At 64.7% G+C, this 124988-nt stretch overlaps 12 protein-coding genes across 27 annotated transcripts; 3 read left to right on the top strand and 9 right to left on the bottom strand.

Moving 5' to 3' along the window:
* The first annotated feature begins 2573 nt into the window (after positions 1-2573).
* Positions 2574-6971, top strand: NDUFAF3 (NADH:ubiquinone oxidoreductase complex assembly factor 3). The gene is made up of 5 exons (XM_059716116.1): positions 2574-2680; positions 2756-2948; positions 3031-3097; positions 6477-6577; positions 6787-6971. Exons 1-5 carry the CDS (start codon positions 2610-2612, stop codon positions 6952-6954), a joined length of 600 nt encoding a protein of 199 aa, XP_059572099.1. The 5' UTR covers positions 2574-2609; the 3' UTR covers positions 6955-6971.
* Positions 6972-8621: 1650 nt separating this feature from the next.
* Positions 8622-19167, bottom strand: IMPDH2 (inosine monophosphate dehydrogenase 2). 3 transcript variants are annotated; one of them, XM_019490273.2, is made up of 15 exons: positions 19038-19167; positions 18909-18957; positions 18731-18832; positions 18574-18648; positions 18272-18478; positions 17058-17145; positions 16311-16510; positions 15920-16010; positions 15368-15463; positions 14180-14251; positions 12227-12370; positions 11620-11764; positions 11389-11532; positions 8901-8984; positions 8622-8824 (listed from the first exon to the last, which is right to left on the bottom strand). In XM_019490273.2, exons 1-15 carry the CDS (start codon positions 19133-19135, stop codon positions 8803-8805), a joined length of 1617 nt encoding a protein of 538 aa, XP_019345818.1. In that variant the 5' UTR covers positions 19136-19167; the 3' UTR covers positions 8622-8802. The 3 variants fall into 3 exon arrangements, with proteins under 3 accessions (XP_019345818.1, XP_019345819.1, XP_019345820.1); XM_019490274.2 differs by lacking the exon at positions 14180-14251 and having other exon boundaries at positions 15341-15463; XM_019490275.2 differs by lacking the exon at positions 14180-14251 and having other exon boundaries at positions 19038-19166.
* A 2958-nt stretch (positions 19168-22125) lies between these two features.
* Positions 22126-46429, bottom strand: QRICH1 (glutamine rich 1). Of its 2 annotated transcripts, none has more exons than XM_059716106.1 (10): positions 46406-46429; positions 44039-44368; positions 32647-33666; positions 27764-27941; positions 26842-26996; positions 25819-25933; positions 24642-24750; positions 24300-24451; positions 23802-23892; positions 22126-23026 (listed from the first exon to the last, which is right to left on the bottom strand). In XM_059716106.1, exons 2-10 carry the CDS (start codon positions 44345-44347, stop codon positions 22834-22836), a joined length of 2322 nt encoding a protein of 773 aa, XP_059572089.1. In that variant the 5' UTR covers positions 44348-44368; positions 46406-46429; the 3' UTR covers positions 22126-22833. The 2 variants fall into 2 exon arrangements, with proteins under 2 accessions (XP_059572089.1, XP_014452661.1); XM_014597175.3 differs by having other exon boundaries at positions 46323-46412.
* A 623-nt stretch (positions 46430-47052) lies between these two features.
* Positions 47053-55276, bottom strand: QARS1 (glutaminyl-tRNA synthetase 1). The gene is made up of 24 exons (XM_006260300.4): positions 55115-55276; positions 54392-54539; positions 53913-54022; positions 53640-53715; positions 52987-53051; positions 52791-52844; positions 52320-52380; positions 52006-52077; positions 51823-51908; positions 50901-50987; positions 50661-50760; positions 50259-50337; positions 49940-50048; positions 49649-49779; positions 49263-49355; positions 48960-49097; positions 48785-48872; positions 48567-48710; positions 48368-48472; positions 48148-48240; positions 47916-48043; positions 47684-47750; positions 47389-47514; positions 47053-47300 (listed from the first exon to the last, which is right to left on the bottom strand). The coding sequence occupies exons 1-24, from the start codon at positions 55250-55252 to the stop codon at positions 47250-47252; spliced, it is 2349 nt and encodes a 782-aa protein (XP_006260362.2). The 5' UTR covers positions 55253-55276; the 3' UTR covers positions 47053-47249.
* Positions 55277-55609: 333 nt separating this feature from the next.
* Positions 55610-57414, bottom strand: LOC102565421 (epidermal differentiation-specific protein). The gene is made up of 3 exons (XM_059715994.1): positions 57352-57414; positions 55719-56829; positions 55610-55621 (listed from the first exon to the last, which is right to left on the bottom strand). The coding sequence occupies exons 2-3, from the start codon at positions 56799-56801 to the stop codon at positions 55610-55612; spliced, it is 1095 nt and encodes a 364-aa protein (XP_059571977.1). The 5' UTR covers positions 56802-56829; positions 57352-57414.
* A 2985-nt stretch (positions 57415-60399) lies between these two features.
* On the bottom strand, positions 60400-65873 carry LOC102560675 (sodium- and chloride-dependent creatine transporter 1). The gene is made up of 14 exons (XM_059716107.1): positions 65615-65873; positions 64681-64926; positions 64126-64257; positions 63758-64022; positions 63534-63666; positions 62841-62975; positions 62646-62749; positions 62441-62565; positions 62230-62342; positions 61997-62134; positions 61815-61917; positions 61622-61722; positions 61257-61427; positions 60400-61140 (listed from the first exon to the last, which is right to left on the bottom strand). Exons 1-14 carry the CDS (start codon positions 65655-65657, stop codon positions 61009-61011), a joined length of 1941 nt encoding a protein of 646 aa, XP_059572090.1. The 5' UTR covers positions 65658-65873; the 3' UTR covers positions 60400-61008.
* Positions 65874-66055: 182 nt separating this feature from the next.
* On the bottom strand, positions 66056-79526 carry USP19 (ubiquitin specific peptidase 19). 7 transcript variants are annotated; one of them, XM_059716104.1, is made up of 25 exons: positions 79198-79524; positions 78640-78768; positions 78292-78425; positions 77609-78019; positions 77116-77380; positions 76709-76865; positions 76530-76601; positions 75964-76079; positions 75399-75607; positions 75044-75242; positions 74814-74947; positions 74468-74626; positions 74278-74388; positions 73902-74012; positions 73627-73728; positions 73165-73305; positions 72740-72858; positions 71829-71966; positions 71318-71685; positions 70891-71001; positions 70224-70440; positions 69963-70115; positions 69650-69813; positions 69373-69551; positions 66056-66351 (listed from the first exon to the last, which is right to left on the bottom strand). In XM_059716104.1, the coding sequence occupies exons 1-25, from the start codon at positions 79289-79291 to the stop codon at positions 66223-66225; spliced, it is 4122 nt and encodes a 1373-aa protein (XP_059572087.1). In that variant the 5' UTR covers positions 79292-79524; the 3' UTR covers positions 66056-66222. The 7 variants fall into 7 exon arrangements, with proteins under 7 accessions (XP_059572087.1, XP_059572083.1, XP_059572082.1 ...); XM_059716100.1 differs by having other exon boundaries at positions 75399-75613; positions 79198-79523; XM_059716099.1 differs by lacking the exon at positions 66056-66351 and adding an exon at positions 66665-67696 and having other exon boundaries at positions 79198-79526.
* A 342-nt stretch (positions 79527-79868) lies between these two features.
* Positions 79869-92087, bottom strand: LOC102567932 (laminin subunit beta-2). The gene is made up of 33 exons (XM_059716097.1): positions 91942-92087; positions 91089-91258; positions 90810-90945; positions 90268-90341; positions 89610-89798; positions 89444-89507; positions 88715-88914; positions 88350-88470; positions 88030-88218; positions 87768-87947; positions 87377-87489; positions 87225-87304; positions 87006-87141; positions 86747-86902; positions 86475-86602; positions 86189-86309; positions 85791-85983; positions 85574-85717; positions 84331-84562; positions 83976-84139; positions 83645-83869; positions 83338-83555; positions 82997-83093; positions 82554-82926; positions 82185-82369; positions 81850-82091; positions 81557-81760; positions 81344-81488; positions 81007-81214; positions 80779-80920; positions 80453-80629; positions 80146-80305; positions 79869-80068 (listed from the first exon to the last, which is right to left on the bottom strand). The coding sequence occupies exons 1-33, from the start codon at positions 91982-91984 to the stop codon at positions 79932-79934; spliced, it is 5346 nt and encodes a 1781-aa protein (XP_059572080.1). The 5' UTR covers positions 91985-92087; the 3' UTR covers positions 79869-79931.
* A 68-nt stretch (positions 92088-92155) lies between these two features.
* Positions 92156-106024, bottom strand: LOC102565881 (laminin subunit beta-2). Of its 3 annotated transcripts, none has more exons than XM_059716094.1 (35): positions 105761-106024; positions 103841-103890; positions 103059-103243; positions 102625-102748; positions 102276-102349; positions 101955-102143; positions 101812-101875; positions 101480-101682; positions 101274-101394; positions 100883-101071; positions 100438-100617; positions 99918-100030; positions 99770-99849; positions 99492-99648; positions 98497-98649; positions 98255-98416; positions 97990-98111; positions 97778-97898; positions 97235-97427; positions 96952-97095; positions 96647-96878; positions 96310-96473; positions 95999-96223; positions 95617-95831; positions 95433-95529; positions 94981-95359; positions 94457-94641; positions 94100-94341; positions 93817-94020; positions 93593-93737; positions 93301-93508; positions 93062-93203; positions 92704-92880; positions 92462-92618; positions 92156-92364 (listed from the first exon to the last, which is right to left on the bottom strand). In XM_059716094.1, exons 1-35 carry the CDS (start codon positions 105997-105999, stop codon positions 92231-92233), a joined length of 5769 nt encoding a protein of 1922 aa, XP_059572077.1. In that variant the 5' UTR covers positions 106000-106024; the 3' UTR covers positions 92156-92230. The 3 variants fall into 3 exon arrangements, with proteins under 3 accessions (XP_059572077.1, XP_059572078.1, XP_059572079.1); XM_059716095.1 differs by having other exon boundaries at positions 98255-98413; XM_059716096.1 differs by lacking the exon at positions 105761-106024 and adding an exon at positions 104332-104731.
* A 632-nt stretch (positions 106025-106656) lies between these two features.
* Positions 106657-113515, bottom strand: CCDC71 (coiled-coil domain containing 71). Of its 3 annotated transcripts, none has more exons than XM_059716112.1 (2): positions 113397-113515; positions 106657-111551 (listed from the first exon to the last, which is right to left on the bottom strand). In XM_059716112.1, exon 2 carries the CDS (start codon positions 111496-111498, stop codon positions 110302-110304), a length of 1197 nt encoding a protein of 398 aa, XP_059572095.1. In that variant the 5' UTR covers positions 111499-111551; positions 113397-113515; the 3' UTR covers positions 106657-110301. The 3 variants fall into 3 exon arrangements, with proteins under 3 accessions (XP_059572095.1, XP_059572094.1, XP_006260364.1); XM_059716111.1 differs by having other exon boundaries at positions 106657-111559; positions 113397-113514; XM_006260302.4 differs by lacking the exon at positions 113397-113515 and adding an exon at positions 112004-112102 and having other exon boundaries at positions 106657-111559.
* Positions 113516-113595: 80 nt separating this feature from the next.
* On the top strand, positions 113596-117090 carry LOC132244556 (uncharacterized). Of its 3 annotated transcripts, none has more exons than XM_059716114.1 (5): positions 113605-113915; positions 114132-114517; positions 114625-114785; positions 115189-115293; positions 116385-117090. In XM_059716114.1, exons 1-5 carry the CDS (start codon positions 113726-113728, stop codon positions 116509-116511), a joined length of 969 nt encoding a protein of 322 aa, XP_059572097.1. In that variant the 5' UTR covers positions 113605-113725; the 3' UTR covers positions 116512-117090. The 3 variants fall into 3 exon arrangements, with proteins under 3 accessions (XP_059572098.1, XP_059572097.1, XP_059572096.1); XM_059716113.1 differs by having other exon boundaries at positions 113606-113915; positions 115161-115293; XM_059716115.1 differs by lacking the exon at positions 115189-115293 and having other exon boundaries at positions 113596-113915.
* Positions 117091-117926: 836 nt separating this feature from the next.
* On the top strand, positions 117927-123415 carry KLHDC8B (kelch domain containing 8B). Its single transcript, XM_006260323.3, has 5 exons — positions 117927-118888; positions 119907-120071; positions 120260-120484; positions 120684-120785; positions 122711-123415. The coding sequence occupies exons 1-5, from the start codon at positions 118519-118521 to the stop codon at positions 122905-122907; spliced, it is 1059 nt and encodes a 352-aa protein (XP_006260385.1). The 5' UTR covers positions 117927-118518; the 3' UTR covers positions 122908-123415.
* Positions 123416-124988: the final 1573 nt, after the last annotated feature.

Here is a 124988-nt window from a genome sequence, read left to right as displayed (position 1 = left end):
GTGCGTCTGCAAACGGGAACCTGCTGGGGCAAGCACCCCCCACACCCGCGCGTGCATGCACACCCGCACCCACAGCTGCCCCTTGCCCTGAGTTCAAGGTGGCTGCCAAGGCCTCCAGGCCCCCTTCCCTGCTGGAGCCTGTGGCAAAGGTGCGGCGCTCTCTGCACCACCCACAGCCAAGAGGTGATCTGAGAATGCTGCTCACGCCAGACCAACTGCTGACTGTCTGCAGTGGCAGGAAGAGGCCCGGGCACCCCGGCTGCCAGCCGCAGCCTCGCCGACTGGATGGCCGGTGGCTGCAGCAGACCCGTGTCCACACATCCCCCACTGCCGCAGCATGGTGGCGGGCAGCGATGCGTGGGGCTGTAGTGTAGGGCAGGCGCCGGCGTCGTTACACCAGGCGGGGGGGCAGCAGCACGTCCCAGCAGCCAGGCGGGCGCATCCTGGGGCCATCTCCGTCCGCGGCAGGGGCTGTTGCAGGCCGGGCCAGGCCACCCGTGGGCGCGCTCTGCTCCGGGTGGCGCCGAAAGAGCTTTGGACCGACACGATATTCCCGATGGCTGTCGGGCGTCTCGCTCAGCGGGAGTGATCGTGTCATTCCAAAGCAATCTCTCTCCAGAGGGCTGTCCCTCACCGGCTCCAGGGTCCGTCCCGGGCAGCCAGGGCCCTTCCCAGGCAGGCAGCCAGCCCAGTGTCTGTCCCCCACCCCGCGCCGCGCTTGGAGCTGCAGGAAGCACGAGTGCATCGCGTGATCCCGCCACCCGCTCCGGCCTGCTGCAGGTGGCCACATCCACATTGTGGCCGGCAGCTTGCGGCAGCTGTTGCTGCTGTGGTGGTTTCTCCTCAGGAAGCCAGGGTCTATCTTTAGCTTGCAGGAGCACGAGACTGGTGAAGAGCCTGGGCTCAGCGGGCCCCCCTCTCCTCCTGGGGGCTCCTGTGGGGTGGGGGCTGGCCGGCATCTGGGCCCCGGCGAGGTGGCCCTGGGCGGGGGAGCACGGGCGGGAGAGCAGGGAACGAAATCCAAGCGCAGCTGAGGTGCCGAGCGGAAGACAGCTGCTTTTGGGATTCCGTTGCCCGCTGTCGCGCGTCGGGGCGCCCAGACGCCGGGGTGGAGCGGGCGAGTCCGTTCTCAGCGTGCGCGGGGCGGGCAGACAGGCAGAGCGAGGACACGGGGACGAGGACGATGACTTGCCAGAGCTGTCCCCACGGCACCCCGGGTAGGGGGGAGCTGGGGTCAGGGCTGCTCGGCCCCTGCAGCCGGGCTCCAGTCCTGTCCCGCGGGGCAGAGGGACGGGCCCGTGCGGAGCTGGTGCCAGGGGCACTGCCCTGCAACAAAGCCTGGCGCGGAGCCGGCCCGGGAGCAGCGCACCTGGTGCTGGGGCTGTGCCAGAAACCTGAGACCCAGCCCCACCCCTGGACTCCGCCGCTCTGCACCCCCGGGCGCGGGCTGCCCTCCCCCGCGCCAGGCTGGCCAGCCCCGCGCCCGGCCCCCCCTGCGAGGCCAGGCCAGGCCAGGCCAGGCAGGGAGGAAGCGCACTGGCTTGCCAGGGGATTTCCATGCCGGGCCTGTAGTCAGTGCCCGGGGGCTCCGTTGCCGGCAAGGCTGGAACTAGGCGCGTGCCCCGTCCCAGCCCCCGCCCAGCCCAGAGAAGGACCCCCGGGGCCTGCCCCCCGCGGCGGCGAGGCCCAGGGCAGCTCACCCGGGGGCGCCAGCACATGTGAGGACCTGGCCCGTGTCCACTGGGTGCTGGAGCCGGGGACCCCCCCCGCGTGCAGCTGCCCCCATCCCTGGCCAAGGGTGTCCTAGGGCCGCCTGCCCCTCCCTGCCCCCTGCACGGGGGCCCTGCGGGGCTGTGCGGTGCGCCGGGTGGGGGGGAGCGCGGGAAATGGGTGTCGGCGTCAGCGCAGGGCCCGGGCCGCTCGCCAACGCCCCGCTCCGCTGCTCCCGCCCCGCGGGCGTCGAGGGCTGGGCGAGGCCCTGGCACGGCTGGGCCCGGCGGGTGCTGCCCGGTGCTGGGACGGGGAGCCGGAGCGTCGAGGTCTGCCTGCGGGACCCTGGCCTCCTGCCAGCCCGCGGGCCCCCACCCTGCCCCCGGCCCCGGCCCCGGCCCCGGCCCCGGCCCCGGCCCCGGCCCCGGCCCCGGCCCCTCACCTGTGGGCAGCAGGTGCCGCGTGTGCCGGCCCAGCCCGGCCCGGCCCGGCCCGGCCGCCTTTGCCCGCTGCTTTATGCGGGAGGGCGCAGCTCCCGCCGCCCGCGGCCAATCGCGCCCCGCCGCCGCCGCCGCCGCACTTTCACTTTTGCTCTCGCGGCGACGAGCCCCGCCCCGGGCTCCTCGGCTCCCTGCGGGCGGGGCGGGGCGGGGCGGGGCGGGGGTCGGGACCGGGCCTGGTGGCCCCGGGGCGGGGCAGGGCGGGCGGGGCCCCGGGGCGGAGCCGCTCGGGCCAGGCCGGACCCGGGGGCGGGGCGGGGCGTGGCGGGCGGCAGGTGCGTGGGGGGCGTGGCGGGTGTCGGGGCCAGGTGCGCGGGCGGGGCCGGGGGCGGGGCTGCTAGGGGACGCGGTCAGTTCCTCCCCGCCGCGCTGCTGTCATCACGGCGCTGTCGTCATCACATGGCGACCGCGATGGCGCTGCGCGCGCACGGGCTGTGGGGGCGGCTGTCGCCGCGCGTCGTGCTGGGCCGGTGGGTGCGGGGGTGCCGCGGGGGGGGGAGCGGGGTGCCCCCCCCGGCGCCCGCCGTGACCGCCTGTCCCCCTAGGGCGCCCTGCCGCGCGCACGGGCTGATCCAGACGGACGACGAGCGCCTGTCCCGCACCTTCGTGTCGATGCTGCAGCGCGAGGCGGGCGGGCGGCCGCTGCTCGAGGGCTGCTCGGCGCACGGCTTCACAATGGCCGGGGCGCGCCTGGTCGGGCCCTGCATGCTGCTGCCCGCCACGCTGCTCACCTGGAACGTGAGTGGGGCGGGGCGGGGCTGCGGGAGGGGGCGGGGTCAGTGGGGGTGCTCGGGCGCGGTCCCTCACTGCCGTCTCGCAGGTGGGGTCGCACCGGGACATCACGTCCGAGAGCCTCCTGCTCTTCCGCCTGCTGATGCCGCGCATCCGTGAGTGCCCTGGCGCGGCGCGCGCGGCCCCCCGGGCTCCCCTCTGCCCCTTGCTGCTTCAGGCACAGGTCGGCCTGGAGCGACGGCCCCTCCCGGCCCCGGGCGAGCTGCCGCAGCTGGCAGCCCCGGTGAGCGAGCAGTGCTGCCGCAGGGAGGGGGGCAGGGCCGGCTGCAGGCCGCACTCCCTCGCTCGCTCGCTGTGGCCCCCCAGCACCCACCATCGGTGCCCTGGGGCAGGGGTGTTGCACACGCTGCCCGCGTGCTGGATCTGGCCCAGAACCTCTGTCCGGCCTCCTGGGCGCAGCCTGCTGCGGAGCGCGGCCCCACTGGCCACGGACCATCGCTGCGTTGCCAGAGCCCTCGCTGCTGCGCTGGCCGGGCTGGCACCCCGTGCCCTGGGCTGCATCCTGCCCGTGAGCGCCCCGCAGCCTGGGTCTGAGCTGAGGCCCCGGGTGAGGGCGACACCCTCGGCTGGGAGACGCCCGCAGGGACAGCCCGGCCGTTCTGTCTCGGAGCTCCTCGTGCAGCCATCGGTCACCGCTGGTCTGGTCCCTCGTTGACCCTGCCTGTGCTGCCTGCCTTCACGCCTCCCACGGGCTGGACTTCATAGGATCCGAGAGAGCCGGGGTGGAAGGGACCGTGGGATCACGTCTAGTCCAGCCCCTGCTCCAAGCAGGACCAGCCCCAACTACATCATCCCAGCCGAGGCTTGGTCTGCCTGTGTCTTAAAGACCTCCGAGGATGGAGACTGCACCACCGCTCTGGGGAGCCTGGTCCAGTGCCATACTACGCTCCTCATGAGAGAGTTTTTCCTCACATCCAACCTCAACCTCCCTTGCTGCAGCCGGAGCCCGTTGCTCCTTGTCCTGTCATCTGCCCCCACTGAGACCAGCCCAGCACCATCCTCTTTGCAGCCCCCTGCAGGGAGGTGACAGCTGCTATTCAATCCCTCTCAGGCTCCTCTTGTGCAGACCAAATCAGCCGAGTTCCCTCGGCCTCTCCTTGCCAGTCCTGTCCCCGAGCTCCCTAACCATCTTCGCTCCCCTCCGCTGGACTCTCTCCAATGTGTCCACGTCCGTTCTGCGGTGGGGGGCCCGCAGCTGGACACAGGGCTCCAGACGTGGCCTCGCCAGTGCCAAACAGAGGGGAAGAATCACTTCTCTCGATGTGTTAGCAGCGCTCCTCGCAGTGCAGCCCAGGATGTCGCTAACCATCTTGCCCCGGGGGCGCGGGGCTGGACTCGGTGATCTTCAGAGGTCCCTTCCAGCCCTAACGTCTATGAAGCTTTCTTGGCTTTTCTGCAGAGCTGCTGCCTCGCCTGTCAGCCCCCAGCCTGCACCGGTGCGTGGCATTGTTCTGTCCTGAGTGCAGGACTTTACACTTGTCCTTGCTGAGTGCCAGGAGATCTCTTTTGGCCCGCTCCTCCCAATTTGTCCAGCTCTGAATCCTAGCCCTGCCTTCCAGCATATCTACTACACCCCCAGCTTAGTGTCATCTGCAAACTTCCTAAGGGTTCACTCTGTTATCTTCTAGGTCATTAATGAAGATATTAAGTAAAACCCGCCCCAGGACCAACCCCTGCAGCACTCCACTTGATACTGGCTGCCAACTAGACATTAGACCATTGATTACTCCCCATTGAGCTCAACACTGCGGTCAGCTTCCTGTCCGCCATAGTCGTCATCCAGCTTGTACTTCCTCAGCTTGCTTGCGAAAATGCTGTGGGAGACCATATCAAGAGCCTTGCTAAAATCAAGGTACCCCCCCCATCCACCAGTCTCCCCGCATCCACAGAGCCAGTCACCTCATCATAGAAGGCAATCAGGTGGGTCAGGCATGACTTGCTCTTGGTGTAATTCCCTGGATCCTCTTTCTTTCATAAAAATGGGCACTATGTTTGTCCTCTTCCTTTCAACTGGGACCTCCCCCAAATGCCAGGAGTCTTCACAGTTGATGGCCAGTGGCTGTGCAAGTACATCAGCCCGCTCTCTCAGCACTCGGGTGCATCCCATCCAGCCCCATGGACACGTCCAGCTTTTCTAGGTAGTCCCTAACCTGATCTTTCAGCACTGAGGGCTGCTCACCTCCTCCCCGGACTGCTGCCCAGTGCAGTATAGGGCCTGACCTTCCCAGTGAAGACGGGCAAAAAGGCATTGAGCACGTCAGCCTTTTCTGCATCCCATCACCAGGCTGCCTCCCCCATTCAGGAAGGGACCTGCACTTTTCCTGATCCTCCTCTTGCTACCGACATACTTGTAGAAACCCTTCTTTTACCCTTCACGTCCCTTGCTAGCTGCAGCTCCAGTTGCACCTTGGCCTTCCTGGCTTCATCTCTGCATGCCCGAGCAACGCTCTTATCCTCCTCCCTAGTTGTTTGTCCAAGTTTCCACTTCTTATAAGCTTCCTTTTTGAGATTTAGTTTACTGAAGTTTCCTGCTAAGCCGAGCTGAATTCTGCTTTTCTGCAGTCCAGGGACCTTACTCTGCTGCTCTCCGTCCTTCCTTTCCTCAGGATCCTGCACTCAGTCATCTGGGGGTCGCTGCTGCCCAAGTTCCTATCCACTACTACGTCCCCCACCACGTTGTCTCTGTTTGTGAGCAGCAGGTCAAGGAGAGCAGGGCCCCTACTTGGCTTCTTCAGCACTTGCACCAGGACGTTTTCTCCAGCACCCCAGACAGTTTGTGGATTGCCTGCGCACTGCCATGTTGCCCTCCCACAAGTCCTTCCCCTCATTAAGGCTAAAGCTGTCCCCTGCCCATGGCAGCAGGTGCCCCTAGTTCCAGTCTTCTGGGATGTGGCGAACAGCAGCTCCCTGTTCACTTGGTCCACACCCTGTATGGTTTATAGGCCTCCATCAAGACTCTACCACCTTTTCTGGAGAGGCAGAGACCAGATGTGCGCACAGGTGTCGAGACGTGGGCGCCCCAGGCTCTGCACAGCAGCACGATTTGGCCTCCCTTTTGTTTTCGGTTCCCTTCCCAACGGCGCAGGGCGCATTAGTGGCTTTTTTGGCAGCTGCTGCATGTGGAGCCGCCGTTCTCAGAGCTCTGCACTGAGGTCAGTGACCAAGTCATAAGAGTGGGTTCGGCGCTCGGCACTGCCTCCGTGCCCGAGTTGTTTCTCCTGCGCGGCACCTTGAGCTGGCCAGCACTGAGGTTCCTCTGCTGTTTTGTTTTGCCCAGTTGCTGGCCTTGATGCTTTCTGCAGCTCCTCTCCCTTGGCCTCAACCTCAGCCCTTGGTAATGCGGGCGGGCCCAGCACAGAGCCCTGCAGGACCCCACTGCTGACCTCTCTCTCCTGAGAGGAGATGTGTTAAGCCAACCCCACCCCACCCTGCCTCCCGGCCTGTCGCCGGCGCTAACTGGCTTCTTTCATGCAGAAATCCTGGTGCTGGGCACAGGTGACCGGATGGAGCTGGTGGACCCTGCCGTCCTGAGGGAGATGCGGCAGCAGGGCATTGCGGTGGAGGTGCAGGACACGGTACGGGGGTACAGGAGCGCTGCGCAGCCCTGGCTGGTGGGGCGCGCACCCACCCCTGTGCAGGCAGCTGCGTCCCCTCAGGGCTGAGGTGGCCACTGCACTGCGGCAGCGGGAAGGCCTGATGCTCCCTGCCGGGGGAGGCCTCGCAAGCCAGGGAGCTGCAAGCTGGGAGCAGGGCACCCCCCTGACCCCTCTCTCCCCTCTCATAGCTCAACGCCTGCGCCACCTTCAACTTCCTGGTGAGTGAGAATCGACTTGTGGCCGCCGGCCTCATCCCTCCGCCCTCGGTCGGCAGGACCCTCCCCTTCACCCTGCCCAGCCCTGCCAGACTGCCAGACAGAGCTGCTGCTGGAGCAGGGGAGGGCGCCCCACAATAAAGTGCGTGCCACAGGCAGCTGGGTGCAGCTTCTTTTGGGCAGGGAGCGGGGCCCGGGCAGGGCTGCTGGCGCTTGGCTGCCTGGTGGGAGCCCCCCCGTGCTGTCAGCAGCCCAGAGGAAGCAGGGGCTGGAGCAGGAGCCCGTGACAGAGGCTGCAGCCTCGCACAGCCCCTGCCTGCTCCCGCTGCCGGCCTGGGCACTGGGCTCCCCTCCCTGCACTTCTGCTTTGCCCTACCCTGCCCTGGACACTCAGGGTGTGGAGCCCCACGCATGGAGAGCCCTGCCAGGGCTGGGGGCTAGCTCACCCGTGTCCCTTCCCCCCTGCAGCAGGCAGCAAGGGATCTGTGGTGCCGGTCCCGGCTCAGGCCTAAGCTCCGAGTGCGTGTTGGGGGCAGGAAGAGGGGCCTGGGCGCAGCGGTGCCAAGGGCATAGAGCCGTAGCAGCCCCTGTGGAGCGTGACTGCCCCAGATGCGATGCTGGCGCACGCACACGGGTTCTCATGCACAAGCACAAGATGTAGCAGTGCACACGTAATGCCAGTGGTGGGAGCAGGGCCAGAGGAGAGGCAGGAACAGCCATGCCAGGCTGGGGCTTGGAGCAGAGGGCGTGAGCCAAGCCCCTGTGTGGATGTGGCAGGGCAGGTACAGGTGTGGGTGCACACACACGCACGCAGCCTTTTGGTGGGAGCCACGGCGGGGAGAGAGAGCCTTGCTCACCCTCAGCCCTGGCTGCGCAGGCACACGGGCAGGCCCGGCCCCTGGGACTGCTCCAGGGCAGGGGCTGGGGGCGGCGGAGGGGGCAGCTGCCTCACGTGTCTAGATCTGCACGTACGTTTGCCCCCACCGTCACCTGACGGGAAGGAGACGGGGCTGAGCACGTGACTGCCGTCGCTGCTGGGAGGGGCAGCGCTCACATGCGCGTGTGGGGCGCAGGCGCACACCGCCTGGGCCCAAAAGGCACTGGACCAGGCGCCCTAGTGCGTGTCACGTGCGGGGGCATGCGGCTCCCCCCCCATGTGACGTGTGGGATGGGGGCGGGCCGGAGGAGGCGCTGCTTATCGCACGTGCGGACACGCGTGCCCATTTGCGAGTGCAGCAGCTCGGCGCCGGTTGGGGGGGGGGGGGAGAGCGCTCGAACACGTGTCCGCGGGGAGGTGCGCGTGCTCGTGGCGCGCTCCAGCTCGTGACCGCGGGCTGGTGAAGGGAGCAGCGCTGCCTCTCATGCACGTGTGCACATGAGCGCGCACTTTTAGCCCCCCCCCCCCTCCCCCCGGCAGTTGAGCTGAATGGGGGGGGAGGGGGAAAGGGATAACCGAGCACGTAACCACGCCGTGCTGGGGTGTAGTGGTCTCCCCTACGTGGAAATGCACGTGTCCCGTGCCTCTTACGCGCCTCCCCGGGGGCGGAGAGCAGCGGGTTTCAATTCCCTTGTCACGGGCAGCACGAGAGGAACGGGCAAAATGGCGTCTGCCCGCCTCCCTCCGCCACTGATTGGCCAAGAGGACTGCTGTGTGCCGTCCCACCAATCAGGGATGGGGAGCGGGCCGCCAGGGTCCATCGGCCAATCAGGCAGGGCTGTTGTGAACCCGTGTGGACGCACGCATTTGCCCGGAATCCCCAACCCCACCCCGCAGGCCCCGCCCCCCCAGAAGCGCGCGAGGAGCCGGGTCACGTGCTGGGGGGCCGCGCCCTCCCCCGTTTATTGCGCGGCGCCGCACGTGCGCGTGTCCCCCCTTCCCCCCCTGGGTCGGTCCGGTCCAGTCCAGGCGTCACGGACAAGGGCACTTCGGCGGGCGGACGGCAGGGCAGGGCGGGGCAGGGCGGGGCAAGGCAGGGCGGCGGGCCGGGCTCAGAACAGCCGCTTCTCGTACCTGCGGGACAGGACGGTTATCGCGGGCATTCCCCCAACCCCCCCCGCCCCGCGCGCCCCCCCCCCCCGGCACTCACGAGTGCAGGCCGTGCACCCCGCCTTCCACCTGCGCCGACGCCGTCCTGCGCTCGAACTTCAGCTCCCCCGAGTACATCATGGCCCTGCGGGAGAGGCAGCGCGTGAGGCGGGGCCGGGCCGGGCCGAGCCCGCTGCCGTGGGCCGGTGCCGGGGGGAGGCTGCTGTCGCCCAGCAGCGCCCCACACCTGCGCCACCCCACGCGGGAGGCCGAGCTGGGGCCCAGCTCGTGCGAGAAGACAGGGCACAACTGGGGCCTGCTCCCGCTCGCATCCCTCCTGAGCCCAGGGAGGAGCCGGTTCAGGGCAAGAAGGTGACCGCGCTACGGTCACAGGTCCGGAGACAGGGAAGGCCCAAGGTCGTTTCATCTGCCTCCAGGCACCGATAGGGCAGGGCAGGCTGAAGGAGAGCGCACCCAGGGGCTGTGGGCTCCTCCAGGGCACGGTGCTGCACATCCAGCACGCACCTGTCCTGGGAGGATGGAAGCACAAGGAAGGCAAGAGCCCAGCAAGGCTGCAGGAGGCTGTGAAAACCGCTCCGGTGCAAGAGGAAAGCGTGTGGCAATGGAAGGACGCGCAGATCACCCAGGACGCAGGCAGGAACTGGCCAGACCCGGAAGGCCAAGATGGGGGCTGAGCTGCACCTGGCAGGGGGGTCACGGACAAGGTGTTGGCAAGAAAAGGACTCGGGGAGCTGTTAAGGAGCCAGGGAACTCGGAACCGAAGAGGCGAGGAAGGTGGAGCTGCTCCACACCTACGTTGCCTCAGCGTTCACAGAAAAACGACGCTGTAGCCAGACACCCGGTGGGGATGATCCGGGTACAGAAGGAAAAAGCTGAGGGAGGAGATAAGAGACGGGCCGAGAGCTTTGGATAAGTCAGAGTGAGTTCAGGCAGCATGGCCGGAGGAGCCTCAGCGCAGGGTCCTGAAGGAAGGGGCAGAGACACCAGAGCCCTCGGCAGTGATCTTCACCAGCTGTGGGAGATGGGCCGGGCACCAGGCAGCTGGAGAAGGGCCAGCGTGGCACCCCTCTTTCAAAGAGGCAAGGAGGGGGATGCGGGGAACTGCAGAGCGGTTTGTCTCACTGCAGTAGCTGGGAAGTGACTGGAGTTTCCTGAGGAAGGCCAATGCAAGCATCTGGGGGAGGAAAGGCTGATCCCAAGAAGCCAGCATCCATTTATGGAAAGCAAATCGTGCCAAATGAACCTGGTTCCCTCCTTTGACGAAGTAACTGCTTGGGTGGATGAAGGGAACGCTGGGTATTGTGTGTCTGGACTTCAGCCAGGCTTTTGCCCTGGGCCCATACGACCATCTCAGAAACGGAGAAAGGTGGCTGCTTAAAACTACTACCAGCAATTATTAATGGGTCCATACCAGAATGGCAGGAGGTTTCAAGTGGAGTCCCCCCACGCGATTCTACATGTTTAATAATGATTTAGATGCTGGCATAGAACATTTCTTGAGCATGTCTGTGGATGACAAGAAACTGCGGAGGACTGGGATGCGAGTGCAATTCAGAAGGAATTGGGCTAGAGCAACAGGATGCAGCCCAGTGCAGACATGCAAGGTGGTGCACCTCACGAGGGATAATTCCCCACACAATTACCAAGTGGGGGACACCCGGCTGGACAGCACCTCTGTGGAAAAGGACTTGGGAGTCTTGGCAGAGCACAGACTCAATGCAAGTCTGCAGTGCAGTGCAGTGCAGCTACACAAAAGGCAAACGCAGTTTCAGGGTGCATCAATAGGAGCATTAGGGGCCAGACCTGGGAGGTGAGGGTACCTCTAGATGAGGCCTGAACAGGGTCGAGTAGAGAACTGTGCGCTGTTCTGGGCTCCATGTTTTAAGATGACGTGGAGAAGTTGAAGGTCCAGAGGCGGGTGACAAAGATGATGATGGGCTTAGAAAGCAAGTCCTACAAGAAAAGGCTGAAGGAGCTGGACATGTTCAGCTTATGGAAAAGGTGCTAAGGAGGGGGGAATGGGAGCAGTCTGCAAATACCGGCAGGGCTGCCGTGAAGAGGGAAAGCACCTCTTCTCTCTTGCTGCAGAGAGGTGGACACAGACCAATAACTTGAAGTTGCAGCAAAGACAGTTTAGATTGGATCTCGGGAAACACTTCTTCACCATGAGAGCAGGGAGGCAGCAGAACAGATGCCAGGGAAGGGGTGGACTCTCCATCACTGGAGGTGTCCATGAACAGGTTGGACAGGCACTGGGCCAGGGTGCCCTTAAGCCTCCCTCAGAGGCACTGGGTGTTGGCTGCGGACTGGGCGGTGCCAATGCTCAGGAGATGATGGTTTGGACAGGGCTGACTGCCTCAGGCAGGGGCTGGAGTAGCTGTGACCCCTGGAGCTCCCTCCCAGCCCCACTTCTCTAGGATTCTATGATCCCCTGGCAGCAATGGAGCAGGGCGGCAGGCAGGCCCAGCGATGCCTGTTTCGGGATGGGAAGGGCAGCAGCGCGAGGCTGAATGGTGCACAGCACCTACCTGACTTGGGTGAGGCTCTTGGCACCGATGTCCTGGCAGGAGTGCTGGATACCAGCAATCAGGTACGGAATGAACTTGTGGATGGAGCCCTTGTCCTGCACTGCGCCCGAGACCCCCTGTGCCACTTTGATCTTGTCTGCCTCGCTGCAGCGGGAGGAAACAAGGAGGCTGTCATAGCCTGGCCCAGGGCTGCCCGAGTCCCAGGGTCCTGCGCCAGGCGAGCGCTCCTACCTGAAGTACCGGTTCTGGCTGCCTAGGTTCTTGTCCATGGCATCCAGCGACCCCATCCCTCGGTATTTCTTTAGCCGGATCCCATCCGAGAAGAAGTACTCGCCAGGGGCCTCCGTGGTGGCAGCCAGGAGGGAGCCCATCATCACTGCAGCCAGAAAGAGCAGCAGGTCAGCAGAAGTACGGGCAGCACAGTAGCCCAAGGTGGCACTTAGCGACCTGGAGCAGGCTGAGGGGCTCCTGTGTGCCACTGCATCCCAGTGGGGCTGCAGGATGTAAGGGGGCCAGACATGCAGCAGGTGCTGGGAGAGGGCTGCATAGTCCTGCAGAGGCACCAGGGAAGGACTGCTCCCCACCCATGGGGGAAAGGAGGTGGGGGCCTCTGGAGCAGGGTTCTGGCTCTGATGGGGCAGGAGCTCAGCTCCATGAGCGGATCAGTCTCCAGGCATCTGACTGAGCTGACCCCTGGGTAGGGCAGAGTCTTAGGGGAGCCCCAGAGCTGGGTCTATAGGATCTGCTCACAGGCCCGGGGCTCTAGGAAGGCTGCAGGGGCTGCCAGATATGGGCTGATGCCCAGAAATCCAACATCAGGGCCAAGCTCCCCGCTCACCTGTGGAGGCACCAAGTGCAAGGGCCTTGGCGATGTGGCCCACTGTCTGGATCCCTCCATCTGCGATCACGGGCACCCCAAACCGTCGTGCATACTCGGACACCTTGTACACAGCTGTGGCCTGGGGCCTGCCACATGCCAGCACTAGACCCAGGGAGAGAGGGGTGGGAGCTGTCAGCCCAACTCCGCCACGGCTCCCTCCCCATAAGGCGCACAACCTTCTCACATGCGCACTCACACGGACAGGGTCCTGCCTGGGGAGACCCCCAGGCTGCTGCTCCCAGGACGAGCAGCAGACGACTGCGGAGAAGCTGCATGGGCCCCTCCACCCCTGAGGGCTTCTGGGGGGATGTGGGGCTGTGCCAGCAGCCTGGGCACGGCAGGGGGCATAGCCGCAGGTCAGTCAGGGGTCCCAATTCAGCGTCTGGTCAGGCCCAGAGGGGTGGGGATGGAGAGGGTGGAAGGGCCAGACCAAGAACTCCGCGAGTCCCCAGCATGTCTACAGCCCACCGCCCGCCCCAGCCAGCAGCCTCCCGACGCTCACAGGGGTAGAGGGAGGGGAGCCCTGCCACCTCTAAAGGCAGGAGAAGAGACAGAGGCAGGACGCGGCGAGGGCATGTGGGGACTGGAGCTCCCCTCCCCCTCCCTCCGTGCAGCCACAGCTCTCACGTGCAGCCACCAGCACGTGCCAGGAGTCATCAGGCTCAGATTTACCGGCACTCTCCCCGGATTAGCAGTCACGGGCCCTTGAGGACAGAGGCACATTTGATGGGGCCCCCATTCCCCAGAGGCTGCTTCCCCATGGCAGTTAGTGCAACAGAGCAGAGATCACGAGCATGCATGATTAGTGATCCAGTGCAAGTCTCAGGGCTGGTGCAGGGTCCCGGCTGCCCCAGGGGCCGGCCAGCTCCTGGGCACTGGGCCCTGCTGCACAGCTCCTCATGTCAAGCACTGGCAGCCCAGACTAGGAGCCTGACTACAGGCAGGAGCTTTGGCAGAGGGTGTTCCGAGCCGCACCCTGGCCAGCCATGGAGAAGCACCTGGCAGCAGCAGTGAGGCTGTTAGTACTGAAGGGGTGGTCTATGCTGGTGCTGGGCTGAACCCCAGCCTGCGTGGGCAACAGCCCCCGATGGAACCAGAGCCCCCCCCAGCAATGCGGCAGGTCTGTGGCTGCAACATGACAGCGATGGCAGAGGCCAGCCCTTTGTGACTGAGCTTCTGGCACTGGGGGTGGGAGCACCCAGCACCAAGGCTCAGTGGGGCAGGTATAGGCTTCCAAAGCAGGGTTCAAGATGTGCGCGCGTGCTAGCCTGGGCTTGCAGGAGAGCCGGCTCCTCCCAGACTGCGCTGAAGGGGCGCCATGTGGGGACCTGACCCCAAGCCTCTCCCTGTCGTGGTGCATCAGTGAGCAGGAAGGGGAAAGGCCCCTCAGCCCCTCCTTGCTCTTGTCACGGCAGGAGCCCAGGGGAGGGGGCAGCACCCCTTCTACATTCCTGGCCCCAGCATCCCTGGGAAAGGACCTGGAGCTTCCCTACGGTGGTGAAAGCCCCCCTTCTCTTCTTGGTGCAGGCTAGCTCAGCACAGCTTAGCTGCTGCTGCTCCAGTCCTCCTGCCAGTGATGCCAGGGGAAGGGGCTCTGCCAAGACATTGCTCCATCCCCACATTCGAACCCCTGCTGCAGCATCAGAAGCGCTAGAAGAGAGCTCAGCTGAGCTGACCTGGGGTCTGGAGCTGCAGCTCGGCATCCTGCTCTGGACCACCAGAACCCTGCTTTAGAGACTTGGGAAGGCTCCTTGGCTTCTGCTGGGGGCGACACCAGTATCCAAAGCCACAAAACCCCAAGTGCGTCTACCACTAAATTATTCTCAAACAAGCAGAAGGGCCAAGTGCAGCCAAATCAGAGTCTTGCTTCTAGACACAGAATTGGGGTTGGGAACAGGGCAGGTGACTTACTATAGGTGCCCGTGACAGTAGAAGGGCATTTGGGGCTGTGGGACTTTAGGTCTGGAGGGATCTTTGGAGCAGCTAAACAGAAACAAACACACAGAGTTTAGAAACAGCAGCAGCAGCAGCAGGAGGGCCCCGGTGGGGGCAGGGAACTGGGTGGAGCTGCGGCCTCGGGGACAGCAGGCTTCGGGGCAGGAGCTGCTGGGCTGGGGGCAAGATGTGCCTTGCAGCACCGGCCCCGCAAGCACCTGGCGCTGCTCTGCCCCGCCCCGAGGGTGCCGCTTTGGGGGCTCCCTGCTCACACAGTGGTTCTGCACCCATGTCCGCTGGGGACTTCAACTGCTCTGCCCCCACCCTGCCCTGACATTGCTAGCTTCAATCAATGGGAGCCGGTGGAAGGAAGCTCAGAGCTGCTGGTCCTGAAAGGGCCAAGCTGAGGCCCCTGCCAGCTGCGGCAGGCTACTCTGCTCAGACAGCTACAGTGAACGTGGTAGCCTGCACACAGCCTAGGGCTGCTTCCCTGGACACCAGCCTCAGCCTGACACTCAGCCTGTCCCTGGCAGCCTGCAGCGCAGCCAAGAGAACCGCCGGTGCCTGGCCTTGCCTGCCATGACACTCAAGCCTCCCCTGGCCTGGCAGGGGCCTAGCAGCTCCCTCTGCTCCTGTACATGGTCTTCCAGGGCACGAGGCTCTTGCTGGCTGCTGTGGACACCACAGGTAGGCACTTGGGGATGACACCCTCCTTGCTGCTGCCTCCTCGCCCACATTGGGCCCCTCATGACCACTGCCCATGTTCCCTACGGTGGTGCCACCCCCTGCACCCCTGCTGTCTCTGGTCTGCAGCCGTGCCCGCTCTGCTGAGCTCTTGGCCAGCACCGGGAAAGGCCCTTTCTGCTGCTACAAGCCCAAAGGTTTGATCCCAACAACCACAACCAAGCAAGAGCTGCTGGAAAGAGAGAGAGAGAGAAAGGAGAGCACAAAAGAGGGAGGGAGGGAGGGAGCGGAGAGCAGACGCGTGCCCTGGGAGGAGGGTCACAGCTGTCACCAGGGGCCGGCTGGCCCTGCAGCACAGCCTCCACTCGCCCACGAGCGCCAGGGGCTGCCAGCTTCACCAGGTCCCCAGAGGGGTGCCCCACATTCAGCTACTGTCTCTGCTCCTCTACTCACGCGGGAGACATGCAACGGCTTCGGTACCTTCCTGTGTGATGCAGATGGAGCCGCTGCCCATCCCAACCCTCAGCGCATCCACCCCAGCGTCGATCAGGTTCTTTGCCTGGGCCGCCGTCACCACTGGGGAACAGAGCACTGTCACATGGCTTTCTCCACTGCCTGTGGCTGTCACCTGCCACACGCCTCAGGCTGGAGAGCCAGACCTGCCTTTGCTGTTCCTGAGCTCACTGCCAGTGCGACAGGCTGTGGAGGGGAGGGGGAAGGAGGCCCACAGCAGGCAGCAGTCTAGGATTGGGACAACTGGAACCCCAGCATGGTTTAAACCCACGCAACTGAGCTGCGTGAAAGGGCCACAGCTGGGGACTGCCCCTCTACCTCGCTGGGTCCTAGTAGCTCTGTGAATGGCTTGCTCTAAAACCGCTCCTGGCATTTGCAGGGTGGCTTCACCACTACACCAGCATGAGGGAACTCAGCAGGCACACCTCCGCCTGCCCCGCCGAGTCCCACTGCTACAAACTCCCTTGCACCTGAAAGCAGCTAGGCCTAGAAGCCAGGCCAGTGCAGGGAGGTCCTTACCGTTGCCACCAATGACCTGCAGGCTGGGGTACTTTTCCTTGATGTACTTGATCATGTTGATTTGGAAGATGGAGTTCCCCTGAGAGGAATCCTGGCAGAGAGAGCACAGAGCAGGCTGACCAATGAGCCCTGCAAAGCCCCACCAAGCCGGGTGTGATGGACACACACCATGTGTGGTGGCACAGGGCTCAGCAGAGATGGCAGCTCTGGAACAGAGAGCCCGAGGCTGCTTTGATCGAGGTAATTAAACGACACATCATGACCACTGCTATTTAGCAGTCTGTGGAAGAGTGCAAGGAAAGCAAGCACATGACTTTTTTGCAAGTCTGGTCAAGCCAGAGGAGGAGCCAAAGGTGCCATCTCAAGGCTCGCAGCCCACCCAGGTGCTCACCAGCACGACGACGTCCACGCCGGACTGCACCAGGAGGTCAAGGCGGTATTTGTCGTCCTCGTGGGTGCCGATGGCTGCCCCACACAGCAGCTGCTTCTTGGCATCCTTTGAGGCCAGCGGATAGTCACGGTTCTTCTTCAGGTCTGTGCGGGCAATGATGGCTACCAGCTCGTCATCCTCGTTAACGATGGGCAGCTTGCCTGGAAACAAGCACAGACATGCCACTGCCACTGGGCTTCCCAAGAGACAAACATCTGCACATCGGCTCTACGAAGCAGAGGTCCCCCTTGCAGGAGCCCAGCTCTGGGCCAAGGGCCCCAGCTTTAAGTGAGGCTGCAGCCTGAGCAGGCCCTACAGCATTTTTGCACAGATGAGGGTATAGCGAACAGGGTATAGTGTCAGAGACCTGCCATCAGGGCACCCTCAGTGTTTGCACTTCGTGGCCTGGAGCTGGCAACAACCCCTTGGGTTCAGGACAGATGCGAGGGGGGCAAGTACAGCTCCCTGGCGCAAGCTCAGGGGTGCCCCATGCACTTGCCCGTGTCCACCCTACCACCAAAGTTAGGCAGCCACATGCCTGGAAGGCCCTGCATGGCCCTTGACTCTGGGCAGACTTTCCTGTCCTGTCCTTGTGCACAACCCAGGCCAGAGAAGCAGGAAAGCATTTCCACACACGTGCAGGAGCATGTGCTCCCACATGCTATGCCATGCATGGCTTCCCCATGCCACACAGATGGCCCTAGGTACCTTTTTTACTCCTCTGTAGAATTTCGTTTGCTTCTTTCAACGTGACCCCTGCAGGGGCCACGACGAGATCCTCCCGTTTTGTCATGATCTGAGAAAGAAAGGGAGGGAGCAGGCGTGAAAACCCTGCCCTGCCCGACCAGAGACGGAGCCAGCCTGTCTCATGGAGGTGCCCCAGCAGACTGCAAGAAGCTGTGGGCCCCTGGTTGTCCCCCATGCGATGGTACGGGAAGGAAGCCTACAGCACGCAGGGAATGTACGGCTTAGCCTCCTGCCCCCACCCTGCCACAAGCCGGGTGGGCTCAGACCCAGGGGAGCAGCAGGGCACAACCTCCACGAGCGCGTTGCTTGAAGCAGATGGAAGGGCCCAGGCTACGGCCAGCTCAGCAAGATGGCCCAGAACAGGGAAGGGCCTTGCTCGCTCCTCGGGATTTCAGCAGCACAGGCTGCAGACTCAAGCACCCTGAACAGACTGTAACAGGCAAATGCGGGACAGGGCCCCAGCTCTTCCTGTCACGTGTCCCCACAGCTGGGCAGGCGGGCTGGCAGACAGCGCTAGGGGCAGGCTGGCCTTTGCTGGACTCTGCCTGGAAGCGCTCTGTACTTCTGGGAAGGCCGGGGGCGAGGGACGGGCACGACACGCTCTAAAACAAACACACCTGCCCATGCACGTGCCGACAGCCAGGCCCAACACGCACTCGTACACTGGCCTAACACGCAGCTTGGGGGCACGGGGGAAGGCAAGCTGTCCGACCCGAAGCCAAGGCAGGGATGAGCTCGTTTAGCCTCAGGCGGCAAGAACAGGGGTGCCAGAGGAAGGGGCCGCGAGCACAACAGCCGGCTGGCCGGCAAGGACGGGCGCAGTTGGGCCTGGAGAGGCCCCGCAGGCTTCCCCGCGGCCTGTCCGCTGCATCGCAGGCTGCAGTCCGGGGCTCCCGGATGGCCGCGCAGAGCCCGTGCGCAGCCCTGCCCGAGAGCTGCGTGTCCCCGCAGGGACGCGGGCCTGGTGTGCGGCCCAGGCAGGCAGCAGGCCTGCCAGCTCCTCCGTGGCTCCCGACAGGAGAGCAAGCAGCGCCAGCTGGAGCTAAATATAGCCCCGAGTCAGCAGGCAGCTCTGAGGAGCGCGGCACGCTGCGCCCCGACAGCCCCGCGGCTCCGGTTACAGCCCGCGACCGAGATGTCGCCCGCCCGCCCCCCGGCACCGCTCCGCGGCTGACCTCGCTGAGGGGCAGGTCGTGCTCCAGCTCCTTCAGGAAGTCGATGTCCCGCGAGGAGATGATGCCCACCAGCTTGCTGCCCATCTTCCCGTTGTCCGTGATGGGGATGCCGCAGAACCCGTGCCGCGCCTTGGCTTCGAACACGTCGCGCACCCGGTCCCTGGGGCTCAGCACCACGGGGTCGGTGATGAAGCCCTGCTCGTATTTCTGGGAGGGGCGAGGGGGGAGGTGAGCGCCGCGCAGGCCCCAGTCCCAGTCCCGGTCCCGCCGCGGGGGCCCCTGGCCCCGGCCCGGCCGCTCACCTTGACTTTGCGCACTTCGTTGGCCTGGAACTCGGGGGTGCAGTTGTGGTGGATGAAGCCGATGCCGCCGGTGAGCTGCGGGAGAGGCGGCGGTGAGCGGGGGAGGGGGAGGGGGGGGGTGGGGGAGGGGGCGGGGCCCGCACGTGGCCGCGCTCACCGCCATGGCGATGGCCATGCTCGCCTCCGTCACCGTGTCCATGGGCGACGACACCAGCGGCGTCTTCAGCGTGATCTGCTTGGTCAGCGCCGAGGTCAGGTCCTGGGGGGAGGGCGCACGGTCACGGGGGGGTCGGGTCGCCGCCGCCCCCCCCGCCCCGCGCCGCCCCCGCACTCACCACCTGCTCGGCCGTGAAGTCGATGTAGCCGGGCAGGATGAGGAAGTCGCTGCGGGGGGAAAGGCGGTGAGAGCCGGCCCCGGGCCCCCCACAGCCCCCGCCCGCCCGCCCAGCCCGGCCCCCGCTGACTTGTAGGTGAGGCCGTCGCCGGCGCCGAAGAGCTGCGCGGCCGCCAGCCCGTCGTCGGGCACGTAGCCGGTGCCGCCGCTGATGAGGTAGTCCGCCATGGCCGCCCGCCCGCCGCGCCGAGACCTCGCGCCGCCCCTCCCCCCCGCCCCCCACGGCGGCCGGGAAGGGCCGGGCGCCCCTCACGAGCGGGCGGAGCAGCGCCCCCGGCGGCGGGAGGCCGCGCGGCAGCCGCGCCACGTGGGGGCTCCGGCGCTTGCAGGTGCCGGGCAAACAGAGTCGGACAAAGGCTGCGGGGAAACAATTGTTTTATTTCCAAGCCGATTACAAAGAGCAGAGATCAAAGGAACGTAAAAAATAGTCAAGTGCATCTTGCAAACCACCTGCGGGGCGGGAGCAGTAAGGCGGGCCAAGCCGCCGCAGCGCTGAAGGGCACTTGGCAGGAGCCGAGGGCAGGGGCTGCGGGCTGCATGCTCGCTGCGAGGCGGCCCCAGCACCAGGCCTGTCCTGCCCTCGCCGTCCCGAGTGCCAGGCAGCTTCCTGCACCAGCCCCTCCACGGGTACAGGGACATGGCCCCTCTACGGGCTTCCTCGCGCCGCGGCCTGGCCCACTGCAGCCTTAGGGAAGCAACCCCGCGTCCTCAGAAAGGAAGGAAGGGTCTAAGGGCACAGCAGGCCCCAGGGCGGTTAGAGGGGCAGGAGCGGTAGCAGGGGACAGGGCCGTATGCAGGTCAGACACGAGACGGCAAGGAACGCGCACGGGTCAGTCACGCTTGCTATGGTTTCTCCTGGTCCAAACGCAAGAGGGACGCGACGCAAAGGCAGCCTCGCCTCAGCTTAGCCAGCCAGCCAGGCAGGGACAGAAAGCTGAAACAGCCCCTGTGCAAGCCAAAGCAGGGGCGCGACACTGGGAGCAGACACCTCCGCAACAGCCACGTGACTGGCACCCAGTGCCCTCACGCTGCAGCTCTTACAGGAGGAAGCGGCAGGCTACTTTGCACCGTGTAACTAGGAACAGCCTTCCCACAACCAGGCTCACAACTCCAGGCCACAGCACTCCGCCATGCTCGCTTAGGAGCCCTTCTGGGAGACATGATCTCAAGAAATAAGGTAGATCTCAAACCGGATCCACAGCCACCGGCTAGAGACAAGTTCCAGACAACCCACCCGTAGATCACAGCATATCGGTAGTCTCTAAAACAAGGAATGAAAGGGGCATGGCTGCCCTCCACACAAAGGTCAGAAAGACAAAGACGAGCGATGGAAAATCTGCAGGTCAGGAGGGCAAAACCCAGTGAGGTGTCTGCACAACCCCCTGTGCCTGCCAGCACCCCAGGCTAGAGAACTGGCTCAAGACAGATGGGAACCCTACTCGGGGTCTCCCCTCTTGCACCCGCACCGGGCCAGAGCAGTGGCTCTGTGCAGCGGGGTGTACAGTTTCAGCACAGTGCTGCTGGCAGGTCCCTGCTCCCTCGGACCCTGCACCTGCCCTCACTGCTCTATTTCTAGCCTCTCATGCTTGGCAAGTGGTTTCAGGCTCTTGCAACGTTGCATTATCTATGTGGTTTTCCAAACCAGATATGGGACCATCCCATCTGTTCAGCAGCTCGCAGGGAACAGAAATGCCCCCCTGCACTCCTGGCTTTTATCTTCGCGCTGCTCTCAGACTGATCGCCCTGGGCCTGTGTGCTCTGAAAGCCAGGCAAGCTGCAGCTGCATTCTTGCACAGCCTCCTGGGCATGCCACCCCCTCAGCGTCACTGGGCTTCTGGGCAGGAGGCAGGATAACTCCCTGTCAAATCTAGCCAGCGTGAGGAACAGAGCAGTGGGGCCTGCAAAGAGGCCCGCTCTGATCACCAAAACACAGGGAGGGAATAGAAGCATCTTGCAACCAACTGCAGCGCATCACTCACACCGAAAGCCCCCAGCCAAAGGGACCACCCTGCTTGGGAGCGTGCTGGTCTCTCCTTCCCAGCACTAGCTCAGCCAGACACAGCCTATCCCTACTATTAGGTGGGACGAGCTGTACTTGGGGAGGGAAGAGGGCGCTACTTACACCACCATTCTGCTGCTTGCTTTGGTCACTAACCAAGGGATCAAGTCCACTTCAGCGCATGGCCTGACTTCCCATCCCGACCACAGCCCTCAGGTTCTATGGCAGCAGATTCCTCACTCACATCCTCACTATCTTGTTCCTGGGCACATCTGATAGCACCCCAAACTCTTCCATGCTGTACACCTTTTCTAACACAGACAGCACGCGAGGGCCACTCCTAGCTGAGGGCTGACATCTGCCCCGGCACGAGTGACCTCCAGACACTGAACAGGAGCGCACGCTCCCCTTGCTAATTGGGAACAGGGTGGTGACCAGTGGGAGCCTCCAAACCCGCCCCTGTCTGAACCCCAAGGGAGAAGCTTCTGCCGATTCCAGCACATCTTCTCAGAAATGAGACAGGGAAAAGAGGCAGAAGAGAAGACATTCAAGAAGCTAGAGCTGTCTCCATGTCCCAGCAGCTGGAAGCGCAGTTCCCTCACACCTCGCTATGAGCACAGCTGTCTACCTGCCTGCAGCAAAAAAGCAGACTTCTGGTGACCGACACGAACAGCAGCAAGGCAGGGGCTGTGGGCTCAGTTTAAATGGACCACTGCTTACGTTCCAACCTCCAGGGCTGTCACCTGGGGCAAGCCAGTGACATACAGTTTGTGCAGTGCTCGTCTCCCTACCCCATCAGCCATCACATAGCTGATCTAGGTAGAAGAGCAGTCACCTCGGACTCTCAAGCTGAAGGCACTAGCTGCCCCCAGGGGCAGGACACTAGACACGCCAGTAATCTTATCTGGGAGGATGAACCCTGTGCTCGCAGCCCGACGCTGGGGTCCGATCAGCAAACCGGGACTTCCGAACAGCTGATTTACCGCATCAAAGAGTAAAACCGACCCGAGACACAAAACAGAGGAGGACATGGCATCCCCACAGGAGGGGTGGAGGGAGAAGAGAGGCCCAGAACAACCCGGTGACACTAACCTTTTGCAAGCCCCCCTCTCGTGGCTCTCACTCTCTTCCCCAAATAAAGACACGTTGTTCACCGGCATGTTGAAAAGACGTGCTCGTCATTCTTAATAAACAACTAGAGTAAGAATACATAAGAGAAACAGCGTGGTATCTTTATATGATACACAAGTGTATGTTACAAGAATTCCATCAGGCATGGGAGCCTCAAGGTTTAAGGCCTCAAGCTGGGCCAAAAAAAAAAAAAAAAAAAAAAAAGAAATGCGTGGTAAAGTTTTTACTTTTAACATCTAAAAATGTCACTTAAAGGTTTGGATAGAAATTGTATTTTTAATAAATCATAATCGCAGTTCACTCTCCTCCTCGTCCTCCAGGGCAATGGCGACGCACCGTCCAAATGCGAGGTCAGAAGAGACACCTGCCTCTTCCCACAGCGGGGCAGGTCCAGCCCTCATTCACTCTGCTCGTGATCCGAGGAGACACTGAGCCCCGGCCGTCCTGGCCAAACCTATGGTTCACGTCCGTTTTCCACATCATAGAAAAGCCAGTTGGCCGGCAGCTTTCCGCAGCTCCCTGCGCACAGGATTGGCCTCCACTGGTGCCACAGTTCAGCGTGTTCGGTAGGAGACACAAAGGGTAGGTTTTCCTTTTAGATTCTTTTAAAGAGAAGAAGCCTAAAAGGGCTTCATAACTACACCAATAAAAAACAAAATGTAGGCATCTCCTTTAGTGTGAAAGTCTGTACAATCCATCCTCGCCCCCCCCACCCCCGTCCAGCCGAGACGGATGCCTAGTGCATGGTGCTGGCGTTAGCCACCGCGATCGCTTCCTGAATCTCTCGTATCACCAGGATCCGGGTGAGCATCTGTTCCATCTGCTCCCTGCTGATGGGCTGGATGGAATACCAGATAGGGCTGTTGGGGGCTACCACCGGCTCCGGAGTCAGGTAGAACGTGTCATTCCGGCCTTTCACGCTCTGAGGGCTGTACAGGGAAAAGCAGAAACAGCCAGGCTAGCAGGGAACACTCGGGAAGCACCGCCCTGCTTGCCTGGGCCTCTCAGGACCCGGAGCACAGACGGCAGCTGAAGAAAGGCTAGACTGGGCAGCCACAGAGCCTCACCCATGTTACCCAACTACTTCCCCATGTTGCTTGCGGCAGGCGGGGAGTTCCATCTGGATAGCTCAGCTCAGCCTTTCAGGTGGGCCAAGACTAACATGCGAGGGCCCCCTGACGTGGGAACGTGTTTGCTAGCACACGGCCAGGAGGGAAGTGGCAGGCCATAAGGGCCTGTTTTCCTTTGCAAGGTAGTCGTGCACAGACTGCTCTGCTTGCACTGCGGCAATGAGGAGCATGCACAAACCCAGCCACCAAGGGCACGGGAATTTAGTTCTCCTGATTTCGAAAGCCAACTCCTGTCTGAATTAGGAATTGCACCGAGGCAGACAGCTCAGCAGAAGTAGAGGGTGCTTCCGGCAGGGCATCTGCGCTGTGCCAGCACTGTAAAACCCTCCAAGCCAGTGCACACATCAGGACTGAGCCCCTCTAAGAGCTGAGCAAAACCAGCAATTGTGATGAACGCAGGGTCAGAGGCACGTGCATCCCTTCATGCAACATAGCCATGTAGGTGACCTTGGTATGTCAGCAGAGGCCAGGCCAGGGGGAGACATCCTGCCCTGAAACAGCTTAAGGTGTAGCTTATATCTGCATTTGCACACAGTGGGCCAGCCCATGCACAGCACAGCCCAAAAGCGCTCACCATTTGAAGAGGTAGAAGTCATAGAGCTTTATCGGACACCTCAGAGGGTTCTCGGGATTCTCCGTCTGCTCTGCATACATGTCATCTGTAACTGCAACCCCCATGCAGGCAGTAAGACCCAGTGCAGGGCCTGGCAGGGCCCCGGTTTTGCCACCGGATGTTTGCTACCCTTCCCCTGACAGGCAGGGCCACAAGGTACCGCTATCAGAAGGCCAAAAGAGCCAGGTGGCTGCCCCGTCCCACAGCATCGCAGGCTTGCGAGCTGTGTGAGACCCCGCTTCATGCCCGAGGCCACTGGCTTTAGCTCTACAGCCCACTCATCACTGTCCCCACCCAGCTGCAGCCCGAAAGGCAAGAGGCCTCGATGCCAATCCAGTGACTTTGTGAGGACAAGAGGCTGTATTCCCTCATCACCTCTGCATCTCTATTGGACTACTCCAAATAGGAGCTCAGACATTCCCAAACCACATCCGCCTCTCCCCTCCACACACACGCTACCTTTCTGGCCTGTCTGGTGTATCCCAAGTGCCTTCAGATACCGGATACTTGTGCTCTTATCCTTGGGGTTGGAAGGATTCTTCTTGGTCTGCCTTAAGACCTTGGAGAAGGCCAACTTCATATGTTGGTCTACGGTTTTCAAGAGGAAGTACCTGTGCAGCAGCGGGGGACACAGAACAGTGCACTGTGAGAGAAGGCAGGCACACTACTTTCCTGGGTAAGAGGTTGGCTTTGGGGTCCCCCATCCAACCCACCCTCATCCGGATTCCTCACCGCCTCCCAGCAGTCCTGGAAAAGATGCTGAAGGCTCCGCCTCGCAAACCAGCAGTCCCAAATACTTACTTGGTGTTGAAAAACATCAGCGTAGTGAGCAAAGTGGAAGGGGAATGGGCTCCCAGCTGCTTGCACTCCCACAGCATCTCCTCGGTCACGTGACTGGGGAGGACGTAACCTGCAGCAGTCAGAAGTCAGGATCAGCCCTGTGTAGTTACAGCAGGAACAAGAGAGGCGCTCCCAGGGAGGGGACCGCCCCTGAGGGGTGTGGGGGCTGCTCAATGCCCCCGTTCCACCACCAGGACTGTGAGGAACCTTTAGGACTACACGAGGAGCAGACACAAGGAGGAAGGACTCCACCTGTGTACCACAGCCTCTGGTGCTGCAGTTTCCCACACCACCACCCAGAAACAGCAGGAACATGCACCTGAGCAACTTCGCAATTTATGTCCAAGTCCAGTGCAGATCCTCCCAATCCAACAGCACACAACAGCCTACAAGCCGGCACAGTAGATTCAGCTCCTGCCCCCTGTGCAGCATAGCCAGTGCCTGGAGCTGAATGCATTGCTTGGACACCCGAGCAAGCCTTTGATTCCTCAGGCCTTTCCCTGCTCAGCTGTTCGGAAAGGAGGAGCAGCAGCATGGACGGCAGTGCGTACTGCGCAGCCATGGACTGGCCCAAAGAACAGAGCACGCAGGTCAGAGGCAGATGACAGACAAAAGGGGCCTGGAAACTGCCTCACCAAGCAAAACAAGTCAGAGAGCAGGCAGCCTCAAACACCTCTGCTTAGGCCAAAGCAGAACCGCAAGGGTGTGGGGATGGCCTAGTCTCTAGTGCAGCACTAGCAAAGCTAGTTCATGCATAACTTGCTCCTTTAGCTGTTGCCCAACCACTCTACTGTGAACGAAGAGTTTAGCGGCCACAGCCTGCCGGCTGGACACTTCCAAGGCTCTGCCTCGCGCTCAGGAAGGCTGCAAAACCCACTGCACTTCAAAACCAAGAGAAGCTTCCAAGCATAATTCTGTTGTCACTCCTGGATGCTAGCTCCAGTCTCCCAGTAGAGGTGCCAAAGCAATACGCCACTGTAACTCAATGTCAGGGAGCTGAGCTTGGAAACAGCCGGTGTCAGCCTGTTTCTGGTGGGTAAGACGCTAGCCACTGAGGCAGCAAGAGTCCCTCTCCGATTCATAGGCCACCATATCTCAAGAGGCTCTTCCTAAAACAGGGCAACCTAAGTGCTCTTACCCAGAGGAGTGACCCGGGGCTGCACATCCTTGAGAACTTCATGTAACCACTCGGTGAACCGTATGTAATAGAGATCTGAGAAGATGTCGTCCACTCGGCCATTTTCAAAGAGATACTGCAAGAGACATTCACAAATGGTCCCAGGGAGTGGTGCTGAGCATGCCCCTCAGAGGACCTTACTGCAGGATGGCATAGGCTCCTGGCAGCCCCAAGCCTCAGGTGCCAGGCAGATAGACATACGGCCTGCTATAGACCTACCCTGCTGGAGAGGGATCCCCAGGCTCCTCCTGGAATGTATAGAGATCCCTGTAGCAAGGTCAGCATGCCAGAAATCATCCCAATTACTGTTGTGTGAGTGGGTGTCACAAGGAAGACTTGCAAGCAAAGCATATGGCTTTCTACTAGGCCGCATTTATCTGGAATTTTACACTGAAATAACCTCTTTAAGGTAGGAAGATGCTTTTGCTTTATGAAGGTCCTTGTGTAGCATGCTTGGCCCAGCCAGTTGCAGGAAGCACCTCATAGGCGTTGTGCCTCACTGCTCCTGTAGCTCTGTCAGAAAACATACTACTGCTGCAAACTGTCACTGCTCCCTGCACCAATAGCGGCAGGCTTGTTTTTAAGGTCCAGTTAGGCCACATGTGAACCAGTGACTTAAGCAAGTCCAAAGCTAAACCCCGAGCTTTAGATTTTGTTTGAAAAACTTGACATGTAATTTTCACCACATTATTCATTTACAATTATTACTATTCCCCCCAACCCCCTCACTAGGATTTAAAAAGGACACTAGTTATGGAAGCCTTCGATCATAAAAAGAACTTAAATAGCAGGTGTGGAAAACCACCCAGAAGCATCTGCCCGAGTTTTCTGAGACATTTCAGTCTATGACATCTAAACCCGGGGAGTGTGATATTCAAGGCAGCGGCCCATTTCCTTGGTCTGACGCAGAGCTGCCTGCGCACAAGCACTGACCAGTGCACACGGTTCCGCTGTGCACAGGATGTGCAGTGAGACACCCCCTACCTTCTGAATGCACAGGAAGATGTAGTAAAGCACGTCTGGGTCGTAGGGCTCGCCATCTCCGTTGCGAGCCTCTCGTGTCATTAAGCAGAGCCCGTAATTTAGCTCAGCCACGGCCGAGGAGATCAGATCTTCCTGGAATCTCAGCAGCTGGCGCCCTGCAGGCAAAGCACAGCAATGACAGCGTCAAAGATACCCCACAGCACGATCTGCCATCCTCCCAGCTGGCCCATCTCCCCTTCCTGGCACAGCCCCAGCATCACAGGCTCTCCAGCACATGCAGCAGTTGAGGCGATGGATGCTTTAAGCACTTGTACATCTGCTCAGAGGGAAACGGGGGACGGAGGAAACTGACATCAGCTCCTGCTCCAGGATCTGCAGTGAGGCCTTGGGCAGCAGTGAGAGCAACTCCAGAACAGCACTTGCTAACTCTTTAGCACTCAATCAGAACATGAGGCTATTGTGTTCCAGTAACTGGCACCCATCTACCACAGCCCTACACAGCCTCTTTGGGCTCACTGAGCTAGCTCAGGCTAGCTGGCTCAGGCTGGAATTCAGATAATCCTTGGAATGTTCCAGGATGCAACTGCCAAAGAATATAAATCATTATTAACAAGTGTAGCTTGAGATCTCAAACTGCCTTCACCTTCAAGGAGGCAAGGAGGGAATTTTTCAAACAGGAGGAGGGAACACTGTGGGTGGTTACACTGAACTAGAAAACAGCCCTTAACCCCCCCCCAAAAAACAAAAAAAAAAAACAAAATCTCAGGGGAGCTGAAAAGACTAAGGCAAGATCAGGAGAGTCAGAGAGCTACAAGGGTTTCAACCCCATTAGCTCTTTTCACCTGCTACAAATCTCCCCATAGATAATGCTCTAGTGGTGAAAGAAAGATGAGACTGATGTGTGTGAGGCCATGACACTTACTGCCGATGGGAGCTAGCCTGTTCTGGGCCTCCTTCTCCAGCTCTGCATTCTTGGTTTGTGCCCAGTTCTTCCACACTTCCAGCCCTTCTTCTGGTTTCAGAGAGTTTGGAAGCAGGAGTTCAGGTGAAGGCTGAGGCTGTGGCTGTGGCTCCACTTCTGCTACCTGAACAGTTTGAGCCTGTGAAAGACAGTCACTACAGTCACATTTCCTCCAAGACACTTACTACCAAGCCAGAAAAAAAACGTACGGCTGTTCTATTTGCTTGCTTGTTGGTGCTGAACACTGGAGCAAAGACATTTTTTGTCTTTGCAAGTCACGTAGGACCACGCCCTCTCCCGCTGCTGCGGCCACCATACACGCGAGCCTGCACAGAGCACAACACCGCTGTCACATCTGTTCTGGTGTCGTGATCATGCAAGCTCACTCCCCTGGCCCCAAGAACACCTGCACTGCCACTCCAAGCAGGGGCTCTAGAAACTGGTTGGTCCATCTGCGCAACCTGACATTCTAGGCATGTGTTTTAAGCCAGTCTTATAAACTTGCAGCCCAGGTTTGCAATTCATCTGTACAGCCATTCCTAAAGGAAAAACAAGCTAGCCAATGCAAATGTGAAGAGGTGAACATTTGGGTGCGCTGGTGCTCCAGCTGGGACTCAAACCCAGAGGATCTTGCCTCTCCACTCAGGGTCAGACCGATTGCTGTATTTGAGGTCAGGAAGGAATTCTCCCCTGTGGGCAGACTAATATGGACTGGAGTGGGGGGGCCTTGCCTTCCTCCGTAGTGGGATCTCTCACATATATTTTAACCACCTTAAAACACTGGGTGCCGTTGTTCCCTGCTTTACTGGTGGCAGGACCGGGTGCGCTTGGTGTCTTTGTGGCCGTGTGACAGGGTTGACTGTGTAGCTTTAGCAATAGGTTAGACAAGGGTTTACAAGAGCTGGTTTGGACAGGGATGATCCTGCCTCAGGCAGGGAACTGGCCTACAGAGATCTCCTATGGCCCTACTCCCCCATGGTTCTGTTGTCTTTGTCAGGGTAAAGCCCTCCAACCCTTCCCCCTGCTGGCTTTGGTGACTGATGGGACATGGAAATGATTCGTTTCTGGGCTTGGGTCCCATGGCTCGCAGGACAGTGGGACTACAACCGCCTTGGCCAGGCATCAGGCACACAGAGAGGAAGGTGCCCTCTGCTGGGCGAGAGTGGCAGAGCAGAGACAGCTCTGGAGAGACGCCTGGGAGCACGCCCCAGTCCCGTCATCCACTTCAACTGTGCTCCATCCAGGGTGTGGCATTTATGCCAACACATGCAGTGTGAAAGGGCCAGGTGCCTGCGGCAGCAGAGCAGCCTCAAGACACGCCACCAAGGCCGACCCTCTCCTAGGGAGCACTGCTCACACTGGACCCCTGAAGGACTGAATCCATCACAACCACCCCAGGTCTATCACCTCACGTGAGCAGCACAAATAGTACCCAGCACCTGGGCTCAGCTCAGAGATGACCTGAGCAGGGTGTGGAGCCTGGGGCAAATCATCGGGGCCCACCCCTGGATGTGAGGAAGCCAGCAGCAGATTCGGCAGTGGGGATGGGGGTGCTGAGTGGCCGGATGCGAAGCTGGCTGCGGCAGCATGGAGTCACCATGGCCGCTCCGCTCAGCTCTGCGGGGCCCCCAAAGTGCTGGGCCTGGGGCAGATGCCCTGATCCACACCCCCACCTGGACGGCCTGGTGGGTACTACTATCCTGTTGACAGCCTTCTCCCTTGTCAGGCAAGGGCAGGATGCCCAAATTGTCCAGCATCACAGCTGTATAGGAAAAGGGACAGGAGGAACAGTGACACCCTTCAACCCTTATCCAAGCCTTTATGAAGGTCCCTTCCTAAAGGGAGGGAGAACCTGACAGTGTCCACCACTAGAAGCCATCAGCTGCTGAGCACCAGGCTCAGAGCAGCATGCCACCAATGAGCCACTTCTTCCGTGCAATGGCAGCTGCCTTCGTGACACTGACAGAGGGCAGGTCAGTCTCGCTCACACAGGTCGGCTCACTGCACTGCTCCCCTTGACCTATTCAGGGACTCGCTGCCATGTTCTGGGTGCAGCCTCTGACAGGCCACAGCACCTTCCTCTTCCCACTGGACCTCTGAGCCCCACAGCTTGGTCACCTCAAGGTGCAGCCACTCTTTCCAAGTGTGGTGACCTCTCTGCAGCAGCCTCTGCCCAGGGGGACTTGAGCTACACAGAAAGAGAGGTACTTCCCTGCCCTCCTCTTCCTCCTGTGCAAAACTGAAGGCTACAAAATTAAACACAAACTAGATGCTGAGGCGATGAAGGACTGTAACTCATCTCACTTTTCCTGATAGGTACTGAGAACAGGAGCCCTAGCCATCGCAAGGCCCTCCTGTACTTGCAGTCCTGCTGAGGAAGAGACAAGGGGACCGACCTGTGCACAGAACGTGCAAGCCTGGAGGGGAGTTTGTGCTACAAGCATTTTACAACTTGCTCAGTAAAGTGCGTGTCCTTGCTGGTGTTACACCCGCAGCCTTTCAGGATACTGGTGCTGAACACTGGAGCGGCCCACAGCGCTCCCACGCAGTAAGAAAGCCAAAGTGCCGAAGCCCTGCTATAATCGTGCGCAAGCTCAGACAGACCGACTATGCCACGGCCAGCTCTCCTGCAGCAGCTGCCAGGAGCTGTCTGCACAGCGGCACCTGCAGGGCTCCATAGCAAGGTGCTCCCTTCACTGACAGTACTCCGTTGTTATCCTCAGGGCACTGGGACAAACCTAAGTCACTGCACAGCTGCTGTCTCAAGAAAGACACGACCTAAGGGTGAGGCAACGCCAGAATTGTGCAGGCTAAACCTGCTCCTTTAGCCTGTCCAATGCTGTGTCTGTGCTCCCCATGGAAAGAAAAAACATCCACTGCCACTCAGCTTGGCAGGAGACTGCTGGCTTGCTTCCCACGATTACCTCACAGCCGCTCTCTGCTAGGCCTAGGGCAGACAAACAGGCTGGAGTCAATGCAGCAAATGATTTCCTTGCTAGGATTCCACCCTCCTGGCACACAATGCACCTTGCCTAGGCGGCAGTGGCAAGGGGAACGCTGAGGCCAGGCACCAGGGCAGAACGACACAGCCACTGTGGGGAGCAAAGCAGGTCGCTGGAAGGCACAAAGCAGGTTTCTGGAAGACCCAAGGAGCTCACTCCACACCACAGCAAGCCCCTCAGCACTCCCACAGCAGCACACTGCCTGAGGGAGGCTGGCAAGGCAGGACTTGTGCCCTTCCTCAGGAAGGACCCTACAGGACAAGGCTGTCCAAACAACATCGCAGGTCACACGCAGCCTGCAAGAGGTTAATCTGCAGACCATGGGCTCCCACCCACTCCAGCAGGTTCTCCTGGCTCCCTCTTCCTCCTCCAGCTTCTATTTTCTGCCCCCCGTTCTAGTGGGTGGTGAGGCGTTGCACAGCCTGCAGCCAGGGAGCTAAGGGGGAGGGGATGTGGCTCACTAGTGCAGCCCCCACTGGTGCAGCCTACAGGGTTTGCAGACTCTGAAGCTGGACAGCCCTGCTACACGATAGCTACAGTGGATCCAGGGACAATCCAACAAGGCCAGGGCTTAGGCAGAGCAGTCTCATCCCTCTGCCCGAAACTAATGGGCTGCCCTCCAGCCCCAAGGATTACACTGGGCCCTTCTAGTCTAAACATGGCTGATGAACCACTGGGCAGAGGCAGCAACCACACTCCCATGAAGCCCAGTGGGGCCAGCATCATCTTAGGAAGCTGGCAGGCTGCCCAGCTGATGCCTTGGCCCTGTACAAAAGGAAGCTGCACCTGCCATCCCTTGGCCCTGTGGGGCCAGGAGTGACCCTCTGCTTTTCTAATTACCCTCCTCTGTTATAGAGTACCCCCCTGTTTGATCTAACATTTATGTTGCTTGGCTAGGGCCATTTTCACATAATAGTTGGGTAAGGCTATGACAAGAGCAATTACTTTTCATCGTCTCATCTCAGTACCAAGACAGTAATGCACACATGGACAAGTGAAGGGGACACCGGGAGGGTGGAATCCTAGCAAGGCAGTCATTTGCTGCATTCCACAGGATTTGAGGGGGTTTTCTTGGTTTTCTTGGGTCTTGATTCGGCCCCCCCCCCCCCCCTCCAAAGAAAGGTCACATTTAGACATGTAAAGGGTTTTGGCCACCAACTCCAACTGTGGCCTTTAATACAGCAGTGCATTTGGCCATGATATACACCACACTGCTAAAAAGATGCTGTTCAGTTTCCAGGGTTCATTTCTGTGACATCTCGTCTTTCCCAGCCCACATTTACTGGAAATGGGGCCTACTGTACATAGCAGTGAGGCTTGTTCCAGTCAATCAGCTGTCAAACCCTCAGCTCTGAAGCACTTTTAACCTGCCAAGCATCTAGCAGTGCTCCCAGAGCCAAGTGATTCACAGTGACTTGCAAGGCAGCTAATGTCTGCTGCATTTCAGGACTTCCCTGCTGGAGGGCTGTAGCCTGCCAGTGCAGTCCTTACAACCATCCAGTGCACTAACTAAGGACAGAAGTGGTCTCAGGACTCAGAGCTCCTGCTATTTAACACAGCAGCTCTGAGCTGGCGCCTCATGCCACTACAAAGGCGAGCCCAACAGATCCACCCCCATCACTTGGGACCTGGTCCAAACTGACAGGTACGTGATGTACATGGAAGACCCAATGCAGGCTGCCATGCCCAGATTATTGGGCTGCAAAATCATGGGTATCCTGTGCTGCCAAGGATGCCTTTTGACAGATGGCACTGCCCCCTCCCCACCACATCCATGTCCTTAAATCATAGGATCACAGAATCATAAGTCAAGGGCAGACAAGCAGAGGCGGTCACACTTACCGAACAAGTTACTTGCAACTGCTGCTGCTGCTGCCCCTGCTCCTGGGGTGTGGGTTGCTGCTGCTGCTGCTGTGGGTCCCATATGTGCACTGTCTGCGCCGTGTTCTGGTATGTCCCTGCCACAGCCTGCACGGCCACGGGAATGTGGATGTTGCCATTCATGAACTGTGCTGGGAAGAGCGAATTGGCAAGTGTCTGCACCACTTCCTCGTGCGAGTTCTTCACAACAGACGTGCTCCCCACCATCTTCTCTTTGTCGTCCTCCAGCTTCACAGCAGCCAGCGTTGTTGGCGAGCCACTGACATGGACGGCGTTGTAGGCCTCCTGGGGGATGGCAATGTGGGTTATGTTTTGCTGCTGGAGGTCTCCGCGTGGCTGAGCAGAATAAACAGGGATGGTCCAAGTCTCTCCAGTGGGGCTAGTAATGGTCCCAGTGGCACTGTAGAGGTGGGCACTGTCCACTGTTAACAAATCTGGCCTCAAAGACACGTAGCTCTGCTGCTGGCCCTGGGGAATGGCCAGCACTGTGGCAACAGGCTGCCCCGAAATTGCATATGATACCGTAATCGGCATATCCACTTTGCGCTTCTTCACGGGCTGCAAGACGCTGGCTGTGCTGATGCGGCGCTCTCCCTCCCGTGGGGAGCCCTGCTGGGAGGGTGGAGGTGACAGCGCCCCCACAGTCTGGATCTGGATCTGTTGGCCTCCTGCAATAGCTTGTCCTGCCACCAGCTGGGCCTGGATCTGCTGGTGCTGTATGTGCTCCTCCTGGATCTCAGCAGCCTGGATCTGCTGGGCTGTCTGCACATGCTGCACCTGGATTTGAGCCGCCTGCAGCTGCGAGGGGCTTGGGCTCTGTAGAGCCTGACTCTGGATGGTCTGTGATGCCTGCTGCTGAGCCTGGCCCTGGATCTGCACCTGCACCTGGATTGGCTGCTCAGAGGCCTGGTGAACAGTGAGCTGGGGTGAGAGCTGCTGGGCGGAGACCTGCTGTGGCGACTGCTGGACCTGGACTTGAACCTGTAACAGCAAAGCAGCAGTCAGTGCAAACCAGAACCCCCGCACCAGGAACTTGCTGTGGCTGCCGTGCTGTTCCAGACTGCGGGGGGGGCTCTTTCACACACAAATGCCAGACCACATGCATCTGAGACCCCAGCCTGGCTGGCAGAAGGAAGCACCTACTCAGCATTACAGAGCAGTGTCCATCCCCCCCGTCGGTGCAGAGGCACAGGCTGCACACAAGCTGCATCACTTCCCCAATAAGTGCAGCCTTTAAAAAGAGACTGCAGAAGAACATCCTGCAAAACAATTCACACTGATAGGATACGCAGCACTGGAGGGCCAGCCCCTCTCATCACAAATTAAAGGGCATCTCTGGTATAACTTTATGAATCGTAATTTTGCTGTTAAAATTTTAATACCTGCCTTACTGTCAAAGCCCCAAGCTGCCATGCTTTTCCATTCATAGGGCACTGCAAGAACAAGGAAACAGGCTCCTTTCTCCAAGGGCCTGAGCCCCAGAAGTGACTGTAAGGTCCCTTGACATATGGTGTGCACTAGGAACACAGGGTAAATCTCCTGGAGAGGAACAAAGCGTTAGGCTACAGACCTGAGGGCTCCTTACCCAGCCTTGGAACTAACAGCAGCACTAAGTGGGTGGGTGGGTGTCATGCATGTGCTGCAGGTTAAGGAGGCACCATTATGTCAAAGGTTTCTTTAAACTTTTAAGTTACCATCACAACAGGCCATCAGAAGTGGAGGCATCCCCGAGTCTGGTCAGCTTTGTACTGTCTGGACAATAGACAGCTCTTCCAAGTCCCGTATGCTTACCCAACAACAGAGAGCATAGATTCAAAACACCACAACGAAGATCTACACCCAACAGGCAGCCCAGTCTCTTTCTCCCAAGGTTAGGATGCCACTCAAAGATACATCTCTGCATTAAGATACCTACTCCTTATTGAGAACAGCTTCTCACAGATGCTGACAAGCTGCCAGGAATCAGAAGAGCCCAGAGGTCAGGGACTGGAGAAAGCAAACTCCTCTTCTGCTTGTTTCAGCAGGAAACTCGAGTTCCTGGGACCAACAGTAATTTACAGTCCCCCAACTGATTTTAAACAGCTAACCAAGCTCTTCCTGCTCTGCCCTGCCCCCATGTTCTCCATATTTCTGGATTCGTCCCATCTTCCCAAATAGAGGAGCAGCCACTATTGACAGTAACCACTATCAAATCGGAGCTTCGCTTCACCTACAAGATTCTTCACAACTTCACCCCGTCCTACAGACCTGCTGCTTTTATGTTGCTCCTCCCCTGTGCTCCAACAGCAATCCCCAGCATTGAGCATACAACTGTCTTCCTCTCCAACAAACTACCTCCATGCTGCCTCTAATGCAGGCACGATTCTGTTGAGGAATTAATCTTCATGGTCACCTCCCTTCCTACCACAATGCATACAAGATGCCAAGAACCCCAGTGATGGCCCACTGGGCAGGGACAGCAGAGTTAAGACCATTTGCTGTTTGGAAGCGGTAGTTCATTTATGCAGCTGCCCAAGCGTGTTCTCCTCACTCTTGCCCTCCCCTCCTCTCCCCACATTTACTCCAGGCAAATTCTAACATTAGCTATGTGAGGCAGGTGCCTGGCCCCGCCTCATGCATGAGGCCAGCACTGCCCAGGCGTGGGAAGCCACTGCAGCACAGTCTGTCAGGAAGGCCTGCTTCCCTGGCTCAGAGTTCCAGGAGTCTTAAACAAAATCCCAAGGATTACTTTGCATCCAGTTGCCATGGAGAAGTGGGCTTGGCAAGGATGCATTGGTCACAGCTGATCTACAAGTGCTGCTGTGCTAAATCTCTTCCCAGGAAGTGCAGTGAACTGTGTGTATCCCTAGCATGGGATAGGAGCTGCATGCAGTGCCCTGCAGCCCAGGGCATTTGATCCACTTCCTGCAAAATCACAAGTAGCATTCCGCCTCCAGCGGACAAGAGCCCACAGCTGCATCAGTGACAATGCTATCAGGCAGTTTACTGAACAGAAGGAATCACATCCACAGCTAACATTTCATGGTCTGCCACTTTTTACTCACCAGCATCTCTCATCTACAGTTTCTTGCCTTCTACACAAAATGGGAAAAGTCTGGGTCTATTGGCCTCTTTAGGGCTCTTCTGAAAGATCAAACTAAGTCCACTGAAAGTGCCTTCCAACTGTACACCACAGCCACTCCCAAGCTCTTGGAAGACCCACCCTAGACAAGTGCAGACTAAATACCACCTATTTGTGCATAACCTCTTAATATACAAAAGGTGGCCAAGTTCTGACCTTAGGGCAAGCTGGAGACCAGCAATACAAAGGCACAAGCAAAGGAGTATCCAAAAACCCAGGTCTCCTATGCTTCATATTATGCAAGAGCAGGAATCCTCTGCTTGCATTCTGCCATGTACCCCCTCCAATTTCTCAGGTGCCATGTAATGAAGGGGGCAGAGGCCAGCAGTGAAAAGAAAGGCCAGTAGACTCTGCAGGATATGAGGCAGACAGAAGTACAGTCAGGGACCGAGAGCGTCACGAGTTGAAAATCTAGTTCTTTTTGTGCTTCCCTTGCACAGGGGATCCAAGCCTTCGGTATACTTAGGTTTCCTGTGCCTCTCTTGGTTCCCAGACTTCTGTACCTCTATTAGTCCCTAGAGCAATGATTCTCAACCACAGTGCCACCAGAACCTTTGAAGGGTGCCTCCAAAGGTGAGCAAGGGTCTCTGGGTAGATGTGATATCTTTTTAGACCAAATAAATAGTCGGAAAAAAGTTCTTTGCAAGCAGAGAGGTGCGAGGATATAAGCAGATAAGGGCAGGCAGAGGCTCTCCCTGCCTGGGCAACCCCTTGCCCCCACAGCCGGGACCCCTCTGCAAGGAGATAAGCACAGCTATATATACTTTTTTTTTTTTTTTTTGGGTGCCACTCAATTTGCAAAGTTATAGAAGAGGCCTCGAGTCCAAAGAGGTTAAGAACCAGTGCCCCAGAGCTAGGCTTTGTTCAGTTCAGTGGAGGGAACAGGCTTCCTCTTCCTGCAGGTGGTGCTAGTCTGGTCAGTACTACAGTGCAGACCCGCAGGTGGTAAAACTACTGCTTTTAAAACAAAAGCAGTCTCCAATCCCAGGAGCAGGAAACAGCACAGTCAGCATTCCCCCACTGCAGCTTCCACGTGTTAGAGCCTGATGCCAAATGCAACAAAAGCAACAGGGAGCTTCCCTTAGCTTCAACAGGTGCAAGAGCAAGCCCCATGCTGCACATCAATTCCCCCCACCTCAGCCCAGGCAAGTCCCAACCACTGACTACACCCGTACATTTGAGGACAGTTTACACAGCGTCCTGAATAGCCAGAGGCAGAGAGCCCACGCAGAAGGGAAAATGACAAAGAATCACGCTTAAGGAGTTACCAAGGTGCTGTTACAACTTCTTTGCAGTCAAAGGAAACTCTTAGCCCACTGCTAGCTGTCACCACCTTGATGCAGTCTTTCACTTGACACCATTGAAAAGCTGTAAAAGCTTTTCAAAGCTAAATTCAGTGAAGGAAGAGCCTAGTCTTCAGATGCCTGGCATGGGACTCAATGGACTGGGAGTCTGGAAACAGCTGTTTCCATCAGGCTACCAAGCCCACTTGCACTGAGGGCCAAGCTGAAATGAATCTCCTCAGCGTAGACAAACGCAGGGTGCTGCACCTTGGGAGAAGGAGTCCACAGCACGCATACAGGCTGGGGAGTTCCATTCTTGAAAGCACAGAGGCGGAAAGGGATCTCGGAGTCATTATTGACTCCAAGATGAACATGAGCCGCCAATGCCAGACTGCAGCAGCAAGGCCAGCCATACCTTGTCATGCGTCCAAAGGTGCATCTCAAGCCGGTCCAGAGAGGTGATCCTCCCCCTCTATGTGACTTTGGTCAGGCCACAGTTGGAGTACTGCATCCAGTACTGGGCACCGCACTTCAAAAGGGATGTGGCCAGCCTGGAGAGGGTTCCGAGGAGGGCCACCTGCTTGGTGAGAGGGCAGCAGGACAGGCCCTACGAGGAGAGACTGAAGGACCTGAACCTGTTCAGCCTCAGCAAGAGGCGGCTGAGGGGGGAACTGGTGGCTGCCTACGAACTCATCGGGGGAGGATCAACAGCAAATTGGCAGAGTTCTTTTCTCTCCAGCACCACCTGGGGTGACGAGGAACAATGGTCATAAGCTGATGGAGAATAGGTTTAGGTTGGAGATCAGAAGGCAATATTTTACAGTTAAGGTGGTCAAAATTTGGAACCAACCTCCCAGGGAAGTGGTCCTTGCCCCTACCTTGGGCAAATTCAAGAGGAGGTTGGACGATCACCTGTCCGGGGTCTTGTGAACCCAGCATTCATTTCTGCCTGTGGCAGGGGGTCAGGCTAGATGATCTGTTCAGGTCCCTCCTGACCCTAGCTACATGAAACTATGAAATAAGCTGGCAAGTTGTAGCAAGTACCAGCTGGTACTGGGAACTCTTCAGGTACTGAAACTCAGCCTTTTCCCAGGACAGAGCAAGACAAGTGCTGTAGTAAATAGAAGTGATGCTTTCTGCAGGCTTCAAAAAACCTTCACTGTCAACGTTCTTTCATATTAAGCTCACCCATACATTCTGCAAAGGCTGCTTTCATCCCTCCAGACCATAAACACAGACACAGTATAAGACAGGCCTCCTCAAGAAGTCTTAAGTCAATGTGAGCGACTTGGCTATTATAATTAATATTTATTAGGGGACTATTTTTGTTGTAATTTTAAATTATGTCAAGGGCACCTAGAACATGTAGATATGGTGCTTTTTATTTTAGATTTTTCTATGCATTGAAGATATCTTTGAAAAGGAGATAAAAACACTTAGTTTGGAGTTTCACTGAAGTGGCAGGAACCACACTGAAGATGCTATAGCTGCTTTACTGGAAGTGCTTTACCATCTACCAGAGTGAACAAGACCTGAGGGAAGTGCAAGTCTCAGAGGCTGACCCACTGTCACCTTGGGTTCTGAAAAGGGGGGTTCTTCTCTGCCCAGTTTCAGAAGACTGCAGCCCAAGTTGTGCTCACAACTGCAATCTCTCAAGCCCACTGCCTTGAAAATCAGGCTTCAAGCTATACCCAAGGGCAACTTGATCCTCTATGTAGGCCTTCATGACTGTTTCTGATGTGCAAACCAGACAAAATTCCAGCTCCCTCTCAAAGCTTGTGGTTATTTTTTTTCCACTGAAATTTGATCCAATTCAGAATCTATGCAGGGAACATCTCCCAAGTAAGAACATGACTTCTTTCTCTCCTTCCTTCTAAAAACAGAAGTACTCTTGGCTGTAATGATACGAATGGTTTTGGAAAAGCTATGAAACGTAATAGGAAGTGCATCTCCTATGAAGAGACCAGATTTAGATATTTTGAAATTATTTAGGTGGATAAAGGTATCATCAACAGAACTAAATCATGAAGGGAACATATATGCCTTCATATTTCTTAGTGACATCATTCCCTTCTATGGAGATGAAGGGGTCTAGGTCTTTTTTGACTTCTCAGATGACTCCTTCTCTATCCTCCATTTCCAGATTACTTCCTGTTCTCCTGAAGTGGGTTTGAAATCAGGGAACAAATCTTATTCTCCTTGGGTGAGGGCTGAAATAATGAGCAATGGCACTAACAACTTACCAGCAAATCTGTTAGGGAGAAGATGAGCAGGCGTGTCTGAGCCTGCTCAGGTGGTGGACATCTCACCTTTCCCTATCCAGTTATACACAAACAGGAATAAACTGAACAAAATGACCCCTGTGCACCACTTCAGACTTCCCTGAATGCATCAAGAGGCAAAACTGCGTTAGTGACTAGCATAGAGATGACAATTTCTGCAGCCACAGAGATGAAAACCAAAGTCAAGACCCTTGACAGTTTCATGCTGACAACCTGCTACTAGTGACAGGTATCCTAGACTAGGAAGGAAAACCATCTTTCTGCTGTTGCTGTGTGTGTGAACAGTAAGAGTGTGACTAAGTGTTACATCCAGAGCACCCCCACAAAGAGGAGCTAAAGGATGCCCAGCCATAAGATTGAGAGCCTCTATGAGTCGGAGCTGCCACTTCCCTGAGGCTCTTCAAGTTTGCTACTCCAAGCTGAGGATGTGAACAACCCACCCGCTGCAAACAGGTTTTTATGTCTATCCCTACCTCCAAAAGGCTTATTTAGAACTGATCTTGAGAGCAGAGTGGAGGTTAAGAGGGTTCTGTGTGCACAACACATTCAGTAAACAACCCACTGTTACTGTTCTCAACTCTCCATCAGGGCATCAGCTGGATGGATGCTCAGTCAGAAGCCATCTCCCTGAAGAGGTGGACTAAGGATCCCTGCCAGTCCAATGGGACTGAAGTGCTGTCCTGCCAGAACCAGCTCTTGGTGCAGGGTTCCAAGGACAGTGATTTGCAGAGGTGCGAATTCAGCTTCGTAACTAAAGCCCTGAACCCTAGCGGTAGTGCAGGTAAGGGTGCACTGTGGACCCCTAGCTGAAGGAGCTCCAAAACACTCTGGCACAGGTGTGACTAGTGCAGAACATGACTAGGCACTTTTACCCACGTAGACAGCCGCAGAGATAAGACGGGCTGACCTTTAAGGTTTTCTCCAGTGGTCACAGCGTACTGAGCCTTTTAAGAGTCAGAATTCCAAGTAGAGTAGCTGCTCCCTCTACAATGAAATGTGCCTTCCCCAAGACAAGTGTGGAACTTTGGAGCAGGTAGTAAAAGGCAGAGACAGACTACAATCCATCACACAGAGGGTGAAGCCCAAGTATCACTTGTCTGCCCTATATACTAAGTGGGTTGCTCAGCAGCACTTGCAGGACTTTCTTTCCTGCCTGACACTGAAGACAAAACCTTCAGAACAGAGAGGTCAAGCAGTGGGGCAGAAGAGAGCGGGTTATTCAAATGGCCCTTCTACAAGGCTAGTAACAAATTCAAGCAGTAGGAAATGTTAAGCTCTTGGATGGGACAGTACAAATTCAACAGGATCCTTTAAGAACACATAGCAGCAGGTGGACAAGTCATTGGAAATTTTCCTAGGAATATGGCTATGCAAAGCTCATTGTTGAAGCAGTCCCAATTGCAGCCAGGAATGCCTGGACAGGAAAAAGAAAAGCAAAGTAACTGCAAAACAATCAAGGCTTCTCCTTTAAGCACGTCTTTTAACTCTGCTTGGGTTAGCGGAGTAACACTGCCAACTCACACTTGTAATAAAATCCACACGTTAGAGCAAAGCCCAAAGAGTCCAGGTGTAGCCAAGGTTTGGTTTGATCTAGTATCTGTAGGTACACTCTCAGGTGGCAGGGTTGTCACTCTGCTGCACTCCCAAAGAGGGATCACCTCCTCACACAAGGGCTGTTCAGGTCGCACACTAACCAGGGCTGAGATCATACACAGGCTGCCATCAGAAACAGGACAGGAAGGGGTGGAGGAATTAGTTTTAGGAGATCCCAGATGTGCTCCTCACAGCAGATTGAGGATTCTGGCTATCATTATCCAGACAGCAGCTGAGAGCAGTACCCTTCAAGGCCTGGAAACACTACCATACCCAAAGTGTCAAAAGCTTGGTCATACATTCCACCTAGACACCACTCTGAGCACTACCTCAACAGCTCTGAAAAGGGGATGCAGAGGGCCAGAGGCTGTCAGGTCTAATACACAAAGAAAGAAATCCCACTGGGCTGGGAGAACCTGAAACCTGTCCTGAAGTAGGAATGCTAATGTTCAGGGTTTCTACAAAGTACCTTAGAACCCCAGAATGGACAACAATGAATGATTCTCTGCGCGCATGATAAATCCAAGACGTTTGGAGAAAGGGCACTTGTCTCCCACAAGGCAGAAACTATTCCTGCTTTAAAGCTGAACTCTTTAAGAGCCAGCTGTCCAAACACAGGCAGCCCTGCAGGTCCTGACACAGTGTCCAAGCTACAGCCACTGTCAAGCACTAGGTGCATGCTCAGGAAGTTGACATGAGCCCACAGTGACAAAGAGGTGGAAGCAGGCATTTTAAACAGCAGGCCTCAGACCAAAGCAAAAGAGCTGAGTGCAGGAGCTAAAGAAAATCACACACAATGCCATTTGCTCACACTTGCTGGGGTCCCACCCAAGGCACATGTCCTCATTTTGGGGGGGGGGGGGGGGTGGAAGTCAGCCTCTGGCATCTATTGCAAAGCTGTTATTTTCAAGGGAGTCAAGAGCTCCTCTCCTGGAAGGACAGGGGTTATCCCCAGTGAAGAATTTCCAAGGTCCCACCGGAAGGCTTTGGTGCACACCATTCTCAAGGGAAGTGGCAGAAGATGGAGGATGAGGAACTATCTTCCTGCTTGTTTGGGATCTCCCAGCCCACTCAAACCAGCTCTTTGGACATAGCCCACCTCCTCTTGCTAAGGTAGGTAAGCATGAAGATAAAGCAGATCCCTGCACTACATCTTTGCTAGCAGGCGGACCCAGAGGCAGCATAAAAATGACTGTATGGAGATACTGGATTCAAACCAAGCCATCTGTCTGTGAATTCTGCGGCTTTGAAGAAACAAGAGCCTCATTTGTTGTAGAAAGGTAAAACCTATTATTTTAGGTTCAGTCTATGGAGAGACCTGAAATCTGCAGCCAAGCGTCTATGAAAATTACAGCTGTCAGACACTTCGCAGCTACACTGGAGTACATTACAAGAGGTCCTCAACAAATACCTAGCTATCACTAGGCCTTCCTTGGACACTCAACTGGATTTTGTCTTTTGGAATTAACTGGGCCATGCAGTTTTGTCAGACTGTGACAAAGCACTGGAGTGTTCTGCTCCTCAAGTGCTTCTGCTGGGGCTGCTTTGTCAAAGCTCTATTCTTGTAACAGCTGTTACAACAACTGGAGATTTGGCACCCCTGCACAGAGGTATAAGCAGGTTCACTCCCCACACAGATAGCTATCACTTTCTCCTGGGGTATGAGGCTGGAAAAAGAAGTTTAATCTTTTCTTTTGGACCAGACAGAAAGAAAGAAGTTTTCCAGAAATTAAGGCAGCAGAAGATGGTTCCTTTTACAGCTATTACTACTTTTCTCTTGATTCTCCAAAATGTGCAGCAATCATGTACACCTACAAGGCTGGCACTGGAATCCCTAATACTAGAGCTGTGAGACTTGTGTTCCAGAAGGTCCTGGTGTCACTCAGGAAGTAGTTAAGATATCAGGAGGGGATACAAAGAAGCCAAAGAGTTTGACTCAACACAGTCTCTGGACTCGGGGCTGATAATGGCATCAAGTGCAGACTCTGATCTAGGGAATGTCAGAAAACACTGATGACTCTTGGTTCTCTTGCCAGCTGGGTCTAGCAAGAACAGATGATTGATTAAACACAGGTACAACCTCACACTCACTAGAATAAATAATATCTTGGGAAGCCACTGGCTTCATGTCCACTTGGATCAAAGTACAGAATTCTTGCTGGAGAAACCTCTTCCCTCCCTACTTTCAGTGGCTCTAAGGGACCACTGAATTGTTCTCCTTGGTTTCATCTTTAGACCCTGGAAAGAGCTTCAAGGGTTCTTATAAGGCCCCTTTGGAGAGGATCCTCTCTAGCCTGGGAAGCTGCACTACAGGAGGCTCAGAGGCTACACTATTTGTACTTGGGAGTTCTCCTTCCAAAAAGGTCTCCTGAACTCATGTGCTATGCTATCAAGAATGAAGTCCTTGGCCTTTTTTGATAGCATCTTGCAGGCATCACAGCCATGGGCTCAACATTCATCCTTAAGGGGTAAGCAGTACTACCTGGGCCCAATAAGAAGCAGGGGAAAAAAACGAGGGGAAAAAAAACAGAGCAAGGAGAATGACCAAGGACATTTTCTTAGACTGATCTTACCACCTTGGGCCCAAAGGGAGCCCAAAACCAGAAAGATTTCAAACCAAACCAAGGAGCTACAAAGCAAAGACGTCTCATGTGAATCCTCTGCCTCTAGGAATGATTTCTTGACAATTATCAATGGGGAGAAAGACACACACTTGGTTCTGTGACTACTACAATGAACACACACAGAAGTGAGCAGGGAGTGGAGGGACCCGGGGTATTTATAGCCGCTTCCTGTGGAATGCACATGCCAAAACCACTACTGTTTCTCCAAAGGGTTATACCACTACATCCACAGCTTCTCCTGGAACAGGGCCCCAGGGGGAAACTTCATGAAGACACAAACAAGCTTCTTACAGGAAAGAAAAATAAGACCGGCACACACAACACTTAGCATCCGAATAGCAGGGGTTTAAAAGACTGGACCGGTTTAAGCTGTGGCTCTAGATGCACAGGCTCCTGCAACACCAGCCTCTGCCAGATGCATACATTGAAAGGGATGACTGAGACACTTACCTGGACCTGCTGTGGCTGCTGAACCTGTATCTGCTGCTCTTGCTGGGTTTGCTGCTGGACACTGGTTGTAACAGGACAAGCAAGTTCAAGCAAAGACCCAGCTACTTCTGTGCTGTCCGTGTAAATGCAGTTGCCACCCTGCTGATATACCATCGTGGTAGTAGCCGTCTGCTGGAACTCCTGTAGAGCTTCAGGCCCCTTGGAAGCAAGGGAGTCCAGGAACTCCTTCATCCTGTGCTGAGGGATTGTTCGCGCCTTCACACGGATGTATTCTTCAAAGGAAATGGTGTTCTCCAGGGAATTATTCATATTGCAAGGTCCTCAGGATTCCTTAGCAAAGAGAAATTTGAATACTTTAATACTTATACTGTACAAGAACATGAGCATAGTCAGTGGCAAACCACACACGGAGTGGAGCCCTGCCTGGTAAGCGCGCATACTGGGAAGCCTTGCGAGGCAGGAGCTGTAGTGTTAAGGTACCATATTTCTTTAGATAGTAGTCAGCTCCTTGTTAACTGTGATAAGTCTGAACAGAGTTTTCAGACCACCAACAGGAGAGGGGAGAGAAAACAGCAGCAAGAAGATTCCAGGAGACAGGGAAAGGAGGTCTGGAAACAAGGGGACAGCAGCAGCAGCAGCCTGTGCGAGGAGGACATGCACGTGAGGTGAAGAGAGAAAAAGAAACCTGGAGAACAGGAAGAGAGTGAGGGCAAGGAGAAAAACAGAGCAAAAAATCCACTTGAGAGCTCAAGGGTAGTGAGATCAAGGGTATGCTTCCAGGCACGCAGCATCTGAACTGCAGACTAATCCTGCCTTACTACGAGAACTATTTCTCTGATGAGTTTATTCCTGTTTCTAATTAGCCTGGCAAATGATAAACACATTTAGACATTAAACCTCCAACCACTAACGCAGTCATGAGGTCCAGCATAGCGACAGAGTCCAAACCACAGTGGCCAGAGCACTGAACTTTGGGAACCTTGGGCTAGTGACGTACGAAGAGGAGGAAAGGGGGATACAGACAGCGCCTCGTGTGAGCTATAGCAACAGGTGCCGAGCACAAAACAGACGCGGGAAAAGGAAGCGATCCCATAGCTTCAACCCTGAATGGCTGCAAGAGACTTGCTACAGCCAGGCAGTGCCCCACTTAATCGAGCGCCACCGCAGATGGAACTCAGGGGCAGAGAGGTGCAGCAGCAGCAGCCTGTCAGCAGCGCTACGTGCGATTTAAACAGGACTCCAGCTGCAGCCCTCGCTGAAGTCCAGGAGCACAGGGCCAGGCCGGACTCGCTCTTCCCCGTTGAGGGACAGGGTCCGAACACGGCTGTGATCACTGATGCACGAGGGGTCGTGGCTGCGAGGCACGAGGCAGCCAGCGTGCGGATCCCCACGGCGGGGCAACCCAAGCAGGGCAACACGTTCAAGCTTCAGAAACTTCTGCTGCTAAATCCACGCGCGACCTCTTAAGCGACCCTGAGCGTTTACAGCACAGGCATCCCTGGAATCGTGCTCACGCCCAGCGCGCTGCCGAGCCGAGCCGAGCCGAGCCCCCCGGTGCCTTCGCCGGCCCCAGGCAGAGGCTGCCGTGCAGCCGCAGACACCGGAAAAGGGAAGCGTTTGCTACAGTGTCACTGGCGTTTCCTGGCGACAGCAGCTTTCTAAGCAGCCCCGTGTGCGCGGGACAGAAAGACGGGACCGGCGCCGGGCGCAGGGATGCTGCTCGGCCTGCCCTGCCCAAGTCTCCAGGGACCGTGGAGAAAGACACGGGGGTTCCTGCAAGCGCCCGCAATCTACCCACGGGAAACGCCATACGAGGGGCGCGATGAGCACCATCCCCCGGGAGCGGCGCGGGGAGTCGTCCCTGCGGGGAGCCCCGTCCCGGCCGCGCTGGGGGCGGCGGGGCCCGCACCGGAACAAAGGCCGGGCCGAGGCCGGGAGCCCCGCGGGGGAGGGGGTTAATTAAAACAATTAGCGTCGCGCGCGCGCCCGGCCGGGGGGGGGGGCGGGGTTGGGGAGGGGCGGGCAGCCGAGGCGGCGGCGGCGGCAGGGGCAGGCCCAGCGCGGGCACGGGCGCGTGCACGAGCCGGCGGCGGGGCCCTTCCCGCGCGCGCCCCACCCCGCCCCGGGCGCAACGGGCGGGAGCGCGCGCGCGCCGCGGGGCCGCGCCTCCTCCCCCCCACCCGGGCCCGCGCCTGCGCTCCCGCGCGTCGCCGCCTCCGTCAGGCCCAGCCCCGCCGCCCCGCGCCCACCCGAACGCGGCCCCACCGCTGCTGCCGCCCCTCACCCCGGCGCCGCCGCCTCCCTCCGCCGCGCCGCCGCCGCCCGGGCCCGAGCCGTCCCCTCACAGCTCCCCGGGCGCCATCTTACATTCAACCCCCCGCAGCCAATCCGCGCGCCGCGCAGCTCTCGCGAGGCCGCCGCCGCCAAGGCTCGCGAGAACCCCGGCCCCGCCCGCCCGCTGTCTTAAAGGGGCCACGCCCGGGGCGGGGCCCACGAGGGGGGGCGGCGCGCGGAGCCCGGAGTGGGTTGCTGCACCCCGGGTGGGCCCCGCGTCCTGCTCTGCTCCACGCGGGACCGGCTGGGGGAGGGCCGTCCGCTGGCGTTCCGTCTCCTTCGCACCGGGCCCCCGCGGGCTGCAGGCCTGCACACGCACACACGTGCCCGCCCACACACACACGTGCACGTGCCAGGGCCCACGCAGATACAGGCGTGTACCAGGCAAGTACACACATACATGCCTGAGTGTGCCCTGCTATATCAGGCAGGTGCACGCACGCACACGAGCACAAACACGTCCATCAGGACACACGTAGGCACGTACCATGCACACACACACCAGGGCAAACGTGATACGTACTAGGCAGAGGTACACGCGCCTACATGTGTTGGAGCACATGCAGTCACAGACGTGGAACGTCCAGGCGCGCATGCATGCACACGTGTGGTAGGGCACTGGTGCCCAGCTGCGCCCCCCCCCGCCCCGCCCCGCTCCGCAGTGAGGAGGAGGCAGTAGCTGCAGTGCTCAGGTTTATTGAGGGAGGTGGTGGAGCGGGCGAGCGGCCCCGCATTAAGGCAGCTGTGGCTCTTGCGCTTGTGCAGGGCCTGGGTCTGGCCGAGCGCCTGCCCCTGCCCGTGCCCGTGCCCAGGCCAGTGGAAGGGGCCGCTCCTGTGCAGACGCCGGCACCAGGGCAGCAGCGGTGGGTTCGGCCACTCAGGCCTTGCCCGGGTCCTCCTTGAGGGTCACGGTGCGGTTGAATACCACCTGGGGAGGGGGAGAGACACTGAGCACGGCCTGGACCCCGTGGCAGGCAGTGCCCAGCAGTGCTGGCGGGGGCGAGAGGCACACGGACCTTCTCCTCCGTGCTGTCGGGATCCACCGAGAAGTAGCCCAGGCGCTCAAACTGGAACCTGTCGAAGGGCCGCGCCACCCGCACAGAGCGGTCCACCAGGGCATCCTCCACCACCTGCAGCGAGTCCTGGGGGAAGCAGCACACAGCGGTTGGAGCCCGGGCTCTGCTCCCTGCCTCCGCCACAGATGCCAAGCACAGGGGGACGGCTTTGGCTCCTGCAGCCCAGGGCTCCCCTGCCCCAGCAGCCACCCTCCCAGGGCCCCCACCAGCTGCCGCACCCTCCCTGCTCACTCACGGGGTTGAGGTCACTTAGGAATCCGCCCGGCACCTCCGCAGGGTCCTCTGGGTTCTTGTGCAGGAAGCTGCAATCAGACAGGGCTGTGTCAGCCCCGCTCGCCACTGCTCCTGGCACCCGCTCGGTGCAGCTCCCTCCCGTGGCAGGGGGAAGCGTGGACCCTAGGGTGCTCTGTCCCAGCACTGCCACGTGTACACTTGTGTGAAGACGGCGTGGCGCAGGTGGTACTCACAGGCGCTCGTAGAGCCGAACCTCACAGACCAGCGGCTCTGACACCCAGTGGATAAAGGCCTTGGGCTTCTCCGCGGCGTCCGACCGTGTGCAGGTCACCTCCAGTTCAGTCACATGCCCGCTGGCATCCTGGGGAGGAGGGGAGCCATCAGGAGTGAGCCCCTCTCCCAGGGTGGGTGCCAGCTACACCCCCCGCGTCTGGTGCTGAGCCAGACCAGGCCGTCCAGACTCACCTTGATGATGTTCTGGACGGCGATGATGTAGCCCGTGTGTCTCAGCCCCACCGGCTGCCCAGGAGTCAGGCGCTTGTAGCCCTTCTCCAACACCTGCCGGGAAACCTGCTGCATCAGGGCTGGGCATCGCAGTCAGGCCGTGGCTGTCCTGGCCTACTGGCACAGCTGCTCAGCCCCTGGGCAGCACTGGCTCCCAGCAGCCCCCAGCCACCTGGCTCACCTCCCGGAAGTCACTCTGCTCGATGTAGAGGGTGGGCAGGAAGGGCACATGGTGGAAACCCTTGGTCTCATCAGCTGGGAAATTGGGCACTGGGACCTCCAAAGCCTATGGAGGAGAGCGGGGGTCAGGTGGGGTGGGCAGCGCTGGCATGGCGGCTTGGTCCGTGCGCAGCCCCCTACCCCATCCCCAGCAGCCTCACCTTTGCAGCTGGGAAGTTGGTAATGGTGACTCTGAGTGGGTCCAGCACAGCCATGGCACGAGGCGCCTGCTCGTTCAGCACATCCCGCACACAGGCCTCCAGCAGGTGTGGCTCCATTGTTGCTTGGGCCACCGTCACCCCCACCTGCAGGGACACTGCATCATTACCTGCCTGCCCAGGAGGGTGGCATGGTCCTGTCCACCCCTCACAGCACCTACCCGGGCACAGAAGTTGTTGATGGCCTCGGAAGGGAAGCCTCGGCGCCGCAGCGCTGTCAGTGTGAAGAGCCGTGGGTCGTCCCAGTCCCTACAATGGCAGCATGTGCAGTCAGTGGCAGGGCACGGCCAGTCCCAGCCCCGAGTGCTTGGCCCCAGGCCCGGGCCTGGCCCTCACCTGACAGCACCCGTCTCCACCAGCCTGATGATCTTGCGCTTGGAGACAACGGTGTAGAGGAGGTTCAGACGCCCATACTCCCACTGCACGGGGCAGTACACGTCCAGGGCGTTGCACAACCAGAAGTAGGACGAGCGCCTGCCGGGGAACCCCATCACTGCCTGCAGCTGGCACAGCCCCTGTGCCCTCTAACCTGTGCCCTGCAGACCCCACGCAGCCAGTCTGGAGCAGCATCCCCCTGCCCCCTGGCAATGCCCGGCCTGGCCCTATAGTACCCCCGGAGCCTCCCCAGTGCCGCCCCACCTGGCCTGGAACTCCTTGGTGCAGAGCGAGTGGGTGATGTGTTCGATGGAGTCGCACAGACAGTGAGTGTAGTCATATGTGGGGTAGATGCACCTGGAAGGCAACAGGGAATGAGCGCCTGGGACCAGCGCCATGACCCCCCCGCCTACCCATGCAACGTGCCACGCTTTGCACCACCTAGCTCCTCCCTGCCAGCCCCGTAGCCCAGGCTATGTGCCCATCCCAGCCCACCCTTGGGGAGCAGACTCTGCTCCACCTGCCAGTGCCACCCCCCGGGCCCTAGCAGGTACCAGAATGCCCCAGTCAGCCCAGGCTGATCCCAAGCCCCAACGCGTGGGACAGCCCCCGTGCCCTGATGCCAAGCCAGAAGGCGGCAGACAGCATACCAGGCATCCCCGCTGCGGTGGTGCGGTGTGTACTTGATCCGGTAGGCAACGGGGTCCATCTTCCCGTCCTCCATCACCAGCTTCATGCGAAGTGTGGCTTCGCCCTCCTCAAACTTCCCCTTGCGCATACCCTGCCAAGACAGGGGACCTCAACCACTGCCTCACCCATGGAGAGGTGTCATGGGGCAGGAGCTGGCAGTGGGGCTGCTGGCTACTGCCCCCAACATCTAGAGCAGGGGGACTGGTGCAGGTGAGGAAGGTGCTCCCAGATGCCCCAGCACAGCGCAGTACCTCGAAGAGCAGGAGTGACTCCTCCGCCGGCCGGTCCCGCCACGGCGAGGGTGGCGGGTTGTGGCCCTTGATCTCCTCCACCTTCTGATGGCAGACGTAGGCATGGCCCCTGTGGGGGGGCAGGGAGGGAGTAAGAGCCAGCTCCAGCACCCCCGCCTAGCCCACCACTGGGGTAGCTGGACAACCAGAGCCCACTGCTCCGCCTTAGATGCAGCACATCCCACCTGCCCTGCTTGGGCCTGACCCCCACCTGCCTGCCTCCAGCTGGTGCAGCCCACCCCAGCCCCCTCCACCCAGCTCTGCCTGGGCCCAGGGTCACCTCTGGATGAGCTCCACGGCCCAGGCATAGAGCTGGTCAAAGTAGTCAGACGCATGCGTCACCGCATATGGCTCGTAGCCTGCAGGGAGCAGAGAGCCTGTAAGCCAGTGCCCCTGCAGCACCAGGGCCCTCGCTTCCAAGTGCCAGGCTCAGCACCAGGCCTGGGGCACAGGTGGCTCTTGCCTCAGTGCTGAGCCCCACACAGCAACAGAGGAGCGGGCTGGACCGGGCCAGGTCAGCAGCACCTTCCCCAACCACCCACCCCGGATCTGCAGGGCCTGGCTCACAGCTCAGAGCCCTGCTCCTGCCCTCCAGCCCTGCCAGGCACACCCCTGCAGCAGCTCCTGCGCCCCAGTGCTGCCCCTCCCTCCCTGTGGTGCTCCACAGCCCCGTGCCCTGTACCCAGCCACTCGACCATCTCCCGGATGGCCGTGAAGTACTTCTCCTCCTCCTTCTCGGGGTTGGTGTCATCATAGCGCAGGAAGCAGATGCCGTCGTTGGCCTGGGGAGGGGTACGGCCTGGTCAACCCTGCATAGCCCCCTGTGCCAGTGCCCTGCCCCCAGCCGCTTCCCGGAGCCACTCAGCACAGGGGGCAGGACCCAGATGGCACGTGCAACAGGTGCCAGGCCAGAGGGCCTCACCTTGGCATAGCCGAAGTTGAAGTTGATGGCCTTGGCGTGGCCGATGTGCAGGATGCCATTGGGCTCTGGTGGGAACCGCGTCCGCACCTGTGGGAGACCCAGCTATCAGTGCCCTCCACCTGAGAGCAGCCCCCAAACTCCCAAGCTCTTACCCGGGCTGGCTATATCCCCAAGCTCAGCACCACCACCAGAGTCCTCCCTGGCGAGCCAGAGGGTGCTTGGTCCTCAGGGAGGTAAGGAACAGCATTCAGGGGCCAGCTGCCAGGGCAGGGAGCATGGGACCAGGTCCCTCTGCAGGTTCAGGCCAGCAGCCCAGTGAGAGGAGGCATCTCGGAGCCTGGGAGAAGAAGGGGGAAATCTCCCTGCCTGGCATGACCCTAGTGCTGCCCCGCCTTGCCGTAGGGAGTGGAGGCGTCCGAGAGGCTGGACAGGTGTTGCTCTGGGATGATCTAGGTGCACTGGTGCCGGTGGCTCTATTGTGCAAACTCCCAGGCTTCTGGGCTGTGCTGGCTGTCCCCCCACCTGCTTTCTGCTCCATGTGTCAGGGGGGTTTCTAAGCCTCCCCCAGAGGCACTGGTGCTGCTGTAGCCCAGGCTGGGGCTGGGCTGTGCCAATGCTCCTGCTGGCACCAACCGCGCAGGGTCCTGCTCCTACGCTCAGGCTCAGCCCCGCAATGCAGTGGGGCAGGAAGGGATTTTCCCCCTGCTCAAACTGGTATGTACTGGGGGATTTTGCCTTCCTCTGCAGCAGGGGCACGGCCTCAGTCTGGGCTGTATACTGACAACCTTGTACAGGAACAGGATGTTGGCGGCTGTGGCCCGTTTTCCGGTGGCAAGGGTGGAGGCGATGCCTGGGGCTGTCAGGGCAACTGTGTCGCCCCACTGCTCTGTGAATCTATGATTTGGTGGCGGGGCCGACCCACCTGCCCGCCGGTGATCTCTAGGTGCTGCTTCAGCAGGGCCATGGTGTGAGGCGTGGTCACGTAGCCGTCTGCCTTGTAGTTCTCGCCTAGGGAAGCAGGAGGCTGTGAGTAGGCAGGGCAGGACCCCAATGCCCCAGGAGCTGCCCAGCCACCCCGATGATGTAACCCCAGCCCTGCACTCACCCGGCTTGTGAAACTTGAGAGCCTCGCCACGTAGCTGCTCCATGAGCGACCGCTCCTCCAGGCTCTCAGCCCCTGCAGGGGGGAAACGAGGCTCCTTAGGGTGGGGGGAGCTGGACTGAGCCCCTACCCCCACCCAGGACGAGTGGCATCCCGGCTGATGGGGCAGACAGGCCACAGTCTCTGGGATGCGCAGACCCCCACAGGGAGGAGAGCAGCAAGCCCTGACCTGCCAGTGCTGCCCCCCCCCCAACCTAAGGCACAGCCAGGCCCACTGAGGCTGCCTCACCGCCAGCCCCGGGGCAGAGGCCACTCACCGTTCACCGCTACGGCTGCCTTACGCCTCTTCTCCACCTCGGCTGGCTTGGCCTTGGCAGCCTGCGGGGACAGGGAGCAGCATCAGCGCTGTGGGGCTTCCCAGCGCTACCCACCGCAAAGCTGCCCCCGCCAGCTGCCCGCAGCATAGGCTGGCTAGCTCCCACGGCCACAGGAGCCCCTTTCTGGGCAGGGCTGCCCAGCATGGAGCTGGGAGTTCCTGCCCCACCGGAGCACCAGAACTCCCTGCCGGCCACGGCACGGTCTGCGGGGGCTGTGACACCCAAGGGCAGCTGGGGGAAGGGGCCGCAGAAGCACAGCCAGTCACATGAGGAGCTTGTTGGGAGGCACACAGGAAATGTCAACCGCTGCCAGCCCCCCCCAGCCCCACGATGTCATGCACAGCCACAGAAAAGCAGCAGCTCTGTCACTGCATGGCACAAAGCCTGAGCCCACCCACCATCCCCCACTACCTTTGGCTTCTTCTCCAGGTCGGCCTCCGTCTTTGGGCCCAGCAAGTGCAGCACCTGCCAGGGAAGGGGGCTGAGTGTGGAGGGATGGGCAGGGTGGCAGGGCACCCACCCCAGTGCCCCTGGGTCCTGCCCTCTGGACATGGCATCTGGGCCCTCCCAGGCAGCACTGTCCACCCCAGCCCTAACACCAGCCCACCTGCAAGTCCACCTCGTTCTTGATGATCTTCCCGTCCGCCCACTTCAGCCTGCTGCGCGCCTCCCCTGTGAGCAACAGAAGGCAACTGTGTTGGGCACTCACTTGGGGGCTCCCCGCCAACAGGCCCCGGGACACATGCCAGCCCCTTTAGACAAGGGTCATGGCCTGTCTGGCACAGCCCAGGAGCATGGACACGAACATGGGCACAGCCACCCACAAGCACTGGCCCTGCCCACCCGAGGATGGTGTGCAGAAACTCTGGGGGGGCACAGCCAGGTCCCTCTGCCACAGCCCACTGTCTGCACCAGGGCCCCGTGGCACTCCCTGGGGCAGCAACAGCATCTCCAGCAGGGCACAGCTTGGCCATGGGACAGGCGGGCTGCATGGGCCCAGCTAAGGCCCCAGGGCCAAGGAGCTGATCGGACGGGCCGGGCGAACCCCCAGGGCAGGGGCAGCCCGGTGCCACGGCACTGTATCGCAGCGACCAGGAGAACAGGTCAGGGCAGGGGCACACGAGGGTGGCTGGGGACACGGGCCGGGGACGCAGACCGAGGGGCACAGTGTGCAGGGCACTGGTGAACAGCCGCGGCCGGGAGGGGACACAGCATGGAGGTGCAGGCCCCACTACCGGCTCTGCCTGCCCTCGCACTCACCCATCAGCAGCCCCATGTTGAAGCGATAGCGCTCAGCCAGCAGCTCCGCACGGTGCTTGCTGATGGCAGCCTCCACCTAGAGACGGGCAGGGTCTGTCAGGGCCGGGCTGCGAGCTGCTCCCTGGCACCCGCGGGTGCCCACCGTCATCTGCCACAAGGCGCTCCAGCTCCCCAGGGCCGGGCAGAGCAGCCCGACAGCAGAAACGGCCCTGGCAGCTTGGACAGGGCTGCGCCCCCCGACACTGGCGCTGCCCGCCCTGCGCCCGTGCTCACCGCCTCCTCTATCTGCTCGGGGGTCACAGCCACGCCCACGCCGCAGGTGTGCTCGAAGTCGGCCACGTCGATGGGGTCGAGCGGGTGGCTCTTCACATAGTCCAGCGCGGCTGGGGGGAGCAGGGCCAGGCCAGGTCAGGGGGTGGCAGGCAGCTGCCCCAGGGGCAGGAAACCCCTGGCACCTGTGCTCCCTCCGGAGCCCGGCCCTGCCCAGCAGCACTCAACCACGGAGCTGCTGCCTGCAGCCTCCAGCCCCTTCCCCTGCCCTGGGCTCCTCCGCACGAGCGCGGCGCCAGCCAAGACCCGGAGCCGCGGCTCGCGAGGTCGGCCCCTGCGCCCGCCCCTCGACCCACGGACCCGCGAGTGCCTGCACCGACCGGAGCAGGGCCGGGGCGAGCGCCGGGGACCGGCCGCAGCCCCAGTGCAGCTGAGCAAAGGGGGAACGGGGCAGGGGAGGGTGGAGGCGGGCGGGGGCGCACCGCTGAGCTGCAGGTCCGTGACGATCTTCTTGCTGGTGACGCAGCCCACGAGGAAGCCAAGGCGCTTGGGGTCCTTGAGGCGCGACGCCACGTTGTACAGCAGCGTCCCGGTCGCCCGGTCGATGGCGGGGCCCAGCGCGCCCTGAGCCTGCGGCAGACACGGCGAAGGCACGTTGCAGCGGGCAGGGGCGGGGGGCTGGGGCCGGGCTCGCTGCGGGGCAGGAGGCAGGGGCCGTCGGGGCACAGGGCAGGGGCAGGAAGAGGGGTCAGAGCACACGGGGGACGGGGGTGGCAGGGGCCAGGTCAGGGGTCAGAGTTCATGGAGGGGGCGGGGCCAGGTCACGGGTCACAGGTGAGGGGCCGGGGGGGGGCAGACCTCACGGGGGGGGGGGCAGGGGCCAGGTCAGGGGTCAGAGTTCATGGAGGGGGCGGGGCCAGGTCACGGGTCACAGGTGAGGGGCCGGGGGGGGCAGACCTCACGGGGGGGGCAGGGGCCAGGTCAGGGGTCAGAGTTCATGGAGGGGGCGGGGCCAGGTGACGGGTCACAGGTGAGGGGCCGGGGGGGGTTAGAGCTCACGGGGGGGGCGGGGGCCAGAGTTCATGGAGGGGGAGGGGGAGGGGCCAGGTGACGGGTCACAGGTGAGGGGCCGGGGGGGGTCAGAGCTCACGGGGGGGGGCGGGGACCAGGCCAGGGAGCGGCGGTCAGGGGCCGGGGGCGCGCACCTGGGCGGCGGCCTGGCGCAGCAACGCGCTCAGCGCCTCGTTCTTCAGGGTCTCGCGCGCCTTGTCCGCGCTGAGCCCGAGCGCGGTGAAGACCCGCAGCGCCTCCGCCTCCGCCTCGCCCGGCCCCGCCGCCGCCATGCCGCCACTTCCAGCACCCGGCTGGGGTGTGGCCGCGGCCGCCCAATCAGCGCGCGGGAGGAGGGCGCAGGGGGGGGCGACGCCAATCGGAGCCCTCGACGGCGCGCTGACCAATGGTGGGCCGCGGGCCGCGCAACCAATGGGGAACGGAGAGGCCCGCGAGGGCGGGGCCAGAGCGGTTGACGATTGCGTCATTTAAAGGGCCAGAAGCCAGGGACACCCACGTGGCGGTCGCGGAGCCCCCCCCCCCCCCCGCACTACCCCCACTCGGACTCGGACACGGACACGGACACTGGCACTGGCACGCGGCTGCAGCGGGTTTATTGACGCCCGGCGCGGGCTCAGCGCAGCCCGCGCTCACGGCACCCGCTGCGGTGCGGGGGGTGGAGGGTCCGCCCACGACCCTTCCCCGCGGGGCTCAGGGCTGGGCCGGGGCCGGGGCCGGGGCCGGGGCATCATCCGGGGCCGGGGCCGGGGCCGGGGCCGCGGGACCACGCCGGTCCGGGGCGGGGTCGGCGATGGGGGTCATGGTGTAGCGGGCGCAGAGGCTGGCGGCGGAGCGGCAGCGGTACTCGCCGCGCTCGGTGCGGACGCGCTCGTTCTGCAGCAGCGTGAGCTCCACGGGCACGACCACGGCCGCCTCGCGCCGCACCACCTGCACGGCCAGGCGGGTGCGCGGCGGCACCTTGGCGGGCAGCAGCACCTCGGCCCGCTCGCGCAGAGTGCGGCTCTCGCTGCGGCCCTTCTCCACGCGGAACTCGGCGGCCGCCTCCAGGGCCAGCGTGAAGGCCAGGCCGGCGCGCAGGCGGGTGGCGGCGCTGAAGTGGAAGCTCTGCGCCGTGACCGTGCTGTACTCCCGGCTGCTGCCGCTGCTCAGCGCCTGCTCCGTCTCCGTCTCGTTCACCGCCACCATCTCGTCCAGCAGCACCTCGCGCTCCTCCTCCACGCGCTTCTGGTCCCAGAGCAGGCGGGCCGTGATGCGGGGCCGCCCGGGCCGCAGCGGCCGCAGGTGCGAGAGGCGGTCTTGCAAGCGCAGGCCGGGCCGGTAGTCGGCCAGGCGCTCGCCGGGCCAGGCGATGTACCGCTGGCCGCCGCGGCCTGGGTCCTGGTAGAGCAGCCACACGCCGCGCTGCACCTCATGCGAGGACACGCGGTCGTCAAAGTAGCCGTAGGCCAGGTTGGTCTCCTCCGTCACCACCTTGCTGCGGCCCGCGAAGCCGGCGTCCTCGTACAGCGTGATCTGCGGCTCGTCCAGGTCGTGGTGCACGAGGCGCAGCGAGGAGAAGCTGCCGCGCGGCTCCACCTCCGCGTACTCGCCCTCCTCAAAGGGGAAGGCGTCGCCCTCGTACTTGGGGCCCGTGTAGGCCACCCAGGGCTGCCCCACCACGCGCAGGGAGCTGATGCAGTCCCCGAAGTCCAGCTCGTGCAGGTCGGGCACGTCGCACGTGAACTCCCGCTGCAGCCCCTCGAAGCCGGGGCGCTCGTACACCACGATCCGGTTGGCGCTGGGCTCTGCCGGGGCCACCTCCATCTCGGCGCCTGGCAGCATGTCTGTGCTGGGGCAGCAGGAACCAGCTCTGCAGGGGTGGGAGGCGAGACGTGGGTGCCTGGGCTTGGAGCGGCCTGAAACCTGGCCCTGCCCCTTGGCCCGGGGATGAGCTCCCATCCTCGGGCCGCTCCCCAGGGCAATGCTGCTGTCCACAGCCTTGGGGCTGCTCCCGCCCGAGGGCCCGACACGTCCACCCGTGGAGGTGTCAGTCGTTCCCCCTTCTCCGCCCCCAGTGAGATCCCAGTTCCCCTCCACGGGTCCCTGCCCAGGCCTCCCCGCCAGCCCTGCTGGCACCACCCTGCTTCCGGAGCGCGGGGGACCCAGTCCAGCTCTGCCACCTCCCGCAGCTGCTCCTTCCAGCCCCGGCAGCTGCTGCGCTTGCCAGCCCAGCTGTGCCCATGGGCCTGGGCAGGGGCTGCCCACCCTTGCCAGACACCTTGGGGTCCCGTGGGAAATCCAGGCCTGGTGCCAGGGCTGGAGGACACAGGGCACTGGGGGTGGAGGCCCCTGGAGCTCCTGGCTCCCAGCTCAGCGCCGTGCAGTGCCTCACCTGGACGGGGTCGCGCCTCACCCGTGTGGCCCAGCTGCAGCGAACTTCCCAGGTGCCGGCAGCCCTGTGCTGTGGCTGCTTTAATAGGTGCAGGGACGGCTCCAGGCACGTCGAGGCCTGCACCCAGGGCTGCAGGTCCTGCAGCATCCTGCGATGACAACGCTGCACCCACACAGCAGACCCCACCCACCACGCCCTGCGCCTGGGTGCTGCACAGGATCACACAGCACAGGGCCTCGCCCCACTGGCATGGCCAGTCTGGCCCAGTCCATCCTGCCTCTGAGCCAGTGCGTCGGGACAGTCTGGTCAGGCGACCTGGCCCTGCCCCGGTGACAGGCACTTAGCCACGTGAGCGATGCCGGGCTTTGCTCTGCACCCTTCCTAGTGGGCAGCAGCACCCCAAGGCCCCGATGCGCTGCCCTGATGCTGAGGCCACAGCCCTGCCTGGCACAGGTACCCCGTGCCCCTGCTCTCAGGGGGGCCTGAATGAGCTCCACGGCCGTGTCCTGCTCCCTGTGGAGCCCGACGCCCCGTCCTGCCTGTGGGCCCTGTGAGGGTGCTGCTGTGGGCAGGAGGCTCAGGCCCTGGTGACTTTTCTCTGTGGTTTATGTGCAGAGCTGCTCCATCCCAGAGCCCAGGCAGGTGGGCAGAGGCCAGACTCGTGCCCGGTTACTGAGGTAAGAAGCCCTTCCCGTCCTTGGCCAGAGAGGCCTTGCCCAGCTGGCAGTGCACAGGGCAGGTGCCTGCAGCTCAGGGCAGCTCCTGCCCTGCTTCCACTCCGTCTGCTCCCAGCCCTGCGCAGGATGGGCCGTCCCACCTCCGCCCTGCCCTGGCTGGGCACTCCCAGCTCAGCGTGGCCCTCTGACCCCCGCTCCCAGGGCTCTGGCAGCCCCTTCCCCGCAGGCAGCACAGCCCCCTTTCAGGCCGACCCGCCATAAGCACTGTCTGTGCCACACTCGGCCGCGGGGGGGGTGCCAGCCTGGGACAGGCCCAGCCCTCTGTGTGTGTACCCCTGGCCCACCCCCAGACACGCCTGGAGGGAGCTGAGTACCCGCAGCCCCCACGCCAGGCCTGCCAGCCAGGCCCCAGCAGGGCCAGGAGTGGGGCTGCTTGGCCTGGGCAGTTCTTGGCCGAGGCCCCCTGGGCACTGCCCAGGAGTTGTAAAAGAGCTGGCCAAGGAGCCGCGTCTTGAGCCTAGGGCTGCTGCCACGGTGCTCTGCCGGGCTCCCCGTGGGCTGCTCAGGCCCCAGGACCCGCTCACCCCAACCCTCCCCAGATTGGTCATGGTCCAACCCACCCCCCAGCTCTGCCACCCCAAACCATGGGGCCCCAGGACACGGTCTCACTGCTGCTGGTGCCGTGTCTCCGTGGCACTCAGCAGGCCACAAGGTGGCAGCACCATCCCGCGTGGGCCCCGCCTGCTCGCCCCCACCCGCCGTGTGTGTGTGTGTGTGTGTGTGTGTGTGTGTGTGTGTGTGTGTGTGTGTGTGTGTGTGTGGTGGGGGCAGGAACGTGGCGGGCCAGGGTGGGGGGTCACAGCCAGGCGGCTCGGTGCAGGCCAGGCTGGAGGCAGCACGGAGCCAAGCTGCGAGGGCGGTGCAAGGTCAGGCCACGCACCACCGCCGGCCCCAGCTCCAGCAAAACCTGCTCGCTTGGGTGCAGCCCCCAGCCAAGACCCAGGCAACGTAGAGGTGATGCAGGTGCCCTGCAGGGGAGGGGTGGGGGGCTCCGTGGCCCTGGCCATTAGTGGCCCCCGCTTTCCAGATCACCGTGGCTGTGCTGCTGCAGCCGGGTGGATGGCGGGGGCATGGGGCACAGCCCCTGCTCGGGGCACAGCATTGCCCCGGCCCAGCCCTGCCAGGCCCCAGCCCCCCTGGCAGGCACTGGCTAAGAGGACATGGAGCCCCCGGGCGCAAGGTGATCCCGCTCCCTGCCTGCTTGGCAGCTCGGCTTGGCGGGCGGCCAGGCCTGTGGCACCGCAGCGCCCGGGCGGGCGGGAGCAGCATTCCAAGGAGAGCGGGAGCGGGAGACGCAGCCCGACTGCGCAGGCACTGCCTGGCCCAGGAGCCGCCCCAGCATGGCGCCGAGCCCCAGGCCTGCCAGGAATGAGTGCGAGGCCCCGGCCAGGCTGCAGCCCCTGGCGCATGGGGAGGCTGCCATGGGGGGAGCTGGGCAGGCGCTTTGCTTTCAAGCCCTAGTCCTAGCCCCAGCCGACCTGGGGCACCATGACCCCGGCTGGGCAAGCCAAGGCCAGGTGGTGAGAGCCACCCACGTCCTTCCTCCAGGCCCTGCCCAGCCACGGCTGTGGGTAGCACGCTAGGGATCCTGTGGCTGGGCCTGGGGGTGGCCCCGCACCACGACCACACCAGGGCCTCAGGCCTTTCCCACTGGTGCTGCAACCCACAATGCCCCTACCACCGGCCTGTGGGGATTGGGAGCCATTGATCGCTCAGGCCATAGCTTCCCACCTTGGTGAGCAGCCATCATAGACCACGCGGCTGTGAGCCCAAAGCAACCCTCATCCTGGGCAAGGCTGGGCCCTGAGGGCCGGGACAGGCACCCACTGATGCCTGCCCTGACCTGGCCATGGCCACAACCCTGGGGAAGAGGCCAGTGGACCACCCGTTGCAGCTGGGCAGCATGGCAGGCACAGCGAGGGTGGGGGTCAGCATGGAGGGGCACCAGCCTGGCGGGGGCTGCGCAGCAGGAGCAAGGGGCCAGGGAGCAGACGTATGACACAGGGCCCGTGAGCTGCTGGACCCTGGCATTGCCCCGTGGCTGAGCGATGCGCTATTGAGGGATGTGGCCAGAGCCCAGGGGGATGGCGGCACCAGCTGGGGTGGGGTGAGACAGCTCCCAGGCCCTGCCCCATTGAGCACGCAGCGCCAGGCAGGGGGAACCCAGGCATCTGCGCCAAGGTCATGGAGGGCCCTGGAGCTCCTGCCCACCCTGAAGCTCCCAGCAGCCTGGGAGACAGCAGTGGCCTGGCCCTACTCCCACACCGCACCCCCCTGCAGCCCCCGCGCAGCTCAGAACTGGGGCCAGGCCTAGGGTGTCCCACATTTATTGCCAGATGTTGGATGGGTCCGTACAGAGCGACACCGAGGGCAAAGCCAGGGGCGGTGCGGCGCACACACACACGGCACGGCACGACACGGGGCAGCTCGGCCGGGACTGGGGCGAGGGCGCGGGGGCCGAGGCGGGACTGGATGCCAGGGGCTGGTGCAAAGGGGGCAGGACGCAGCCCCTGCCCAGGCGATGCAAGGGCCAGGGTAGCACAAGGGCAGCGAGTCACCGCCGGGGCCAGAGCGGGGGCCATGGGGCAGCCGGGGCCTGGAAGAGCAGAGGGGCCGAGCATGGGCCCTATCTCCCCCACCCTGCAGCCAGATGGAAGGAAGACCTGCCTGTGTGGGAACCGGGGAACCCCCGTGCCCCCTCTGGGCTGTGTCTGCCCCAGCTGCAGGTGCCCTGCTGCCCCCAGGCAGGCCAGGCCAGAGGGGTCACGTGGGCTGACTGTGCACCGAGGCAGCCTCAGGTCTGGAAGGGCCCCAGTGCCCAGCCAGGCCTCGGGCAAGTGCAGAGCGGGTGCCGGGGAGGTGCCGGCGGCGTGTGGCGTTATTGCTATGAGTGGGGCGGCAGGACCGCCCCGGCGGGCGCTCAGATCACAGTCTCAAAGAGCGTTGCCTTCTCCTTGGGGGCTTCAGGTGCCAGCAGCTTGGCCTCGGCCTCAGGCGTCAAGTACTCGAGGTGGTGGTGCCCCCAGATCGGCGTTGTCAGGAGCTGCCAGCGCTGCGAGCGAAGCCGCCGGTCACCAGCCTGGTCTTGGGGGGCCCAACCCCTCCCGCCCCCACCCCATCCCTGTCAGGCTGCACCATGCAGCCGGTGCCAGGGCCCCGGGTGCTCACCTCTCGCAGGGAGCCCTTGCAGCGCAGCAGTTTGTAGAGAACGGTGCATGGGATGCAGAGCATGGAAGAGAGGGCCATGGCCCAGCCGATGGCGTCACCCCACCAGGGGTACACGTAGGTCTGGTTGTACGTCAGCTGCTGGTAGTTCACCACATGGAAGAGGAAGATGCCCTGGGGTGCAGGAGACAGCCATGAGACCCAGGGAAGTCTCTTCCTCCCCAGGGCCTGGGCAGCCCAAGGACCGTGGCAGGGTGGGCGCGAGGGCTGGGACTCCTGCCTGCGCCACGAGGTGGGTGCAGGACAGAGCTGCCTCCCTGCAGCCACGGGCCACACCGGCACATGTGCCCCCGCGGGGGTGCACTCACCACGCAGACCAGGGGAGTGATGACGGCCCAGCACCACTTCATGAAGGGCAGGGGCCGGTAGCCGATCATGCGGGCCACGTCATCCATGAAGCGGTCGGCTCCTGTGGGACGAGCACAGCGGGTTTGCTGGGGACCTGGTGCCCTGCCCCAGACACTCTGTCCCACCCCTGGCACTCGGTCCCCTGGCCCTCACCATAGACCCAGGCGATGACGACACACTCCCAGAAGGCCTGCCACAGCAGCGTGATGCCGCTGGCCGAGTAGTAGTCGAAGAGCTGAAAGACGTACATGCCGCCCTGGGGCAGCACAGCCATCACCGCCAGCCCCCCCCGGCCCTGCACAGCACCCACCCCTGCACCCAGCCCGCACCCCTACCTCGGTCACCATGGAGAGGTCGATGAGGCAGCAGAGCAGGCAGCACAGCGCGGCTGTGAACTCCCGGCGCAGCGAGCCAGCGCCCGGCTGCGGGAACAGGTCCAGGATGCCCGTGATGAAGCCCTCGACGCCCACGAACTGCACAGGGCAGAAGGGTCAGCATAGCACCGAGCCCCCACGTTCCCCCCCGCTCCTGCTCACTCTGGCCCACAGCCCCTCTTTCCCGGCCGCACCTGGCTGTCGAGTCCCAGCACAAGCAGCATGAAGAAGAAGAGGGTGGCCCAGAGCGGTGACAGGGGCATCAGGGTCACAGCCTTGGGGTAGGCAATGAAGGCCAGTCCGGGGCCTGCGGGAAACGGCTGGGTCAGGGGGTGGCAGGGGCAGGCCTGGCATAGCCTCCAGTGCTGGGAGCTGCCCCAGCACCAGGCTGGAGTCAGCACTCACCTGACTCGGCCACTTTGGAGATGTCGACGCCCTGCTCGGACGCCATGAAGCCCAGCACTGAGAAGACCACGAAGCCGGCAAAGAAGCTGGTGGAGCTGTTGATCACGGCCAGGACGTAGGCGTCCCTGCAGGAGGCAGGGGGAAGGTCAGTGCCATGTGGGGAACGCGCTGCGTGTGGCCTGGCCCCCCCAGTGCCGGACCTCACCGGTAGCAGTTGTTGTGGAACCGGTTGTAGCTGCCCAGTGCGGTCAGGGCACCCAGCCCGATGGCATAGGAGAAGAAGATCTGCGTGCCCGCGTCGATCCACACCTGGGCGCACAGGAGGGTCACAGCCCAGGGGTGCCCCCAGCTCTGCCCCGCCCCACCCCACCCCGCTCCAGCCCTTTCAGCCACCCCTCACCTGGGCTTCAGCCAGCTTGGACCAGTCGGGCTTCAGGTAGTAGACGATGCCCCCCAGCGCCCCAGGCAGTGTGACACCGTGCACCAGCAGCAGAATCAGGACCACGTAGGGGAACAGTGCTGTGAAGTACACGACCTGCCGGAGCAGGCGCGGGTCAGGCCGGCTGCACTCGGCGCTGGGCAGGGGCCCTTCCCAGGGCAGGCTGCAGCTGTCTGGCCTGGGGGCGCAACAGCCCCAGCCACATCCCCAGGGCTCAGCCCACGCTGCTGTCTTCACTCGGGGAGTCCATGCCTCAGCCTTGTGGGGCTGCTGGGTCCCTTGGGCAGCAGAGCGGGGGCCAGGACAAGCGGGCACTGGCAAGGCGCTGGGAGCTCTGCGGTGCCAGCCGCGACTGTCCCAGGGTTACCTCCGAGCCAGGCGCAATGCTGACCCAGGAGCTAGGACTCTGGTCCCCGCCAGTGGCTCCTCCCTGCCATCTGCCCGCGTCGGGGTGCGGGAGACCGAGGGCACGGCAGCGCTCGGGAGCAGAGCCAAGCCCTGCAGAGCCCCACCTCCAGCAGGAGCCCAGGGGATGCTGCAGCTCAACTGGCTGGCACCCGGCACTGACAGCCCCTTGGGGCGGGGTGTGCGCAGCACGGACCTCACGCCGGATCTCGTGGCCGCGTCCCTGCCGCCTGCCCGGGCGGCCGTTACCTTCCCGGTGGACTTGACGCCCTTCCAGATGCAGAAGTAGACGATGAGCCACGTGGCCAGCAGGCACAGCACCATCTGCCAGTGCAGCTCCCCTGGCTCGCCCAGGCCCCCTGAGAGCCGCAGCACCTTGTTCCTGCAGCGGGCACAGCGCGGCACGGCCAGCTCAGCAGGCGGCTCCCACCGGAGCTCCCTGGCCCCCGCCCACCCCCGGCCTGGGCACTCACTCCCAGAACTCGATGACGGGCGAGCGCTTGCCGGCCAGCTCGGCGCAGCTGAAGTTGCCAGGGCCGGCACTGCTGTTGGTGCCGTTGGGGCACAGGCCCAGGGCGAAGAGCTCAGTGCAGCGCTCCGTGTTCCAGGCGTGGCCGCAGGTGGCCCAGGGCAGCGTGTCCGTGAGCGAGTGGGCCAGGTAGAAGAGCCCCCAGACCAGGATCATGATGTAGTAGGAGTTGCAGAAGAACACGATGACCATGGAGGCCAGGCCCAGACCTGGAGGTGCGGGGGGCACATCAGAGCCGGCAGGGCTCAGCGCCGGAGCCAGAGCTGGCTCTGACGGGCTGGGCGGGGCTGGGCGCGTGGCCCCCGCACGCACCTTTGAAGAGGGGGGCGATGTTCCAGGCGGCGATCCCGCCCTGCTTCATGAACTGGCCCAGCGCCACCTCCAGGAAGAAGACGGGGATGCCCCCCACAAAGACGATCAGGAGGTAGGGGATCAGAAAGACGCCTGTGGGGACACCTGCGCCGTTGGGACAGGCAGGGGGCCGGGGCCAGGCCCAGCGGCTTCCAGCTCTGAAATGTGGGCAGGCAGCCGCGCCCCTCCCCCCGCTGCAGCCCCCCTGCTCCAGCACGCTGCGCCCGCCGCCTGCTCGCGGATCTAGGTCAGAGCTGGCAGGGGCGCGGGAGCGGGCGCGTGCCCAGGGGTCTGGCCCCGGCCAGCCAGCTGCCTGCGGGTGTGCGGGATTCTCCCACAATGCACCAGGGCAGAGCCGGGGCTGTGCGTGCCGCGTTGGGGTGGGGGGGGGAGGGCAGGGAGGCAAAACAGAGCTCCACGGCAGCGCGGAGACGGTTGCCGTGGAAACGGGGAGAGCAGGCAGGGCCGGGGCGGTGCGGTGCGGTGCGGGGAGTGCGGCCCGCGGCCGGCCCTCACCTCCGCCGTTCTTGTAGCAGAGGTAGGGGAAGCGCCAGACGTTGCCCAGCCCCACGGCGAAGCCCACGCACGACATGATGAAGTCCATCTGCCGCGTCCAGGTCTCGCGCTCAGGCACGGGGATCTTCACGGGCGCTGCGGGCACCACCAGCGGCGCGGTGACGGCCCGCTCCTCGGGGCCCGGCTCGCCCGGCCCCGCCGGCTCCGCGCCCTCCACCTCGGCTGCCTCCGAGCACCTGCTGCCCTCTGCGGAGACAAGGCCGGGCCGGGGGGGTGGCTGTGGGGACTGGGACCCCCACGGGCCTGGGCGCCATCGCTGCCCTGGTCACAGGAGCCCTGCCCCATGGGCCGCCAGGCTGGACTGGGGGCACCGGGAACCTCTCCACCAGGCTGGGACGGGGGGCACTGGGAACCTGCCACCAGGCTGGACTGGGGGCACCGGGAACCCCCCTGCCAGGCTGGACTGGGGACACTGGGAAGCCCCCCCGCCAGGCTGGACTGGGGACACTGGGAAGCCCCCCCGCCAGGCTGGACTGGGGACACTGGGAAGCCCCCCCCACCAGGCTGGACTGGGGACACTGGGAACCTGCCACCAGGCTGGACTAGGGTCACTGGGAACTCCTCCAGCAGGCTGGACTGGGGACGCTGGGAACTCCTCCAGCAGGCTGGACTGGGGGCACTGGGAACCCCCCGCACCAGGCTGGACTGGGGGTGCGGGCCGCCGACCGCGAGTGACGCCGCAGGTGCGGGCTGCGGCGTGACGTCAGGCTGCAGAGCGGTGACTCAGGCGCCGCACGTGCGGTGCGGGCCGGGCCGGGCCGGGCCGGGCCGGGCCGGGGGCGGCGCGGGGCACAAAGCGGGAGGCGTCTCCATATAAGGGCGGCCGAGCGGCGCGGAGCGGGTCGGTGGCGCAGGCGGGCCGGCGGGGCCTTACCTGGGCCGGTCCCGGCGGGCGCAGGGGCCGGGGCCGGGGCCATGGCGGCGCGGGCGCGGGCGCGGGGCGGCGGCGGCGGGCGGGCGGGCGCGGGGGCGGCCCGGCTCAGAAGCAGTCCACGAAGCACTTGAAGGTGAGCCGGAAGAACCTCATGGATGGCGCTGGGCACCGGGGGCGGCCGGGCCGGGCGGCGGGGGCGGCGGGCTCAGCGCCGGGCGGCGGCGGGGCCAGCTCCGGGCGGCCGCTCCATCGCTCTGCGCCGCCGGCAGCGACGGCAGCCGCCACCGCGCCGCGGCCGGGCCGCCCCCCGCGCCCATTGGCTCCCGCTGCCTGCCGGGACATGCAGTCCGCCGCCGCCGCCGCCGCCGCGGGCTGGGGCTGGGGCTGGGGCCGGGCGGGGCGCGGCGCGGCGCGGCGCGGCGCACGGAGCAGGCGGACAGGCGCGGTTGTACAGTTTAATGCGGGCACCGGAGACAAACACCAACTTTGTACAGAAGGGGCGAGCCCCGCCGCCCGCCCGCGGCCGTGACACGCGGGGCCGGGGCCGGGGCCGGGGAGGGGGCAAAAGTGCTCGAGAAAGGGACGCGGCTGCGGGCGGCGGCCCCGCCTCAGTCGACCTCCTCCATGTTGCTGTAGGACGGGGCAGGGCGCTCGGCCGCGCCGGCGAAGTGGTCGGGGACCGCGTCCGGGGCCACCTCGGGGGCCGCGCCCGGTGCGAAGGGCCCCGCCGTCACCCCCTGCAACCAGAACACAACACAGGTTAGAGGGGCGCCAGGCCGGCTCCAGCCCCGGGCTGCCACCGGTCCTGCCCCTGCCAGCCCGCGAGGAGACAGGACGGGCATCGATTCAGCAGCACGGGGCCAGGACAGCGGCAGGCTTGTTCCTGGGTGGGCGCCTGCAGCACCACGCACCGCTGCAGCCCCCCGCGCTGGGGCTCCATACCTGCCCAGCAGCGCAGCAGAGCCCGCCAGGCAGCCCCAGCCCCAGCCCCGCTCCACCGCACAGCCCTCAGGAGAGCCAGGGAGGCACAGAGCAGACCAACACCGTGGATCGTAGAACAGCCGGGCTTTATTAGTGCATTCAGACGCAAGGGAGGGAGCAGCTTTCTTCCTCCTGGGCACCCTCCCTGCACCGGGGGCCAGCAGCTGCTGCCCACAACAGCGGGGCAGCACTGGGAGCAGGCTGGGTCCTTGGCGCGGGGCCCAGATTCAGAGTGCTTCCCTAAGATCCACCCCACTTGGTCTGGCCACCAGGGCCCTGCACCGTGGGCATCTGTCGGGTTGTAGGGTCCATGGGCTGGCACACCATGTCCAAACAGCTGCACAGGCTCCCGAGCCTGCTCATGCCACAAGGCAGCATCTATGTGCCAGTGTGAGCACTAGGTGACGTGGTCCCAGGAAGGGCCTGGTGCCAGCCCCAGCCTTGCAGCAGGTCAGAGTCCAGCCAGGTGCGAGCAGCAGCCATGGGCATTGGCGCGCAGAAGGGAGCAGGTGTTGTACAGAGCTAGGGAAGCCTCCTCAGCCCCTGCCTGTCCTACCCCCCTGGCCTCCAGACCAACCCCATTCCAGTTGGGGCCGCAGCGAGCAAGTGGGCGCTGAGCAGCTCATGGCCACATGGGGCCTTTGCTGGATCCTGGCTGAGTCCATCCCTGTGGCGGGGCACTGATGTGAAGGTTGGCGAGCTGGGAGCCTGGTGGCCTCTCCCCAGGGGAGCAGGGCTCTTGGTTCTGGCGGGAGGTGAAGTCTGTCCTGGAGGCTCCAGTCCTGTGCCCTGGCCAGCACCTACCTGGTGAGGTGAGTCCTTGTCCAGGTGCAGAGCAGCCCTCACCAGGGGCAGACTTGTGCAGGGCAGGCCCGGTGCCTACCTCCAGCGTGGCTGGTAGAGGAGCGGGTAGAAGATGTTCAAGAAGAAGGCCACGATGGCAGCCATAGTGCCCAGGACAAAGTACCGCACGCAGCCCTCGTCGGCGTGCTCCGGGAGGGTGGCCACCTGTGCCCTGACCCGTGGGTCACGGGCCTGCCAGGGCGCCGCAGGCAGCTCCTCTTGCTCTTCAGCCTCCAGTTCCTGCCAGATCAGAGAAGCCTGCGATGTGGAAACCTGCGTCAGCGCTTGGAGAGTAAACGGGCAGGACCCCTTGCCATCCCCGACCCGCGCCCGCCGGCCCCGGCGCCCCACAGCCGTGCCCGCCCCACGGCTCCTGGCAGCCTGTGGTCCGTGCGGCGACCCCGTGGCAGGCAGGAGATGGGCGGGTGGCACAGGGAGCTCCCGGGCACCAGGCAGGGTCCGTGCGGGTGGTGGAGGAGGGTGCCTGGCAGGCGGGGTCCTGGTCCAGCAGTGCAGCTTCACCCAGCCCTCGAGGCTTGGCTCCCAGAGGATTACATGGCACAGGCACCAGCCAATCACAGCCCAGCTGCTCCATATGCAGGACCTTCCAGACAGCAGCCAATCGCAGCCCAGGCTTTGCAGGCGGGAACACGAAGCTCACTCATAGGACAGCCAGTCACAGCTCAGCTTCTGCAGGTTGGGGGGGACGTGGACGACAGCCAATCACAGCCCAGGCTTTGCAAGTGCACAGGAGGATTATTCAGTGCGGCCAATCGCAGCTCAGCTTTCCAAACGCAGGCAGATCAGCGAAAGAACAGCCAATCAGAGCAGTGCACGCCCAGGGGCACACGTGACCCTGGGCGCAGCAGGGAGCCTGAGGGCCTGGCAGCCAGAGCCACGCAGCACCCCAATGACGGCCCGTGCTGGCCTGGCATGCCACTCTCCTGGGCCGGGGGCACCAGCTGGCCCTCGGCTCTGTGCTGACCTGACCAGGGGGAGGCAGGGGCATTGCTCCTCAGACTGCAGAGGACTCTTCCAGGAGCCCCAGGTGGGGCCTGGCTCAGGGGCAGGGTGGCTGGCGGTGCCCCAGACCCCTGCATGCTCCCTCCATGCCTGCCGCTCTGCTCCAGCTGCCTCCAGCTGGGAGCGCCAGTCCCGGGCAGGCATGCAGGGCACTGGGCAAGAGCAGCTAAGACAGATGGACAGAGGAGATCAGCGAGTACTGAGAACGGGACCTGCAGCCTGGTGGGCAGGGGCCGTGCTCCCAAAGGTCACAGCTCAACTGAGCACTGCGGGGGTGGGAGTAGCGGCTCAGGCATGCCAGGATGGCAGGAGGCGGCGGGTCCCTCACCCCCAGGTTTTGGCACGGCGCTAACCCCATGGCAAGGCCTGCTGGCAGCCCGCCGCAGGCTGCCTCAGCACAGCTGGAGACAAGACTTACTCTGCCACCCAGCTGGCCATGGAGCCCCACGCCAAGCTCCCCTGAACACAGGCCCTGCTCCAGTACAAAGACCCCAGATCCTGCCTGAGGGGATCTGGGGATCCCCAGCAGCACTTTCAGAGCAGCACAGCCACCAAACCCAGGGCCTGGCCTCCCCCAGGGTTCTGGGTCCTTGACACCAGGCTTCTCTGTGCTGCTCCCACGTTGAGGTGGTGGGGGTCCTACTGGGATGCCCACCTGTGCAGCTGGCAGTCACCTTGGCTACCACAATGGGTCTATGCCCACAGCTGGTCCCCACACCACACGCTAGCTACAATGCAGCCTGCCCCAGCGGCTCTCTCTGTGGGCAGCAGGCCTAGTGCATCCTCCTGTGAACAACGCCCATGCAGGGCGAGCAGGGTGCCAGTTGCCCCTCCCAGCAGGTGGGCACATGTCAAGTGCCAGTGCAGGCTGCTCCCGCCCCCTTCCAGGCCCAGCTCCCCGCAACTCTCACCTGGCTGGCAGCTGCCTCGGCAGAGCTGGCCCGCTCAGCGCGGCGCTCCGGGGCCCGGCCCTGCAGGGGTCTCTCCACAGGAGAGTTCCGCCGGCGGTAGAAGAGGACGTAGGCATAGCGCGTCACCACCTGGCTCTCATCCACCATGGTGACCGTGCTGTCGTCAAAGAGCCGCCAGCCTGTGGGGAGGAGAGAAGAATCAGTCACTGCCCATGGCAAAGCCAGCCAGCTGGGAGGGGAAGGGAAGGCCGTGGGCCGGCCAGGCTGGGGACCTCACCCATGTCGCTGCGCTGGCTGTTCTTGTCGCTAGGCAGGCGGGCATAGGCAGTGTAGTGCCCGCCAATCATGCCCCCATAGTGGTTGATCACCGCATATAGGTCATACATGGGCAGCTGCTGCTCCTCTTTCTGCCCGATGCAGAACTTGCTCAGGTCCAGGCTCCTGGGGACGTGCAGGTTTGTCAGTGCAGCTGCTACTCCTCCCTCCCCGCCATCCCAAGGCCATGCCCAAAGAGCTGCAGGCTGGCAGCAGGCTCTGGGAGAGCCCTGGCACCCCAGGAAGGCCCGTCTCCAGCCCCTGGGGCTGCTCACCGGACTGGGAAGTCGACCATGTCATTGATCTTGTCCCGCCAGATAAAGCTGCGGAAGGAGAAGCGCTTGAGCTGGATGATGAGAACGTTGGGCAGGCGCCATAGCATCAGCTGCTTGGAGGCTTCGCGGTGCTGCTTGCACTTGGGGCAGTACCTGGGGAGATGGAGGAGGTGCTGGTCATGGGGCAGGCTGGGGCCTAGACTGGTGGGGGGGCTTTGCCCACCCCCAGTATCAGCACTCTAGGCCCTGCCCACTGCTCACCATGCCTCCTCGGGGGCCAGCACTTCAGGCTTGGTGAAGAGGTTGAGGCACTGCTCCAGGGTGAAGTGCCCGGTGCGGGCCGCCTCGCTGGCTGAGCCCGGGTCCTCCACACACTCCAGCTCCTTGGACTGCACCAGCACAAACTCCTTGAGCCGCTCATTATTCTTCCACACCAAGGCCAGGGAGCAGTCATCAGCCAGCTCCAGCGGGCAGTCACCTGTGGGGTGGGGGAGTTTAGCACACTGCCTGCCCCACCCCTCTGTCTCCACCACTCCAGGGCCCACAGGATCGTCATGGCCAGCCAGGTCTGTAGGCTCCAGCTCTGCTGCCTGTGAAGCACTTCCCCACTGGCCGGCAGGTCAACAGGGCCCTGGGCACACCGGCTCCTCCTGGCAGGGTCTGCCAGTCAGGGCACTGGCTGCCCTCCCAAGTGGTGCAGGACCTCCTGCTTGGACAGCCTGGTCATGACTGGGTCAATGTCTCCCTGCAGCTCCACCCAGGGCACAGCAGAGCCAGAAGAACCCAGGAATCCAGGCTGCTGGCTGGGCACTTTCCCTACCTGCTGCACAGCCAGCAGAGCTCCAGGCCAGCCTGCCCCCCCACCCCTAGAAGCCCCCACAGTGCACCGTGCTCAGCTGCACCACCCCATGGTGCCGGCTGGGCTCACCTTTGTCCTCCAGCTTGTGCTCCTTGTTGGCTGCGTCGATCTTGTTGATGTAGAACTGTGTGGCGTGGGCACTCAGTACCTCAGGTGGCTGCTGGTACCCAGGGATGGCAGCTGGAGGTGGCAAGGGCAGCATGTTAGCAACGCTGCCAGCCAGCTCTGTGCCATGTTCCAATGCACAAAAACCTTGCAAGCCAACAGGGGCTTCAGCCCTGACCTGCCATGTCACCTCCCTGCCCCATGCTGGGCTGGGTCTGATCTGTCAAGCCAAAGGCACCCGCCCCAGCAGGGAGTGGGACAGGCAGGCTGCCCAGCTCAGCCCTGCACTGGGGCCAGGCACCCTGGCAAAGGGCAGGGGTGGGCCCCCACAGGCTCTGCCCAGGGGATTCACAGCTGGGGCAGGAGCAGCAGCCAGAGGCTGGGTGCTCACCTTCGGGCTTGAGGGCTCTCTCGTAGGAAGGCTCCTTCTCCCCATGGCCCTCGCCTAGCGCCTCCAGAGGGTGCTCAGAGAAGTCAGAGTCCAAGCTGAGGAAGGAGCTCCGGGCTGCAAGGACCTTGCTCCGAACGGTGCTGGTGTCCCCCAGCTCAGGGTGTAGCTCTGGTGCAGGGGGTGAGGGCTGGGGCTCTGGCAGCAGGTGGGAGACCCGATCCCCATCTCCTGACTCAGAGGCTGGGGCAGCCGCTGTGCAGCTGCTCTTGGCTGGGGGCTCCGGCTTCTCGGGGAGCAGAGGCTGTAGGCCCTGCTCTGGTGAAATCCTGCCCAGCTGGAAGGGCGGCTGGAACACACTGACTGAGTACCTGAGGGACAGAGAGGCATCAGGGCAAGCTGGGCCAGGGCTGTGGCTGTGCTGCCTCTGCCCAGCGCCAGGCCTGGAGCCTTCGGCTGGCTGGGGAGGGCACCCCTAACGGGCCCAGAGGCTTGTGCTTGCCAGAGCCCATACCTGGCATAGCCCTCCAGGAGCTGGGCCAGCCGGGCATAGGTGAGGCGTGACTCCGGCACACTGACGAGGAAGGGGAAGCCGATGTTCTCAGGACGACACAAGGTCTTGTGGTCCGGCCAGTGCGTCTTCTGACAGAGTCTGCAACACATGGCCACTGAGTCCCATGTGGGCCTGCAGCCCCCACGCTGCCCACAGCCCCTGCCCTGCCCAGCCCTAAGAGAGGCTGAGTCTGCCTCTGGTTTGAGCAGCTCTACCCATGGTAGGCTGGGCCCTGCTCCAATGTGGGAGCTCCTATCCCATGCCCTTAGGCCAATGTGGGCAGCACTGCACCCCTAGGGCCCAGGCCCCCCTGCCCCAACTCCAACCAGGCATATAAATATCCTTTAAGAAATACAATTGGTCTCCTCGAATTACATCAGTTAAATGATTAACCCATAACACAGCAGCTTCCACACAGCTGCTGCTGGGAGCTGCTCCTGGCGCACCTGTGAACCACCAGCTAATTCAAGGCGGGCAATTATTTTGGGCAGAGGGACGCTTACTGAGTTTTGGCAAGCCATCGAGGGCCACATGACAGGCAGCCCAGGGCAGATAAATATTTATTTTCTAAATTTTTTAGGGGCCCTGTGAGCCAGATAGAATGGCTGCATTTTGCCCACCCCTGAGCCAATTGCTTAACTGATGAGTCAATAGGCTTCTTGCTACTTTCCTCTTAGTCTAGGAGTACTATCCCCCCTCTTCCTGCTGGGGCACCCTGGGGCTTTCTTTTGCCCTTTTCCTGCTAGACCGGGCCTGCCCCAGCTAAAGGATAACTGTAAGCTACCCAGTTATGACTGCACTTATTGGTTAAGCAACTGTTGAACCTTTCACATCTCCACCCCCAACACTGCCAAGACAGGTACCCAACTCACACGTTGCAGTAGCCCACACGGTAGCACCTCGTGCAGCGCCGCAGCTTCTCATCCTCTGACTGCTGTTTCTTCTGGCAGGCTGCACACTTGGAGATGGGCACGCTGGGCACCTGGGGGCGCTGGGGGAGACAGGAGGCACTGGGGGGGGGGCAGGCCAGGCCCTGCACAACAGCCCTGCCCCACCCCCCCGGGGGGCATGGCAGGGCAGGCCCCAACATGCAGGAAGGGAGAAGGGCTGGCAAATGGAGAGTAGCTTCTGCGAGGTCGACCGGGCAGCCTAGTTACCGGCATGGCCCATCTCCCAGGCGAGGAGAAGCATTAGTGCTTTTTCAGGGAGCTCCCGCCCCTGTGACCCCGATCCCCTTGTGGGGCCCGCAGCTTTCCCTCCAGCTGCCAGGAGCAGCATCCCTGCTCCCGCCCCATACCTGCTGGACCTGCAGCACCACCACGTGTTCCTTGGCCAGCTCTGGGGACAGCACCTCAAAGCAGAGCAGCAGGTCCGTGGGGGACACGGTGTCCAGGGAATGGGAAGGCAGAAACATGCGGTGGAAGCGGTTCTTGATCACCTACAGGGGAGCAGGTGTGAGCCTTGCCTAGCACCCCTGCCTCCACGCACAGGGCACAGTCCATTCTCACCACCACCACAGCACAGCCTACCCCTCCCTTGCCACCAGTACCCAACAGTGGCAAAGAGACCCTGAGGCAACATGGAAGGCAAGCAGGGCACCCAGCCCAGCCTGGTCAACCCTGCTGTAACCGCTGCAGCTTGTCTCCCTGCACAACGGGAACTACTAAGACCATGCTGCACCCAAGGCACTACTCGGCTGTGCTGGCAGGAAGCTGCCTGGGACCAGACTCAGCACAGAGCCCCAAAGGCTGCTGCTCACCTCCGCCAGGCGCAGGTTCTCTGACTTCACGTGTACGCTGTGGGCCACCGAGTCTAGCACCTCCATGGCACTGGAGTTCTCTTTGCTGATGCTCACGAGGAACTGCCGCAAGAAAGGCCACGTCAGCCAGTCCCACGGGGCCAGGCCTTCCCTGGCAGCCTTGGTCTGTGCACGTGACGCTGGCTGTCAGGGTGCCTCGACAGGCCCAGCTTGGCCCAGTCACTTATCTGGATGGGAACGGCAACAGCTTCTGGCACTGGGGAGGCTCCTCCTACCTTGATGGGCTTCTTGTGCGGCTCCTTGGCAAAGAAGTAGACCGTCAGCACCTTCTGCTTCTGCGGCAGTGGCACAGGCAGGTACAGGAAGGGATCAAAGGTAATAGATACCTGCACGCAGAGACAAAATCAGCCCTCACATGCCAAGACCTCAGGGGCAGAAAGAGAGAGCGAGCAGAGCACAACTCCGGGGCCCAGGGCACAGCTCTACCCAGGGCAGGCAGGACAGCCGGGCAGGGGCAGGGAAAGGAGTCCTGGCTCCCTCCACGTGGCAGCTGGTGGGTGAAGGGAAGGTGGACACAGAGGGTCACAGCTGGGGCCCTTGCGCTGTGCCATGGGTACCTGTGAGCATGGGCTTGGCCCACTCCCGCCCTACCTTGGAGCACACAGGGCACACCAGCTTGGACTTGTACTGGCCCTGGAACAAGTCCACGATGAAGGAGTCATTGCGCATCTTGTGCCGCTGCCATGCCTCCTCAGCCACAACCTGCAGGGAAAGAGAACGGAGTTCAGTCTGGCACCAGGTGCCCCCTGGGGCAGGGTCGGGCTGGGGGCAGGGCACTCACCTCATCAGGCCGCCCATCCGAGTCCACCGTCTCCGTGTAGGGCTTGTTCTGGATGCGGTTCAGGTCCTCGTGCAGCCCATCCAGCAGGAAAGCCATGAACTCCTGTGCATCGTGCTGGGCGTAGCCCGTGAACTGGCTGGCCTTGCTGGCCACGATCGCCTGCGGGCAGACAAGGTCACGATCATGGTCACAATCAGGGGCCCCACCCCAACACGCCAGGTGCCCTCGCCACGCAGGACTCAGGCCTGTGCCAGGGCGGAGAGTGCTGGCTGCTAGGGACAGCAGGAGACGGGGTCACCACAGCAGCCCAGCAGATGACTGGTGCTGCCACCAGCACAGGCCTCACCTTCAGCTTGGAGGGCTGGAAGGCATGGTGCGTGCCCTTCCACAGCGCCCGCAGCAGCACAGCAAAGCCGATGGCCAGGCGCCCACCTGTGCCCAGCGGGTTGTTGTAATTAATCTCAGACTCGAAAGAGCAATCTACGGTAGAAGCCAGTGAGAAGGGGGTGAGGACAAGGGGAGGGAGGAAGGCAGCGCCACCTGTGTCCCCACCCGCAGCCCCGGAGCCCCACTCACCGTGGAAGTAATCCCGCAGCTCCCGCGTGTTGGACAGGGACTGGATGACACTGTTCATAAAGCAGGTGTTGCCTAGGTTGACCAGCCCTGTGAAACCAGGTAGACACACCTTCTTCTCCTCCTCCTCTTCCTCTTCCTCCACGCTCTCGCTGCTCACCGGGCTGTGTGTCATCGGAGGCACCATGCACGTCGGCTTCGGCTGTGACCCGGTGGGGAAACATGGACAGGTGTCAGGGGTTTCACTCCCAGTGCGGGGGTCTGGAGCCATGAGGGTCTCTCCTGCAGCCAGTGCTGCCCACCCCAAGAGCGCCCCATGGCTCACAGTGTGGCAGGGGCCAACCCCACAAGTGCTCACTGAGGGGACATGTGGCTCTGGCTTCACGGCCATGTGCTCAGCAGTGGTGCGGGTGGTGACGCCATCCAGGCCACTGTCCTCCACCCGCGGCTTCTCCTTCTCGCCTGCCCGGGCCTCCTCCTTGGCGGACAGTGGGAGCTGGTTGTTGCCTGGCTGGCTTTTGTCCAGGGGGGTAGGGCCTGTTGGCATGGCCACCTTTGCACCACCCACTGCACCTTAAACAGGGGGAAGGGGTGGACCTGTGGTTAGCAGCACGGTGTGTATGGAGGCTGGTATGGGGCCCGGAGCCACCGTCATGCTGAGGCACTGCAGCATGCCCCACATGCTAAGCCAGACAACTACAGCTCCCCATCCCAGGCTCACCAGGTCCCTCAAGCCCCCCCTGCAGCCCAGCAGCCTGCTTCCAGCTCTGCATCCCCTACCAGTGCTACATGGGCTACAGCAGCCCCTGCCCAACCCCAGCAGCTGCACCCCAGCGCCCAGCTGGAGCCTGCAGAGCACCAGCCCTGCCCTGCAGAGGTTGCACCATGTGCAGGGGGGGCCAAGGGGCAGCCGGGGTACAGACCTCGTGTGGCAGGAGCCTCCAGCCCACCCCAGCGCTGGCTCTGGCGCTTCTTCAGGCAGATGTTGATGCGGGAGACAGTGAAGTTGTAGGTGCACTGCTCTGGCTCGATGAGGTTCCTGCATGACACCAGACACCTCAGGGGTTGGGGTCTGGAGACCCCCCACCCCCAAGCTCCCCCTAGCCAGTGCCAGGCTTGGGTCTTAAACATGGCTCTCCTGGCTGGGAGAGCCCCAGCATCACAACCCCTGGCTGAAGGCGCAAGAGGGGCCCAGCAGATAGGAGGCAGCATTCTGCCTGGACACCACAGCCCCTGCCCATCCCCCCGTCCTGCCTCCCACAGAGTGCTGGGACTCTGCAGCTAGAGCCATAGCCTGCTGGCACAGGGTGCCTGCCTCACCCAGTGCCCCATGGCCCAGAGCTGGACGTTAGGACCATCTGAGCTGCACTTAGCTGTCCTTCCAAGACACCACTGACAAAGCCTGCAGGAGGCCCGAAGCAGTGAGGGTGACTACCCCCAGCTAAGCGTGGCCCTAGGGAGCGTGGGATGCTATGGGGAGGCACCGTACCTGAGTTTCACCTGCCACCGGAACACTGTGTGGGAGCCACAGCCAGGGTGAAGGCGCAGGAAATTTGCGTCGCTACAGGCAGAGCGGAGAGGGATCAGAGTAAGGGCTGTGGCCCCCGGTCAGGCACATGTGGCAGCCCCAGCCCTGGAGCCTGCCAGCCCCCGCCCTGCCAGCGGTACCTGGTCTGAAAAACCAGCGTGAAGTCCTGCTCTCGGAACAGCACCTTGGAGCTCTCCTTGTGGATCTCCTTCACGTAGACGTGCACCACCACCAAGTCATTCCCCTTCTCATACGAGTCGTTCTTCACAAACGTCAGGCTCACGATCGGCTCTGGCTCTGAGGAGTGTGAGCACAGGTCAGGGGTAGCGGGGGTGTCCCAGTCCCACCCCCAGGAGCCCCATAAGGAGTGGCTGTTGGCCACCCAGGGAGCCAGAGCAGGCTGCCCAGCCACAGACCAGAGGCCACTGGGCTCCCAGGCCAGGGTGCAAGGACCTCTACAGCATGCACTTGGTGACCTTTCGCTGGGGTCACTCGGGTTCCGAGCACCCAGGTAAACCTGGCCTCTGATGAAGCTCCCAGCACCTACCATCCACGGTGGCTTCCAAAGCTGCCTCATCCTTGGACCAGTCCCTCTTCTCGTTGTCTCTGCTCAGGAGCAAGGGAGCAGCGATGACTGGGGCTGCCTTGGGGCCCTCACCTGGGGCTGGCGTGCACTCCCAGCCCCGTGCAGCTTCAGCTGGGGGCAGGACTCTCTTCTCCAGGCAGGTGGTGGCAGGAAGGGGGAACGTCTCTGAAGGGTCCACAAGCGGCTGCATTTCCACGGGCATGGGCTCTTTCTCCAGCAGCTCCACCTGGCAGCATGGGGGCATGTGGTGAAACATGGCTGGCGCGTGGGCTCCCTTCCAGCCTACAGGCCACAACCCTCTGCAAACGGCTCTGCCCAGCCCCCAGCTCTCCCCTCCCCAACCCCAGATGGGCTGACTCCCAGGACCACTGAATGTCTGGGGCACCCATAAGGCAGGTGGAAAGAAGCAGCCCCCACCACCTACCAGGGGCTGTTCAGGGCCCCTCTCCATTACCTTCTGCAGGGGCAGGCTGGGGTCTGTGGCAGGCGAAGGGGCCTCGCTCTGGCCACCCCTGCCATTGCGCCGGCTGCCTGCTTTCCCACCATGTCCCTTGCCGGGCTCCGGGCCCTCCACGACCCTGGCGTTAGGTTCCTCTTCCGACGGTGCCGCCTTGAGGTACACGGCCCGCTTCGCGCTGGGACCACTCAGCAGCCCGGGGCTCAGCGGGGTCCTGCCTGCCAGGGCCTCGCTCCTGCCTGGAGCTCGCTTGGGGTTGGAGGGATCCCGCTTAGCCCGGGGTGGCTCTAGGCTGCTGTCCGCCTGGGGCTCCACGGGGGCCACCTCAGCAGGAGGGGCCTTTTCCTTGCCGTTCTCCCAGCACGCCGCGCCCCACGCTGGCTCCTTGGGCCCGTCCTTCCGCCTCTTCTGTGGAGGGCAGAGGTGCGGTGGGGACACTGCCTAGCCCAGCGGTGGCCAGTCCTGCCCATGCCTGCATCCCTGGGCACCACCTGCCCACCAGAGGCTCCCAACCCCCAGGTGCCGACGGGGGCCTCCAAGGCAACAGGCAGGTCTCCACCTGCTCTGAAGCACTACGATGGGGTGAGGGCTTCTCCCGCATCCCAGCTAGCTCCCGTGGGAGCAGGGATGCCCAGCCTCACCCTGCCCGGCCCCCCCCCCCCCGATGCCCCCAGCCTTACCACCAGCGAGGCCCAGGTGTGCAGCGGGATCTTCTTCTGCAGCACCAGCTGGAGGAAGTTGCCCTTCTTGTGCTGCACGCGGCTGCAGGAACTTTCGATCTCCTCGTAGAACTGGCAGCTCCACTGCCGCCCGTCTGCAGAAACGGGGACGTGATGGTCCGGCCATGCACCCGCCGGGGAGCCCCGCTCTCACCTTCCCTTGGCCCCGGCAGTCCCGTCACACCCCTGCGACCCCCTGCCCCCTCCACGCGCCCAAGCCGCTCGCTCAGACGCAGCCAGCGGAGCAAGTGGGAGACCCCGTCACGCCACGCGCTCGCGGCCCACGCTCCGGCCAGCCACGGCCCGCACCTGGCAGCTTGACGATGCAGTCAGTGTCCGTGAACACGGTCTCCACGTCCTCCACCTTCGGGGCGCTGCTGCCCAGGTTCAGCTTGATGATGATCTCGTCTGCGTTCTGCTTCCAGTCCGGCAGCAGCTCTGCGCAGGGAAGGGAGACGTCACCCCCGCCCCGCGCGGAGCAGCGCCGGGGCAGGGAGAGCGCGGGACGGAAACGAAGGGCCCCGCGGGGGGGCAGCAGGCAGCCCAAGGGGGCGCAGGCCGGGGCAGCGCTCCCAGCTGCAGGGCCGCTCTGCTCGGGGGTGGGCGCTGCCCCCCGGCCCCCGCATGAGCAGAGCCGGGCGCCGGCAGCCAGGGCCCCGCACGAGACGCTGGGGGACACGCCGGCAGGTGGTGTCCGCAGCCGCCGGCCACAAGCAGCTCCCCCGCCAGCCCCGGGGGGCCCTGGCCTGCGGCCCCCGCGCCGCTACCGGGCCCGGCCCGGCCGGGGGCAGCGCCCGCGGGCTCGGCGCGGGACGCGGGGGCGGCGCTCAGGCCGCGGGCAGGGGCCGGGCCGAGCGGCGCGCTCACCGTCGCGGCTCTCCTGGTTGGCGCGGTCCTTCTGCCGCTTCTTGCAGGCGGCGTCGTCCGCGCCCCTCGCCCGCCGCCCGGCGCCGCCGGACATCTTGGGCCGCTTGGGCGAGGCGCAGGGCCCGGGCGCGCTGACGGAGGCGGGGTCGGCGCGGCGCCTCCTGCCCGGCCCGGCTATCTTGGCGGCTCCGCGGCGCCGCCCCGGCCGGCTCGGGACGGGCTCCGCTCGGCCCCGCAGGGGTCACGTCGCTCTCCGCTCCGCTCCGCTCCCAGCCCGACCCGACCCGACCCGACCCGCCGGATGCGGACGCGGCCCCGCCCGTGACGCACTTCCGGAAGCCGCGCCGGGCGCCACGTGACCGACGCCCTCACGTGACGGAGCCGCTCTCTCCCCCTCTCGCTGCCCGGTCTGCCCCGCCCCCTGACATCACGTCACAGCCAGGCGAGGCCAGCGCGCCCCCTGGCAGCAGGGCGGACCCCGGCTGGGCAGCCCCTGACCTTGGCGCTGCCCTTGGCCCTGCCGGAGCCCCCGCGTGCGGCTGCGCCCGGCCCGGCCCGGCCCGGCAGCGAGCGGAGTGCTCGGAGCGCTGGCAGCGCCTGGCGTCCCCGGGTGGGCAGCCGCCCCCGACCCAACCCAGCCCAGCCCAGCAGCGAGGGCGCGGAGACAAGGGGCAGCGCCAGCCGGGCTTTATTCACACACAAGCGGCTGCGCCGGGCGCGGCGCGGGGGGGGGGTCACTGGCAGGTGTTGTAGATCTGGATCTGCTCGTTGATGGTGCCCAGGATGCCCTTCATCTTGGCCTCCAGCCCGTCCAGCTGCGCCGCCTTCTCCTCCAGCACCCGCTCGTTCCCCTCGTACGACTCCTCCAGCGCTGGGGGGCGGGGGGGGGGCAGGTCAGCCCGGCCTCCCCCCGCACCCCCCCGCCCCGCTCGCACCCCCCCCGCTTACCGCGCAGGCGCTGCAGCTTGCTCTGGGCGTCCCGCAGGAGCCCCTCGGCCTCGCCGCGCAGCCGCTCCGCCCGCGCCCGGGCCCGCACCAGGCTCTGCGCCTTGCGCTCCACCAGCTCCTGCACCGTCCGGTACCTGTCCTGCAGGTGCCCCTCCAGCTGCTGCGCGCGGCCGGGGCCGGGGCCGGGGCCGGGGGCAGGGTCAGGTCCTCTGCTCCCGGCTCTCCCTGGCCCCTCGGCTGCCCCACCCGGCAGAGACCCCCGGGTGGGGGAGCCTGAGAGCAAACCCCGGCCCTGCGCCCTGCCCACCTGCTTGGCCTCCCCGGCGCGGAGGCGCGCGGCGCTGGCCGTGTCCTGGGCCCGCGTGGCCGCCAGGCTGTTGTTGGCCCGCTTCATGCGCAGCACGTCCAGCTGCCCGTCCAGCTGCCCGGCCCGGGCCAGCGCGCCTTGCAGCTGCCGCTCCGCGCTCGCCGTCTGCGCCTGGATCTGCCCGTGCCCGGGGCAGGGACAGCCTCAGCCCCACGCAGCTGGGCTTTGCCCAGGACGGACCCTCTCCCGGGGAGGTGGGGGCCGTGCCCCCGCCCCGCCGTGGGTCCCAGCCCCCCGAGCCAGGAGCGGGCAGCAGCTGCACGTACCTCGCCAAGGGCCTGCTCCGTGTGCCGGATGTCGGCGCTGGCACTGTTGATGGCACTCGTGGCTGCGCTCTGGGCCTGCCTGGCATCCTCCAGCGCGCGCCGCACCCCCTCAGCTGTGCTCTTCACGCCCTCTGCCCGCGACCTGCAACCAGCACGCGTGTGGGCAGCCGACCCCCCCGCCCCACGCAGTGCCGAGCTCACCCCCGCGGCCGGCAGCCCAGCGCTCACTTGGCGCGGCGGGCATCGCGCAGCAGCTGCTCGGCTCGCCGCACGTCGCCGGCCGTCTGCTCCAGGATGGCGTCGACGTTGGCCAGGCTGCTGACCCGCTCCTTGATCTCCTCGGCCAGGTGACGGATCTGGGCAGGCGAGGCCGGGATGGAGAGCTCCAGCACCCGGCTGGCCACCGCCTCGATGCTGTCAGGGTCGGCCCCCTCCTCTGGGAGCAGGGGCAGTGTCATCAGCACGGACCGCGGGCATCATGCGCCGAGGCAGCCCTCCCATCCCATGGCACCACCCTGCCCCGTGCCCACAGCCCCCTGCCCTTCCCTGACCCCTGGGCACTCACGGTTCAGGAAGCTCTTGATCTGCTGGATGAGCTCCCGCAGCTCCTTGTTGGAGCGCTCCACGCGTGCCCGCGTCTCGTTGGCTTTGTCCAGCGCCGCCTGGGCCCGCAGCCGCGCCTCGTCCGCCTTGCCCTTTGCCAGCGCCACCTGCCACGGTGCACAGGTGCTCAGTGCCCGGCGCAGCCCCTCCCGCCCTGCGCCCCCCCAGCACGCACCTGGTGGGCCAACTCGTCCACCTCCCCCAGCGCTCGGCGCAGCTCGTCCTCGGCGTGCCGGGCCCGGTCCAGCGCGTTGTCAGCCGTGGCTGCCGCCCCAGTGCAGCTCAGGCCGCCGCAGTGACGCCTGCCGTCCTCATCCCGGCAGCCGGCCCCCCCGCAGGGGCTGCTGGAGCAGGGCACGTCCCCCGGTGCCCCGCACACCTGCAGACATGGGCGAGAGCTGTGCCATGGCTGTGCCGGGTCGCCCCAGCCCCACGCCTGCCCCAGGCTTTCCCGCAGCCCGGCCCCACCTTCTCGTTGATGCGGTGCAGGTGCAGGGCACTGGCCTTGGCCTCCAGGTCGATGAGGGCGCGCCGGCTGGCCGCGTTCTTGCGGTTGAAGTCGTCCCGTCCCCGGGTCAGCAGCTGCTCAGCCCGGCGCCGGATGGCTGCTGAGTCCCGCACGGGGCTGGGCACTGCCAGGCTGGAGGCGTTGGCACGGCGCTCTGCCTCCTGCGACTGGGCATGAGACTGGCGCACGCTGTCGTAGGCGCCTGCTCGGGGGACAGGCGGCCACGGTGTGAGACCCCTGCCCCGGAAAGTCCCTGGCTTGCCCCAGCTCCAGCCCTGGCCCCAGTGCCGCTCACCCAGGAAGTTGGAGTCCTTGAGGCGATGGAGCTCCTGCGCCAGGCCGTGCAGGCTGACGTTGAGGCCGCGGGCACTGCGCTCCAGCGTGCCCAGTATGTGGCTGGCATTGAAAGTCTTGTCCTGCGTGGCCGTCAACTCCCCCTCCAGCTGTGTCAGCGCCTCCGTGGCCTCCTCGATGCCCCGCCTGCCACGGGCACCGGGTGAGCTCCCGCAGCCCCGGCCCCAGCCGCCCTGCCCCTGCCAAGGACTCTCAGGCTGGCCCAAGGACACCAACCCACCACCCTGGTACTAGTAGCGGGGTCTGCCCGTGGAGGAACGCATGCAGGGGCCTGGGCACCGTGTGGGGTCTGTCCCAGCCGCCTGCTCACCGCAGCTCCTCCATGGTGCGCATCAGGTTGGTGACAGCGGCCGCGGTGGCGTTGCGGGCTGCAACAATGGCCTGCACTGTGCCCAGCTTCTCTTCCAGCTGCTTGAAGTGCTTCTCGAAGGCGCCGGCCAAGCCGGTGTGCTGGATGTGGCGGGCACGCTGTGCCAGGCTGCGGGTGCGGGCGGCCAGGTCCTGCACGGCCCGGTCCCAGTCCCCGAAGCACTGGTGGCAGGGCCGGCAGTCGGGGAAGGCGCCAGTGAAGCCGCGGGCGCACTGATCACAGCGCACGCCCGAGACGCCGGGACGGCAGGCGCAGTGCCCGGTGGTGCGGTCACACTGGGGGCTGGCGATGCCGCGGGGGTGACAGTCGCAGGCTGTGAAAGGGCAGGGGTGTCAGTCGGGGGCCTCTCAGTGCCCCGTCCCGCCCCGCCCGGCAGCACTCACCGCGGCACTGCTGGCCGGGGTCGCCCCAGTGGTTCTCCTGGCAGTCGGCGCAGGTGCGGCCTCCGAAGCCCGGTTGGCACGGGCACTGCCCTGTGAACTGAGACCAGCACCTGGCTGCTGTGAGCAGTGCCCTGCCCTCCCTGCCAGGAGGGATGGGGAGCAGCGGGGACCCGGGCAGAGACAGACCCTGCTGGGGTAGGTGGTGGGGGCCTAGCGCAGCTCGCTGGCACTGGGGTTTATGCATCCTGCTGGACTCGCCTGCGCCCAGACCTGCCACCACCACACCGTCCTGCCCCCCTGGAGCCTGCCGTCCCCGTGCCCTCCCGGGCTGCACACCTCACCTCGTTGCAGGCCGGGCTCTGGGCATGCAGGGGGTGGCAGCCGCAGGGCTCGCAGCCCCGGCCGCTGGCCAGGTTCCAGAAGTGGGGGGCGCAGCGGTCGCAGCTCTGGCCCTGCACATGGGGCAGGCAGTGGCACTGCCCACTGCGCCGCTCGCACCGGCAGGCATCTGGCGACGGGCACTCACTGTGCTGCGTGCCCAGGGCATGGCAGGAGCAGCCTGTGGCCGGCAGACACAGTGTCAGCCCTGCTGGGACCGGGGCACGCCCAGGAGGGAAGCCCCCTGCCGTGTCCCCGGCCCATACTCACGCCTGCAGGAGCGCTGGGCAGCATTGCCGAAGTAGCCAGGCTGGCAGTGCTGGCAGTGTGTCCCCTCGGTGTGGTACAGGCAGCGCTGGCAGTGCCCAGTGCGTGGGTCACAGGCGCCTGGGTCGGCTGTGTCGATGTTGCCGCTGCACTGGCAGGGCCGGCAGTGCCCACCCGCCTGCTGGGGTCTCCCAAAGTGCCCGGGCGCGCACTCCTCGCAGCGGGGCCCTGTGGTGGCCAGAGGGGGCTAAGAGGCGGCTGGACCCCCGCCCCGCTGAGAGAGGAGGGGGCCCGGCGCCCGTGCTCTTGGCCCACTCCACGCCGTGGCACTCACCGGCGTGGCCCGCCTGGCAGTGGCAGACCACCTGCCCCGAGCGGGCGTCCTGGTGGCAGGAGCTGGCGAAGTAGCGGGTGCTGCCGGGGCCCTCAGGGCAGGGGCAGGGCCGGCACCGCTCACCCGAGCCCAGCGCCGGGTTCCCAAAGTAACCCGCCGCACACCTGCGGGGCAGGCAGAGCATGGGGGCAGGGCACCAGTCCGGCCCTGCGAGGGCACCCCTGCCCCTGCACTGCATAGGAGCCCTGCAAGGGGACCCCCCGCCCCCAGCACCCTCAAGGTGCCCCCCGCTGCCACCCTGTACCCCCCCATCGATGAAAGGAGCCTGCCGGCCTGGTGACTCCCTGCCCGTCACCTCTGGCAGCGGTCGCCGTCCGTGTTGTCCCGGCAGCGCAGGCAGGAGCCGGTCCGCAGGTCGCACTCCTCGGCGTGCCCATTGCACTGGCAGGGCCGGCAGGCGGGGAAACCCCAGTGGCCAGGCTGGCAGCGGTCGCAACGGGGCCCGAAGGCGCCTGGCTGGCAGTGGCACTGCCCCGTGGCGCCATCACAGACCCCATTCAGGGCCCCGTCACCGCTGCACTGGCAGGCTGGAAGGGCAGGGCTGTGAGTGGGGGCAGAGACGCACCCGCCCTCACCCCAAACCGGCTGCAGCCGGCAGGAAGGGGCCCCTGGGAGCCAGGGCAGACCGGGGGGGGGGGGGGGTGCACCAGTGCAGTCACACCCCAGCTCTCCCCCAACACTAAAGCCACCTGCCCGGGAGAGGCAGCAGCATTGCTCTTTGGGCAAGGCCAGAGCATCTATTTGCTCCATGGCTTCTTATCTGGTTCCTGCTAATCTCTCTTCACTCCACAGGTGCTAGCAATCCTCTGTCCTCACTACTGGCCTTGACATGCCACTAATCAAGCGACCCTTTCTTCTGCAATGTTGCTACGTCGGCTCCTCCTGGTTCTCCCCCAGTGCACGCCCTGCGGACTCGTCCAGAGCCTTAGCTCAGGCACCGTAACGTTAGCTGAAGGGAAAGTTAACTGAGTGCGGCGATGTGTTGGACGCACTGCGCAGATGCTCAAAGTTGGATTTTGTTTTGTGAATGGGAGTAAGAGATGTACCTTTACCTAGAGCCGCTACCAGGCACATGCAACAAGGTTTTGGACTGCCTGGCTGGTCGTGTGTGTTAAATTGAACGTGCCAAGCAGCACTTTCGCACGCCAGCTGCTATTGTTACGCTTGCTTCTGCTTTGCTTTTAAGGTGAGCGTACAGCACGGAGCCCCCAACACGTCAGTAAACCTGCGAGTTTCTTGTTAACAGGAGAGAAACCCGCCGTGTCGTGTGGGGTGATGGGACTGTCTGCCGACCCTGCCCACTCCTAGGTCTGCCTCACCCAGGCATCGCCCCGAGAACGCGCCTGGAACCAGGGACCCCACGCCTCGAACGTGCCCCCGAGGATGGGGCCCGCAGACCCCGCCCCAATACACCATGGGAAACAGCCCCCCCAGCCAGAAGCAGTGCCCACCCCCCAACCAAGAGCATACCCCAGAGGCACCTCCCCAGAGCAGCGGCTGGGGGCACTGGGGCAGGGGGAGGGGGAGGGGGCACTCACGGCGGCATCCACTGGGCCCGAAGCCGAAGGTGCCCGGGGTGCAGAGGTGGCAGCGGCGCCCCATGACGTTGGCCTTGCAGGTGCACTGCCCGCCCTGGGGGTCGCACTCGGAGCTCAGCGAGCCCTGGGGGTCGCAGCGGCAGGCTGCGGGCACAGAGTGGCATCAGCGTCGGCACCGGGCGGGCACCCAGCAGGGGATGGGGGGCAGGGGACTTACGCAGCGCCCCGCCGTGCAGGATGGCCGACATGCTGGTGAGCAGGCCAGCACACGCCTCGGCAGCCAGCGCCTGGCCCACGGCCCAGGCGTGCTGGGCGCAGCGGTACCGCTCGAAGGTCTCTCTGCGCCCCAGTGCAGCGGCGTCCCCCGCAATGAACATCTCCATGGAGGAGTAGCGCGGCACCAGCACCAGCTGCGGAGCAGGGCATGAGACAGGCACTGTGCCCTGCCCGTCAGGCATCCAGCCACCCAGGTGGGCACCGAGTCCTGTCTGGGCTGGGCACCAAGCCTCCCCTGGTATGATTCCCCCACTGCCAGCACATCTCCATCACATGGGCACCCCTGCCCCCAGCAAGCCCTACGGCCCTGGCATGTCCCCCCGCGCTCCAGGCACTCACTGAGTCGATGAGGATGGCGACGCCAGGCTCCGGCTGGCGGGACGAGTAGCGCCCGAGCTCCAGGCGGATGGTGTAGCTGACGCCTGGCTCCAGGCAGACGGGCTGGGACAGCACCACGTGCCTGCAGGCGGGTGGGACAAGGTGGTAAGGACAGGGCGGCCGGTGTGGGGCAGGACACCGGGCACAGCGATGCCACCACTGCCCTGCACCGGCGCCCGCACAACATAGCGTATAACACAGCAGCTTGTTACCCACAGGCAGCTGCCCTCATGGTGGGGGCCCTCACCTGGCGTCGGGCGGCAGGGCCACAGTGAGCAGGTCATCGTCGGGGATGGTGTTGCCGCAGGGGCTGCTGGTGGGGATGCGGCCTGGCCGCAGCACTGACAGCTTCACCTCCTCCCACGGCTCCGGCAGCTGAGAGCAGGACGCAGTCAGTGCCTGGGCACTGATGAGTGGGGGGCGTGCAGAGGTCTGAGCAGGGTGCCCCGGGGGTGTGACCTGGGGCTCACGGCGGGATGGGGGCAACTGGGGCTGCACCAGGGGCAGGACGCTGCTCACCTGGGGCTCGTAGCGCAACACGACGTCGTAGTCCATGGCGGCTGGCACATCGGCAACGTGGAACTCCACCGCGCCGCCCTGCTGCAGGTGGGCGAACCCCGTGCCCGTCCACGTGGGCGAGCGGCCGTCAGGGGCTGTGCGCGGCACTGCCGAGCCCTGCGGGGATCACGCTCGGTTGCAGCAGCCCAGCACGCACGTGGCACGGGGCCTGCCCTGGCACAGCCCCTTGGCAGGTCTTTCTGGGCTCGCGGCCCCTCACCTGTCGCAGCCGGGCATCTTCGGCCTCGTAGGTGTAGTGGTCCAGGCGGATGCGGAAGTAGCCGGGCTCCACCTGGTGGCACTGGCGGCCCAGCATGTGGGCACGGCAGCGGCACTGCCCCATCTCTGCCACACACCTGCCGCACGGGCACCATTAGGGACCTGGGCAGCGCAGGGCACCCCCGAGCTGCCCCAGCCCTGCTCCCCCAGCGCCACTCACTGGTTGTCCCAGGCACCTCCCACGTCGCAGTCGCAGGCACGGCAGCCGGGCAGGTCGTGGTTCAGGGCCCAGTGCTCGGGCTGGGGGGAGACACGCCGTCAGGGCCTCAGCGCCGGGGCTGCCGCGCGTGGCCCCAGCCCCCCAGCACTCACCAGGCACTGGCTGCAGCTGCGGCCGGTCACCAGGCGCTTACAGAAGCAGTCGCCGCTGACGGGGTTGCATGGAGTCCCCTCTGACACAGTCCCGCGGGAGTCGCACTGGCAGCCTGCCCGCGAGAGCGGGGTGGAGGGCACCTGCATGGCAGCCTGCCCTGGCCCCCCAGCACCCCTTCCCTGCGCCTGAACTGGGGGCACAGCTGCAGGGGCAGGGAGCCCCCCAGCACGGCCCTCCCCAGGCCCTGCCAGTGCCCCCACCTTGTGGCACGGCTGCAGGAGCCAGGCCCCCCAGCACTGCCCCACCCCCCAGTGCCCCGGCTGGGCTGGAGAAGCCCCCGCCCGTGCTCCTGCCCCAGCACCCCGTGAGGGGGCAGGGCCCGGCACCTACGCTGGCAGCCCTGGGGGTTGTCGGCGCGCAGCCCAAAGAAGCCCATCTTGCAGCGGTCGCAGCGGGGGCCCTGCACGTGCTCCTTGCAGCGGCATTGCCCAGCCAGCATCCCCAGCGCCGGGTCATCGTGACTGTCGCACAGGCCCCCGTCCAGGGTCCCATCGGGGTCACAGTCGCAGGCTGCAGGCAGGCAGGCCGGCCAGTCACCACAGTCTGTCCGTCCCTGGCCACAGCTGCCCTGCCCTGCCCTGCGGCCCCTCACCTCGGCAGGCGCTGGGGTCCCGCAGGTCGCGCGCGGGGTCCTTGTAGTAGAAGGGCTTGCAGAGCTCGCAGCGCCGCCCCATGGTGTTGTGCTGGCAGTCGTCACACACGCCACCGCTGGCATTGCCCGTGGCCAGGAACACGGCCATGTCGAAGTGGCACCGGCTGGCGTGCCCGTTGCACTCGCACCCTGCAGAGACGCCAGCACCGGCTTCACCCCCGCAGCACCATGGCCTGGCATCCCCAGCTGTTGCCTGCTCCCCCTGGCCCAGCCAGACCCCTCCTGGCAGCACGTGGGCACAGGTCCCTGTGGGCACTCACTGCGGCAGGCGTTGGTGCTGTGCCCCTCGGCCGGGCGCCAGGGCAGGTCATGGTAAAAGTCGGCACAGGTCTCGCAGTTCAGGCCGTGTGTGTTGTGCTGGCAGACGCAGCGGCCGTGCACCTGCGGGGAGGGCAGCCATGAGACCCCCACAGCCTGAGCCCTGTTCAGCCACAGGGCCCAGGGGGGCCCGGCCCGGCGTGGGGAGGTGGAAGGACCCCAAGGACAAGACCAGGGACCTTTTGGCCTGCCCTAGCCATGGGGAGCAGGGCCGAGACCCCCAGGCCCACCCCGCTTGGGCGCCAGGGCATGAGCTGCCCCATGCCCAGTGACAGGAGCCAGCTCTGCCCGGGGCGGGCGGCCGTACCATGCCCTCGCGGTCGGGGCTGCCGGGGAGTGGGGCGCACTGGGCCGCGTGGCCGTAGCAGAAGCAGTTGCCGCGCAGCACCATCTCGTACACAGCGTAGTAGTACTTCTCCTTGATCTCCCGCCGCGAGTCCAGCAGGTCGTCGCCCAGCGTGTGCAGCTTGGTCAGGTTCACCCGCAGGTTGGTCACACGCACCAGGTCTGTGGGTGGCAGGAGGCTACTGCCAGCCCCCACGGGCAGAGGCAGGGGCCAGGGCCAGGGCAGGCCCCCAGCTTTGCAGCACTCACAGGTGCTGCCCCACCTGCTGCACCCCAGCCCTGGGTGCCCACCCCAGCTGCCAGCCCCACGATGCCTAGTCCCAGCTGGCCCAAGTGCTGCCCCTCGGTCTCTTTGCTCGTGCTGGCAGGACCCCTGGCGAGGGCTGGCTGGCCCTTCCCACAGCCTCCAGCCCCAGCCTGCGCCTCCCCGCCGCTCCCGGGGGCCAGGCACATTCTGCAGGGCAGGACAGGACACAGAGCATGGAGGGGGCATGCTCCCTCCCTGCAGCCGCGGGCTAAAAGCAGCAGTAGCCAGAATAACTCTGCCCAAAATAGGGTCCAGCAGCGCTGGGAGATGGGTGGGCAGACGGGCAGGGATCCCCGCGCCAGCACAGCCAGGCGCGTCTCCCGGGCTGCACAGACCCCATGCGTGCCAGCCCAGCCCAGCCCCCACCCCGCTGGCTCCACTCACTCTGGATGTCGGGGCTGTAGGGGTCCCGGATGGGCAGGGCCGGGTCCAGCACCCTGTAGATCACCTGGAGCACGAGAGCACAGCCCTCAGCCCATGGGGCCCTGCCTGCCTCCGAGCCACCGCGGCGGCTGGGCCTGGCGGGAGGGAGCCGTGCAGGGCTGCTCACCTCGCCCTCTGTGGACGGCTCAATGTCCGAGTAGCGGGACTCGCAGATGACGTCGTCCACGTGGCGCAGGGGCCCACGTGACACGCCTGGGAAGGAGCTCGCACAGTCGTAGGCGAAGTAGCGGTAAACCCGCCAGGTGCGGCCAAAGTCGGCGGAGCGCTCCACCAGCATGGCAGCCGGGCGGAAGGTCTGCGGGGAGCACCCGGTGCGTGAGCCAGGGCTTGGCCACGGGACCCAGCACGTCAACCATAGCATGGCCCCAGGAGCAGATGGGCTGCCCATGGCAAGCCCATGGGAGATGGTGTGTTCACCATAGCAAGGCCACAGGAGCCAACACATTGGCCATGGCACAGTCATGGGAACTAGCACATCAGCCGTGGCATGGCCGTGAGAGCTGGCACGTTGCCCACAGAATGGCCACAAGAACCAGCACGTCAGCCACGGCACGGCCGCAGGAGCTGGCGTGTCCATCGCAGCATGGCCTAGACAGGGCCAGCGCATCCTGCCCCCGGCGTGGCAGCAGGGAGGACCGTGGCAGAGGCAGCACGAACCGTGGTGATGGGATGCGCAAGGCCTGAAGGGATGGGCCCGGTGCAGTCGCACGGCTCGCTGCCGGCCAGGCCAGGCGTCCCACCCCCACCAGCCTGCCAGGGCTCACCTTGAAGGTCATGATGAGGTGGGTGAAGTGGAACTCGGCCTCCAGGTCCAGGTGGATGCTGACCTGCTCCACCCCTGGGGAGGCAGAGACGGCCCTGAGCCCGGCGGGGAGCAGCCAGCATGGCTGGGGCAGAGGGCACACTGGCCAGGGTGGGGCGAGGGCACGCTGGGCCAGGGGGGTGGGGGTCATGCTAGGCAGGGGCTCCCTGGGGCACCACTGCAGAGCTGAAGTGACCCCCCCAGCATCCCGGCGGCTGCCGAGGGCCGGGCCAGGCCTGGCAGGGGCCCAGGCTGGAAATAGCCAGGCCGGAGCCATGGCTGTCGGATGAGTCACTGTTTCCTGCACGTGGGAGTGAGGGGAAGGAGATGCCCCAGGGACCCCACGGCAGGTCCCGCCCTGGCCAGTCTCTGCCAGGCTGGGGAGTGCAGGAGGAGCCAGGGCCCGCCCGGGGACGCCGGCCCCGTGGCAGAGACACGTGCTGGGAGGTGGTGGGGGGCAGCCCGGGCGGGGAGAGGGCCGGGGCGTGGCGGGGCTGGGCGCACCGTTCTCCGACTGCCACCAGGCCTCCTTGCGGTGGGGCGCGAAGGTGGTGACGACACTGTCCACGCGGTGGCTGCGGGGGTTGGTGCGCGGGTCGTAGGGCCGGCGCGAGTCGCAGGTGAAGCACTTCTTCTCATCCTGGAACCACGCACACCTTACGGCCGGCCGGACAATCGCCCCCCACCCTTCTCCTTTCCAGTAGCGCCCAGCCTGTGTCTGCACCCTGCAGCGGCCGGGCTGACCCAGGTGCCCCCAGCCGTGCCCGGGCCCGCGCCGCTGACCTGCAGGTGGCTGACGATGCAGTAGCGCTGTGGGCGCCGCAGGCCGCAGGTGGACGAGGCCGAGAGCCGCTGGGCGCGGCCAACCAGCAGGTCCCCAGTGGCCGGGTAGCAGCTGCCCAGAGAGCAGCCGTGCAGGGGCTCAGGGTCCTGGCACTGCACAGCCCCCAGCACTGCGGGGAGAGGCTGCGGCTGAGACCTGGGCACAGCGGGGGCCAGGGAGACCGGGGCGCAGCGCCGTCCCTGTCCGCACAATCCAGGGGCTCGGGGGCATCCCCTGCCCCGGGGATCCCGGAGGGAAAGGGGTGCTGGGCACCGGTTTGTGCCCCTGGAGGGGTCCACGATGGAGGCTGGGTCCGGTGCCGAGCTGCGGCAGGCAGGGCGGGGAGCCCCCTGCCCCCGACCACCTGCTGCTGCCCCTCCGTGGGGACCGGACGCGGCCGGCAGGCAGGGCCTGGCGGAAATGGGCCAGAAATAGCTGTGCGGGAGAGCCCCCCTCCAGCCTGGCCCGCGGCCAGCGGCGGCGCTGGGGGCCTGGGCCCCGCCGGCCCCGCGAGACGCCGCCCCGGGCAGGAGCCGGCCCCGTGCGGCGCCCTGGACAGGGAGGGAGCGAGGGTCCCGCCAGCGCCCTGCCCGCTCCGCACCGCCAGGCCCGCGCCCGCTGCCCGCACCCGCACCCGCACCCGCGCCCGGCTGGGCAGGGCGGGGCGGGGCAGGGCGCAGACCCCGGCCTGGAGCTCCTGCGCGGCGGTGCGGGGGCACGTGGGCAGGGCAGGGCAGGGCAGGGCAGGGCAGGGGCACCGGGGGCGGGAGCAGGTGCGGGTCGCGGCTCGGGGCCGGCCCGCCCCGCACTCACCGGCCAGCAGCAGCAGCCGCCGCAGCGCGCCCCGCGCCCGCATCGCTCCGCTCCGCTCCGCCCGCTCCCAACTCGGCCGAAGTTTGTGCGCGGGGCGGCGCGGGGGCGGCGCGGGGCGGAGCGCACGGCCCCGCCCGGCCCCCGGCTGCAGCTCGCGGCGGGCAGGAATGCGGCTCCCCCGGGCGGGCCCCGGGCGGGCGGACACACAGGCGGCAGCGGCGGGATGCGGGACTTTATTGGTGCAGGCGGCGCGGGCCCCCGGCCCCCCGCCCCGCCCCGCCCCGCCCCGCTAGCAGGTGGCGTAGGCGCCGGCCCGGTGGCGGATGTCCTCCAGCAGCCCCGCGACGCGCCGCTCCAGCGCCCGCAGCCGCCCGGCCTTGGCCTCCAGCGCCGCCTCGTTGGCCTCGAAGCGCCGCTCCAGCTCTGCAGGACACGGAGCTCAGCGCAGGCCGCGCAGCGCAGCGCAGGGCAGGGCAGGGCAGGGCCCCGGTCCCGGTCCCGGTCCTCCCGCCCCCGGTACCTTCCAGCCGCCGCTGGCTGCCGCTGGCCTTGTCCAGGAGCCGCCGTGCGTCCTGCGCCAGGCGCGTGGCCCGCAGCAGCGCGTCGCCCGAGGCCCCGGCGCGGTCGCCCACCTGGCTGCGCAGCTCGCCGTAGCGCTGCGTCGCCCGCTCCAGCGCCTGCGGACAGGCACGGTCAGGCGGCCCCGCTGCCTGGCCCAGACCCCTGCACGCGGGTCCCGGAGTCGGGCTGGGGCTGCCTCACCTGGTCCAGCGCTCCCGTGGCAGCCGTGGCACGCTCGGCGCCCTGCCGGGCCTGCGTGGCCAGCTGGCGCGTGGCCTCAGTCTTCTCCTGCAGGGCGCCGGCGGCCTGGGCCAGCTCCCGCAGGCGGCTCAGCAGCTGCGACTCCGTCCCCTCCAGCGCCTGCAGCCTCCGCTCCACCTGCCCAGGGTCGGGGGTGCCAGGGTGACAGGAGCAGCCCCCACGCCACCTGTGCCCTGCACACAGAGGCCAGGCCTGCACCCCCCCCGGGCCCTCGCACCCCCTCCTGCCCCAGGCAGCCCCAGCCCTCAGGGATAAGGCCCGGTCGGGCACAGAGCCAACCCCGTGCTGCCCCACTCACCTCCTTCACCCGGTTCTCCACGCCCCGCACCACCTCCCTGGCACCCTGTAGCGCAGCCCCAGCTGCCGCCACCTTGGCCCTTGCTGCCGCCAGAGCCCCCTGCATCTCCGCTACAGCTCCTCGCGAGCCCTCCGCTCGCTCCCTGGGGAGACATGAGGCAGCGCCATCACCACACCGGACCCTCGCCAGCCTGCCCCACGCCCACGCTGCCCTGCCCTGCCCTCCCCCGAGTGACTCACTGGGCCTGCCGGGCCTGGGCGAGTAGGTCGCGGGCGGCGGCGAGCCCACGGGCCGTGCCATTGAGGATGGCGTCCACGCTGTCCAGGCCGCTCAGGCTGTCACGGATCTCCTGCAGCAGGTGGTGGATGCGGCCAGGGCTGCTGGGCAGCGAGATGTTCAACACCTGCCGGGCCACCAGCTCGATGCTCTCGGGGTCGGCCCCCTCCTCTGCAGAGACACAGCAGCGCTCAGCGCAGGCGGTGCAGCCCAGGGCCTGCATGGCACAGCCCCAGCCCCGGCGCCCACCCCTACCTGCCAGGAAAGCTTTGATCCGCCGGATGAAATCCCGCAGCCCAGCCGTGGACTCCTCCATGTGTGTCCTGGCCGCCTGCGACCGGCCCAGGGTCTCCTGGGCATGGGTCCTGGCACTGCGGGCCAGCTCGTGTGCCTCTTGCAGCTGCGAGGGGGAGTAGTGCTGAGCACTGGGCACCTGGGGGCTGTCCCGCGGCCGCTCCCTGCCCCTGCATTCCCAGTACCTGCAGGGCGACGGTGCCCAGCTGCTGGGCCACACTCTCCAGCTCCAGCGAGGTGTTCCCAGCCTGGCCCAGTGCCCTCACAGACACGGGCAGGGCCCCAACACAGCCTGGGCCCCCACAGTGGCGATGGCCCATGTGGTCCCGGCACAATGCCCCTCCGCAGGGGGCACCATCACAGCCCTGGTGCCCTGGGGCTCCACAGATCTGCAGGGCACAGACGGGTTTGTTTTAGTGCCGGGCATCCCTACGTGCCCTGCACCCAGGGTGCTGCCCCAGCCCTCACCTGCTGGCTGATCCGGGCGATGCTCAGGGCTGCGGCCCGGCGCTGGGCTTCCCGCAGTGCCCGCCCCTGCGCGGCCGCGCTCCTGCGGAAGGCATCTCCCCGCTCCCGCAGCACCCGCTCTGCCACCCGCCGCGTTGCCTGGGCGTGCCCCACCAGGCTGCCCGGGCCCTGCACTGCATCCTGCGCCCGCTGCTGCTGCTGCCGGGAGTGCTGGGCAGCAGCCACGAGGCTGCGGTAGGACTCTGCGGGTGCAAGGAAGGCGTCAGGGTGCGGCTGGGAGCACCCCCATCAGCCAGGCCTGTGCACCAGGCTGGCCCGGCCAGGGATGTCTGCAGCTGCGGGGAGGGGGTTTCTTACCCCCAAAGCCGGTGCCCACCACAGTGCCCAGCTGCCCTCGCAGGCGGGTGGCCGTGCTGTTCAGCTCCTGCAGCTCTTGGCTCAGGCGGTCGAGGCGGCCCCTCTGCCCAGTGGCGCTGCCCGCCGCCCCGTCCAGCCGCCCCTCCACCTCCTGCAGCTGCTGCCAGAACTCATCCAGATCTCTCCTGGGGGGATGCACACTCAGTGTCCCCCCTCCCCGCTTCCCTCAGCCCCCTCCCCAGGCCAGGGCAGCCACCAGCAGCCAGGGTCCAGAGGGCAGGTGGTGCTGAGGCCCAGGAGCTGGGAGGATGGTGGAAGGGAAGGGGACCTGGGCCAGCTTGACCCAGGCCAGGGCCTCCACAGCCCCTGCTAGTGGGGGACCAGTGATGCCAGAGGGGCTGAGTGAGAGCATGCCCTGTGCACTGGCCGAGGCCTGGCACACTCGCTGCACAGCCCAGAGGAGGGGAGGGGCCCAGACCACCCACATTCAGACTGATCGCGCCCAGCTGGCGCGTGCCCCTTGCCTGGTGCTGTCCAGCAGGGTGTCCAGCTGGTGCAGGGCGGCGGTGCCCGGACTGTCCCCCACCCTGGCCAGCTGCTCCACGCGCTGCAGCTTCTCCTCCAGCTCCCGCAGGCGGCTGTTGCTGAGCTCTGGCATGGGGCCGCCCTCCTGCAGTGCCCGCGCCTGCTCCTGCAGCGACCTCAGCTGCTCCTGCAGCTGCCCCAGCACCTGGTCCCAGGGCCCGAAGCAGGGGTGGCAGGGGGAGCAGCGTGGGAAGTCATTCTGGGCACCACGGTGGCATTGGTCACAGCGTGGCCCTGTGAAGCCCGGGCGGCAGGTGCAGCCCCCGCTGGCACGGTCGCATTGCAGGCTCTCTGCGCCGGCTGCGTCGCAGTCGCAGGCTGTGGGGGAGCAGTGTGTCAGCATGCACCTGAAGCTGCCCGCAGTCACGTCCCTGCACCGGTTCACACTTACCCCGGCACTCGCGCTCTGGGTCGCCCCAGTGGTCCTCCTGGCAATGGGCACAGACACGGCCCCCGAAGCCCGGCCGGCAGACGCACTGCCCCGTGAACTGTGCGGAGGGCAGAGAGTGCTCAGTGCAGCCGGGGCATGGGCTCCCTGGCACCGTCCCTGCTGGCCTGGCGCCCACGGTACTCACCAGGTTGCAGCCGCGTGGCAGGGCATGGTCGGGGTGGCAGGCGCAGGGCTGGCAGCCGTGCTCCCCGCCGAAGTTCCAGGAGTCCGGGGCGCAGCGGTCGCAGTTCCTGCCCACCACGTGGGCACGGCAGGCGCAGTGGCCCGTGGCCCGGTCGCAGTGGCAGGTGCCGGAGGCGCAGTGGGAGGGCAGCGTTCCCTGCTGGTTACAGGTGCAGCCTGCAGGGAGGGGCCCAGGGCTTGGCTGGGGGACACCCACGCTGCCTCTTGCCCACACCAACCCGGCCCCCCACCCCTGCCAGTCCCCAGTCACCACCCGCCCTTGGACGTGGGCGCAGGCTGCCCTGTCCCCCACCCCTGGTGCCACCAGCCCAGCCCGGTCTCACGTCGGCAGCCACGCTGCAGGGCATTGCCGTAGTAGCCGGGCTGGCACTGGGCGCAGCGGGGCCCGTCGGTGTGGTGCAGGCAGCGCCGGCAGTGCCCGGTGCGTGGGTCGCAGGCCTCGGGGTCACTGGGGTCAATGTTGTTGTTGCACTGGCAGGGCCGGCAGGCGCCCCCCTCCTGCTCCAGCGCCCCAAAGTACCCTGGCGCACAGCGGTCGCAGCGCAGCCCTGCGGCAGACACCGAGGTCTCAGCAGGTGCCAGAGCCCCGGGGCCAGCCCCCGGCCCCACCGCCCGGCCCAGCCCCCTGGCTCACCCGCGTAGCCCGGCGTGCACAGGCACACGATGTGGCGGGTCTCCTTGTCAGCGTGGCAGGCGGTGCCGTGATAGCTCCGCGTTCCCGGATACCCGGGGCACGGGCAGGGCCGGCACTGCTGCCCCGAGCCCAGCACCGGGTCGCCGTAGTAACCATCCAGGCACCTGCCGGCGGTGGGGGGTGGCAGGGGGGCAGAGGTCAAGGCACCCCAGAATCAGCTCTCACCCCTGCAGCAGCCCTCCCACTGCCCCCAGCTCCCCGCCAGCCCCGCGCCCGCTGCGCCGAGCCGTCCCTGGCCACCCCAGCCGGCTGGCGCCAGGGTCTGCCCCGCGCCCACCTCTCGCAGTGGCGCCCGGCGGTGAAGTCTCGGCACTGGTGGCAGGCGCCTGTGTGGGGGTCGCAGTGCTCAGCGTGCCCGTTGCAGTGGCAGGGCCGGCAGGCGGGGAAGCCCCACTGGCCTGGCTGGCACTGGTCGCAGCGGCGCCCCACGGCCCCGGGCTGGCATCGGCACTGCCCAGTGGCGGGGTCGCACAGGCGGGAGAGCGCGCCCTCAGGGGAGCAGGCGCAGGCTGTGGGGGCAGGACAGGGCGTTATCCGATGGACAGACAGATGGACGCGGGAGGACGGGGGCCTGGTACTCACGGCTGCAGCCGGCGGGTCCGAAGCCGTGGGTGCCCGGGACGCACCGGTCGCAGCGCCGGCCGGCTACGTGGGGCTTGCAGGGGCACTGGCCGCCCAGCGGCTGGCAGACGCTGCTGGTGGAGCCCTGGGGGTCACACTGGCAGCCTGGGGGGCGGGGGGAGAGGGGGCCCGTTGCACCACGGGGAAACTGTGGCACGGCCCCCCACGGCACAGGCAGGACAAGGACCTCACCACCCGGGGCCGAGGGGCAGCGGTCATTCCAGCGCCCGTCCCTTGGACTCACGCAGGGCACCGTCGTGCAGCAGGGCGGAGATGCTGCAGAGCAGGCGGGCGCAGGCCTCGGGCAGGGCGGGCATGGTGGCCATGCGGAAGGCCTCCAGGCAGGTGTAGCGCTCCATCTCCTCCCGGCGCTGCACCGCCGCCGGCTCGCTGCCGTGGAAACCGGGCAGCTCCATCACCCGCGGCAGCAGGACCAGCTGAGGGGGGAGACCGAGAGAGCAAGCCCTGGCTGACGGGGAGCCGGGGGAGCCCAGGACTGCCTGCCACCCCAGCGCCCACCGCCACGGAGCTGCCACGGGGGGAACTGGGTCTCCCCAGCCCCCCTGCACAGTGGGGAGAGCCTGGCTTGAGCACGGCTGGGGCAGGGCAGGGGCAAAGCTCGTGGCTGGGCAGCTGGGGGGCAGAACTGCCCCCTTGAAGCACAGCCTGGAGCCAGGCCCCAGGCCCGGGGCTGGGCTAGGGCAGCCCTGTGGCTCTGCAGCGGGACCGGGGCCTGGGCCAGGCTGGCAGGGCAGGGCAGGGCAGGGCGCGGGGTTCAGGCCCTTACCGAGTCCACGAGGATGAAGGCAGCGGGGTGCCGGTGGGCCGCGCCCGCCCGCTGCAGCCGCACGGCCACCACGTACCGGTTGCCCGGCTCGAAGCAGAAGGGCCGGGACAGCAGCACGTACCTGGGCGGAGGGAGGGGCTGAGCTGGGCGGGCGGGCGGATGGGTGCTGGGGCCGGGGCGCTGGCCTGCGCCCCCACGCCCGCCCGGCTCACCTCTGGGTGTGGGGCAGGCCCTGGCGGTACAGCTGCTCCGAGGGCAGCGCGTTGCCGCAGCGGGGGCTGGAGGGCAGCGCCTGGGAGCGGACACTGACCACCGCCTCCCAGTCCTCGGTGGACTGTGGGGAGACGTGAGGTCAGGGGGGCTTGGGCTGCCCCCACCCCCGCAGCCCAGTGCCGGCGCCCGGAGCCGATGGGACATCACGCCTGGGCCCACGGCGCTGTGGGCTCCCCAGTGCCGGCCCTGCTGTCCCGCACGCACCTGGGGCTCGTAGCGCAGCAGCAGGTCGTACTCCAGTGGCAGGGGCACGTCGCCCACAAGGAAAGACAGGCCGGCGCCATCCCGCACACGGGCAAACCCGGGGCCCGTCCACGTCAGCATGCGGCCCCCGGGCTCCCGCGCCACGGCTTCCACGTCCGGCTGCTGGCACAGACACGTCAGCGGCCCGGGCCCCCACACCCACCCTCATGCCCTCGCCGACGGCAGGACCCCACCCCGCTCACCTTGTGGGGGAGCTGCCGGCCACGCCGCGGGGCCGCCCGCTGCAGCCGGGGTCGCCAGGCGCTGCGCTGGCGCCGGAGCCGCCCCTTCCGCCCGTGCGGGAGCCCGTTGTACTGCTCCAGGCAGTCGCCGGGGGCCTCAGCCCGCACCTCGCCCTGTGTGGGGGCACCGGTTACCAAGTCACGGACCCCCCCCAGAGCTGCGGGACTGGCACGAACCCGCGGAAGTCACCTGCGGTCCCAGCCCTGCCTGAGGCAGGATCAGGCCCATCCAAACCCGCCCAGACAAACCTCAGGTTCGACCTCAGAGCCACGCGACACAGTCACCCCGACACACCCAGGCATCACCCCCACCCCTGACCCGGGACACAGGGGGCCTGTGGCCAACATCCTGCTGCTGCCGGGGGGGGCATGGACACTTCAGGGAGCCCAGGCCCAGGCCGTGCCCCCGCCGCAGAGGAAGGCAAAGCCCCCTGTGCAACCGGTCTGAGCAGGGGGGAAATCCCTCCCTGCCCCAGTGCAGCACAGGGGCAAGACCCTCCACCAGGACCCTGCGGGCCTGGTCCCAGCAGGAGCATCGGCGCAGCCCGGCCCCAGCCCCAGCCTGGGCTGCAGCACCCAGCGCCCCGGGGGGGATGAAACCCCAGACACAGGGAGCAGGTGGGGGGGAAGCAGCACAGCTGGGAGCCTGGGAGATCCCACAGGAGAACATGGCTTATGCTGGGATCCTAGGATCCCTGCTGACTTCCTGCCCCTGGGCGGGGGCTGGACTCCATGATCCTCCCGGTCCCTTCCAGCCCGAATGTCCGTGAATCTGGATCGATGACACCGCTGCGCCCATGCTCGCCAGGCAGCAAGTCTGGCTGACGTGGGCTGGCGCCAAACACCTGCCATGGCCCATACGTGTCCGCGGGGCTTTGCCCACAGCCACGGGGGCACCCAGAGCCGACTGCACCCAGTGCGTGGGTGTGACCTCCCCTCCCCCGTCACACACTCACCGGGAGCTGGGGGTGGGCGGGCGCGTGGCCCGTGGCCTGCTCGGCCTCGTAGGTGTAGTGGTCCAGGGGGGCGCAGAAGGCGCCGGGTTGCACTGTGTCGCACAGGCGCCCCATCAGCCTGGGGCGGCAGGGGCACATCCCATCCTCTGCAGAGCACCTGGGGGCACGGCAGCTCTGTCCAGCTGTCCACGCGCCACTCAGGGAGGCAGACCCACGGTGCAGGGTGGCTGTGCCCGGGGGGCCAGGTGCAGGGTCCCGCTGCCCCCAGGGAACCCTACCTGTTGCTGTAGGCACCCCCGAAGTCGCAGGCACAAGGCCGGCAGCCGGCAACGTCGTAGCTCAGGCCCCAGAACTCAGGCTGCGGAGAGAGCTGGTCAGACGGGGCCGGGGCTGGGCGGGGCGGGGCGGGGGCCGGGGGTCGCTCACCAGGCACTGGCTGCAGTACCGCCCCGTGACAAAGCGCTTGCAGTAGCAGTCCCCGCTGATGTGGTCGCACGGCGCGCTGCCCGCAATGATGCCCCGCGGGTCGCACCTGCAGGCTGGGGGAAGCACGGTGCACTCGCCACGGCCCCGCACCCCAGCACCCACCCTCAGGGCCCTGGGCACCGCAGCGTAACCTGTCACAGCTGGGCCTCAAGACCCGTGGCCCGGCCCAGCCCCAGGTGCTGGCGGGCACTGGCTGCCGGGACCGCGTGGCAGAAGCCCTCCATATGCCCGGAGCCTTGGCCACACGGGAGCGTGGGGACCCCAGGGTCAGCAGTGTGGCAAGGCCAAGACACAGGGCGCTGGCAGGTGCAGGGCTGGGATGGGGGCGCAGCTGCCACGTGGCAAATGCATGGCCCAGACCCCCAGTGATGCCATCTGTGGGTCCTGCAGCGCTGTCCTGGCCCTGCAGCACCTGGCACAGGTGAGCATTGAGGAGCCCCCCACCCCGCCTCGGACTCACGCTGGCAGCCCTGGGGGTCGTTGAGGCTCAGACCGTAGAAGGCCTCCTTGCAGTGGTCGCAGCGGGCACCCCGGACGTGCTCCTTGCAGCGGCACTGCCCCGCGATCAGGCCCAGCGCCACGTCCGTGTGGCCGTCGCACACGCCCCCGTCCAGCGAGCCCACCGGGTCGCAGTCGCAGGCTGCAGGTACGGGCACAGCAGCACTGATGCAGCCCTGCCCTGCTCCGGTGCAGGCAGCACAGGGGGCGCGGGGCCTACGGCCCCGGAGCTGGGGAGCTGGCTCAGCACCCAGACCGGTCTCCAGGGACAGGCACCACCACGAGCCCAGCTGGGGCCAGAGGGCATCGGGCTGCGTGGCTGGAGGGCGCCTGGGCCAGGGTGCGAGGCCCAGGGGCAACGCAGAGCTGAGCCCTGGGGGAGGCGAGGGCTGGGGCAGGGCACTCACGCAGGCAGGCGCTGGGGTCCCGCAGGTCGCGCGCGGGGTCCTTGTAGTAGAAGGGCTTGCAGAGCTCGCAGCGCCGCCCCATGGTGTTGTGCTGGCAGTCGTCGCACACGCCACCGCTGGTGTTGCCCGTGGCCAGGAACACGGCCATGTCGAAGTGGCACCGGCTCGCGTGCCCGTTGCACTCGCAGGCTGTATGGGGCAGGGGCGCAGCCGTCACCGGTGCACACGGGCAGTGCCTCCCCTCACAGGTGTCTCCAGGCACCACAACGCCGTGCTGCCCCCAGGTACCCGCTCCCTGACGCCCATTGCCCAGTCCAGACCCTGAGACCAGGGCAGCCGTGGGCACCGGGGCAAGGAGGCGCCTGGCCTGGCCCGTGGCGGGGGGTCTCACCGCGGCAGGCGTGTGGGTCGGAGGGCTGGGCCGGCTGCCAGGGCAGGTCCTGGTAGAAGTCCTGGCAGCGCTCGCAGTTGGGGCCTGCGGTGTGGTGTCTGCACTGGCAGCCACCGTGGATCTGTGCGGGAGCGGGTGGTGCTGAGCCTAGGGCACGGGGCGCTGCCTCAGTGCCACGCGTGCCCAGCCCAGCCCCAGCGCCGTACCATGCCATCGGTGGTGGCGGGGCCCCCAGCAGCAGGGGCACACTGGGCAGCGTGGCCGTAGCAGAGGCAGCTGCCACGCAGCACCAGCTCGTCCACGGCGTAGTAGTACTTGTCCAGCACGGTGCGGCGCGCATCCAGCAGCTCGTCACCCAGCGTGTGCAGCTTGCTCAGATTCACCCGCAGGTTGGTCACGCGCAGCAAGTCTGGGGGCACCGTCCTGCTCAGCGCTACCCCGGCCCCTCCTGGCCCTGTCGCCCTCACCCCCTGCAGCTGCGCCGGGCAGCCCTGAGCCCCAGCGGTGCCCGCCCTGCCCCAGACCCTGTACCCCATACCCTGGCTGTCCTGGCTGTAGGGGTCTTCCACCGGGATGGATGGGTCCAGCACCTTGAAGATCACCTGGGCCACGGGATGGGGGGTTGGAGCATAAGCGCCGTGAGCCTGTGCCCTGCTGCCCCAGCCCTGCGCCTGCACTGACCTCGCCTTGGCTGGAGGGCTCGATCTCAGAGTAGCGCTGGTCGCAGAGCACCTCGTCGATGCGGCCCGAGGGCTGGACGGGGACGCCGGGGAAGAGCCGGGCGCAGTCGTAGGCAAAGTAGCGGTAAACCCGCCAGGTGCGGCCGAAGTCGGCCGAGCGCTCCACCAGCATGGCGGCCGGGCGGAAGGTCTGCGGGGAGCCGGCGCATGGGCCGCGGCGCGGTCACGGGGCCCGGCCCGGCACAGCACAGCAGCAGGCGCTGGCACCCCTGGCACAGGCATGCTCCAACGCCCCCCCCGCCCCCCCTTGTATCCTGGTCACCTTGAACTTCATGATGAGGTGGGTGAAGTGGAACTCGGCCTCCAGGTCCAGGCGGATGCTGACCTGCTCCACCCCTGGGGAGCAGGAGGGGTCACCCCTGGCCCCTCTCACCCGGGGCAGGGGGGTGTGTACGGGGCAGCCCTCTCCCCGGCCAGCTCGCCTTCCCTGCCCTTGCCCCTTTCCTCATCCCTGCAGAGGTGCCAGGGCAGGGAGCCATCCCAGGGGCTGGCATGGAGGTACGGGGGCAGGAATGCCCGGGCTGTGGCCCCTGGTGCCCTGAGGCCGGGCTATCACAGGGGCCCAGGGTGCCCACAAGGGCCCCCTGCCTGGTGCCATGCCCTGGCCTCACCGTTCTCCGACTGCCACCAGGAGCGCTGGCCGCCGGGGCCCTGCAGGTAGATGATGTTCTGGATGCGGTGGCTCTCATGCCCCCACGGCGCCCGCGAGTCACAGATGAAACATTTCTCCGAGTCCTGGGCACACAGCACCCCATCCCGTGTCACCCCCACGCATCGCTGCCCCGTCCCGTGCCACCCACGCACACACATCACTGCCTTGCTCAGTGTGCCTGCACATGCACACAGCCAACATGCAAGTTGCACCCCTGCCCCGGCTCCACCACAGCCGGGCCCATTCTCATCAGCGTGCGGAGAACGCACGGGCACACGGCCAGATGCAGCCAGGTGCGCAGCACCGAGGTGAGGCAGGGCAGCCACAAGTGTGGCAATTGTGCGGGGCCCCTGCGCACACGCCAGTGCGGCCCAGGCAGCGGCAGGGTGATACCTGCAGGTGGCTGACGATGCAGTACTCCTGGGGGCCGGCCAGCCCACACGTGGACGTGGCGCTCAGGCTCCCGGCCCGGCCCACCAGCAGGTTCCCTGTGGCTGGGTAGCAGCTGCCCTCGGCGCAGCCCTGGGCCTCTGCCGGCAGATCGGGTTCCTCCTCGCTGCTGGCGGCTGGCGCTTGGGCTGCAGACAGAGCTGGGGTGACAGAGCCGCCTGCGCTCCCCGCCCTGCCCCCAGCCCCTGGCTCCCTGCACCCCCCGGGCTGCACCCCCGAGCTGGCATCGCACCCACCTGCAGCCTGTCTGCGAGGCCTGGCGTGGCAACAGAGGTGCCCAGAGCTGCCCTGGCTGCACAGGGGGCTCCCAAATCCCTCCCCACCCCCAGCAGAGCCTGGTGGCATGGGACTGGACATGTGGGCACGTGCCTGGCGGGGCTGGTCACAAGCGTAGGCAGGGGCCGTGCCCGTGGGCAGCGGCCAAAAAGGCCGGGGAGGCCAGGCTGTAGGGCAGGGGTTGCACAGCCCTGGGAGGCGCCAGCCGCAGTCAGGCGCTGCCTAATCCAGCTGGGGCTGCGAGCCGGGATTTAGGGATAATCCTGGGGCCGGCGCTGGGAGCTCGGCCGCTCGGCCCTGCCAAGCCAGGGGCTGCCCAGGGCCCCAGCACCTGCACAGCCCAGCATGGCCATGCCAGGGCAGACATGGCCCTGCTTTGCCCCAGAACCCCCAGCCCCCCGCCTGCCCAGGGCCCCCAGCCTGGCTGCCCTGGGAGCGCTGGTGCTTACCCAGGAGCAGGAGGGTGAGCAGCAGCTCCATGCGCAGCAGCGGGTCCAGCCTGGGGACAGGCGGGCAAAGCATGTCACAGCTGGCAGGGCCCAGACACGCCGGGGCAGGGGTTCACTGGCCCCCAACCCCTTTGCAAACCTGAGGGAGAGCAGGGCTGGGCGGCTGCACCCAGGAGGGCGCCCTCCGCCGGCCCCCACCTCAGCCCCGAGGGCAGGTTGGGCGCAGGCCAGGTTGGGGCAGGAAAGCAAAAGCCTGGAGCAGGCAGGTGGGCAGCCAATCGGTGCAGGGCCTGGTGCCCTGCGCCCCCCAGCCCTGCCCGCTCCTCCCCACTGGGCTCACTCTCAACAGTGCCTCGTGGACCCTCCGACCCAGGCACCGGCCAAGCCCCCTGCCCTGCAGCTCCCAGCACCGGGGTTGGCTCCACAGGGCATGGCATGGCTCTGGCTCCTTTTCCCCTGCCCCTGCCCAGAGGCGCGCGCCCAGTACTCACACGCTGCCCGCAGCCAAGCAGGACAGGACGGGGCGGGACGGTGCTGAGCGCACCAGAACCCCGGCGGTGCAGAAACTCACTGCCCGGCAGGGCGGCAATGGGCAAACGCAGCACAGCGGCTCAGCCCAGCCCAGCCCAGCCCAGCGAGTCCGACCCTGCTCAGCCCAGCCTGGCCCCGGCCTCGGCCCAGCCGCCCGCCCTCTGGAAGCGGGGGGGATGGAGCGTGATTCTTATTCAAATTGGGGCCTGGCGCTGAAAGGCCCGGCCGTCGCCAGGCTACGGGAATGTCACAGCCGATTCTTTCTGCTTGGCGGCTCGCTCGTGCACGCACGGACACACATGCACCCGGGCCGTGCCGGGCAGGCAGGGGCGTCCCGCGGCCTGCACCGCAGCTCCTGGCTGCCACAGCCCAGGCCTGCATGGGGCACAGGAGAGCCCGGGTTGGGGGCCTGCCCCTGCCCACCTGCCCGGACTGCTGGCTGTGGAAGAGCCCACAGCCTCAGCGACCTCCGGGGCACAACAGGAGCAGCCCTGCATGCAGGACGAGCACGGGGCACCGTGGCCATCGTGGACAGCACAGCGCCTAGCACGTGGGGGAGTGGGCGCTGGGAGCGTGGGGCAGGCGGGTGGGCGCGGGAGCCGGAGGGAACAAAGGGGCAGCCGTGTTCCCCGGGTGCCCGCAGCAGCCAGGCAGGAATGCGGTGCTGGCCCCAGGCCCCACAGGACACAGGGGGTGGGCCGCCCTCTCCTCCCGCGCTCCCTCCCTCCAGCCTGGGAAACGGCCCAGGCCCCTGTTCCCAGGCCACCAGGGAGGGGAGGGATGCGGGAGCAGCAGGGCTGGTGCCTTTGGGAGGAGCCCGGCCCTGCCCTGGCGCTGGCCCCGGCCCCGTAGCGCTGGGCCAGGCCCTGCCATGGCCCCGGCAGGGCCCAGCAGCTCACGCCCACAGGGCTCCCCACACAAGGACCCTGGCCACGGTACTTGTTGCCGGGGCATGTGCTGACACCCGCGGGCAGCCGGGACCAGCCAGCCCCACGTGGGTCGCGCCCCGCAGAGCCCAGCGCCCCAGGCAGGCGCTCCCTGGCTCCATGAGGCAGGCGTGTCACCTGCGGGGCCCAGCCGCCTCCTACAGCCACTGCCTGGCACCATCGCTGGCCCCGTAACCTCCTGCCCTGCAGGCCGAGGGCCCCTGCCCGGCCGCGCCCTGTCTGCCATCATCCCTGGGCAGGTACCAGCCGGGCTGCTCCTCCCAGAGGAGCGGGGCAAGGGGGCTCATGCCGAGGCCCGGAGCAGTGGAGCTGGGACATAGCGGTGCAGGCGTCCGGGCTGCCCACACGCCCAGGAGCAGGCCCTGCCTGGGGCTGCTGGGCCCAGGGCTGCGCGGCACAGGAGCAGGGAGCTTGCGGCGCCCCGGCTGGGCCGGGCCAGTACCTGGGTGGCTGTCTCTGCTCGGCCCCAGGTCCAGGGTGCCACCTGCCCGGGCAGCAGGGGTCCGGCCCTCCGCCCTGCTCGGCTCTGGGCTGGGCTGTTTGTTCCTGGAGCAGGTTCCCTCCCCCGTCTCCTCCTCCCGGAGCTGAGCCGGGAAGGGAGGGACCTGCTAGCTGCTCAGGTGAGGCAGGCACCAGGTATAGCCATGCCAGGAGCCGCGGGGAGGGGAGGCTGGGAGTCATGCCCTGCCTTGCCCCGGCCCACGGGTCTGCTGCGACGGAGACGGCTCCCGTCCCTTCCCTGCGCCAGCCCAGCCCCTCATCCAGAGCTCCCTGCCCCCCCACCCCAGCTCACCTGCGCAGGCGAGGAAACAGCCTGGGTGTGACCTCTGGCCCCTGGTCCCATCGCAGGCCTGGCCCCCTGCGGCCGGGCGGCTGGGAGAGGACCCAGGGCAGGGCTACTCCCTTTGCCAGACCCGGTCACTGCCCTGAGCAGCAGGAGCCCAGGGAGACCCCCAACCCGAGCGCCACGGCCCAGACAGGCCCTGGGGCTGCTGCAGTGCTGCCTGAGCGCTGCGCTGGGCTTTGCTTGCTGCCACGGTCCAGGACAGGCAGGAGGGGAAGAGACGGGTCCATGGGGTGGGTAGGGGACCCCGCTCCCACAGCCCAGGGCCCAAGCAGAGGTGGAGGCCAGGCACTGCCCCACAGGGAGACACCAGCACCCAAGAGGAGATGGCGCAGAGGCACTGCCCACAACCCCTGCCACAGCAGCCCACGGTGGCAGCAGCAGCTCCAGGCCCAGCCCCAGCAGCCGGAGCTGCTCCCAAACCCGCCCCCGCCCAGGCGAGGCAGAGGCCTGAGCTCCCTCTGCCAGCGCAAAGACAACGCAGATGTGGTAGCTGGGTTGTGAAGCACCATTTTACTGGAGGGGATGGGCCAGGCCGGGGGCTCATAACAAACGGTCACGTCATTGAAGAAAAGACAGTTTGTCCCAGCACCGCAGCTGGGCATTAGTAGGAGCCGGGGGCTGCCTGGCCGCAGCCTGACACCCCTGGTGTGGGCACGCAGCACGGGAGCCAGGCCTGCGGTGGACCAGGGCACGGGCAGCCTGCGCGTGGCAGAGTGGTTTCGGGCTGCGGAGCCGCAGGAAGCTCCACGGCAGGGTGGGTGGCAGCCCCAAGGCTGGGCTGTGGTGTGGCTGCCACAGGAGGAGAGGACACAGCTGCCGTGCTGTGCGACCAGAGCCCCACAGACCAGGGCAGGAATGTGCTGGTTGTGCTACAGGAACCACTGGCTCCTAGAGACCAGAGGCCAACGAAGCCCAGCCAGACGAGAGGCTTCAAAGTGCTCTGGGTCCTCCTGGGCCTGCGGTCAGGGCTGAGGGCAGCTCCGCAGCATCTGCCCCTTGACACCGCTGCTCTGGCCAGGCGGGTGCCAGCACCCCCAGGCAGGTGGCATGGGCACAGGCAGCCGCCCAGAGCGACAGGAACAGAAGGGCCAATTAAGGCAGACAACACAGCCAGTGGGGCCGGGTCCAAGCGGTCATGCCCCAGGCGCAGGTGTGTGGAGCTGCCCCTGCCCCAGGCTCTCAGGGGCTAGGACAAGGACAGGCCTGACACTCAGATCCCCTCCCTGCTCACACAGAGAAGGCTGGGACCACTGCTCTCCCCGGCAGCATCGAGGGCACGGGCAAGACCCACTAGGGGACAGGATCCCAGCAGGGTCTGGCAAGTGCTAGGAGTGCTGTGTCCTGTGAGAGGCCAGAGAAGGGCTTGCTGCAGGAACCAGGCAGAAGCAAGCCCAGCCCATCGCCACATCTCTGGTCTCCTTCAGCCTGGCTCCTGTTTCTCTCCAGCCCCCCCGTCTCGGCCCCTGCCCCACAGCTGGGGGCGGCGCTTACTGCGCAGGCCACGACTGAGAAAACACTAGAGAACAGTGGGTTGGGCCTGCCCGAGCCCAGGGCCAAGGGACCCCAGCGAAACCCTGCAGGACCAGAGGGAAGGCACAGCCCCCAGGGGTGCTGGGCTCCGAGTCAGCCAGGAGCACCTGGTCCACGGCTCTCACCAGCATTGCCTGCCCCTGCCCCTGCCAGTATCAGCACAGGGAGGGGCTGAGCACTGCTGCAGGATCAGCCAGGTGAGGGCGAAGGCAGCCCCACAGCACAGGGATCCGAAATGCAGCGCCCCAAACATGCTCCGGCAGCTGCTCCCTACCAGAGGGAGCTGCACCTACCTACACCAGGCTGCTGGAGCCCAACCAGCTCCGCGTCGACACCTGCCCAGGGGTTCGTACCTGGGCACCCCGAGTACAGCGCACCAACATGAGCACTGCAGCATGTGCGAGTGCTGCCGCCTGGCAGGAACCCCGGGCCTGCCGAGAACAGCTGAGACTGATGTATCTGGGGGGTGGGGGGTGGTTGCAGGGGTCCAGGAAAGAGCTGAGGGTGGGGACAACAAGGACGGAGGGTCCAGGCAGGGCAGTAGTGTTCAAAGGGCCCACGAAAGGGGAACACTGGGAAAATTAACACAGAAGGGGCCTGCAACAAGGGGCCAAGTGGTGACTTCTACAGTCGCCTGGGACCCCCCCAAAATTCCTCAAATACTCAGGGCTGGGGCATTTGGCAAAGTAAGAGCACAATCAAAAGTCGGAGACAGGGAAGGATGGCCCAGCCCCAGTGTGAGCTGCCAGCTGCTCCAGGGAGGGCTGCACGGACAAGTGCTGTGGGGCCTGCTGTGCTGGGCCCTGGGGTCCACTCCCCGCCCAGCCCCTGGCCTGCTCAGTGACATGAAGCAAGCCGCCCCCTCGCCCTGCATCAGCTAGCTGTGCTGCACAGCACGGGAATGGCTGCATTGTGGCCGGGACGGCTGGTACAGACAATGGAGCACTGAGCTGCAGCCAAGGCTGAGCCGCTGACTACTGGCCCTGGTGCTGACAGGAAAGGGACAGGTCCTGTGGGGCCCAAGTCCCCGGCTACTATGCCCGCTGGACAGCAAGGCCAGGCCCTGCCTGCCCCAGGGTGACAACCCCCTGCATTTGGTACCTGGGCCAGATCAACCAGGCATGAGGTCCACGGGCTGCCCCATCCCACAGGACAACAGTCCTTTCCACCTTCTGGCATGTTGCGAACAGCACTATGCATCCCCTGCGGCGCAGCCCACCCCTCGGCAGCAGGAGGTAGAACCTGCCCTCACCCAACCTGGAGCACTGGCACCGGTATGGTTGCACACGCGTTCCCAGACCGCCCAGGAGGGGTGGGGCACAGAGGCCCAGGGCAGACAGGCGGACACCCTGCAGCCAGTCCCTGCTAGGCACTAGGTAAGCTGCTGAATCTTTAACCCACAGTGAGAAACTTAAGTAGTGACTGAGCCCCTCCTCCCCGCACCACAGCCTCAAACCTTAGGACTGTCCATATGTTCAAAAACCAGGTGCAATCAACCATCCCCCCCAGACCCTTCTGCTGCTCCTCTGGGCTTGCACATGAACATGCCACAGGCACCAGTGGAATGCTGGGCCCACCGAGTACAATCCCAAGCACCCGGGGTGGGGGAGTGGTTTTTGTCCCCATGAGAAGCTGCTCCAGCACCCTCCGTGACAGCCAAGTGGTTCAAGTCTGGCCAGGGAATGTCAGGTGACTACCAGCGGACAGTTCCAGGCCTCAGCTGACTGCCAGCACAGTGCCACAGGGGCATACCCAGGTCCCAGGGTGGAAGCGCTGACACGAGGCAATGCTGCTGCTAGAGCTCAGCACTGCTGCTGACAACAAAGGGAGGACATATGAGAAAAGCTGTGTGGGCCCCAGGGCAGCAGTCAGCCCTGCTCCCCTGGCACACAATGGTGGTCACAGGCAAAGCACAAGGAGACCGACATTCGACACCCAGCTGGGATGCCCCCATGCTGCGTTGTGCTTCCTGGGGCCGGAGGGGCAACAACTCCACTTGCTTCGGCAGGAGCCCGGAGCCAGCTGATGACAACACTGTAAGGAGGGGAGAAATGTGGCACCTTCAAAGGAATGATGGACGGAGGGGAGAGGAGAGAGAGTAAACACCTCCGGAACCAAGCTCCAGAGGGGGCAGGCAGGACCAGTGTCCCTGACCATCCTGGGCAGTCTGCACGTGTACAGATATAGATAATAACCTTAGAAAATTTGATTAAAATAAACCCAGGAAATGTACAACTTGGAAAGGGAGTGAAACGTCACAGTGCATTGACGGTGTGAGACATTCCCACGTCCTCCCACTGTGCAGGGCACGTGCCGCTGCTCCATTGGGAAGTTCCCGCAGGAGACCAGGGCTCTGGCCAGGGCAGTACAGGGGCGGAAGGCATCCTTCTCCGTCTCTAAAAACGGTCTGTGCAGCCGCAGTCCAGCGCTGCACAACGCTGCCGGGCAGCCACCGCGAAGGGCACAGGGCATGCGGCTCACGGCTGCAGGCAGTTGCTCCGCTATCGTCCCCAGGCGCCAGAGGACTGCAGCTGCACTCAAACATCTCCATGTTCTGGCCTCAGCTCACGCTCGCTCGCTTAAAAGAGGTGGCAAAATAAGGCCCCTCAGGGAACACTGTGGGCGTGGGAGAGGGGCTGGATGCGGATCACGGGGGACAGGTTGACCCTCAGGATCTGCTGGGCTCTCCTCCGTACTTCGTCATCCGAGGAGGAACCGTCCACCTTGATGACCCGGAACTTGAGCAGGTTCCAGGTGCTCGGTGCCCGGTCGGCCTTGTGCGGTGCCGGCATGGCGTTGGCCGTCGCCTTCTGTGGCGTGTCTCTGGGCTCCAGAGCCCTCTTCCTCTTCTGCCCGGTGGTCTCTGTGGGCCCGCTGCTCTCCCTCCACTCTGTTCGCCCTCCAGGGACCTCCCTGGCTTTGACTTTGGAGGCCTTGGCCGGTGGCCCGCCGCTAATGCTCTGCGAGGAGCTGCCCGTGATGCGCCCGTTCAGGACCCCAGATGCCTTGCAGGCATTGCTTTCCTGCAGCACGCCACCCTTCGGTCCCTTCAGGAGCCCTGCAGCAAGGCTGGAGGAGTCGGGTACTTTCTTAGCGAAGTGTTTGCAGCCTTTGGGATCCAGCGGGCCTGACATTACCTTAGCGGTTCTGGCCGACGCACTTGAGGCCTTGTGGAGCCTGTGGTCTGAGGGGGAGAGACCTAGTTGACCTGGCTTGTATTTCGATTCCAAGCAGGGGGCTGCAGTTTTCAGGGGAACCAGGGCTTCCAGCACCACAGACAGCCTCACGGCTGGGTACACGTCGGGGTACATGTTAGCAGGAAAGGCCATGGCTGGGGCTTTCGAGGTGCCCGACCTGGTCTGTTTCAATGAGTTCAAGAGGAGATTTGTAGAACTGCCTTTGGAGACTGGCTTGGGGGAGACTGTGGAAGAGCTCACCGAGATCCCGGCCAGTGGAGCTGCCATCCTGGTCGCGGTTGCTGTGGGTCTGGCAGGAGCATCGGCAGAGTTGGGTGCCATGGCCGCGCCAGAGCTATGCTGTATGCTCTCTTCGGTCTGCCCAGGTGTGTCCGCTGTGCACGAGCTGTAGCCGTACACATCCTTGCTTCTCAGGATTGTGGGCTGGTAGCCCTCCTCCCTGAGGCCCTGGAGAAAGGCCACCAGCTGGGTCTCTGTGTCAGAGAGGTCCTTGGACATGGGGTTGAAGACGCGGAGGGCTTCCTCCAGGGCTTTCTGTCCTGCAGACGAGATTCGTGACCAGGAATGCACAGCTTTTTCTTCCACATTGTTCACTGCAATATTCATGGCATTAGGCAAGCAGGAGCTTCCAGGGGGTTTGAATCACTTGAAAGCCAACGCTGGACACCTCAAAGGGAAAGAGAGAAGAGAGTTAGCTGACACCACAGGCATGATGCCCCACAGTGCTGCAGGACTGCCACTGGGGACCCTCCTGACTGCCTGGGTCACGCGAGCCAGATGTGCCCCGAGCACCTCCTGCAATGGCCTCAACAACTATAGGAGGCCCACTTCCCAAGTGGCAAATGCACCCCAGAACTAGAGCTGCTCCAGGGGCATATCTGCACCTTGCTGACCAGCACCAACTCCATGTTTGCCTCCGGCTGCCCGCCGAGGCACTCAGTCACCAGAGATCCCTTCTGTGTGCATGGTCACAACCACATCCCTTCAACCCTCCACGGCCGCTGCTGTAGGTCATGTTCTGCCTCCAGCCCCAGAATCACCCCATGGCTCTGATCCTGCTCTATCTCCAGAGCTTCCTGTTCAAAGCACGCACCGTCGAACGGAGGGCTACCTCTGCAGGGTTCCCCATGCCTGCTGGCAGCTCCCATCTGTGGAGGCATCTGCAACTCGCTGTCAGGGCACACCACTGCCAAGCCAAGGAAGCTCGCCTGCCAAAGCAGCAGAAGATGGGTTTCCCCTGAAGCATGACCCGCGGCAGCCAGGGAGCGAGGAAGCCTGACACCCGTGTGCCTGGAAGCCGGGGTGGGTGGACCAGAGGAATGACGCCACATCGCCTTTAGACCCGCAACTACCTGCACAGGCGAGGCATTAACAGCCAACTACAGATGGGAGCCAGGAGGCAGAACCGGAAGAAGGGTACAGCAGTCCCTGAGAGCTCAGCTATGCCCCTCGCCCAGCTCTACAGGCAGCCGCTACCCACAACAATCCTCGCCTCTGGCGTTTCCCTGGGCCCTCAGGGACACGACCGCACTCCAAGGCTGCCACAAGGTAAGTAGTCACTCCGCCCCCAGCGAGCAGGAGATTTTGCAACTGGGAGCAGCAGCACGAGCTGGGCAAGAGCAGTAAAAACAGGCTGTAAAACTATTAGCTGGGAGGCACCTCCAGACCCCGCAGAAAAGCTTAGTATTTGGCAAACGCTCCCCTCCCCAAGTTCAAAGGCCTCGGGCAGGTGCAAGGAGAGGGGGAGCGCGGGCTCCAGGGTGAGGACGGGAAAACAAACACACCCAGAGATCAGCTCCACGCCCTGCTCAGCCCCCTCCAGAGCTGGCGCAGCCCCGGCCCCAGCGCCCGGAGCAGAGCAGAGCAGAGCAGGCCACGGGGCAAGCCCAGGGCCGCAGGCCAGTCCCTGCCCCGAGAGCTCCTCATCCAAGCTCAGCACTGGACCTGGACCACACGAAGAACCCCCTGCGAGCGAGCGAGCGAGCGCGCTGGGAGGGAGCACGGCCAAGGACGGGTGCTGCGGCAGGCCCCGCGAGGACCCGAGCAGAGCGGGGGGGACGGGGGGTGGGGCCGTGCCCGGGAGCGAGGCTACGCCGCAGCGGGAGGGAGCGGGGCACCGGGGGCATGACGCCCGGCCGGCATCGCCGCGCTGGAGCCACGGCTGGCACAGGCAGGGCCCGCGGCCCCTCGAGCTGCTGGTCGGGGACACGGACACGGGCGAGCAGCGTCCCCCGCCCGCGCCGGGAGGCCGGGGATCCCACGGGAAACCGGCCAGAGCGCGAGGGCGAGTCCCCGGGCGGCCCCGCCAGCGACAGCCCTGCACGGCCCGGCGCCTTCTCCAGCAGGAGCCGCGGGACGCGGCCCCGGCCCCGGGCTGACACGGGCCGGGGGAGGCCGCGCAGCCGCAGCCCCGCGCCGAGCCCGGCCCCGCTGATCCACGGCGGCGGGTCCCGATCCGGGCGCTGCCGGGGCGGGGCGGGGCCGCCTGGCCCTACCGGACCTACCGGCCGCCGCGGAGCCCGGACGCGGACCAGGCCCCGCCGCTGCGCTGTCTCCGCCGCTCCAACATGGCCGCCGCGGGGCGCCGGAAGTAAGCGACACTTCCGCTTCCGATTCACGCCCCTCCCCGCCGCCGCTCCCTGGGGCCTCGTGACCCCGTGACCCCCCCCCCCCCGGCCGCGCGAGGGGAGGGGCCACGTGCCGGAAGTGGCGCTCTGGCCGCTCGTGCGCTCGATTGTGCCGGCGCCGGAAGTGGCGCGGAGTCGCTGTCGCGTAGTAACGGCCGTCGCCACGGCCCCCCCCCCCCACAGCCCGGGACCCCCCCACGCGGGCCATGGGCGAGGCGGGCGCGGGCAGCCCGGGGCCGGGGCCGGGGCCGGGGCAGCGGCGGCGGCGGAAGCTGGTGCTGCATGTGGACGTGAACAACACGGTGGTGGTGGCGGACGCTGTGACCGGGCAGGGCCCGCGCGCCGCCCTCAACGCCTTCCTCAGCGCCGCCGCCTGGGGCCGCCGCGCGCCCGACGGTCAGCGGGGGGAGGGGTCGGGCGGGGGTGGAGCGGTGGGTTGGGCTGGAGGGGAGGGGAGGGGGGAGCGGAGCGGTGGGGGGTGCAGGGGGGAGGGGTCGGGCGGGAGGGGAGCGGTGGGTTGGGCTGGAGGGGAGGGGGGAGCGGAGCGGTGGGGGGTGCGGGGGGAGCCCCAGGCCCGGGCTGGTGCAAACCCCCCCCCTCCCCGCACGGCAGGCGCGTGGCAGTGGCTGAGCGAGGCGCCGTCGCTGCGGCCGCCCTGCCCCGGTGCCGTGAGCTACAGCTCGGCGCACGGGCGCGACCCGCGCTTCGCCGACTCGCCGCGGGGCAGCCGGTTCCGGGGCGCGCTGCGGCGGCACCTGCGGCTGCTGGCGTGGCCGGGGCCACCCCACGAGGGGCTGTCGGTGTGTGGCGAGGGCGGGCAGCGCTACCACCTGGTGCTGCCCGCCTTCCTGCGCCTGCTGGATGAGTTGCACCGTGACGGCCGCCGCTTCGCCGTCGTCTTCCGCACCTTCGGCACTGACCTGCCCCGTGTGCTCCGCGCCCTGCGCTGCGCGCTGCAGGGGCAGCACCCCGGCTTCCCGGCCCTGCGGGGCCTGCCAGTGAGTGCCCGTGGGCTGGGCTAGGGAAGGCAGCACCAGTCTGGGGGCGCTGGGCGGCCGCAGTGCCTTTGGGCACGGTCACTCCGGTCCCCGCGGTGGTCTTGCAGCTCCCTGTGGACAGCAGCGTGGGGCAGATCCGCTGCAGCGAGCAGGAGGTGGTGCTGTGCCAGGGCCACACCCGGCTCTCGACTCAGGACAACGCGCGGGCACTGTACAGCTTCTTCAGCGCCACAGAAGGGCTCAGTGGCTTCCAGGACCACTTCGACTGGTGAGGAACCAGTGGGGCTGGGGTGTAGCTCAGACGTTGCCCCGCCTCCCCCACCTGCGCCAGGCAGCCTCGCTCCTGCCCTCTGCCCCTGGAGCCGGCCCTTCCTGCCCCTGCTTCTCTCCGCTCTGCTCTTTCCCGTGAACTGGTTGCCCTGATTGCAGCCCTGGTGCAGGCACCGGGCTCCTGTCCTCCCAGCCCACCCCCTGCCACTGCAGGAGGCGCTTTGCAGACACAAGTGTCCTGGGCTTTAAGGGCTGAGCAGAGCCTGAGAGTGCTGCACGTGATGGGCCCCGGCCTGGCCAGCCACGTTGCCCACCGGCTGCTCCCTGAGCAGCGGCCCCGTGCCAGCACTGCTCCCACTGCCCTGCGTTGCAGGTGGGCCAGAAACCACTTCTCCTGCCAGGGTGGGAAGCCCCTGTGGATTGACCCCCACGACCCTGACGTTCACCACATCTGCATTGATGACAACATCCGGCTGGATGATTCGGACACCATTGTCTGCCCCCAGGTACTGGGCCTGCTGCCCGCCCAGCATGTGGGCCTGGCTGCGGGTGGGAGCAGCACTGCATCTCGCAGAGGATGAGATCACTTGTTGGCACAACAGGTGTGCATCCCTGCACCGGCTTCTGTGTGACTCATTTGTGCAGCTGCTCCAGCCCGCCAGCTCTTGCGCTAATGCCCTCTCAGGAGCAGAGAGTGCAATGCAGCCCAGGGTGTATGGAGGGAGCTGCCCCCCCTCCTGCCAGGTGTCCCAGCTCCCTGGCTTGCACCCCCTGAGTAGGTGCTGGGAGAGTGGCAGGCCGAGGGAGGTCAACCGTCTCTGAAGAGCTGGCGTCCGGTTGGTGCCGCACAGCACTGTTGGCACGACGCCCCTGGGAGGGGGCGACTGGTGCTTGCACATCAATAATGTAGCAGCTCTCCAGGCGAGGCTGCAGCATGAGGCGCTGCCCGCTGCCGGCTTCTCTCTGATGTTTGCTGCAGCCACCAGGGAAGGGGTCTCGGAGCATGCCCAGCGGCAGTAGCCCCAAGGGTCCTTGCCCCCCATCCTCTGGGTTTTGGGCTGAGTCCCTTTTGCTGAGCCAGGAACCCGTTGTCTGCCTGCCCGCCAGCCCAGGTCCCCTGCTTGGGCTGCCATGACCAATGCTAGGAGGACAGCTTTGGGCCTTCAGCAGTTTCCATGTATCTTGCTCAGACTCATTAGCAGCTGGGTCATGGAGGGGTCCTTATCGCTGCAGAAGCAGCTGGCCCCCACCAGCAATGCTCTAGCTACAAAGCCCCAGGAACCACTGTGCGGGGAAGAGGAACCTGAGTGAGCAGCCCAGACCCCAGTGATGGCGAGCTGCTCTTGCAGGCATTCCTGGGACTGCTTGAAGGCATGTCCCCTCCCCTGGGGAAGGCTCGGCCCTTGAGGGAAGGATCAAGGGCTGGGAGATCTTCCCAGTTGAGCCTCCTTGGCCCCTTGCTGGTGCACAAGGCCGAGTGGGCAATGCAGCTGGCGGCAGGGCAGGACTTACTGCCAGGCTTTGTGCCAGCATGCGTGGGGGGGCTGTGCTCCTGCTGTCCCTCCCCCGGCTCTAATGCCTGCTCTCCTCCCCAAAGGTGTTTTCAGAGCCAGGGGGCAGCTGCCCCAGGCTGGCACCCACCTCAGAGCTGTATGGTGTGTGCCTGGTGCAGACCAACCTCCTGGAGGCCATCGCGGATGAGGACTACTTCCTCCGCTGCGTGAGACAATGCGAGGAGAACTACGAGCACTACCTGGCCAGTGCTGGGAACCAGCTGCAGAATGGCCAGTGAGGGCAATGAGCCCTGACTGCTGCTGCCTCCAACTGGGTTCTCCCTTCTCCCCAGCCAGGGCGAGGCACGGGCCTCCACGGAGGTGCCCGTACTCCAGGAGCTCACCTGGCTGGCATCCGCAGGACATGGATGCATTCCCTGAGCCCTGGCAGCAAGAGGGGTGTTTCTCCATTGCCATTCGGCCTCCAGAAGGGCTGCTGGGGCGGGCCCTGCTGCAGGGTGCCCCTGGGCCATGCCTGGTGCCCGCCACTGATCTCGCACTGGGATTGTGAGCGCTTCTACAGGGACCCTCCTGTTACGTGTGCACAGCGCCTGGCATGGAGGGGCGCGGGACTCCGGCTGCAGCGGCCATATCTGTAGAGTTAGTGTGGCTCTGCCACAGCCCTGGCATGGCTGTCTTGCTGTGAATCCCATTGCCTGGTGTGACCACGCTGCGCATGGCTGCCCTTGCTCCCTGCCTGTGCTGCGGTCTGTGCCCCTCCTGTGCATTCTTAAATGTGTTTTTATCTTGTGCGTGTCTGCCATGAGTTGGATCCTAGCGCCTGGTGGGGGTAGGGATCCTGCTCCTTACAGTTGAGGTTGGGGCTGGGAGAGGGCAGCAGGGCACTGGCCTGGAGCCAGGAGCCTCATCTAGGCTCTTCTGCTGCCCCCTGGGCACCTGTAGGCAGGGTGCTTCCCAGCATAATGGGTCCCTTAGGCAGAAGCTGCCTTGGAGGCAATCATCAGGGCTGCAGACTGGCATGGAGCCCAGCCTGGGGGCCACAGCAGCAGGGACAGCCTTGTCCAGTGGATGCTGGGGCTGGGGCTGGTGCTGGGCTGAGGAGGAAGGCGGGGAGGGGGGGGGAAGAATGCTGCTTCCTCTGCAGGGGCAATGGAGCTGGCTTGTTAACGGTCCCTGGGGAGCACGGGCCACCTGGGAGCCCTGTGGCAGCAAAAGGGCCTGGCAGCTGAGGGAGGTGGCTGCAGTCGTGTTGCCCTGCGGCACCCGAGGGAGCTGGGGGGCAGGTCCCTGCTGTTAATGAGGGCTCTGGCTGAAGCGCTGGGGGCTGTTGGCGGGGCAGCATGGGCTGTGACAGCAGGCAGCGCGGGACGGCGCAGCAGGCACTGTCCCTGGGGCTCCCTCTGCTATCGGAGCGGGTCAGGCCCTAGGGCGCAGGAGCTGGCTTTCCCGCAGGAGGGTGCCGGGGCTGGGCCAGAGCCCAGCGGGATGGAGGTGGCTGTCGGCCCCGCAGCTCCTGGCCCGCGGCCGGGCTGTGGGACCGCCCGTTGGGGCCGGGCCAGCTCTGCAGGGAGGCGCCCTGCCCCCGGCTGGGGCCCTCCGCCCGCCCGCTCCCGCGGCCCGGGGCGCAGAGCAGGGGCGGCGCGTCGCGGTCGGGGCGGGAGCCACAAGCGCGGGCTGCAGCGAGCGCGCCGGGACGGCCGCGGGCCGGGGCCGGGGCCGGGGCCGGGGCCGGGCAGGGTGGAGCCGAGCCCCGCGAGCGGCACCGGGACCAGCGCCGCGCCGGGGGCGGAAGAGTTAAGCGGCGGTGGGTGGGTTTTCCCCGCGCCCGCGCTGCCGGAGCCAGAACCGAGCAGCGCCGAGCCCGGCCGGGCGGAGGGGAGCGCCGCAGCCGGCTCGGGCGGGCGGGCGGGCACGCACTCTGGGAAAGTTTGCGGCCGCGGCGGGTCCGGCGGCAGCGCCCGGCAGGCGAGCCCGGCGCGGCTGCAGCCTCGTCCGCGGGACAGGCGGAGCGGAGCGGAGCGGAGCCCCGCGCCCCGGCGCTGCCCGGCTGGACGGCGGCCCCTGCCTCTCCCCTCCGGCACCCGCGCCCGCTCCCAGCCGCCGATGGAGCCGGCAGCCCCGGGCGCTGAGCGGCTGTGCCCGCCGCCCGACCCGAGCGCAGCCCCGGAGCCCCGGGGCCGGGCGTGAGGGCGCGGCCATGGCCCCGTCCTGAGCGGCATGGCCAGCGCGCGGGCCTTCGCGTGGGAGGTCTTGCCGCCCATGCCCACGGGGCGCGTGTACTGCAGCCCGCTCTACCAGGACGGGCAGCTCCTGGTGCTGGGCGGCTGCGGCACGGCGGGGCTGCCCCTGGACACGGCCGAGCTGCTGGACGTGCGGGCCCAGAAGTGGGTGGCGCTGCCCCCGCTGCCCACGCCACGGGCCGGTGCCACCGCCGTGGCTCTGGGCAAGCAGGTCCTGGTCGTGGGTGGCATGGACTCGCGGCAGAGCCCCCTGGCCTCCGTCGAAGCCTACAACGCCGACGAGGGCAAGTGGGAGCAGAAGACCTCGCTGGCCCAGCCGTCCATGGGCATCGCCGCCATCAGGAGAGGTGCGAGGGGAGCAGGGCAGAGCGGGGCAGTCCCTGGCAGGCTGGGCACAGGGTGCCTCTCATGGGTGACAGCACGACTGAGCGCTTCCCCCGGGTTACGCAGCCAAGACCTGCGGGTGCTCAGCCTAGAGGGGCAGAGCCCGGTGTGGGAGAAGCTGGGGAGCCTGGTGGGGACTTGCTCCTGGGGTCAGCACCTGGAGCCTGCTCCCTGGCCCAGGAGCCTGAGCCCATGGGGTGGGGGTGCTGCTGGGGGGCCTGACCCTGGCCCAGTGGTGCTAGGGGTGCTGCACAGCGGGCCTGGGGCTCAGCGGGCCTGGCATGGGGTCCCTGTCCACAGCTTGCAGGTGCTGGGCGCAACCTGCTGCCCCTCCCTGGAGCAAAGGCACCCGGGTCCCCAGCCCCGCCCCACTGGCCCTGGCTGCCGTGCCAGGGGGCAGCATGACCCAGTGGTTAGGGTCAGTGCTCGGGTTGCATTGCCTCCCTGTGCAGCCGTAGGCAGGTTGCCATGGGGCAATGGCCTGATCCTGCCTGGCTCCAGGACAGCCAGAACTGTACAGTACCTCGGGGCCTTCCCTGAACGCAGCCCCGGGTCAGAGCTGGGCCCGGGGCCGCTCGGCTGGAGCTGGGAGCTGGGCGCTGGACGCCCCGGTGGCAGCCAGCGGCGGGCGGGTGGGAGCAGCACTCAGTAGCATGGCTGGGTTGCCATGGCATCTCCAGGGAGATGGCGCCGAGTGAGTATAATTAGATGCGATGGCCTTGCGTTCTGTTCTATTTTCAATGTGTGCGCGGGGTGGGGGCCACGTGGGGGCCAGCGGGCCCTGGGGTGGAACGGGCCCTGGGCAGGCCAGGCACAGGGAGCCACCTGCCCTGGTCTGGAGGGGAGCAGCCGGCCTGGCGCTTGTTGCCCAGGGACGCCTGGCTCCCAGCTGCACATAGATGGGGAGGGCGCCTGCTCAGCTCCGCCAGCTCCCCAGCACCCTGCCCCGGGCTGCACGCCTGACGGTCCCTCCTCTTGCAGACGGTACGGTCTACGCGCTCGGGGGCATGGGTGCCGACACCTCCCCGCAGGCACTGGCACGGGTCTACGAGCCGGCCAAGGACCTCTGGCAGCCCCTGCCCTCCATGCCCACCCCCTGCTACGGGGCCTCCGCCTTTCTGCAGGGCAGCAAGATCTTCATCTTGGGTGAGTGGCACCAGCCAATGCTTTGAGCCCCATGCTGGCCCTTTGCCAGAGCACAGCCACACGGCCTGGCTTTTGACACCTGTGTGGCCCCTGCCCTGGGTCCCCCTTCTGCTCCCCAGCCCCACGGGCTGCACGTGTGGGATCCTGGCAGAGCCCACAGACCGTCTCAGCCACTCCTCTCTTGGCAGGGGGCCGGCAGGGCAAGCTGCCCGTCACAGCCTTCGAGGCCTTTGACCTGGAGGTGAGGAGCTGGACGCGCTTCCCCAGTGTGCCCAGCCGCCGTGCCTTCTCCAGCTGCGCCATGGCTGAGGGCTGCTTCTTCAGTCTCGGGGGCTTGCAGCAGCCTGGCCCCCACAACTTCTACTCCCGGCCCCACTTTGTCAACACCGTGGAGATGTTCGACCCCGAGCAGGGTGAGCTGGGGATGGGGTCATGCATGGCCTTGGGGCTATGAGCGCGTGGGTGTTGGGCTCAGCCTGGGCTGGGGGCAGGAGTAGAGGAGGCCTGTGCTCTCCTCAGCATGCTTAGCTGGGCTGCCCTTGCCCCAGGGTGTGGGAAGGAAGAGGGCATCCCGCAGCAGCGCAGGGCCTCACGCTGCCTCTTCCCTGGCAGGTGCCTGGGTGAAGCCGAGCCGCACCATCCGCATGCGGGACAAGAGGGCTGACTTCGTGGCAGGCTGCCTTGGTGGGCGAGTAGTGGCGGTGGGCGGCCTCGGTGAGTGCTGGGGCTCTCAGGCTGGGGTCGGGCTGGGACCTGGCAGTGAAACCTCTGTGGAGCCAAGAAGGGTGGGGGTGGCGGGACCGCAGGACAGTGCCCCGAGGACAGGCACAGCTGGGCCTCCTGGGCTCCCAGCCGGGGCACATGAAGGGGACACTGCTGAGGAGCCCTGGGAGCCCAGCTGCAGAGCCCTGCAGCCCAGGCCCATCGTCCCGTGTCAGCACAGCGCAGCCGTGCCTGCTCACGGGGGAAGCACCTGGCAAACGGGAAAATTGATTCCATTCGGGTCAGTTCCCTACTCCGTCGTGGGAAGTCAGTTACCTCTGTGGCAGGGGCGGGTGGCTACCAGCTGGGGCCACACTTGGCTGCTGGCTCCCCTTCGCGCCTGTGTGTCTCAGAGAGTGCCGGGCAGTTGCTGCCAGGCAGCCTTTGGTGCCAGCCGCCACATCTCCTCTGTCTCCCCTCTCTCTCTTGTCACACGGATCTGGGCCAAGCAGCAGTGCTAATGAACCTGTGCTGGGAGAGCGCAGCAGGCCAAATGGCAGAGCCTGGACTCGCCAAGGGCTGTTGAGAAGCTACGGGGCACGGCCCTCTGCATTGCTGTGCCGACAGGAGCCTGAGGCCGCAGGCCGTGGGGGCTGCAGGGACAGGGCAGGCAAAGTTAGCCCCTCGTTGGATCTGGACAGGGGCCACGTCCTAGATTTGGGGTCAGGCCCCTGCCCTGCGCGTTGTCCTGGGCTCAGGATCTCAGCTGTGCAGGGCTGCCCGCTCCTCCACCTCTGCCAGATAAAGGTTAGCGCTGTCAGTCAGTGGCATGACCAACCGTGCAGGCAAGAGAGGAGCTGTCCCCAGGGCCCAGCTAGCATGCGCCCCTAGCTGGAGTAGCAGGGACCAGTAGGACAGTGAATGCAGCCCAGTGAATTTCCTGGGTGGGAGACACCTGGGCTCTGGCCAGCTCCTGGGTGGGCAGAGGGAAGCAGTGCCTCCCTGGCTGTGGCTGCCAGTGAGCAGCTGTGGGCAGGCTTGGGGGAGAGGAGGGAGGGTCTGGTGGGCCTGAGCCCTGCAGGGACCAGGGTGATTCCCAGCCAGATGCCTGTGCATTGCTCACACTGGGCAGAGACATGGAGCCCTGCCAGAGCCCTGGCAGCCTTCCCCCACCCCTGGGCAGGCAGGAGGGGCTATGAGGCCCAGGCCCTGGCTGAGAGCCACAGGGAGTCTGCTTAGGGTTGCCCATGAGTGAAGAGAGCCGTGGGGGAGGTCTCCTGCAATGCAGGAGGGACCAGCTGCCAGCACGAGTTACCATCAGGGTTCGTTAGGGGGCTTTTGTCTCCAGTTATTAGCATTACTCTGGCTTCAGAACAAATGGCTTTAATTATGCACGGGCAGGAGGCAGGGAGGGAGGTGCCTGTATGCAGCTGGAGCATTCAGCACTCCCCCAGGAATGGGCCTTCGCAGGCATCGTGGGTCCCAGCAGCACGCTGCATGGCATCCGTGTGCAAGTCTCCTCCGGCCCACGGCCGAGCACCTGTGACTGGGCTCGGCAGTGCAGGCTGGGCTCACTGCTGGGCTCCCGCTGCCATCCAGGCTGCTGCTTTTCACGGCAGCCACCCTGAGATCCCGCCAGGGTAGGCAAGAGTGTGGCCGCCCGATTTGGTGTGGGCAGCGACCTCCTGAGCAGAGGCAGAGGGCTGGGAGAGTGTGGGACTTGGCATTTACATCTGGGCCCGGCCTGAAATGGCAGGCAACCCACTGCTGGGCGGAGGAGCCCGCCGAACCAGGTGCAGGTGCTGGGCTGAGCTGGGCTGCAGCGGCGGGGGTTGCCACGGGCAGTGCAGCCATGCTGTGTCCCAAGGGAGGTGGGAGGGAGGGGACCTCTCCCCCGTTGTGAGCAGGAGCTCAGCGGTGTATGTGTTCTCCTGCAGGGAACCAGCCGTGCCCTCTCGACTCGGTGGAAGGATTTAGCTTGAGCAGGAAGAAGTGGGAGCCGCTGCCACCCATGCCCACGGGCCGCTGCTCCTGCTCCAGCTTCCAGGCACAAAACCTGCTCTTTGTGATCGGTGGGGTGGCGCAGGGGCCCAGCAGCGCTGTGGAGGCACTGTGCCTGCGGGAGGGGGCCTGACAACAGCTCTCAGCACCAAGGATCCAGCAGCAGGCCTGAGGACCAAGTGCCTGAAGACGGCGGCGGGGAGCAAAAGCTGTAGTTGCTGTGGCGGGCACCAGAGCAGTGACGTTTTCTTTCACTGTTTAGAAAACTAATTTCAGCTTCTTCAAGTCTAGAGTAGCTCGGTGGTGGGCGCTGGCTCTGTCTTGCCTGGGAATGGGGGAGAATCGGCTCCATCCACCCCCTCAGTGGAGCGGGGAGGGACAGTCCTCGGCAGAGGCAAGCTGGCATCCTGCCCTTGCTGGCCTAAGCTGCCTGTTGTCCAGTTTGGGTGTCTGTGCCGTCCTTTTGCAGCTGTATCGTGTGCCGCACAGTGAGGAGAGAGGAGGAGAGGGGCTATATGCTCATAGCGAGCGCTGTGTCGTTGTAGACCCAGTCTGTGTCTCATGTAGCACATCGGGTGCCCTGTAGCTCAGTGCCTAGGAGGTGACGTAGCACCTCAAATAAACCAACAAGTGGAGTTTTATCCATGCCGAAGCCTTGCATTGCTGAGCATCTGCAGGTAGCGCCGGAGGGTGGCCAGGCAGGCGAAACAGGCTGGCGCAGCCACTGGGGCCCCAGCAGCTGTGGGGAAGGGAGCACACTGCTGCCTCTATGGGAATCAGGGCTCCGGTCTGAGTGGGGGCACGCAGCTGTCACATGTTCTCATGTGTGGTGGGCTTCCCCTGATCTCAGGTCGGGCACCAGGTCCCTGTGCTTCCCCAGGATCCCCTTGGCAGGCCTGCACCCCTGGGTCAGCTCCTCCTGAAGTATAGAATCACAGAAAATGAGGGTTGAAGGGACCTCAAGAGGTCACATCTAGTCCAACCCCTGTTTCATAGTTTCATGTAGCTAGGGTCAGGAGGGACCTGAACAGATCATCTAGCCTGACCCCCTGCCACAGGCAGGAATGAATGCTGGGTTCACAAGACCCCAGACAGTGATCATCCAACCTCCTCTTGAATTTGCCCATGATAGGGGCGAGGACCACTTCCCTGGGAAATTGGTTCCAGATTTTGACCACCCCAAATGTCAAATATTGCCTTCTGATCTCCAACCTAAACCTATTCTCCATCAACTTATTACCATTGTTCCTTGTCACCCCAGGTGGTGCTGGGGAGAAAAGGGCTCTGCCTATTTGCTGTTGATCTCCCCTGATGAGTTTGTAGGCAGCTCAAAGCAGGACCAGCCCCAACTACATCATCCCAGGCAAGACTCTGTCTACCTAGGTTTTGAAAACCTCCAAGGATGGAGAGTCCATCACCTCTCTGGGTAACCTGTTCCAGTGCTTCACCACCCTCCTCGTGAGAGAATTCTTCCTAATATCGAACTGAAACATCCCTTGCTGCAATGGGAGCCCATTGCTCCTTGTTCCATCCTCTGCCCCCACTGAGAACAGTCTGGCTCCATCCTCTTTTGAGTGCCCCATCAGGCAGTTGAAGGCTGCTATTCAATCCCCCTCAGTCTTCTCTTCTCCAGACTAATCACAAACCAAGTTCCCTCAGCCTCTCCTCACAAGTTATGTTCCGCAGCCCCCGAACCATTTTTGTTGCTCTCCACTGGACTCTCTCCAATGTGTCCACATCCTTTCTGTAGTGGGGGGCCCACAACTGGACACAGCACTCCAGATGTGGCCTCCCCAGTGCAGAACAGAGGGGAAGAATCACTGCCCTCCATCTGTTGGCAACGCTCCTACCAGTGCAGCCCAGGATGCCGGTAGTCTTCCTGACAACAAGGGCACACTGCTGGCTCAGATTCAGCTTACTGCCTGGGCAGTGCGTCTCTCCCCACAGCTTATCTGTGCCATCTTGTGCAGCTGTATCCCACCCAGCTTCTCCAGCCTTCCTCTGCAGACCCTCTCTGTGTCCGCCTCCTATCTGGAGACCCCTTTTAAGTGTTTAGTGTCTTCCAATCTCTAGGCTGCAGCCCGGCCGAGCAGCTGTGTCACTCAGGTGGGTGGATGGCAGAAGGAAAGAAACCTCAGCTCCCTTCCTCTGACATTGCACTGACTCTCGACCTAAACAGAATACGTTCTTCCCTGCGTTGCTAAAGTCAGGAGC

This window comes from Alligator mississippiensis, chromosome 12 (genome assembly GCF_030867095.1).
Source record: "Alligator mississippiensis isolate rAllMis1 chromosome 12, rAllMis1, whole genome shotgun sequence".
NCBI lineage: Eukaryota > Metazoa > Chordata > Crocodylia > Alligatoridae > Alligator > Alligator mississippiensis.
This window is presented reverse-complemented; position numbering and strand designations above follow the sequence as displayed.

What these genes read in the sequence shown, in the direction of transcription:
- LOC102567932 (XM_059716097.1), bottom strand. Translation starts at nt 91,984, where the DNA reads ATGCGGGCGCGGGGCGCGCTGCGGCGGCTGCTGCTGCTGGCCG. An exon ending in GCATCGTCAGCCACCTGCAG is followed by an intron (nt 90,946 to 91,088) that starts GTCAGCGGCGCG and finishes GCGTGGTTCCAG; the next exon opens with GATGAGAAGAAGTGCTTCAC. An exon ending in GATCAAGAGCTTCCTGAACC is followed by an intron (nt 81,215 to 81,343) that starts GTGAGTGCCCAG and finishes CCCTGCTCCCAG; the next exon opens with AGGAGGGGGCCGACCCTGAC.
- KLHDC8B (XM_006260323.3), top strand. Translation starts at nt 118,519, where the DNA reads ATGGCCAGCGCGCGGGCCTTCGCGTGGGAGGTCTTGCCGCCCATGCCC. An exon ending in CATCGCCGCCATCAGGAGAG is followed by an intron (nt 118,889 to 119,906) that starts GTGCGAGGGGAG and finishes CTCCTCTTGCAG; the next exon opens with ACGGTACGGTCTACGCGCTC. An exon ending in AGTGGCGGTGGGCGGCCTCG is followed by an intron (nt 120,786 to 122,710) that starts GTGAGTGCTGGG and finishes GTTCTCCTGCAG; the next exon opens with GGAACCAGCCGTGCCCTCTC.
- USP19 (XM_059716098.1), bottom strand. Translation starts at nt 79,291, where the DNA reads ATGTCCGGCGGCGCCGGGCGGCGGGCGAGGGGCGCGGACGACGCCGCC. An exon ending in CGCACAAGAAGCCCATCAAG is followed by an intron (nt 73,729 to 73,901) that starts GTAGGAGGAGCC and finishes TTCTTGCGGCAG; the next exon opens with TTCCTCGTGAGCATCAGCAA. An exon ending in TGGTGCTGCAGGTCCAGCAG is followed by an intron (nt 72,859 to 73,164) that starts GTATGGGGCGGG and finishes TGTCTCCCCCAG; the next exon opens with CGCCCCCAGGTGCCCAGCGT.
- LOC102565421 (XM_059715994.1), bottom strand. Translation starts at nt 56,801, where the DNA reads ATGCTGCCAGGCGCCGAGATGGAGGTGGCCCCGGCAGAGCCCAGCGCC.
- LOC132244556 (XM_059716113.1), top strand. Translation starts at nt 113,726, where the DNA reads ATGGGCGAGGCGGGCGCGGGCAGCCCGGGGCCGGGGCCGGGGCCGGGG. An exon ending in CGGCCCTGCGGGGCCTGCCA is followed by an intron (nt 114,518 to 114,624) that starts GTGAGTGCCCGT and finishes GTGGTCTTGCAG; the next exon opens with CTCCCTGTGGACAGCAGCGT. An exon ending in TTCCAGGACCACTTCGACTG is followed by an intron (nt 114,786 to 115,160) that starts GTGAGGAACCAG and finishes CCTGCGTTGCAG; the next exon opens with GTGGGCCAGAAACCACTTCT.
- IMPDH2 (XM_019490273.2), bottom strand. Translation starts at nt 19,135, where the DNA reads ATGGCGGACTACCTCATCAGCGGCGGCACCGGCTACGTGCCCGACGAC. An exon ending in GCAGGTCATTGGTGGCAACG is followed by an intron (nt 15,464 to 15,919) that starts GTAAGGACCTCC and finishes TCTGTTCCCCAG; the next exon opens with TGGTGACGGCGGCCCAGGCA. An exon ending in TACTGTCACGGGCACCTATA is followed by an intron (nt 12,371 to 14,179) that starts GTAAGTCACCTG and finishes CCCTGGGTCTAG; the next exon opens with TGCTGGCATGTGGCAGGCCC.
- LOC102565881 (XM_059716094.1), bottom strand. Translation starts at nt 105,999, where the DNA reads ATGACTCCCAGCCTCCCCTCCCCGCGGCTCCTGGCATGGCTATACCTG. An exon ending in GCTCACCCTCCTGCTCCTGG is followed by an intron (nt 103,244 to 103,840) that starts GTAAGCACCAGC and finishes CTCTGTCTGCAG; the next exon opens with CCCAAGCGCCAGCCGCCAGC. An exon ending in CAGCCAGCGGCGGCTGGAAG is followed by an intron (nt 92,365 to 92,461) that starts GTACCGGGGGCG and finishes CGTGTCCTGCAG; the next exon opens with AGCTGGAGCGGCGCTTCGAG.
- QARS1 (XM_006260300.4), bottom strand. Translation starts at nt 55,252, where the DNA reads ATGGCGGCGGCGGGGCCGGGCGAGGCGGAGGCGGAGGCGCTGCGGGTC. An exon ending in AGAACGAGGTGGACTTGCAG is followed by an intron (nt 52,845 to 52,986) that starts GTGGGCTGGTGT and finishes CTTCCCTGGCAG; the next exon opens with GTGCTGCACTTGCTGGGCCC. An exon ending in AGTCACTCCTGCTCTTCGAG is followed by an intron (nt 49,780 to 49,939) that starts GTACTGCGCTGT and finishes CTGTCTTGGCAG; the next exon opens with GGTATGCGCAAGGGGAAGTT.
- QRICH1 (XM_059716106.1), bottom strand. Translation starts at nt 44,347, where the DNA reads ATGAATAATTCCCTGGAGAACACCATTTCCTTTGAAGAATACATCCGT. An exon ending in AGTTGCAAGTAACTTGTTCG is followed by an intron (nt 27,942 to 32,646) that starts GTAAGTGTGACC and finishes TGTCTTTCACAG; the next exon opens with GCTCAAACTGTTCAGGTAGC. An exon ending in CAGGCTAGCTCCCATCGGCA is followed by an intron (nt 26,997 to 27,763) that starts GTAAGTGTCATG and finishes CTTTGCCTGCAG; the next exon opens with GGCGCCAGCTGCTGAGATTC.
- LOC102560675 (XM_059716107.1), bottom strand. Translation starts at nt 65,657, where the DNA reads ATGGCCCCGGCCCCGGCCCCTGCGCCCGCCGGGACCGGCCCAG. An exon ending in CGTCATCGCCTGGGTCTATG is followed by an intron (nt 61,723 to 61,814) that starts GTGAGGGCCAGG and finishes CTCGTCCCACAG; the next exon opens with GAGCCGACCGCTTCATGGAT. An exon ending in GCAAGGGCTCCCTGCGAGAG is followed by an intron (nt 61,141 to 61,256) that starts GTGAGCACCCGG and finishes CTTCGCTCGCAG; the next exon opens with CGCTGGCAGCTCCTGACAAC.
- NDUFAF3 (XM_059716116.1), top strand. Translation starts at nt 2,610, where the DNA reads ATGGCGACCGCGATGGCGCTGCGCGCGCACGGGCTGTGGGGGCGGCTG. An exon ending in CCGCGCGTCGTGCTGGGCCG is followed by an intron (nt 2,681 to 2,755) that starts GTGGGTGCGGGG and finishes CTGTCCCCCTAG; the next exon opens with GGCGCCCTGCCGCGCGCACG. An exon ending in CCTGCTGATGCCGCGCATCC is followed by an intron (nt 3,098 to 6,476) that starts GTGAGTGCCCTG and finishes TCTTTCATGCAG; the next exon opens with AAATCCTGGTGCTGGGCACA.
- CCDC71 (XM_059716112.1), bottom strand. Translation starts at nt 111,498, where the DNA reads ATGAATATTGCAGTGAACAATGTGGAAGAAAAAGCTGTGCATTCCTGG.